Genomic DNA, 123,151 nt, shown 5'->3' on the forward strand with positions numbered 1-123,151 from the left:
GACCAAGAAAAATCTCAGATAAACAGAAGTGACGAATGGTAAGAACAGTCAGAGTCAACCCACAGACCAGCACTAAAGACCTACAATATCATCTTGCTGCAGATGGAGTCACTGTGCATCGTTCAACAATTCGGCGCACTTTACACAATGAGATGCTGTATGTGAGATTGATGCAGAGGAAGCCTTTTCCCCGCCCACAGCACAAACAGAGCCGCTTGAGGTATGCTAAAGCACATTTGGACAAGCCAGTTTAATTTTGAATAAGGTGCTGTGGACTGATGAAACTAAAATTGAGTTATTTGGGCATAACAAGAGGCGTTATGCATGGAGGAAAAACAACACAGCATTCCAGGAAAAACACCTGCTACCTACAGTAAAATATGGTGGTGGTTCCATCATGCTGTGGGGCTGTGTGGCCAGTGCAGAGACTGGGAATCTTGTCAAAGTTGAGGGACGCATGGATTCCACTCAGTATCAGCAGATTCTAGAGACCAATGTCAAGAATCAGTGACAAAGCTGAAACTGCGTCGGGGCTGGCTCTTTCAATAAGACAAAGGCCCTAAATACTGCTCAAAATCCACTAAGGTATTCATGCAGAGGAACCAGTACAATGTTCTGGAATGGCCATCTCAGTCCCCAGGCCTGAATATAATTGAAAATCTGTGGTGTGAGTTTAAAGAGAGCTGTCTATGCTCTGAAGCCATAAACTCTGGATGAACTAGAGATGTTTTGTACAAAAGAATGGTCCAAAATACCTTCAACCAGAATCCAGACTCTCATTGGAACCTACAGGAAGCGTTTAGAGGCTGTAATTTCTGCAAAAGGAGGACCTACTAAATATTGATTTAATTTTTTTTGTGGTGTCCAAATTTATGCACCTGCCTAATTTTGTTTAAACAATTATTGCGCACTTTTTGTAAATCCAATAAACTTCATTTCTCTTCTCAAATATCTCTGGGTGTGTCTTCTATATGATATATTTAACTGACATTTTTTATCGTAATAACCAACGATTTATACAAGAAAATCATGACGATTAACAACGTTGCCCAAACCTTTGCATCCCACTGTATATCAGCTGTTGTCAGTTACAACTGAATGTGCAAGGCAATGTCCATGCTTCCCTATGGCTCAAGTGGGCGATACCTTTCAGTGAATAGTACCATTTATATTCCCCTTCATGTTAGTTCTAATACACACCTTATCCCATACCAAGTAGATATGCATATTATTATGCCTATGCATTATGGTAATTGCCTATTACCTATATATATATATATAATGTATTCTTAACTTAAGGGCTGCGTATATATTTCCAACTCCAGCGCTGGCTACATCCAGCCTATATAGCCACAACATTGCCCTGCATTCACTCTTATCGTTATCCCATTATGCTACCTTCCACATGGCTAAAGTGACAGCTTGCATTGTCCAGCATTTTAAATTTCTCATGTACTAACTATATATCTTGTAGCTGCATGGTGTCAAACTGCAGGCACATGTGTTTAAGGATATTTTGTTGCATACACATATCCACTGACGCCCTGTACATGAGCAAGAAGATATCTTTCTGCAGTACCATGGAGTCCTATTTCAGATACTGTATGTCAGAACAACCAGTTCATGTACCAATGTACAAACTAGCTTCTTAGTTTAGCATTTAAAACCATTTTTTTGAAGATAATGTCTGCTTACAAGAGATTTCTCATTCATATTCCAGGCTGAAAGTTGCATTGCGATGATATATATAATGTAATATTTCTGAGGCAGATATGATGCTTACTGGTGATGTTAATGAAGATTCATATTTATATACAGTATATGTGTTGTGAATCTGAAAACAAATAGAGAATAGCCTTGTAGCATTAATACACGCAGGGACCATTTTCCTATCATCTCAAACTGTTTATTCCCACATGAAATAAAGCTCCAGAATATGAAAATAATAATAATAAAAAAATAGATTGATATATCTGCCCATTGTGTAAATTGTTCTTATTCAATTTGGTTTATCATTTGTATTTGAACCCATCTATGATTTTCTAAACTTGCCAAGAAATTCAAATTTCCCATCATAGAAAAATGGTAACTCTACCCACCCTCATCAACAGAAACTTTGCTTTGGTGCATAAAATAAAGTTACATTTTAATTCATTAATATTATTATTATTATTACTACCCTTCATTTGTAAAGCAAAACACATGCAGTGCTAAGCAGTAATTAAGAAGTTTGGATTACAATATTACAATGAGAAGTACAAACTATGATCATGGTATAGAAGATGACTTTGCCCAACCAAGTTTGCAATCAAAATGGTGGTAAAACATACTGTGTTTAGTTCACAATGAAGTGTTAGGGATGGCAGAAAGATGGGTACACAATATTTAAGAAATGGGTTTTGAGGGCATGTTTGAATGTGGCAGAATACAGTGGGAACAACACTACACAAGTTTTGGAGCTGTGCCTGGAAATTGCGTATGAATATGGAAGACATTATAAGGCCATTTAACCATGTATGACACGCACGCATGTGTTGTCTCCCGTTAGCCCAGAGATCAATGAATGGGAACATAGTTCCCATTCATTGATCTAAGTCCCCGGTAGAAATACTTCTTATCAGAAACCGCCGTCTTTCTGATTAAAAAAAAAAGTTTACTGTCCTCCTTATGCTTCCTGGAAGCAAGAGCTTTTGCTTCCAGGACTAAAACATTTTTTTGGGGACTGTGGCCATCTTGTGGCCAAATAGTAAAACTACATTTACATAAGTTTTTCAGTGAAATAAACACACAGTATTACATCTAAAACTAACTGTTTACCTCTCACACCAAAAATTACCCAAATACATTTTTTAACCTCCTGAGCGGTATGGACGAGCTCAGCTCGTCCATCACCGCCGGAGGCTGCCGCGTGTGCTGCCTGATCGCCGCCGCTCTGCGGCGATCCGCCGCGAGCAGCGGCGAAAGAGGGTCCCCCCAGCCGCCTGAGCCCAGCGTAGCCGGAACAAAAAGTTCCGGCCAGCGCTAAGGGCTGGATCGGAGGCGGCTGACGTCAGGACGTCGGCTGACGTCCATTACGTCACTCCGCTCGTCGATATGGCGACGATCTAAGCAAAACAAGGAAGGCCGCTCATTGCGGCCTTCCTTGTTTATTCTGGGCGCCGGAGGCGATCGGAAGAACGCCTCCGGAGCGCCCTCTAGTGGGCTTTCATGCAGCCAACTTTCAGTTGGCTGCATGAAATAGTTTTTTTTTAATTAAAAAAAAACCCTCCCGCAGCCTCCCTGGCGATCTCAATAGAACGCTGGGGAGGTTAATGAAAAAAAAATTACAATGAAAAAAAACATAAATAGTTACCTAAGGGTATGAACTTTTTTAATATGCATGTGTAGAAAGTATATTATGACCTTTTTTTTAATTATAAGCTTGTAAATAGTGATGGACGCAAAACTGAAAAAATGCACCTTTATTTCCAAATAAAATATTGGAGCCATACATTGTGATAGGGACATAATGTAAATGGTGTAATAACCAGGACAAATGGGCAACTAAAATACATAGGTTTTAAGTATGGTAGCATTTATTATTTTAAAGCTATAATGGCTGAAAACTGAGAAATAATGATTTTTTCCCCATTTTTTTCTTAATATTTCTGTGAAAATGCATTTAGAAAAAATAATTCTTAGCACAATGTACCACTTAAAGAAAACCTAATTGGTGGCGGAATAAAACAAGATATAGATCAATTCATTGTGATAGTTAGTGATAAAGTTATTGGCGAATGAATGGGAGGTGAAAATTGCTCTAATGCATAAGGTGAAAAATACCCGTGGGCTGAAATGGTTAATGACTACAGTTGGTGGTTAGGGTTGTTCTTTAGCATGAAATCAAACATACAGGTAGGAGAGGACATGTAGGAAGGGATCCCATTGATTAGTGTAGTAACCAAGGGGAAACCGCATTGGCAAATTCAAAGATGCTTTTGCCAGTGTTCCCCACTAAGGGAGTGTTGGCAGTGCACAGTGGGGTCCTGAAGGGGTGTCAGGGGAGCTGTGGGTGCTGGTGGGGGTGCTATGCATTGGTAGGAGAGGCGGGTTCTGACGGCAGTCATGTAGGGTCATTGCTTGTTATACTAAAGTGTACCAAGATCCGGCTAAGAATGTTTTGCTATACTTAGCTGGCAGTGTTTTCCATGGTAAACTATCGGTAAATCTTACTGATATTTTACTATAGCTAAACCTAATTTTATTCTCACACAGAACTCTCCCCCAATGCCTATTAACCGCCTCCCCCCACTGCACAAACCCCAGTCCTGACACCTTACACTTAACCGTTCCCCCTCACAAACCCTGGTCCTGATGCCTAAGCCTTAACCCTCTCCTCGTACATGTCGAAAATGCAATATATGGTAAATATTGCAGGTGCCCGAACCACGCCACAGAAGGCAAGAAAACCCGTGCAAAATCGGTAAACATTGGGCGCCGTGGTATGCCCAAATTTGCACTTGTTTGTTCTACATTAAAGTGGTGTAACTTTATTATTGTGTACTTGTTGCTTATAGCCTATTTGCTTGTACTAACCTCGCTTATTCACATGAAAGAAACCCATAATATATGGTAAATACTACGGGGGGCCTGAACCATGCAAAAAAAAAAAGGCAGCAAATATTGGGCGCCGCTGTGTGCCCGAATTTGCATTTTGAGGCGGGCCAAAAAAGGGAAAGAAAAACCTTGCAAAATCAGTAAATATCAGGCACCGCTGTGCGCCCAAATTTCTGCTTTGGTGCCGGCTTGCCTATATTTTATGTACAAGTCAATGGCAGAGCCAAATTTGTCCAGGAGCCACATGTGCCCAATTTGACTGACACAGTTTCGTTATTAACCACGGCAGTTGGCACTATTTATTTTAATGGCTGAACGGAACACGGTACTCGGAACAGAGTGATTTCCGATTCCCCCAATTCTGCTTGGAATGGGCGAAGTCCGATGCAAAAATCGGAGCTTGGAGCTGTTCCCATCCCAAGAGCTCATCCCTGATCATTAGTTAAAGATAAGTCTTTTTTTTTATTACAACTATTTTTCATTAATGAGTTTTTATTTAACTTTTAACTCTTTGTGGAAATGAGTAAGGGGTGCATCATACCCATTTCAACTGGGGGCCAGGCATCTAGGGGTCCTTTTCTTAAAGGGAACCCCAGATGCCACCATGAAATGGGGATAAGCCCCTTGCCATGGATTGGACAAAAGCTTTGGAGAGAGGGGGATGTTTTGCCAGTGCTTGCTATACTTTAGCATAGTGAATGGTGGTGGCAGAAAGTGACATGTGTGGCATTGTTAATCGGCACTTTATTTATTTTATTTATTTGTAAAGCGCCAACATATTACGAAGAGCTGTACATTAGTTAAGGTTACAGACAATATTTAGGGTGACATACAGCAATAAGACAAGCAAACCAGATTACGCAGCACAGTATGAGTGCAAGGTAATGCTTAGGCAGTCACTGGATGGAGCATGGAGATTAGGCAAGTCGAGTTCACTCAGATCCATAGGATGGATTTACAGTGATGGAATTGTGTGAACAGGTAGGAGACATAAGGAGGAGGACCCTGCCCGAAGGCTTACAATCTAGAGAGAGAGGTGGGGACACGAAAGGTAGGGGACCAGAGTTCAGCTGCAGCCTGCGGGTTTAAAGCACTAGGGAAGGGGGGGAGTAGGTCAGAGTGAACAGGTAAGTTTTGAGGGCCTTCTTGAAGATGTTGAAGGAGAGGAAACTCTAATGGGGCAAGGTAGGGAGTTCCATAATGTTGGAAAAGCTCTTGAGAAGTCCTGGAGGCGTTCATTAGATTGGGTGATTCAGGGGGCAGTCAGGCGAAGTTCTTTGGAGGAGCGGAGTGAGCGGCTAGGCATGTACCTCTGGGTAAGATTGGAAATGTAGGTTGGGCAGGTTTTGTGGACAGATTTGTAGGCCAGACACAGTATCTTGAATGTGATTTTAGACTGGATAGGAAGCCAGTGGAGGGATTTACAGAGGGGAGCCGCCGTGGTGGAGGAATGGGAGGAGTGGATAATTCTGGCTGCCGCATTCATGACGGATTGCAGCAGGGCAATTCAGGTCATAGGGAGACCAGACAGAAGGGCATTGCAGTAGTCAAGGTGGGAAATTATGAGGGCATGGATGAAGAGTTTGGTGGTGACAGAGGTCAGGAAAGGGCAGATCTTGCAAATGTTACGGAGGTGGATGTTGCAGGATTTTGTGAGGTTTTTTATGTGGGAGATGAAGGAGAGTGCGGAGTCCAGGGTGACACCCAGACAGCGGGCTTGAGAGGTAGAGCAAATAGTAGTGTGGTTAACAGTGACATTCACATCTGGGAGGGTCAGGGATGGCCAGGGTGGGAAGATCATGAATTCTGTTTTGTCCAGGTTTAGTTTTAGGAATCTAGCGGACATCCAGGAGGAGATGGCTGATAGGCAGGAGGAAAGCTTGTCCATGGTAGTGGTAGATAGATCAGGGGTGTGGAGGTAGATCTGGGTGTCATCTGCATACAGATGATAGTTAAAACCCATGGAGGAGATAACATTGCCAATGGAGGATGTGTATAGGGAGAACAGTAGGGGGCCAGGGATCGAGCCTTGGGGAACTTCTACTGAGAGGTGGTTGGGGGTAGATGAGGATTCATTAAAGGAGGTCGTGAAGGTGCGGCTGGAGAGGTAGGATAAGAGCCAGGCCATTGCAAGGTCATGAATGACCATGGACTGGAGGGATTGGAGGAGTAGGGGATGGTCCACTGTGTCAAAAGCTGCTGAAAGGTCAAGGAGAAGGAGAAGAGTATTTGCCTTCAGCTTTAGCTAAGGCGAGGTCATTGACCACTTTGGCGAGAGCTGTTCGGTTGAGTGGGCAGGCCGAAATCCAGATTGCAGCGGGTCTAGCTGCAATCTGGGTCAGGTGTTTGTGAACCTCAAGGAGTTTTGAAGCAAAGGGGAGGAGGGAGATAGGAAGGTAGTTGGAATGTAGTGAGGGGTCGAGGAAGGGTTTCTTGAGCAGGGGTAGTACAGTAGCCTGCTTGAAGTCTGAGGGGAAAGCTGTGGATAAGTTGAGGTTAAACAGGGCAGTGAGGACTGGGGCCAAATCCGGGAAGTGAGGACAGAGTAAGTCAGAAGGGACGGGGTAAAGGGGGGAGGTAGTGGTATGGGAAGTCTGCAGTAGGTGGTTGACTTCCTCAATGGTAGTAGGACTGAAGGAAGTGAGGGGAGGATAGGTTGGAGGAGGAGCTGGATGGGAGGGGGTGGGAGGTAAGGATTGAAATCTGGATATTTCCTGATGAATGGAGACGATTTTGTTGGTGAAGTGGGTGGCGAAATTCGTGGCAGAGAGGGTGGAAACGGAGGGTGGGGGGAGTTTAAGCAGGGAGTTGAAAGTGGCAAAGAGACGCCGGGGGTTGGAAACTTGAGCTCTGATGAGCTTAGTGAAATATTCCTGCTTTGCATCAGCAAGGGCAGTATGGAAATGTAGCAGGTTTGCCTTGTACTGTAGGAAATCCTGATTAAGTCGAGTTTTCCTCCATTTCCGTTCAGTGGCATGTGTTACCCTCTGGAGGTTGCGAGTGTGGGTGGTGCGCCAGGGCTGGGGGTTAGGGGGGCGGTTGGGGCGAAATATTGGGGGAGAATCTTCCTCTAGGACCGAAGAGAGGGTTTTATGATACTGAGCTTCAGGAAGATTAGGACAGGTTTGGGTGGGGAGAGAGGAGGAGAGGGCATGGAGGGGGGTCGGCTAGGACACTAGGGTCAAGCTGACGTAAATCTCGCTGCCATCGACTAGGTGGGTGGGCAGGTGGTTGGGAGGTGCCTTCTGTGAGGAGATTGAAGGTGAGAAGATGATAGTAGGAGGGCGGGAAGGGTGCAATGTCAAGGTCTGTAATGGTGGTGGATTTAGTAAGTATCAGGTTGAGAGTGTAACCTGCAGTGTAGGTGGGGGCATTGCTATATTGTACTGGGCCAAGGGAGTTGGCCATAGTGAGTAGCTGGGTCGCGACAGAGTTTTTGGGATCATCAATGGGAATGTTGAAATCCCCAAGACCTTTAGGGGATATTGATGTGGGATAATTAATTAAAGGTAAGTATTTTTAATAATAAAAGGACTTTTCTTTTTATCTCTTTGTGGAAATACCCCCATTTTAACTGGGGTGTGGACATCTGGGGGTACTGACCTGTTCTCCTCCTGGGCACCGGATGTGAGGATGAGCCTCCTGTCATTGGATAAGGGCTTTGGGAAGAGAAGATGGCTTTGCCACCTCTCTCTTCCAGAGTACTCCCCCATATAATGGACCAGGGGTTCGGGTAAAGCTCATGGTGCAGAGCCCCACATGGCCTGGACTCCAAATTCTATACCACACGAAATTTGAGGAAATTCTTGTGGGATAGGTAGAGATGTTTCCCTTCTCATAAACAGATGACAGACTTTCAACACTTTATACCACAAATACCCTTTATTCAAGTACAATAATTTACAACTGAACAAAAAACTGCCGTACTGACATCTGTCGGGCCCTACCCAACATCTCCCATTTGCCCTTTTTGTGTTTCCTATTGGTATTACCAATACCACCTATTTCTGGGAGGGGGATATGTACAGCAATCATCCTTACATTGAGCATACTTTTATGTGGAGGGAAGTGACAGAGCTAGTGCAGAATGGCAGGCCATTTAACAACTATTTTATCAACAACTATTTTATCAGCTTTAATTATTTTTTCTAATTTCACAATTTTTACCTATAAACTACTTGTTTATTTGATAAAAATAGCAAAAAAGTAGGATGAGTATCGATGCTCTTTAATTCCACATCCACTAAGACTCTTTATTACCTTATGATAAGGATGTCACTAAAGGCAACATTTTCTTGGTACTCTCAGCAGTTTGGAAATTTACACAATGCACTTTGTACTTTAGTCTTGTGTGTCATCAGAAGAATTAACCACTTTACCCCCGCGCGTACGGATTTCTCCGCCCCTTTTTCCATCCTTTCACCCCCAGGGACGGAGAAATCCGTACTTTGCGCACTCCCGCCGCTGTCCGCGTTCCCGCTCGTAAACACGCCGCCCGCCGCTAGTAAACACGCCGCCCGCTCGCCCAGAGATCAACGAACGGGAAAATCCATTCCCGTTCGTTGATCTAAGCCCCGCAATGACCTGCTGCCGCTCGGCTGAGCAGCGCGATCATTGTGAAAAAATAACAAAGTCCCAGCCTCTTTCTACTTCCTGCAAGCGTCCGGAAGGACGCTTGCAGGTCGCATGAAACAAATTGGTAATGTTGCCATCTTGTGGCCAAATAGTAAAACTACACCCTAACCATTTTCTACACACAAATAAACTTGTTTTACACAAAAAATTAACTCCTTACCTCCCACACTCCCCAATTTTTTTTTTTTTGTAATTAAAAAAAAAATAAAAAATTTACAATAAAAAAAAAACGTAAATAGTTACCTTAGGGACTGAACTTTTTAAATATTTATGTCAAGAGGGTATAACACTGTTACTTTATAAACTATGGGCTTGTAATTAGGGATGGACGCAAAACTGAAAAAAATGCACCTTTATTTCCAACTAAAATATTGGCGGCAAACATTGTGATAGGGACATAATTTAAACGGTTTTATAACCGGGATAAATAGGCATATACATTTAATGGGTTTTAATTACAGTAGCATGCATTATTGAAAAACTATAAAGGCCGAAAACTGAAAAATAATAAATTTTTTCCCACATTTTTTCCTATTTTCCCATTAAAACACATTTAGAATAAAATTATTCTTGGCATAATGTCCCACCTAAAGAAAGCCTAATTGGTGGCGAAAAAAACAAGATATAGTTCATTTCATTGGGATAAGTAATGATAAAATTATAGACGAATGAATGGAAGGAGCGCTGAAAGGTGAAAATTGCTCTGGTGGTCAGGGGATAAAACCCCTCAGTTGGGAAGTGGTTAAAATAGCCTATGCCATGCAGCACTGTGCTTTAGCAGCTGCTACTCTCTGGTTGATGTTCAACAAATTTACTCCTAAACAGTGGTGCTTGCAAATTTTCACATCAAAAATGCTCTTTCATTTTTGAGAAAATATTTGCGAAAATAGCTTGTATTTTTGTGTGTTTACGCCCCCCCCAAAAAAACAACCTTATATTTTACATGAAAAGTGCAAACACAAAGAAAACATTTTTTTTACAGTGAACATTTTTACAGCGAAATGTGAAAAATCACAATTTTCACAGTGTAAATTAGCAAAAAGTGCAAAAAAAGTGAAAAATAAAACTTAATTTCGATTGCATTTTCATTTGAAAATCAAATTTAACATTATTTTCATGGAAATGAATGCAAAACAGAATATTGGCATTTCGACTCATCACTGCTCCCAAACTGCATATGTCACGTTTTCTATGAAAGAGTTTCTATCTTACCTCAAATATAATGCTTAGGATTATTTTTTTCAGTTTTCTGATGGGTTTACATAGAAGAATAAATACTTAATAATTAATTTTGTTCTATTTTTCATAACAGAAAAAAAGTTTTATGTAAGTTCCACGTTAACTAGCTGCAGACCGCTGCCTGCAGATTGGGGGCAGGTCCGCAGCGCTCGAGTTCCTCCATGATATACAGTGGCTTGCAAAAGTATTTGGCCCCCTTGAAGTTTTCCACATTTTGTAACATTACTGCCACAAACATGAATCAATTTCATTGGAATTCCACATGAAAGACCAACACAAAGTGGTGTACAGGTGAGAAGTGGAACGAAAATCATACATGATTCCAAACATTTTTTTTACAAATAAATAACTGCAAAGTGGGGTGTGCATAATTATTCAGCCCCCTGAGTCAATACTTTGTAGAACTCCCTGTTGCTGCAATTACAGCTGCCAGTCTTTTAGGGAATGTCTCTACCAGCTTTGCACATCTAAATACTGAAATCCTTGCCCATTCTTCTTTGCAAAACAGCTCCAGCTCAGTCAGATTAGATGGATAGCGTTTGTGAACAGCAGTTTTCAGATCTTGCCACAGATTCTCGATTGGATTTAGATCTGGACTTTGGCTGGGTCATTCTAACACATGGATATGTTTTATTTTAAACCATTCCATTGTTGCCCTGGCTTTATGTTTAGGGTCGTTGTCCTGCTGGAAGGTGAACCTCCACCCCAGTCTCAAGTCTTTTGCAGACTCCAAGAGGTTTTCTTCCAAGATTGCCCTGTATTTGGCTCCATCCATCTTCCCATCAACTCTGACCAGCTTCCCTCTCCCTGCTGAAGAGAAGCACCCCCAGAGCATGATGCTGCCACCACCATATTTGACAGTGGGGATGGTGTGTTCAGAGTGATGTGCAGTGTTGGTTTTCCGACACACATAGCGTTTTGCATTTTGGCCAAAAAGTTCCATTTTGGTCTCATCTGACCTTCTTCCACATGTTTGCTGTGTCCCCCGCAAACGGTACTTCTTATGCTTTTCTGTTAACAATGGCTTTCTTCTTGCCACTCCTCCATAAAGGCCAACTTTGTGCAGTGCATGACTAATAGTTGTCCAATGGACAGATTCCCCCACCTGAGCTGTAGATCTCTGCAGCTCGTCCAAAGTCACCTTGGGCCTCTTGATTGCATTTCTGATCAGCGCTCTCCTTGTTTGGCCTGTGAGTTTAGGTGGACGGCCTTGTCTTGGTAGGTTTAGGGGGGGTGGGGGGGGGGAATAAAAATAAATATTTTTGTTTGCAAAATGTCAGTCTTTTTTGATTAATATAATAAAAACAAAAAATAGCACCAGCAATCAAATACCACCAAAACAATTCTCTATTTGTGAGGAGAAATAGAGGCAAAAATCCTTTGGGTGCTATGTTACCGAGCAATAAAACGTTGTGAAGGGCTGAATTGGAAAAAATGTCACTAGGGGTATAAACTTTTGGTTAAAGTGTTGTATATTATTGTGAACTTATTGTTCACAGCCTATTTGATTGTACTGACATCTCTTATGGTGCCCATACACTTTTTTTTAGATTAGATAATTTTGTTTGATTATTCCATTAGATCGAATATATTTTTCCAACATGTCCGATCAGATTGTTATAAAAAAAAACGGGATAATCGTTTGTTTTTCTTGATCGAAAAAAAAGATAATTTGTTACTTTCATTTCGATTCGATCATTTAGGTTGAATAAATGGGACAATTTACTGTTTTTATTGTACCATATATGGGCACCATTCGTCATACATGACAGGTGATGTCTTGTTTTTTGTTTTTTTTTCTTGTGTGTTTGTTGAACATGATAATTGCTAGAGGAAAAGTGCAAGTAACAACACACATTTGTTCAAATATTTTGGTGTACTTATCAGTAATGAATGAAAATGCCAATATTCTTTTTGCAATAATTTTCACAAAAATAATGTTAAATTGGACTTTTGAGTGAAAATGCCATCAAAAATCATTTTAGTTATAAATTTGTAATTTTTTATGTTTTTCATGCATTTTTTGCACTAAAGTAAATGATTTTTGCAAAAATGTACCCAAAATTGGCATTTTCAATGCGAAAATTTGCTCGCAACACTGGTACTCATACCTCCCAACTTTTTGAGATAAGAAAGAGGGACACCTTAAAGAGAACCTGTACTGAGTAAAAATATTTAAAATAAACACATGAGGTAACTTTAAATGAACATTACATAGTTACCTTGCCATCAGTTCCTCTCAGAAGCTCACCATTTTCTTCTGACAATTATCCCTTCCAGTTCTGACAATATTTTGTCAGATCTGAAATATATCAGTTGCTGTCAGTAAAATATCAGTTGCTGTCAGTTATAGCTGAGAGGAAAACTGATGTACCAGGTAATGTCCATGTTTCTCTATGGCTCAAGGGGGCGATGTTACAGTTCAACAGTGTACTGACCAGAAAGCTGTTATGGGTAATGGTAATTTTCAAAATGGAGGATGGAAAATTCCCTTGATCACAGTGAACAAACAGGACGCGGGACAGGAGAAAGACACTGAGGAGTAGACTACATGGAAGGTAAGTATGACTTGTGTATGCTTATTTTGACTTTTAATTTTCAGTTCAGGTTTTCTTTAAGCCACGCCCCTGCCACCCCTCTAATCACGCCCTGCCACGTCCCTCATCATGCATATCACAAAAAAAAATTCAGAATCAGAATATGTAGTTTTAACACACAAACCACACTGATCCTTTCTATCATCATTAGTTTTTCTTCATTTTAACATTTGAAAATAAGAAATATATCAATTTAATTGAGGGAAACTAAGTTTATAGTCAATTAAACTCTTTAATCAGTAAAGAAATACATATACTTACATAGATCTGTACATCAGTCCTGAAAGAGGGACAAATGAGGGAGAAAGAGGGTCAGGGGGCCTGGGTTCCCAAAAAGGGAATGTCCCTCCAAAAGAGGGACAGTTGGGAGTTATGCTGGTAGTTTTATTTAACAATAGTTTTTGTAAGGGGATAATCGCCAAGATTGTATTGCATGTACCATAGCACCAATGATTTGCACTCTATTTTGAGTTGTCCTCTTAGCAACCAGCCTTGACCCATCCATGACAAAAGGCATATGTGTCTAAATCTTGGAGGGCTGTTACGCAAGCAGCTAAGAGTCCATCTGGTCAGCGTAACCCACAAGGGTGGGATTGGCTTGCTCTCTGTGGTGTGAGTTGCACTTTCCCTGTGAATCCAGTGGTGTTTGATTTACTACAGAGTCAGCCACTATGTGCACCTGTCTGGATTGCTTTTAAGGATGACTATACAGTCTCGCTGAGGATTGACCTATAGAAAACGAAGTGGAGCTTGCAATACAATTTTGGAAACTGTTTGAGTCAAGAGCGCTGCTTGCTCCTATGACCTTAAAGAGACTCTGTAACATCAAAACATCCCCTGGGGGTACTCACCTCGGGTGAGTAAAGCCTCAGGATCCTAATGAGGCTTCCCACGCCGTCCTCCGTCCCTCGGGGTTCTCGCTGCAGCCCTCCGTACAGCGGTGACGTCAATATTTACCTTTCCGACTCCTGCGCAGGCGCTCTTGCAGCTGTCGGCTCCGAAGTAGGCGGAAATACCCGATCGCCGTCGGGTCTGCTCTACTGCGCAGGCGCAAGTCTCCTGGGCGCCGGCGCAGTAGAGCGGAACCGACTGAGATCGGGTATTTCCGTCTACTTCGGAGCCGAGAGCAGCCACAGCGCCCCCGCTGGAGCCTGCAAAGGTAAATATTGATCAACAGTCGGGTCTGTCGGGGGCTGTTCGGAGGGCTGCAGCGAGTCCCCCGTGGGACAGAGGACGGCGTGGGAAGCCTCATTAGGATCCAGAGGTTTCCCCCAGGTGAGTACCCGCCAGGGGATCTTTTTGATGTTACAGTGTCTCTTTAAAATTTCCAATTTTAGTCCAATCACAGCACTCACAATTCCGAAATACTAGGTAGTACTGGACCAATCAGATAATGTGGTAGTTCACTGTGGAAATTGGAATACAAAGGAAATTTAGACCAATCACAAGACTTGAATACTACCGACTTTTACTGAGTCTTGTGATTGGTCTAAAATCTCCGCACTATTTTGATTTTTACACTAAAATTCTGAAACCTGTGATTGGTGCAATGCTTCTGAGCTCCGTGATTGGGCTAAAATTTCCACGTTTCTGTAATGCAGTATTTCCGCGGGATACCAATTTCTGAGAACGATTTTAAATGACGGTACTACTGCGGTAGCCCATTTCCTATGAGGAACTCGGAAATTGGTATTCTGTGGAAATATTCCAACTATCCCCACCCATGTGACTTCTCTATCACCATAGGGACTCACCTTCTATATTTATCCTTACATTACAATTTATGTACCATTATTTATCATTACATCACTATTTTGTGTACCACTGTTTATCACAGTAATGCCCCTGTATAACATTGCCTTCTTAAATCAGAAGGAATTTGCAATAATTCAGGTTGGAGTGAGCATATTATATCTCCCAAGATGCATCACTGCTGAATATACAAATTATCCCTTGTTGTCCCTGTAAGGTAGCCACACCTCCAGAACTGCTGAAATGCAATGATGTGTCAGCTTGTTAATTGTACAGAGCCACAATAATCCAACATGCATACAGACTGTTTCAGATTGTTGATTCTCATCAGTGCATAGAATGGATTAATGTGGCTCTATGGAGTAGGACTTGAAACACCCAGAGTTACAGATTACCCAGCAAGCTCATGGTGAACCAGAACTCATTGGAGTGTGTAAGGGGCTACAAAGGACCAAAAAGCCCTCTTACTAAAATGTTAAGCAAAACAAAAGTTTTCCTTCTTAAATTCAGGTTGGAGTGATCACATGATGTCTCCCAGGATGCATAAATATGAATGCTGAATATACAAATTATCCCTTGTTGTTGTAACGATTGTGGGATTCTCTCCGTGATCAGCGCACAAGACGTGCGCCGACACTGCGGAAATCCTCCACAAGCGTAGAATTTGCGGGAACCCAGCAAAAGGTGCAATGTACCTGTAGAGGGAAATTCCTGTCGACAGATGGAGCTGTGGAGTGCAGAGGAACAGCTCCTCTGCCCTGCCACACACGACAGACAGGAATTGCACGAAGGGACGGAATGCAGGGCAAGATAGCCCTGAAGGAGAGAGAGCAAAGCGACAGATTGTATGTGTGTGCACCAAACTAGTCGCCAACCCGCGACGGTGCATACACAACAGCAGATAGGAAGCAGGAACGCAATCGCGGGAGAGGCGATTGCCAGAGGTGACACAAGGCTACAGCAAGGCAGAGCACGAGAGTAGCAAAGGCACAGCAAATAATACAATGAGAAGATACGGAAAATAATAAACGCTAGCTAAACGCGAACACCGCACTCATTCGCAACAGTGCACGCGTTTATGCGTGGTCCCCGCGTGTTAAGCACAACAGAGACAAGCACGCCTAACTAACCACGGACAGACAAACATGAAACATAGGACGCGAGCGCTTGCTTAACGGTTACCTCACCGAGCCTCCAGCAAGCGTTCGTAGCAGACAAGACAGATACACGAAAGCAGGAATAAACGAGAGATAGGATCCACAGCACTAGCGCAAGGCGAGTGCGATCCAGGCAGACAAAACAGAAGGATCCACAGCGCTAGCGCAAGATGCTAGTGCGTTCCAAGTACAGAGTAGCAGAACAGAAGGATCCACAGCACAAGTGCAAGAGGCTGGTGCGATCCAGGGAAACAGATCAGAAGGGGCTACCAGTAACAACCGCTGTTTCCGGTTAGCACCCAGACACACAGAACGATTTCCTGTCGACCACCGCTGGGACAGGACAATCGCAACAGACAAACAAAACAGATAAGCAATCCTAACTGCACTAGGGAAACCTGCCTAGTGCAGTCCCAGGAATTACTCTAGGCTAATCTTCAAACAAAGAGCAAGGCTGACACACTCCAGGCGAGTGTTCCACAGGACTAACTCTTATGACCAGCAACTTACTGTGGGAAACATAGCTCTTTATAGAGCAAGCCCACAAGGGATGTGGCTAGGCAATCTGCATGACAAACATATGCAAATTCCTCAGCAGCAAGCTGCACAACTGACAAAAGGTCTCTCTTCCAGAGACCTGCAGAATGCAGACCTGAACAGTGGTCAAAAGGCTGCCTGCCTGCGCAGGCAGCCACGCTGATCCTCACAGTTGTCCCTGTAAGCTAACCACACCTCCAGGACCGCTAGAGTGCAATGATGTGTCAGCTTGTTAATTGTTATAATGCCTCCCTTATCTTTTGTACAGCACTGCATAATATATTAGCACTTTATAAATAAAGTTAAATAATATAATATGTGAGTTAGGTTAATAAGGTTTAGTGAATATACCCCCATGTAACATGTTGCTTCAGGTTCACTTTTATGATTTATAGTTTTTAAGTTCCTTCCATATTGTTGATTTTTTTATTGCTGAATGTACGTCTTGATTCCTCAGTGTATATACAAAAGGATTTAAGAGTGGAATGAGAATGGTGTATATAAGAGCAAGAAATGTATCATTCTGGCCACCAGAGGGTCTCATGTACACAATAAGAGCTGCACCATAGAACAGACTAGACACTATAAGATGAGAAGAACAGGTGGAAAAGGCTTTTTGCTTGCTATCCGCACCTTTAACTTTTGAGATGATGACCAAAATGTGAATATAGAACGTTATGATAATAAAAACTGGGAAAATTCCAGAAAGTGTAGTTGCTAGTATTGTGGCTAATTTGCTCATGAAAGGATCAGAACAAGCCAAGTTCTGAAGCGGAGCCAAGTCGCAGAAGAAATGGTTGATCTGATTCGGACCACAGAACTTCATCTGAGCCGTATAACCAGTTGTCATTGAAGAAAGTGCAAACCCACCAATCCACGGAGCCACAGCTAGCACTGTACACAGCTCCTTCCTCATAATTGCTGAATAGTGCAAAGGTTTGCTAATAGCCAAATGCCTATCAAAGGTCATAACCAATAATAAATAGCATTCTGTCATCCCTGAACCATTGAAAACAAACAGTTGTGTGAAACATCCCAGTACAGATATCTTCTTATTTTCTGAAATTAAATTATGTAAAAGATTAGGTGCTGTGACAGTCACAAACAGGATTTCAAGAACAGCAAATGTGCTGATGAAAAAATACATCGGAGTTTGAAGCAAGGGTTCAGTTTTCACTAAGATGATAATGGTAACATTTCCTGTAGTGCAAATCATGTAGGCTAGTAAAATAAACACAAACAATAATATCTGCCATTGTTTTAAATTTGAAAAGGCAACTAAAATAAATTCCTGCACTGTGGTCTGGTTGACGTCTCATTTTACACACGACTGAAATACCTGTGAAAGGACAACTATCAAAGTTAACTAAAATTCTAAATGCCACATACTGTATATTTCCCGTAGTTACTAGAAAATAGCAATACAAAGGCGTTTTCATCTTTTCATTTTTTATGTTTAAAAAACGATATTTACAGAGAACAGTTTTTTTTCTTTAGAACTCAGCCATTCCATACTGTTGTGAATGCGTCATTGCAACACCATATCAAGCTTTGTTAGAGGCAGTCACTCTTTTACCCTGTCGCTGCCTGTTTATTCTGAGATTGCAGGAAAATTGCAAGTGACTATAACATCAAATTATACAACATACATTTCTTTTAGAGATGATACAGAGACGGCAGATGCACAGTCAAACACATTATATCAAGCTTAAATGTTTGTTGTGGTCCTTCTTATGCCCTGCTGTGGCCTGCTTGTTCGAAGCCCACATGGGATGGTAAAAATACCTCAGCATTAAATCATCCAGAAAACAGTTTTCACTGTGGGCATTTCTATGGAGGATTGTATCCAGCACTTCCAGGATTCAGAAACAATCCTCACTGGCTGTAATCCTGTGAGTAAATGTCTTGAGAATGATAGAAGTGAAGAAGTAAACAGAGATTGCAGCCAGGTAGAGCTCATTCTGAATGGCGGGGAGAGAATGCAAGTACAGGTACTTCTCTTCAGATCCTTTCTCTGTAGCTAAAAAAAATCTCTCACCTGTGCTCATATGATCTGTGAAAAAGCAGTGTGTGTGTGTGTGTGGGCAGTGCAGCAACAAACAGTAAATCATTCTTCTGTGATCAGTGACAGAGAAGTGGAACCTATCTACATGGTATAGCCCTGCCTTCCTGATGCGGACTTTGTTACAAAACCTGATGAACAAAGCATTTTTTTCACGCAGGCTGTGATCAGATACTTCTGAAACGCTTTCTATTATTGCTAGCTAAAAGCTCTATAGGTATGTGGGGTTTACAGAAGGACAGTTTCTTTGATAGTTCCTCTTTGAATAATAAAATAAAGAAATCGGGTTTATATTGACTTACTCCAATGTTGTTATACTGACATTTCCAAGGTTTCTTAACAGTTTCTTAATAGCCGGTGTACAATCTTAAGCATGTGTGCACACATCCAAAAATCTAATGGCCTATTTTACCACCTCAATGTAGTATGAGCGCTTACCTAAACAATCTGTTCAGAATATCTGTTGACCCTTATACCACAAGTAGTAAAATACAAACTCATTAGCCAATCTATATTGAATATTTGTACACACCTACCACAGGGTCTCTCAGTCAGACCTCTAGGGCTATGGGTAGCATCACTTCTTTTGATGCTCACCCCACACTTCTAGCATTCTTGTGAGAAAACGCGGAAGTACTGCCGCATTCACCTCTAGCAGGGCGGCGGGTTCCGCGTCCAGCGCGGCAGCTGATGCAGCTGCTCTTTCGTCTTTGTGTCTGCCTGAACGCGGAGGAACCGCCGCATGCGCTGGTGGCATGGCGGCGGATTCCGCGTGCAGCGCAGCGGGCATTTCACAACAAAGTTCTGGTATGGCTGGGAGCTGTAGTCCACATAGGTTTAGGTGGACGCGCGCGCGCTGGGAGGAAGAGCTTTATGTCAGTCAGTGGGGGATCACGGTTGCCATTGGTCCAGCACTTGGGGGAGGCGCAGGAGAGCGCTGAACTATATATACTGGTGGCTGGGCATTTGCTGGTTGTCTGCCGTTGCGATCACTACGTGGTAGCACTCAGACCTTTTGTCAGTATCTGTGTTATTTGCTAGACCAGTTTCCAAGGTGTTGATGACCAAGGAGCTCACACCTTAGTCTAGGAATCCTGTTATTAACTGTGTTACTATCTAAGTTATTTGTTAGACCAGTTTCCAAGGTGTTGATGACCAAGGAGCTCACACCTTAGTCTAGGAATCCTGTTAACATCTGTGTTATATTCTAGACCAGTTCCGGGGTGTTGATGATCTAGGAGCTCACACCCAAGTCTAGGCATTGTCGATTATTTGTTATGACCTTCTGCTTTCCTGACCACTCTTCTGTTTACTGATTTGGTACTTCGCTGTATCTGATACTCTGTTGCCAAACCCTGCTCATTTTAGGACTACCGAATCAGTCTCCTGTCTATGTACCTTATCTGTCTGTGTGTTGTCGACCTGGCTTGCCCGACCTCGAGAACTATCTTCCCTGCTGGAAGATAGTTCACAGACCTGTCAGTGACACTTCACCTTTGGTGTCACTCACTCTCTGGTCCTTCCCACTCTCAGCCTGGCTCCGCCCCTTGGGGAGCATCAGACTATTGGAAGGAACCAGCTCTCTAAGCAGTATCTCGTACTGCCTAGCACCTTCTATACGGGTGCTCTCCTCAAAGTATTACTGTTGCACCAAACACTCATACTACTCAGGTGTCCAGAGGTTAGAGATATATCTGATAATCGGTGATACTGCAGATCGTCAATAATCGGGTGTATATCTGTATTCTCGGTGATACTGCAGATCACCGGTAATCAGATCCTCTCTGTGTTACACCGATCGTTACAATTCTTATGCGGAGCTCTGTCTTGTTTGTACACCCTGCTCTGAATGCTTGCTTTGATGTCTGTGAGGACATTTCCCATATTGACAATGGCCTCAATTCACTATGCTTATCTCCTGTCTTTAATAACATTTCTAGAGTTATCACCATGGTGATAAGGCATGTAGTATTCAGGAAACATTTTACCTCAGGCAAACCTAAAGTTCTTCTCTTCTGTATTTAAGTTAACTCTTCAATCCTTAAAATAACTCCAGAATTCTAAAGTTAAACTATTTTGGTTCCTGGATGTAGAAACTACGTCCAGGAACCATGCTCGCTACCGCGCGCTCCCGGCCCGCGGTTCGTTAGCCAGGCAATCAGTGACCTCCCCCATGCGTCGCTCTAAGCGTGTATTACGCTTAGAGTGACGTCATGTAAATAAACTCATGGCCGCCATCTTGTGGCCAAAAATACTACAACTAAAAGTAAAAAAAAATGAAAATCAACACACATTTACATTATAAACCTATTGTTTACCTCCCACCCTCCCCAAACTACCCAAATAAAATGTTTAATATAAAAAAAAAACCATTACAATAAAAAAACATGTAAATATTTACCTAAGGGTCTAAACTTTTTAAATATCAATGTAAAGATGAAATATTTCTATATTTTTTTTATTTTAAACTTGTAAATAGTGATGGATGCAAAACGGAAAAAATGCACCTATTACTGGGACATATGGGCAAATGCAATACGTGAGTTTTAATTATGGAGGCATGTGTTATTTTAAAACTATAATGGCTGAAAACTGAGAAATGATGATTTTTTCTGTTTTTTTCTTATTCTTCCTGTTAAAATGTATTTACAGTAAAGTGGATCTTAGCAAAATGTACCCCCCAAAGAAAGCCTAATTGGTGACGGAAAAAACAAGATATAGATCAGTTCATTGTGATAAGTAGTGAAAAGGTTATAGGCTATAGGCTAATGAATGGGAGGTGAACATTTCTCAAGTGAAAACGACGGAACGCGAAAAGTGACTATCTACGCAAGCATTATAAATTATTCAAATTGCATCCCTGTTTAGGAATGGATGGGCACAGTATGACACAGATGGCCATGGCCTCTTTCTGATTTTCTTCTCAGTTCAAAACATGCACCTTACCATCCTCAAAAAGAAAGTCCTTTCTCCTTGCATAACCCGGACCTTTAGAGTTAGCTATATGCTGGACAGTGCAGTAATTGTCTAGACCGCAGCAGGTTATTTGAGAGCACGGCCACACATGTAATTTTCAGCTATAGCAACATTGACTAATTTGGGTACCATACTTAAGGTGGCCACACTTATCTCAACTTGGCGGCCAATCGACCATCCAATTCAATAATTATGAAATTGGATGAAAATCTGTGCCACCAAGAGTATGCCGACGTAGCCGGGCAAAAAACAGGTAGCAGGAAGTTCAATGGGACCCGGCACTGATGTCTCTCCTACGCTGCCTGCTAAATCTACACCATGCAAAGGAGCCAGGAGGTGTTTGGACCTGGAAGGGAGGGTTTGACGTGCTCCACTTATGCGCCCCCCTGGGAGGTGAGTGACAAAGGGCGCCTATAGCAGGAGCCCCATGTGCACCCCTCTAGATCCGCCTCTGTGCCTGATCGACGATGCGCCCAATATCGGGCTGAATTTGGTCACATGAATGGATCAGACATGCTGCAAGATGTGCGGCCAGCGTGGTCGATCAGGTGCGCGGTGGTGATGGCCAATGAATGCCCCCCGTGTGTGCATTTATACATTACCTGTCCTATGTCACCCAACCGTCTTCCGGTTCTTCCTATTCCATTTGCGACCTCACACGTGGCACGCTATAAAGGCCGGTGGTGTGTTATGCGCAAGTGCAAGAACCAGAAGATGGATAGGAACCATGCAGTGGGCAACATAGGACAGGTAATGTGTAATTGCACACATGGATGGCACATTTGTATACTGGGGGGGGGGGGGGGGGGGTTAGCGCAAAACAGCAGATATGGTGGATGATTCCCAAGAGATTTCATGCTGCAATTGATCGGGAATCGGCCTGCGGTGTATGGGCATCCAACAGATCTCTATCTAATCAGATTCGATCAGAGAGAAATGTGTCTCTTGGTCCAATCGTCCTATCACCACTAGATATATGGCTACCTTTAGATAGAGGTTGACCAGTTAGTAAAGAACGTTGTGTTTGCTATAATTGTGGATTACTAATAGATCGTTCTCAGGACATGGTATGATTCTAGCTATAGATTTTATTTAGATTATCATGAAGTCATGAGTTATTTGGTACAGTAACAACACACATGAGCACACAACATTTATCTGTATGCTGCCTCGTGTAAAGTATGTGAAACCGCAGGGCTTTCATTTCCAATTCCACTTTTATTAAGTAAAAATTTGAACATTACAAACATCTCTTTATATTGAACATAATCCCCTTACAATATTCCACGACAATATCACACATGTAAGCTTTAAACATTTCCATGGTTCATTCAATGGGCTTTGCAGGGGTTTGCTTTATAAAAAAAAAAAAAAAAAAAAGGCTTACAGTGACACTGAAGCAAAACTAAACTTATGAGATAATGAATTGTACATGTAGTATAAATATTTCATGGACCATTAGTAGCAAAGAAAATAGTCTCATATGTTTATTTTAGTTCTATAGCTTTATTTATAACACTGCATCATTCTGTCATATTTTCAGTTTAGAAACCACACTCTGTATTTTAAGCTGTAAAACAGAGCAGCGCTAATGACTTTCCTGCAGTAAAATATTATCGCTCGCTATTTATCGGCAATTTAAGCTATTTAGAAAACAGGTCTGAACTCAACCAAGTTGGTCCAATAGCTCAGAGAAGCTCTTTTGCATAGATAACAACTCGTATTTTAACTCTTCCTATAGTGGAAAACAACATGAGACCTTTTTTTGTTCCTACTAATATTTTATTTGTTATCTGTACTACACAAATAATACTGGAGGCAACTATGCTAACTATACAGGGGCACAATGCTAGCTATACTGGGGGCACCTATACAGGGACAACTATACTAGCTATACTGGGGGCAACTATGCTAACTATACAGGGGCAACTATACTTGCTATACTGGGGGCAACTATGCTAACTATACAGGGGCAACTATACTTGCTATACTGGGGGCAACTATGCTAACTATACAGGGAAAAACTATACTAGCTATACTGGGGGCAACCATGCTAACTATACAGGGGCAACTATACTTGCTATACAGGGAAAAACTATACTAGCTATACTGGGGGCAACTATGCTAACTATACAGGGGCAACTATACTTGCTATACTGGGGGCAACTATGCTAACTATACAGGGAAAAACTATACTAGCTATACTGGGGGCAACCATGCTAACTATACAGGGGCAACTATACTTGCTATACTGGGGGCAACTATGCTAACTATACAGGGAAAAACTATACTAGCTATACTGGGGGCAACCATGCTAACTATACAGGGAAAAACTATACTAGCTATACTGGGGGCAACTATGCTAACTATACAGGGAAAACTATACTAGCTATACTGGGGGCAACTATGCTAACTATACAGGGGCAACAATGCTAGCTATACTGGGGGCAACCATGCTAACTATACAGGGGCAACAATGCTAGCTATACTGGGGGCACCTATGGTAACTATACAGGGACAACTATACTAGCTATACTGGGGGCAACTATGCTAACTATACAGGGGCAACTATGCTAGTTATACTGGGGGCAACCATGCTAACTATACAGGGGCAACAATGCTAGCTATACTGGAGGCACCTATGGTAACTATACAGGGACAACTATACTAGCTATACTGGGGGCAACTATGCTAACTATACAGGGACAACTATACTTGCTATACTGGGGGCACCTATGCTAACTATACTATCCATACTGGGGCAACTATACTAGCTACCTACCTATTCTGGGGCAAATATACTAGCTATACTGGGGAAACCATACTACCTATACTGGGGCAACTATACTAGCTATACTGGGGTAACTATACTCCCTATACTGGGAAAATCTGTGGGTTTGCTGCCCCCCTACTCCCGCCACCGTGGCCACCCCCCCCCCATCTCTGCAAAAGCACACCCCCAGAAAAAAGTCCTGATCGGATAGCGGTCCCCGGGCTGATAAAATGTTGGGGACCCCTGCTTTAAAGGATGACTGAAGTGATACGAATATGGAGGCTTCCATATTTATTTTCTGGCCTGGCAGCCCTGTTGATCTAATTGGCTGCAGTAGTGTCTGAATAACACCATAAACAGGTATGCAGCTAAGCTAATCTTGTCAGATCTGACAATAATGTCAGAAGCAGCTGATCTGCTGCTTGCTTGTTCAGGGTCTATGGCTGAAAGTATTAGAGGCAGATGAAAGTAAGATAGCCAGGCCACTGGTATTGCTTAAAAGGAAATAAATATGGCAGCCTTCATATCCCTCTTACTTCAGTTGACTTTTAAGGTGCCCATTAACGGTACAATCCTGTGACCGATAATGTATGTGGTAATTGATCTGTCATGCCCACTAACGGCCAAATTCACACTAGTTTGATTTTTGGGATCAATATGAAAAACGGATCAATTTCATTGATCTAATTGAATTCCGATTGATTGGCCACAGGATTGTACCATTAATGGGAACCTTAAAGTAAACCTGAGTTGAGTTAAAAAAAAAAAAGTTGTATACGTACCTGGGGCTTCCTCCAGCTCCCTTCAGGCTGATTAGTCCCCTGCTGTCCAACTCCACCACCTGGATCCTCCGCTAGGCTGCTCGGTAACGCGGCAAGTTAAGGTGCATCGTGCATCCTGTTGCCGAGAGAGTTCTGCACCTCTGCGACAAGGAACCGCGTATGGTTGGACTGCCCCGACTTGCAAAATTACAGGGCGGCAAAAGAGGAAGGGATCCAGGCTGCGAAGGAGGACGACGAGGGAGCGATCAGCCTGAAGGGGGCGGGAGGAAGACCCAGTTATTTATATATATATATTTTTTTACTCATTTCAGGTATACTTTAAGCCTTTTTTTAAATGCAAACCTCTGCAAAGCCCGTGTACACCTGAAGACTAATCTGCTTCTTGTTCCATGTCGATATTTGAATTCTCATAAATATTCAAACTGGCTTTATATTTGTGGAATATTCCGTTAGATTATATATTAGGTTCCCATCATACATATATATACTGTATTTGTAAAATTCAACAATCTTCAACAAGAATTTTAAATAAACTAACTCTAAAACAACTAGGCCATAGAAAGCTTTTTTTCCTTCCATTGTTGTGGGTTTTCCTTTTATGTTGCTCTTAGTCTAGCATAAGGTTTATTATATATTAATCAGTAAAAAGCCTCTTCACATATCCAATAGTGCCAGATTGCTTATTGCTTCTTTCTGTAGTTAAAAGCCCCAACAATACTAAGCAACCTCATCAATTCCGATATCCTCTACCTATGCTGGCATTCTATCCAAAGACTGAGTTGTGAATTGCCAGGATATATAGTAGCTATTATCCATGTATGAATTTGTTTCTTTTTCAGCGAATGTATTTAACACACTGGGGCCCCTATTCAGTAAACATTTCTCCTGAATGTTCTCACAGATGGCAGGGACAACAGGTCCCAAACAGAGCATAGATTTCAATTAGCCCGGTCCGGAAGCGGTTAAGCAAGAGAATATTCAAAATAGGCTTAATAGGACGTTTTATCTATTTTTTATAACTTCCTCTATTGTCGGGGCTGAAAATAAAATTTTATGTACAACAAAGAGAAAAAACAAACCAAAATGAGCATCTATATGCTGTGCACATATATGCTGTGTAAAACACTGGCGTTACAATGTGAAATATAGTCCTGCTTGGGGTTTTTTTGCACCACGTCTGGCATGAAAGGAGTGTAGTACATTTTGTAGTTTGACAGCTATGCAGATCGTGCTTACCTCACCCAAGCAAAGTACATACAAAAATATATACTTAAAAAGTAAAAAAAAGGAAAAAAATTATCTCCTGGGATACATCTCAGGAGAAAAGTGAATTGAAAAGGGGCATAGGCGAGTTTTATTCCAATAAATGAAAATTTTGTGACGCTAAACCTGAACTTATATATATTATGGTGTCTTTAATATTTCACCTTTATTTTATTACATGTACAAGTTGCCTGCACCATATGGGGTATGTTTGCTCAGTTTGGCTGTATGGTACAATGTGACCCAAGTACAGCACAGCACGTCTGATGTGAACAGGCCTACAATGCTATGGAGAATCTGGCAGGTGGTGCATGAAGATACGGTATGTGTATTTTATGACATGGGAGTGACCGTGTTGGAGACAATATAGACTCACTGTATAAATAGAGACTAACAATTGGTGTACAATAAAAACAGGCTTGATGCCAAAAGAAACGATAACGTGTAAGATTTCATTTTCACAGCAGCAATGTAATAAATGAAACAGATCTGAGTAGATGCTATTTACAAGATTTACACCACATCAGTGTTTAATAAATGTGTCCCCCATTGTGCTATAAAAGGAACGCTGTATGGAGTATTAGGTTCCATGGCTTATGCCTAGTACACACCATGCAATTTTCCGTCACACTGACGGTTGAATCGATTATTACGACCGGTCCGATCTGATTTCCAATCTTTTTTCTGATCGATTTAAAAAAAAAAATTGATCAGAAGAACGATCGGAAATCAGATCAGACCTGTCAGAAGTAATCAATGTGGCCATCAATCTGCCGGAAAATTGCATTGTGTAGGCATTACATGTAACTTGGCAGACAAAAACAGGTGCGATCAGTAAGAAAAAATGTGTTTGCATGTGCATGCCCATTTGGCTTTTGTTTTAATTTCTTCATTTTAGTGTAAGAACATTTTATTACATAACCTGTGAGTATGAAGAGTTAGAAAACAGAGGCATATCCAATGTAGGCTCTTATTTTTTTGTCGCTCCCCAGATAATCAGTCCAATAACTACTCCAACTATAACGAGCACAAGAACAATGATGCAAATCTTCTTCCTTGACTTGCGCTGTAACAAAGAAAAGGTGATGTAAGAACCTGTATACTAACAGTAGTCATGTTGTACTTATATCAATTTCTAAATATATGCACATTGAATTCATTTTTTAGTACATGGAAGCCACATTGGATGAGGTGTCTGAACACCCAAGAACTCAGCTCAGGTGTGAGCAATACTTGGAGATCCAATATCAGTACAGGTAGACTGTAGGCTTGTTCTTAAATGGAGTCTAAAGGCAAATAAAAAAAAATAGATGCTTACCTAAGGAGAGGGAAGGAGAGGGTCCTATAGAGACTTCCTGTTCCTCTCACAGTCCTCTTGTTCCATCGCTGGCTCCCCCGTTCAAATTCCCCCCTGCAGGAGGCTTCAGAAGCCCTAGTGCTCTCGAAGCAGAGAGAGCGAGAGAGCGTGCTCGCGCATGTGCAGTACGGTGCGGCCCGTCTTTGGGACCAATATGGCTTTTGAAAGCTTTTACAGCATCCCGCAGTGGAAGAGAGCAGTCTCCGATGGGTCATAGACTGCTATTGGGGAAGCCACTGCTGGAACGAGGGGGCAAGGAGAGGAACTTCCCTCTCCTTAGGTAAGTATGATTTTTTTTTTTTTGCCTTCAAACTCACTTAAACCTGAATCTGTTCTCAAGTCTGAGCACTGTGCTATCTCCATCTCCTGTACCCCCTGCATCCCTTGATGTGTCCCCTTGTGCCTTCAGTGTCCCCCTCTCTTCAGCACCCACCACCTCCTGCATCTTCGGGGACCCCACGCTGTAGCTGAAGCCTCCACTCTGGTCCTCTTCTTCATTGTCAGTATGAAGCTTCTTATCACCAATGTACATCGGGATGAGAATGAAGCTGGGGGCTTCAGCTATAGAGTATGGACCCAAAAGACACTGAGGACGGTGCCCAGAAGAGATAGAAGACACACAGAAGTCAGCGGCTGAGGAAAGGAGCCCAGTAACAGGGAATGCAAGATAGATTGCTATAGCAACCTCACTCCTGAACACTTTTCTGTGTATACTCTGCATATTAACTACCTGCGGACCGCCGCAGTATAAATCTACGGCCGTCCCCGCCATTGTCGCTGCTCGATCTCCGCCGCAATTTGCTCGCCCTGCCGTCCCTATGACGGCAGAGCACTGTGAGCCGGGCAGGAGCCGTTTTCATTGGCTCCTGGCCCTGTCATTCATGTAAGCCGTTCCCATTGGCGTACATGGAGTGACAGGGTCAGGAGCCAATGAAAGCGGTGCACAGCGCTCTGCCGTCATAGAGACGGCAGAGAGAGCAGCCTGCGGCGGGGACAGAGCGGCGTGACCGTCGGGAGCGCAGATTTTAGCAGCGATTCGTCGGGAAGCGGCGGTTTACTGGACCAGCACCCTCTAGTCCTTAAGGGGGCAGAGGGTGCTGGTCCCGAAGTGGTTGAAACAAAGAGGCTGAGGTAGGACACTCCACTGTGGACATTTTGAGTTTACCCATATATGAACTGAGATTTAATATTCAATGTCATATTTGGCCCAAAATCAGTTTATATTTAGGTATACACTCTTTAACTTAAAGGGACACTTAAGTCAAACAAAAAAAATGAGTTTTACTCACCTATGGCTTCCAATAGCCCCTTGCAGCTGTCCGGTGCCCTCGCCGTCTCCCTCCGATCCTCCTGGCCCCGCCAGCAGCCACTTCCTGTTTCGGCGACAGGAGCTGACAGGCTGCGGACGCGAGTGATTCTTCACTTTCCCAGACACATTAGCACCCTCTATGCTGCTATATGGTATATGATATATGCTATAGCAGCATAGATGGCGCTATTGTGGCCAGGAACTCGAAGAATCACTCGCGTCCCCAGCCTGTCAGCTCCTGTCACCGAAACAGGAAGTGGCTGCCGGCGGGGCCAGGAGGATCGGAGGGAGGCGGCGAGGGCATCGGACAGCTGCAGCGGGCTATTGGAAGCCCCAGGTGAGTAAAACTCATTTTTTTTGTTTGACTTAAGTGTCCCTTTAAAGGACTTCCAAGGTGAATACATGAATTTAGCTTTACTTACCTGGGTTTTTTTTTCAGCCCCTAGAAATCATCTGTATCCCGCTGGCAGCCTCTGAAGGACTGCTGACACCGGACGGGCCGGTGTCTTTTGCGCATTCGCCATCGGGAGTGTACTGCGTAGGCGCATACACTCCTAGTAACGTGGGTGAACTCTGCACTCGCGCACAAGTAAGTAAAGCTATATTAATTTATTCACCTTTGAAGTCCTTTAAGCTACAAAAATACAATGGGACTGATTTACTAAGGCACTGAAAGGCAGACATGTATTGAAGTTGTTAGCAGCAAAATGTCCAATTTCCTTTTTTAAAAATTGAGCATAATGAAAATGCCTTGTGATACAGTCAACCTTTACTAAAAACACACACTACAGGATAGCTACCCACAGGGATGAGCTCCGGATGAATTCCGAATGGGTTTCATTCGGAATTCATATATGCATATGCAGGTTTCATTCACATATGTATTCTATGCAGGTTTCAGCTCGTTACCTGGTACTCTGCTGCTCTGGCTAGTTGCTGGTTCGCTTGCTGCACATGTACATCAGCACTTTCCACATTGGCTTCTATGCTGTCTAAAATGAAAAAAAAAAAGTGATTGCAATATGATTTGTATGTTTCCAACCAGCTACACTGGCTCAGCACAGAAACATTAGCAGATTTAAAGGCAACCTGAGACGACATTGCAAGCAAAATGTATACTTACTTAGGACTTCCTCCAGCCCAATTTGCCTTCGGACTCCATTGCTGTCCTCCCAGGCCGCTCTGTTCTGTGCGAGAGCCACCCAGGCACGTGCGTGCGTGTGTGTGTGTGTGTGGGGGGGGGGGGGGGCAGTTATGCACAGAAGAGCACGACTGGACGTGACTGGGTAATTAACAGAATTCAGAATGGGAGAACGAAGGGGCTGGGGAAGTATAAATCATGCAATTAATGTGGTCTCAGGTACACTTTAAAATGGCTGCAAAGGAGAAAGTCACCTAGAAAATGTTTATTACTCATGAAAAATGAAGATTCTTTAAAATCGATACATTTGCATTGGAAATCTGCACGGTGTTACCTTGTTTTACCACAGGGTAGCACAACAGCAATGCAAGGCAACTGGACCTAGCACACTTACTGCTTCATGTTGCGCCAGAAGTTCCCAAATCGCCGCCGAGACGCTGCAAAGGCAACAGTGCGTTACCAGACAACTTCTTCGCTGATGCAGTGGCGGCAGAGGTAATAGTCAATGGGCGACACATGAATTTAAAAAATGTTAGCAGCAGTCCACATGCTCAGAACAATGGGAGTACAATGGGGAAACCCAGGGAATCCCAGTAACGTACTTCCTGTCCAACCAACAGGGAGTGCGTCACGCGTCGAGTGCCGGAGAAGGGGTGGTGCTATGCATATGATCCTGTCAGCGAGCTCTGCCGCAGGGTCATATGTTAGTCATTGCGGTGGCATAAAGCAGGGGCGGTGCAACGCACCACAAACGCACCTTTCTGGTGTAAAACTGGCCTGAAAGAAAAATCTATTAATAATTACTCACAAACTCCTACATGATCAGTAATGCAATTATAATGTAATACTGATTTTGCCTGCCTAATTATTAGGACTATTCCCTGGTGGCGGGTGGTTTGCAAACACATCTTCACAGCATCCTGTGTTCAGCACACGCAGGGCTTGACACAGTGACATAAAACACTAACTTCATCATGTTGAAGCATCCCGCTCCTGATGTCTTTGTGAGGTTAGCCCACACGCACGCACACACTTTAGAGAAGTATAAAAAAAGTATACTGTGCTTCCCCTAAAGTAAGAGAATAAGCCCTAGCAGGAATTCCTAGCATGCTTGAAATAAAAGACACCCCCCGAATGTAAGCCCTAGCTAGCAGCAGCCCACATGACACTAGCAAGTCACGCTCAATACAAAGCCTGGATACAGGAGAGCAGCAGTATAATGTGAGTTCTACAGTCCTGTATATGTGTCAGGCAATTTGTGTTTTTGTTAGAGCCAACCCTCCTGATCTGTCCTGATAAGCATCAGCAGCACTTGACCTCTTCACCTTTTCCCAGGACACACAGCTTATCTGGGGAGCCTGACAGGTTTCTCTGCCTGCAAGAAATAGAGTCTAATGCTGGGTACACACTATGAGATTTTCTAGCAGATTTACTGTCAGATCGATTATTTCCAACATGTCCGATCTGATTTCCCTGGCAGCTTCTGAACTGGTTACTAAAGTTCGGGAACCGATTGGAAAATGATCGGAAATCAGATCGGACATGTTGGAAATAATCGATCTGACAGTAAATCTGCTAGAAAATCTCATATTGTGTACCCAGCATGACCCACATGATCAGCAGAATCAGTTTCTTGGAAGCACCAATATCTGCAAACCACGAGCTCTGTGTATATGCTGCATGCGTTTCAGCATGGACAACATATCCAACAAGGGTGCAAACTTTAGGCAACAGTGGTGATCATGTGGGAAGCCTCTGCAGGATCCAGAGTCTTCTTAGGTAAGTAAGTTTTTTTTTTTTAATTTTATGCTGCCTCGGGTTTCCTTTAACCCCTTGTCTCATATGCAGACTAGTATGCCTGGAATGACTGAGGCAGAGTGTATGGGGCTCCTCCACCTGTTCAGTACCCCAATGCCCCTGGGACTCAGGAAATGCATGGACATAAATATTATAGGCGTGCTGTGTAGTCATTAGATTTACCAATCATTTCTCCTTGTTCGTGAACCATCATGCCCAGGTCTTTAAAGATTTCATTAATGCCTCTGATGTCTTCCTGTACAAAAATAAAGAAAGATGTGTTGTCAACATAATAAAACATTTGAATTACATGTTATCTATACCAGCGTTTCACAACATTTTATTGGTATGTACCCCTTTTAAAACCCTGTGATCACCAAGTACCCCAAGCATAGTAAACATTATAAGCTATGATTAAGGAGCCATCTCTTGCTCCGATACGCGTGAGCTTTTACCTGTAACATTTGATATGGATTAACGAAATAAAGATTTTTTTTCACTTTGCCCTACCATCTGGTGCAGCGGGATTTTTTATCATTACCTTTGGATTTTGGCTTTGGAACTCCCTGCTCCCATTTGGGCAATTGTGTGAGTGTAGCGGTCTCCCCCATCTTTGTACCATAGTAAACATTATCACAAGTACCCCTTGACAAATATATATTTCATTGTAGTACATGATAATTGGTTCTAAACAATTTCCAAGCGTTTGCTATTGCTTTTACTTAGCTAAAACACTAGTTTGGTGTTATTTAAATAAGATTTATCATTTTCTAAAACTCTACATTTGTTATTCTTGGTTAAGTACATCAAGCCCGAGTACCCCCTGGGTTGAACACTGGCAATCCAGCGCAGGAGACTTGGGCGCACCCGGTGCCACCATAGACCTTAATAGGAATTACGGCTATAGCGGCGCACAGTGAGTAACTTCGGTGTTGTCAGAAGATGGAGCTGAAGTTACTTTTAAAACACTGTAATTCGTCCACCAGCAATAGCTGTAAGCCGAATTACATCGTTCCCCACCATCCACCTCGACCTAGAGGGGGAATAGTAATTAACATCGCCATGACTGGTGTAGCAGCAGGATAAGCCATACCGGCTGTATCCTGCGCCCAACTCTCCCAGCGGCGAATCCTCTTACTCCCCCTGGGGTACGCATACCACTGGTTGATACAATGTCCAGATGGGGAAAGGTTGCAAATATATATAGATAGATAGATAGATAGATAGATAGATAGATAGATAGATAGATTCATTAAGCAGTAGGGAATTTGACTTTTACCACCGCTAACATGATTTAGAGAATGTCAGTGTGCTGCAGGGTTGCGGTCTTAACCTGCCTTTGCCGCTTGTAAAAATGCTTTTCATCCTACTTTTCCAACTACTGAGGCTTATAATATATTTATCTATTTCCTGTAATTGCATAAAGTTGCTTGATGATTTTGGGTGATCTTCCCCAGGGGCAGAACCAGAATTACTGCAATCCCCCCTCCAGTTGACCTTTGTGCCTCCACCTGAGATATTAGGTAGCCTTTGTGCCCCTTATCAGATATCAGAACCAGGTAGGCTTTGTACCTCCTAACAGGTATTAGTACTAGGTAGCCATTGTAGCTTAAAGGGACTCAGAGCTGAAAAATTCAAAAGATTTTATACATACCTGGGGCTTCCTCCAGCCCCATCTGCTCCGATCACTCCCACTCCACCGTCCTCTGCTGCCCGCAGCTTTGGGAACCAGGCTCCATCACTAACGCCAGTCGCGGCCAGCTACGCAGGAGAAGCATGCCCTCTACGTATCTCTCCAGTGGCTGCTGGAGAGATACGCAAACAGCGCACTTCTCTTAAGCTAGACTGGCTCCGACTGATGGAAGTGCGGGGACCCGGTACCCGAAGCTGCGGGCAGCAGAGGACGGCGTTGTGGGAGCTATCGGAGTGGATGGGGCTGGAGGAAGCCCCAGGTATGTAAAAAACCCTTTTCATCTTCAGCTCTGGTACACTTTAAGTAATAGGTCTGTGTGTCCTTGTATCACTGCAGATAAGACAGCCCCCTGCCACACACTTTTGGCCTAAAAAATAGGTCAAATGCCGTAACCCACAGATAAGCCAACTCCCCCAATGTAGCACCTATGAGGAGCGTGTTGGAGCATGCTGGTGGAAGCAGAGGGCACATTGGAGTGTGCTGGTGGAAGCATAGCTACCTCTCCTCACTCCAGTTTGCATCTCTCTGGCAGCTTCTGAACTGGTCACTAGAGTTTGGGGGTCAGTGTCATGTGACCGCAGTGAGCCTGGACTTCTAGCAGCCAGTTTGGGAGCTGCTGGGTGTACGCAAGGATGCAAGCTTGTGTGAGGAGATTAAAAGGCGGCGCACATGGTATATCACCTGCAGATAAACCAACACTCCCCCAACACACACTTAAACCCAAAGTTTGAGTGTAAAAAAGTTGCCTCATTCATGGAAATATGTAGTTATTAATTATATAGTACAGTTTCATATTAAGAAACAACCTCAAGTTGGTTAATTGCAGACTCCCGCTCCTCTATAAGCCTTAGGTCATCTTCTGTAATTGCCTCTTCTTGCATTGTTGCCTGTGATTGGCTTTCACTGTAACAGAAAGAATATATGTAATTATATATATATCACAATTCTTAGATAATCTTAAGGCATTTATAGACATGATAATTTGGTTGGCTAAGTTAGTTGTCTGTAGGGATGGTCAATAAGATGCAAATAACTGAGTTGATGCAGGATTATGCAAATTTTGTATGCAAATGGATGCACCTTAAAAATGGAGCAATCAAATTTTACCTCAGGAGGATTTGATTGGTTCATGTTTAACCACTGAACGACCGCCTAACGCCGATAGGCGACGGCAGGTCGTAAGTAGTTTTACATGGAAACGGCAGCTCCATGTCAGTTCACAGAGGGTGTCTCCATGAACAGCCTGCGACCCTCCGATCGCGGCTCGCAGGCAAAATGTAAACACGCGGGGAAGAAATCCCCTGTGTTTACATCCTACGGTAAAGGAGATCAGAGATCCCTGGCCTCTGATTGGCCGGGGATTGCCGCCGTCTGATAGGCTGAAGCCTATCAGGGGCGGTACAGGACGGATCGCCGTCCTGTACTGCCCATACAGAGGAGGAAAACAGGGGAAGGAGAGGAAGTGGGGAATAGCGCTGCGAAGGGGGGCTTTGAGGAGCCCCCCCCCCCCCCGCTACCCACAAACAGGCGGCGGCGATCAGACCCCCCCAACAGGACATCCCCCTAGTGGGGAAAAAAGGGGGGGGGGGGAGTGGAGTCTGATTGCCCTGCCTTTTACACGATCTGTGCTGTGGGTTGCAGAGTCCACGCAGCACAGATAGCAGAAAAACCATGTGGTCCTTAAGTGGTTAAGATGCATACATTTGCATACAAAATTTGCACAATGCTGCATCAACTCGAACTTATTTGCGTCTCACTGACAATCCCTAGTTGTCAGCACCGTGAAAAAACATTGCATCAATAAATGACAGATATCTGCCCCTAAACTTGATTGATATTTTTTTTCATATAGTTGTTAGGTTACTAATGCTAGTAATGTAAAGTTTGAAACGCTTTTCAGAGGTGCTTAAAGCACACATGAAGAGAGAGGGATGTGGAAGCTGACATACAGATCAGATGTTTCTGACTGAAGTCTGACTAGACTGGCTGCATGCTTGTATCAGGTGTGTGATTCAGACACTACTGATGCCACAACAATCGGCAGAATGCCAGGCAACTAGTATTGTGTAAAAGTAACTAACTAAATGGCAGCCTCTATATCCTAACTTCAGGTTCCATTTACGACAACTGAAGTGATAGGGATATGGAGGCTGCCATATTTATTTCCTTTTCGGCAATTCCAGTTGCACGGCAGTCCTGCTGATCCTCTGCCTCTAATAATTTTAGGCATAGTTCCTGAACAAGCATATGCAGATCAAGTGTTTGACATTATTGCCAGATCTGACAAGATTAGCTGCATGCTTGTTTCTGGTGTGATTCAGACGCTACTGCAGCCAAATAGATCAGCAGGACTGCCAGGCAACTGGTATTGTTTAACAGCAAATAAATATGGTTATCCTCCATATTCTTCTCGCTTCAGATTCCTTTAAAGCTTATCTTAAATCTTAAAAGATTGCCCATGACTAATCAAGAGCTACACAGTGAAGGGTCTGACTACTTTCCTTAATACTAAATTTTAGTTTTAGATTTATAATTCCTTTTTTTCATAAACTCTACAAACATGTTTTTACTTTGTCATAGTGGACAACTGTATATAAATTGATGGGTAAGAATGGCAGTTATATCCATCTGAAATGAAATCCAGTGTGCAGAAATTAAAGAGCTAAAGCAAAACAATTATAAGAACTCATTTGATCAATGCTATTATTTTTGTTTATCTAAGAACATGTGGCTTTTGGTGAGTTTTTTGCTTTAGCTAATCCAGGCATGCCTTGCACTAGGAAATAGATGAAATCTCCCTGAAATACATTGACCAGGGCAAAAGGTGCTTTTGCGGGGCTAAACCCTAGTTTACAGACCTTAATTTGCGAAGCATGTGAAAATCGCATCCACGTGGCCAGTGGAAAAGGGCTCTTTACTGACATCCTGCTGCTGACTGCTTACTAGAATACTGTATTTTTCAGACTATAAGATGCACTTTTTCTGCCTCAAAACTGGGGGGGGGGGGAGTTGTTGCATCTTGTATCCCGAATTGCAGAGTGCAGCAGAGTGCACAGCAGAAGCACTTACCAATTCAGCTGGCGTGCTCCTCTCCTCCATCTGCAAACCTGAGTATGAATCCTGCCAATCTACACATTACGGCCCCCTGTGGTTGCCATCCTTCTCACTGCGTGACCCCAGTGCTACTCTCCCCCTCTGTCTTGCAGCTGCTGCACATCCTGCCGCTGTACATGTGCAATCTTTCCTGGTTATAAAGTCCTTCCTAGTTACTTCCTGCTTATTGTTTCCCTCGTACTGGGTGACCTGAAGGCTCACGTGCCCCGTGGTCATGCGTGACCTGTGGCGCACATGTGCTGCTGAGCACACACAGTAAAAGGGAAACAGTAACCAGCAAGTAACAAGGAAGGGCGACGTAGCCAGAAAGGACAGCACATGTACAGTGGCAGGATGTGTAGTGGCTGCAGACGGAGACAGGGGGGGAGAGGAGCACAGTGGCCAGGGTACAGTGTAAAGGATGGCTCCCTCGGAGGACCGGATACAGCATTCAGTGTACAGCGGCAAGATGTGTAATGGAGACAGAGAGGAGTGGGCAACTGGATCAGGTGAGAGCTTCTTCTTCAGTTGTAGTGTAGTGTAGTGCAGTGTAGCGTAGCTGGTGGGTTAGCAGGGTTTATTGTAGTGTAGCGCAGTGTAACTGGTGGGGTATCAGGGGTTAGCGTAGTATAGGGCAGTGTAGTTGGTGGGGTGGGGCAGCAAGGATTAGTGTAGCTGGGGTGTGTAGTCTAGATACAGTAGCTTAGATAGACTGGGGAAGAAAGCTCCACAAGACTACCCTGTACCATGGATGCACCAGGTTTAGTGTTTTTTCCCCCGATTCTTGTCCTGTAAAACTAGGTGCATCTTATGGTAAGGTGTTCTTATGTCCGAAAAATATGATCATTTACCTGTGAGTAGTCAACAGGTAGATGTTAGTAAAACTGCGACTCACCAGCCTTTCTTTCAAATAATTTTATTGAGGTTTTCAAAGAAAAAAAAAACAGCTTATGGCAATACAAGGGAGTAACATGTCCCAATTAGCAGCGCATAGAGATTCTTGTACAACAATATATTATGCACACATCACACATAGCACAGGACACTGGAATCAAGATGGCTACCTGCTAAAAAATACTGGGGAGGGATCATTCTCCCATTACAACCAGTCGGACTCGCCGACCCAGAGTGGCCGGCGTACCCTCTAGGGGGCCATGATCCTTTGTCTACTATAAATCCAACCTCAGATCCTCTTAAGGAGGACTTAAGCATGAATAAGACAAACATGGAGAGAAAGAAAAGAAGAAACGGGGAGAGAGAGGGCTAGCAAAGGGAGGGAGAGGGGGGAGGGGGGATAGGGGTAGCCCGCCGCAGTACTAAAGGCAGTTGCCTTATTATGGTAGGTTCCCTATAAAAGGGTTAGCTATGACCGGTAATAGTAAGGTAAGCTTTCCAAGGGTCCCAAATTTTGTCAACCTTGTCCCTTCTGTCCAGCAGGATTCCCGCCAGCTTTTCTTGGATCATGAAATTAGAGACTCTGGTTTTCACTTCTTCAAAGGGGACAAGTTGTTTCTTCCATGCCCTAGCAATGGTTTGTTTGGCTGCTATAAATATAAAAAGGGCTAGAGTCCCTTGAGATTTTGTGAGGAGGTCGATAGGAAAATGGAGTAATGCTGACCATGGGTCCCTGTGGATTTGCTTATGGAAGACCGCTTGAAGCAGCCTGTAAACTTTGGACCAAAAGCGGGAGAGCATGGAACAAGACCAAAAGGTGTGGAAGAGATCTCCTAAAGATTGACAGCCTCTAAAGCATAGGTTATTGCCTCCCAGATGGGCCAGTCTTGAAGGGACCCAGTACCACCTCATCATGACTTTCAGGGAGGACTCAACTAGGCCCAGATTAATCGAAATATGGAATGTGTTCCTCCAAGCCTTGTCCCATTCCTCGTTTGGTCTCGTCCCCCGCAGGTCCAGTTCCCATTTTGTAATGTAAGAGTGTTTGAAGGATGGGCCCGGGTCCATGAGAAAAAGGTATAATCTACTAATCAGGCCCCCGCCCCCTGGGTTGCGCAGGCAAGCCGACTCAAATACTGAGAGTGGCAGGTCTGCATCTGGAGCATTCGCAAGTAGTGACTGAACCCAGTGCCTCAATTGGAGGTACCTGAAATATTCTGACCCGGGGATTTGGTATTTTTCTTGTAGATAGTTCCAGCTAACAACCTTAGCATCCTTAATTAAATGATGGACCAAAAGAAGCTGCTTTGATACCCACCATTTGAAAGAAACTGGGCTTTCCAAAGCTGGGGGGAATAGAGGATTATCGACAATGGGAAGTAAAGGGAGGGTAGGGGATAAAAGTTTTCTGGAGTACTTAAAAGAGTCCCAAACACGTAGACAATGTCTAAGGACTTTGCTCATAAGTGGCGGCCTCATCTTGGGGGGTAGCCAGATAGGGCATTGGACAGATTGTGGAGCTACTGCTACTATGTCAAAGAGGGACCATAGAGGCATTTCAGGACCTCTATACAAACTCACCAGAGGGGCTATCTGTGCCGCTTGATAATAGGCCTGCAAATTGGGGAACCCCAATCCTCCAGAGTGTTTGGGTACGTATAAGGTAGCCCTTGGTACTCTTGGCCTGGAAGTCCCCCATATAAATGTATTAATCCTGCATTGTAAAAGTCTCAGGAAATGGGGTGGTATCCAAACCGGGAGTAACCTGAATAAATACAGTATCTTGGGCAGCAATGTCATTTTTACAGAGTTGACCCGGCCGAGCCACGATAATTGCATGGAGGACCATTGAGTGATATATTGCGAAACCTGTCTGGCCAGAGTGTAGTAGTTTGCCTGGAATAGTGAGTCATGGTTCGGGGTTAGGATTATTCCCAGGTATGGTAATCTACTAGTAGATGACTGAAATGGGACTTCTTTACCCAGCGAGTCCCACTCCCCCAATTCCAAGGTGATGTTCATTAAAAGGGATTTGTGTGGGTTGATGGTCAAACCCGATACCTGTGCAAACTCATCCATGATAGCCAATAGGGCGGGGATAGAAGTCCTGGGACTGGTAAGAAAAAGCAATAAATCGTCGGCAAAGAGATTTAGTTTGTGCTGGGAACCTGCAAGCTCAAAGCCCTGTACCTCCTCTGAACTGCGTATAATCTGTGCCAGGGGCTCCATGGCCAAAATGAATAATATGGGCGAGAGGGGGCACCCCTGCCGAGTACCTCTATTTATCGTGAAGCCGGGCGATGAAAACCCTGCATAATAAACCTGGGCTGTGGGATTTGAATATAAGGCCTGGAGCCAGGACTGAAAGGGGGCACCAAAGCCCCAGCGCTGGAGCAAGAAGAACAGGTAATCCCAGGAGATGGTGTCAAAAGCTTTATATATGTCTATGCTTAAACAAACCCCAGGGATTTTCCTTTCTCTCAAGCTTTCAAACACCTGGGTTGCTCGGTACACCGCGTCAGACGCCTGTCGACCTGGGACAAAGCCAACCTGGTCCTTGTGTATTATTTGGGGGAGGAAGCAGTTAATACGGGCAGCTAGTATCTTACTCAAAAGCTTAATATCCACATTAAGCAATGAGATTGGACGGAAGTCTTTAATCTCAATGGGTTCAGACTCGGTTTTAGGGATCATGGCTATATTGGCTTGAAGGGAGCTAGCCACTGGGAGATTACCCTTTTTGTAATCATTGAACATTCTAGTCAGGAGGGGGGCAAGTAGGGGAGAAAATTTTTTGTAGAATAGAGGGGAATACCCATCCGGGCCCGGTGATCTGGCGCTTCTAAGGGTTTTTATAGCCATCAGGACTTCTTCTAAAGAGACGTCTGCATTAAGATTTTCAATAACGGTGGTAGGAGGTTTAGGAAGATGGACTGAGGAAAAAAAGGACTCTAGCCGGGAGTTATCTATTTTGTCTGTTGATTTATAAAGGTTTTGGAGGAAATTCTGGAATAGATCGACTATTTTACAAGGATTGACCGTGGGGTGATCGTTGGGGCCTTTGACCCGTAAAGTAGGGGGCTTATATCTGCGTCTTTTTAATTTGTTAGCCAATAGAGTATGGGGCTTATTAGCCCATCTATAATATATGTTCTTTTGCCATCTGAGTTGCTTCTCAACCTCTTCGCTTAACAATGAATCTAATTTCAGTCTCAGTCCATCTCTGACTATCTTGTGGTTGGGGGTGGGGTTATCCTTCCAATCTTTTTCCGCCGCTTCTAGCTTGTTAGTTAAGTCTGAAATGTCTTGAGATTTACGCTTTTTAAGATAGGTGGCCAGGCTGATAATATTACCCCTGATAGAAACCTTCAAAGCTTCCCAGAGAGTTATTACGGAATCGACTGAGTCCGTGTTGAGGTCCAAATAGTCAGTGAGGAAGGAATGTATTTTCAAAGAAGTGTCAGGGTTAGTCAGGAGTGAGTCATTCAGCCTCCATCTGTAATCCCTTCCCCTAGGCACCATGGAGGAGAGCTGTATCTGCACAGGATCATGGTCTGACCATGTAACCGACTTTATTTTGGCCGAGGCAACATTCGAGAGATATGAGGCATGGACAATCACCAGCCTTTCTAATGTCTGAATTCAGTTCCATTTTGGAAGCTGTACAGTAAACGACACCACAGTAAAAATATACTTTAAAGCTTTTCTGAGCCTTACTTTTCCCAGTTGACCAGGGTTCCACTTCTTTGACTATCATCTGGTCCACCACCCTAAAATACAAAACACAGGAAAGGTTGAAAGTGTGCATTTAGACTGCTTCTATAGCACATTACAGTTAATTAAAGAGACTCCGTAACAAAAATTGCATCCTGTTTTTTATCATCCTACAAGTTCCAAAAGCTATTCTAATGTGTTCTGGCTTACTGCAGCACGTTCTACTATCACCATCTCTGTAATAAATCAACTTATCTCTCTCTTGTCAGACTTGTCAGCCTGTGTCTGGAAGGCTGCCAAGTTCTTCAGTGTTGTGGTTCTGTGCTGCATCTCCCCCCTCCAGGCCCCTCTCTGCACACTGCCTGTGTATTATTTAGATTAGGGCAGCTTCTCTCTTCTCTCTTATCTTTTACAAGCTGGATAAATCCTCCTCTGAGCTGGCTGGGCTTTCACATACTGAGGAATTACAGACAAGGACAAAGCTGTTTGCAGGAAGAAAAGAGCAGCCTGACACTTCAGTGCATGAGAGATGCAGGGGGAAAGAAACACACAAATGATCTCTTGAGATTCAAAAGGAAGGCTGTATACAGCCTGCTTGTGTATGGATGCATTTTCTATGTGTGGACATACTGTACATCAACCTACTTCCTGTTTTGGTGGCCATTTTGTTTGTTTATAAACAAACTTTCAAAAACTGTTTTTAACCACTTTTAATGCGGCGGGGAGCGGCGAAATTGTGACAGAGGGTAATAGGAGATGTCCCCTAACACACTGGTATGTTTACTTTTGTGCGATTTTAACAATACAGATTCTCTTTAAAGGAAGAAAGATTTCAAATGAGTAAATAAAAAAAAGAAAACATGTATGCAAGTACATTTACTGGTAACCTTATAGGATATCGGAGGCGACGTGACACGATGAGATACACATGTGTATATGTACAGTGCCAAGCACACAAATAACTATGCAATGTTCTTTTTTTTCTGTCTCTGCCTGAAAGATTTAAACATCAGGTATGTAAATGGCAGTTCCTGTCTGAGTCAGCACTGGGTCAGACTACAGTGTGACCCTCATTGATAAGAAATTCCAATTATAAAACACTTTCCTAGCAGAAAATGGCTTCTGAGATAAAAGGAAAGAGATAAAAAGGGTCAATAGTTCATAGATTTTAGCTCTGGCATACTTCAATGAATGTGTGATTGAGCAAAAACAATAAAACACTAAAAACTTAAAAAAGTAGATATAAATATGAAATAAAACTGTGTAATATCTAAAAAAGTCCTTTTTTTGGATAAGGAGGATAGATACAATTGTTTATTTCATTCGTTTATTTTCACCTCGGGTGTCCTTTATCACACTGAGGCAAGTCAATGCATTTACACATCTAGATGTGGTGAAGACAAGATGTACTAAGTATTACAATGGGGAAGAAATTGAATGTCAATTCAAAGAAAATAACCTGATACAGCTTTATTTTCACTTCCCATAGAGCCTCAGGCATAATTATGCTGATAAGAGAGACTCAAAGTTGCATTAAATAAAAAAATAAAAATCATAATACAATTGAAAAAGTGCCCTTAACCTCCTGAGCGTTACGCCGCTCAGGAGGTTTTACAGTTTTAGAGTCCCCATGATAATTTATTTGATCTAATGGCTGCAACAGCTTTAGCTAGCACTAAGCTAGCTAGCATAGGCAGCCGGCACCCCCCCCCCCCCCCCGATCCAGCCACTTAATACATTACCCAGCCTGCCTCCATCGTTCGGCGCAGCCTCCCCGCACAGCTCCGGTCTCTCTATGGGGAGAATCGTACATGACGTCATCGACGTCATGCGCAGACCTGATCCTCCCCATAGAGAGACCGGAGCTGTGCAGGGAGGCTGCACCAAACACTGGAGCCAGGCTGGGTAATGTATTAAGAGGCTGAATCGGGGGATCGGGGCAATCAGGGGGTGCCGGCAGCCTATACTAACTAGCCTAGTGCTAGCTAAAGCTGTTGCAGCCATTAGATAATATAACTTATTCATGGAGGACTCCTGAGGCTAGGGAGCTTAAAGGGACTCCGAGCAGTGCAGAAACTATGTAAAGATGCGTATCATTTTAAAGCTCTCTTTCTCCTCTTTCCAATGATATATAAACCACCACCCTACGTCTTTTAGTTTTCGCTATTTTCGCGATTGAAATTGCCGCGGCCGCGATTTCGATCGCGAAAATAGAGAAAACTAAAAGGTGTAGGGCAACGATTTAGGTGTCGTCAGAAAGAGGAGAAAGAGAGCTTTAAAATGATATCCATCAAGCCATAGTTATATTGTATTACACAGGACGACACTTTCCCCAGTGTCAGCAGCTCCATTTTGCTGAATGCAGCTGCTGACTTTGACAAAAAGTCGCCCTGTGTAATACAATATAACTATGGCTTGATGGATATCATTTTAAAGCTCTCTTTCTCCTCTTTCTGACGACACCTAAATCGTTGCCCTACGCCTTTTAGTTTTCTCTATTTTCGCGATCGAAATCGCGGCCGCGGCAATTTCAATCGCGAAAATAGCTAAAACTAAAAGACGTAGGGTGGTGGTTTATATATCATTGGAAAGAGGAGAAAGAGAGCTTCAAAATGATGTGCATCTTTCCATAATTTCTGCACTGCTCGGAGTCCCTTTAACCTCCTTGGCGGTAACCCCGCTAGCTGCGTCAGCACACCGATCGCCGCCGCCCCACGCTCGATCGCCGCTATCCGTCGCGCCGTGCGCCCCCCCCCAGACCCCGTGCGCTGCCTGGCCAATCAGCGCCAGGCAGCGCTGAGGGGTGGTTCGGGACTCCCAATGACGTCCCGACGTCGGTGACGTCATCCCGCCGGGGGAAGCCGTCAGGGAAATCCCGTTCTTTGAACGGGATTTCCTGATCGAAGCGGGCGGGGGGATGCCGCTCAGCAGCGGCTATCATGTAGCGAGCCCTGGGCTCGCTACATGATATAGTAAAAAAAAACAAAAAACTGCGCACTGCCTCCTGGCGGATTTTTTTATACCGCCAGGAGGGTTAAAGGAAACTTGAAAAGCCCAATATACTCAGTGGGCTCTCTACCTGTCTTCCTGGGTGGCTCCATTCCTCTTTAATGTTCTCCAGTAGAAAGGCCTCAGTCACACCAGCTGGGCTGCACTGCACATGTGTGGCCCGGATGCATGCGCCCCTGTCGCACCCCAGATAAGTATACATTCTTCTATGTAACTCATCTTAGCTACACTTTACTGTACATTACATTACATTTTGTACATTACATTTTACACAGTAAATAAAGCATGATTTTAGCCTTACTTCTAACTCTGATTCCCAAACTCCTTTGTGAGCCATATAATCCATCCAATAATCCAAACCTTTGTATAGCGCTTTTCTCCTGTCGGACTCAAAGCGCTCAAGAGTTGCAGCCACTGGGACACGCTCAAGAGGCCACCCTGCAGTGTTAGGGAGTCTTGCCTTGAACTCCTTGCGGAATAGGTACTGACCCTAGTCAGGATTCGAACCCTGGTCTCCCATTTCAAAGGCAGTGCCCTTAACTAGTACACTATCCAGCCTATGGAGAGGGTGAGTTGGGACAATTTTCTTTTTCTATCCCTGCAGCTCGAGAAATGCGAAAGACTCCAAGACTTCCTCCCCGAGTTTTAATTTATGATCTGCAGCTTCATCTATATCAGACAAACAAGAGTGCCGCGAAGACAGAAGCAGCTGCAGATCAAAACTTAAAGGGAACCTAAACTGAGAAGGATATGGATTTTTATTTTTAAAATAATACCAGTTGCCTGACTCTCCTGCTGATCCTGTGTTGCTAATACTTTTAGCCAGAGCCCCCCAACAAGCATACAGATCATGTGCTCTGACTGAAGTCAGACTGGATTAGCTGCATGCTTGTTTTTAGGTGTGTGATTCACTACTGCAGCTAGAGATCAGCAGGGCTGCCAGGCAACTGGTATTGTTTAAGGAAACACACATATCTTTCTCAGTTTAGGTTCCCTTTAAAGCTGCTGCAGGAAGCCTCAGGTGTCTTCTGCATCTCTTGGACTGCAGAGATAGAATAAAAAGAAAGAAAAACTGCCCCAGAATACACAGTTGTTTTTCCTCAGCATAGGTTCATAAAGTGTTTGAGAATCAAACAGGAGTAATGCTGGAATCATGCTTCATTTACACTGTAAAATGTATATACATTTTTAAAGGCACTTTTTTTTTCATTTTAATACTGTATATCCTCACGTATAAGCCTAATTTTTCAGCATAAAAAATGTGCTGAAAAGTTACCCTCTCGGCTTATATGCGGGTCAGTTGAGCAAAACAGCTGGTGGAGCAGGTTTTGTTAATGGCAGAGGAGTGTAAGGATTGTGCACTAGTGATCCTGCTCTTGCCAGCTGGCTCCCTACTGTGCCCTCCATCCTCTGCAACATGGTGTGCAGAGTGTGCTGCTCAAGACTACCTGTGTCCCCTGGCTTGTGGAGCGGAGTGTGCAAGCAGTGTGTCAGCGGTGCAATAATCAGCAATTCTTCCTGTGTGGCAATCGCTGTGTCTCATATCTATGACGCCATCTAGTGGCTTCTTGAGACACAGCTGTATGATCCTGGGGCACATCTGGCTATGAGGAGGGGGGCTGACTTGTACGGGGGGGGGGACATCTGGCTACCGTGGAGGGGGCTATATTGGGGAGGGAGCGAGTCAATCACTTTTTCCTGGTTTCTGAGGGAAAAGCAGGTACCTTTGCTTATGCACGGGTCGGCTTATATGCAAGTATATACAGAAACATTTTTATTTTGAGTTTCATCTCACTTTAAAGTGACCCGAACACTACTGTACATTTTTTTTTGTTAATGAACCTTCCCATAAGGGATATTCTAAACCGAAGGTGCAATTGGGGGAGCTGGGGATGGGGGGAAGTACCATTACTTACCTACAGGGTGCTGTTCCTTTGGTCCCCCATTAGTTCGGGATGCCACACCTTCTCTTCAGACTGTCAGCACCAACTGCAGTTTGTATCTCCCAGCAGTGTTGTGAGCATGCGCGTGCCGCAATGCATTCCAGGAGGAGTAGTCCCATCAAAGCGAGAACATTCTCTGTACTCGCATCCACGCGACTACATCTCCCGGCATGCATGCGCACAACACTGCCAGGAGATACAAACTGCGGTCAGTGCAGCCAGTCTGAAGAGAAAACGGTGGAAGACCGACAGGGGACCAGGGTAGCAGCACCCCATAGGTAAGTAATTGTGCTCCCCCTAACTCAAGTTCATTTAGAAAAATTGATTTCTACCATACACAGCACACCAATTTTCAATACACCATCTGCTGGAATCTATTGAAAATTGATGTGCTGTGTGTGTGGTAAGAATTGATTGCATCCTTAACCTGGTCAAATCTATTATCTTTTGTTTATCCAAGAACAGGTGGCTTTTGCTGATAACAGATTCTAGCAGGGGATCTATGTAAAATTGTTCGAACTGCAGTGTTGCACTGTTCAAAGCAGTGAAACGATATGGCCTTATGAACGACTATACTCCTGCTCTGCCCACGATCAACCTTGATTTTTGATCAATCTGACATTTTGGGAGAATTGACTCCTAGCAGCTGAAATAATCTGATCAAATTAGAACATTGGTGAGTGTATGATGAGCACCTCAGGAGATAAGCTTCTGTTTGCTAAACAATCCAAGGTGGAAGCTTATCAGGATGAACAGACATAAGAAAAAGAAGATAGTTTTCTCACATTTACAGATGATGTAAAATGTGAAGGTAAATACCAGCACTAACCACTATAACTCGGACACAGTTGTTTTTTTACTTGAACGTAATTTCGAAAGGTGATTTGTAGTAAATCTGTTGTGGGAAAAAAACAAAACAAAAAAGCTTACCTATGGAGAGGGAAGGCTCTGGACCTAAAGAGCCTTGCCGTTCCTCCTTCAGTGTCCTGGTTCCAGCGCCGTCACCCCGGATCCAATTTGGCACCTCTGTGAGCCTTCGTAAGGCATCGGTAGCACTCATATCCCCGCACGCTCCCAAAGATGGGTGGCTTCATACTGCATAAGCACAAGAGCACTTTTTGGTACAAAGCCCCCCTCTTGGGGAGTGTTCAAGGACACCAGTGCTCAAAAAGCCTTCCAAGGGCTGTGACAGAACTAAAAATGGCCGAGGGGTGACAGGGGAAGCTCCATAGGATCCATAGCCTTCCCTCTTGAAAGGTAACTATCTGACTTTTTTCCTTTTAAGTTTTACTTTAAACTGTAACCTCTATCAAATAATTTGATGCATCACTTACAGATACTCTGGAACCTGCACGAACTCTGGCCACAAAGTCTTTCTCTTTCTCAGCTGCTAATCTCTGAATCTTCTGAAAATTTGTCAGCGCAGATGAAAATTCATTCAGAAGTCTGTCTTTCAGCAGTTTTCTTTGTCTCTGCAAAATAAAGAACAAAGATTTTAGACAATTAAAGACATTTAGCTCTAAACCAGGACTGCTACCTGAGATTAAAGTTGCTGGTAATCTCTCTTAAGCTATGTACACATGTCCAACAAAGTACATGACCAACACCTCGACAAACCGTTTACATGACTTGTATTTTCCGTGCACCAACTAACTGAACGACCAACTCATTTACATACACTGTGCGCAAGAGAAACTGCAGGACATGGACATGGAGTGCAGGACATGGCTGTATTCTAAACAAGTGTGTTCTCCAAACAACGTTGAACACACATGGCCAACTGCGCAATATCAGCCCAACAGTCATGTGAGTTGTTCCGCCGGATAGATTGGGCAAGTCACCTGTTATTAGTTGCTCAACTAGTCGTTTGCCACACATACCCGCGCCTGATTGCCATCCAACAGACCAAAATCAGATGACAATCAGGTGATTTGGTTGAGCATGAGTACAAGACACTAATCACTTACTTTTTTTAAATTTTGTTTTAGATGCTGAGATCCACGAGTAGCAATATATTCTTCTAGAAATTAAACTTTACTGGGGACATCACTTTCAAGTCCAGAGGGCCAAGAAATTCCAAGATAATTAAAGGATATGTCCAGGCATAAAAATAAATCCACTTACCTGCGGCTTCCTCCAGCAGTTTTGCGCCTGCACAGGACCATCCTGATGACATCAGTGCTACCACGTGACCCGCACAGTGGAGTGCACAAGAAGCTGACTCGGAAAGCCGACCTGGCGAGGTCGGCATCTTCAGCGGAGGAGACCGGTAGCCACCGGAGCTGCGGCGAGGGCACAGGACGGCTGCCAGGGGCTGGAGCAAGCCCCAGGTACATATCCTTTAATTGTAATGGCACCTTGATTTTTCTTGTCCTCATTTCTTCGCCACCAATTTAAAGGAGTCATCAGGCCAAATATAATAAAATAGGTGCTACTTACCGGGGGCTTCATCCAGCCCCAAGCAACCAGCACGTCCCTCGCCGCACCTCTGCCGTCAGCCGCAGCTCCATCCTGGTCCCCGACGATGACGTCAGAGCGACCTCTAGGTCGCTCTGTACTGCGCCTGCGGGAGCAGCGCTGCCAATCACCACCACGTGGGCCGGAGCGGACTGCGCAGTCCACTCCGGCCCACGTGGCGGTGATTGACAGCGCCGCTCGCGCAAGCGCAGTACAGAGCGAGACGTCATAGCCGGGGACCGGGACGGAGCTGCGGTGAATGGCTGGCGGCAGAGGTGCGGCGAGGGTCGTGCTGGGAGCAAGCCCCTGATAAGTAGCACCTATTTTATTATACTTGGCCTGATGACTCCTTTAAACAGGTTCATTACACTTTAATTATAATGCATACAATTTGGCAAATTTGGAATAAGCAACTAACAGTTTTTAGCAGTTGATTCAGTAAACTAGCCCCTGTGTTAATTTTTCAGTAATCCACTAATCCTCATTTCTTCCTCCTGGGTGGAGCTAGGTAGCAGGTTAGGAGAATTCACTGTCACTAGCTGATACCATTGTTGTAGCTCATGGTCCGATTCAAGTATTCACCTGTTTGTAACACCCACTAAAGAAAAACTGGTTTAAAGCAAACCTGAATCCAGAAAAAGCCCCCCACAAAACAAAACCCCTAAAAAATATGCCCTTATAAGGTACCACCTAAAATGTGTGGTTACTCTCATGCTATCATTGCTTTATAATCCCCTTAGAAAGTTTCTGAAAACAGTGGTGACCCCAACATTTTTTAATGCGTATTTAGGATTTCATGAACCACACATTCTCAATGAAAGGAACTGCTCGGGCATGAAGGAGATAAGATGTGTACAAGCAGTTCCTATTACTGAGCATGCATGATTTTTAAAGAGTACCTACTGTCATATCAGGCTCCATTTAATGGATGGTCTTAGGGTTAATTACTTACCTGATCCGCCGTAATTAGAGCGCAGGTAACGCTCGGCCTTCCTCCACAGCAATGCAGTCGCAGGCATGTTTACAAAGTTTGCAGCAGCACTTCAGAAACTCCTGCCTGCGTTGCTGTGGCCAGCCGGCCTCCAGCTCATAAGCCACCAATTAGGCCCTGGCTGCCGAGTTGCAGCAATGCAGATGGGGTGGCCAGAGCCTTAGTAGAGGTTTGAAAAATCCCCCGCTATGGCCGCATTTCCAAAGGGGGCAAATCTCACCTAACTCTTTAAACACACACATGCACAGTACAAATGAGCTCATTCCTGAGCACTTCTGGACAAGGGAACACGGCCAGGGAAAGGAAAAAACTTGCGTGCACCAACAGTCATATACAAAAATGAAGATGGCGGGAAATGGTAGGGAGAGAAGAGAATACAGAATACAGAAAGCCTACAAATGTTAGTGGAAAGGTTATGGACCACACCACCTCATTAGCTTTTATAATAAAATGTTGATTTGGGTAAGCTTAGAGGTATTTTAGTACCTGATCGCTGTCTGCAGGAAGAGATGTGAACTCCTTGAGGCACTTGTCTGTGTCTTTGGCAAGTTTATTGACAGATTGTACTTTCTGCTGTCTACAACAACAAATCAACACCATGTTATTTATGCATTATACACAGCATAGCATTTCATATAAATAGATGACTAATTGCCAATGTATGTTATCCTTCCAAACTGAAATTAGTTACTAGCCTTTTCTGTGGGAGTTCTATGCACAGTTTGTTTGTTTGTTTTTTATATGAATTTAATAGAAGAATGTTTTAGTTTAATGGAAGATTTATTTAGTTTTATGGAAGAAGTGTTTTCTAGAAATTTTGCACCTGCAAATTCAAAAACAAAAAAAACTGCTCTACCGACTCTAAAAGGGAACCCAACACGAGAAGAGCCTCAGGCACCATACTTACCTCTGGCTTCCTTAAGCCCTGTTAGGGCTGCTCGTCCCTCAGGGGCTCCCCGGTGACTCCGGTCCCCGGCATTACAGCCCAAAAGCCTGGCCGAGTGTGCTCCCCATCACGCTTCGGTCCCTGGGAGCAATATAGGGTGCGGTGGCAAGTGGGGCATAGGAACTAAGAAGGCAGGAGATATGCCAGGCCTTATGCTGGGAGTACAGGATGAGATTTTTGAGCAGATTTACTGTCCAATCGATTTTCCGATTATTTTTAGTCAATTTCCATTCACTGCTATGAGAAATCCATCAGAAAATCAGATCAGACCTGTCGGAAATTATCTATCGACCCATCTGTCTGCCAACCAAACTCATGGTGTATTCCCAGAATTACTCTCCATACATTTATCTGTGACCGGTTTGGGATTGTCAATGGTCTTCATGTTGGTTGTTTCATGGTGTTATGCTCGTTTCTTAGCTGATAAGATGGTTAGATAGATAATTTCTGACATGTCCGATCACCGTTCAATCGTTTTGCTGTTCAATTTGTCATTGAGGTGAATTGAAAAAAGCTAAGAAAAACAAGCGGAAGATAAGAGAATCAAGGGGTAATCAAGCGCCAAAATAATCGGGCGCAGAATCAAGCGCCAGAAACGACCCGTGTATTCCCAGCATTACAGAGCCAGGGCCTTTCAATACAGTGTTTCTTCTTATCATTCATGTGATAGGTCAAGTGATAATTGAAAATCCATTAAATATGTCAAAACAGGACTAATGCCTAGAGCCTAGGCAGCCCTAGGGGGAGGGGGGAATCTGTTTGCAAGGCAATGTACAGTGTATGTACTGCAGACTATGATTAGAGGTTATGTTGAATGTTCTAGTGAATATTACATATCCTATTTACTGTGGTTTTAGAAAGGCATCTAAAATGTTCAGAGAGCTGGAAAGCCCAGTTTGCTTTTTAAAGTTAGAATAGTCACTATGCCTTTTCTTGCCCTCTGCAGCTTTATACAGAGTAATACCAGGCATTGTAACAATATAAATAAAGCAAAACAAAGTGTATTAGCTTAATGACATTGCAAGTCTCCTTGTGTTTTGTTTCGAAGGTCAAGAGATATGGCTTGGTTGTGTACTCACAGCTGATGCCGGAGTTCTGTGGAATCAAGAGCTGTTCCAAGTTGATTTACTATCCTCTGTATGTCAGAAGCTGCATGAAACAAAACCAGTTGGTAATATTATAATATCGTACATCGAAACAGTTATTTAAGCAATATAAAAGTAGATTGCAAATATGAAATCACACTGTCAGCCTGGCAAGCTTAAAGCACTGACCTGTGATATTTACATGGGTCAGAAACCAAAGGCCCATTCACATGGGTGGTTTAAACAACTCTGAAGAGAGTAAAAAAAAGCTAAACAAACAAAAAACCTTACATATGGAGAGATAAGGGTTTAGAGCTCAAAGAGACTTCCGGGTCCTCGTTATGCTCGCTATGTCCCCTTGTTCCACCTCTATCCTACAGTGGTGGAACGAGGGCATAGAGAGGATCTGGAAGGCTTTATGGGATCCAAAGCCTTCCCTCTCCATAGGGGAGTATATACCTCTTTATTTTTTCTACCGCCGGGGTTACTTTAAAGGGGCACTACAGTGAAATTTAGGCTACTGGGATAACCCTAGTAGCATGTTTCTAACAGGAAGAGCAACACATATTAGATAGTGTTTCGGTCAGCTGGATAGGATAATTTATAGCACATGTACAGATCCTGGCGTCAGTAAGAGGAAAGTGACGTCTCCCCTGTTCTCTCCTCTCCGTCCTGAGAGTACAAAGCCCATTCTGATAATGCAGGTTACATCAGCAGCAGCAAGTACTGATATCTGCTGTGAATGGTCTTAGGTATATAACAAGTACATGCTGCTGACTGCGCCTGCGTTACAGAACTGCTTTTACTGTATGTCACGGCACGCATAGGAGAGAAATCAGCTGTTAGTACAGCTGAACAGAGGAGGATATCACTTTCCTCTTACTATTACCAGGATCTGTACATGTGCTATAAATGATCCTATCCAGCCGACCTTTGCAAACAGAAACACTACCTAATATGTGTTGCTATTCCTATTAGAAACATACTACTAGGGTTATCCAAGTAGCCTAAATTTTACTATAGTGCCCCTTTAAGAGGCATTTTGTGAATGTGCTTGCTGCTCAGAGTACTTCCAACATGAACAGGAGAAAATAATTCATTGTGCAAAAGAGAAGCCCAAACCTTCTATGCATAGGCTAATCCATGACCACCATTTTCTCCTATTGTCTATGCAAGCCAAGGTTATGGTTTTCCTTACTCCTCCCTCAGCATTGTGTGCCATGTTCATGTGTACCCTTTAATGCCGGGAACACACGATGCAATTTCTCATCCGATCGTCGAGAATCGGGCGATTATTTCCAACAAGTCTGATCGGTTTCCGATAGAAAGGAATCGATTTTGCAAAGTTATTGTCGGAAAATCGATTCCTTTATCGATCGGGAGCAGTTTGGACACTACAACTTCCTGTCCACTGACCCGTCGATTGGACGGGAAATTGCATCGTCTGTTACCAGCATAACAGTTATAGCATATCATTATTACATATCATTTCACTTTGCAATGAGTCAATAAAGGGGCATTTAAAGAAACACTGAAGAAAAAAAAAATGATATCATGATTTCTATGTGTAGTACAGCTAAGAAATAAAACATTAGGAGCAGAGACATAAGTCTAATATTGTTTCTAGCACAGGAAGAGTTTAGAAACTCCAGTTAATATTTATGCAAAAGAGCCATTGAGGTCCACGACTTTAAAGGTTGCAGAGACTCTGTCTTTTGAAGCTTGTTATCTCAACTGTCAGTCACTGTACTTTCTTTTTCTCTCCAGAGGACAGGTCAATAGTTCACTGGCCTGCTCTGTAAAATAATTTAGAATGCTGAGTAGTGTGTAAACTGCAAATATTACAGAATGATGCAATGTTATAAAAAATACTATATAACTGAAAATAAAACTGAGAATTATTTTCTTTGCTGTTATTGTTCTCGTAATTATTAGTACAGCACAATCAATTCATTATATCATCTTTTTTTTTTTTGCTTCAGTGTCTCTAACTAAAATTACAGCCAATTAAACTCCAAACAGGATTTACTCTCGGAACATGAGCTTGCTGCTTTTGGCATATAATGCCTCTTGTCCTCTTGCCACACAACAAAGTGTCTAATTGCAATGTCAAGGCATTATGACGTGGGTGCCCACACTGTTTATAAATGGCAACCGCCCCAAAAAAGATGCTAAGTTAAGAGGCTGCAAGTTCACAAAGCAGGCACAGAAAGTCAGTACGAATGTGCACCATAAGACCTTATGGTGTGTGCTGCAATGCAGAAATGTTTTTCATACAACTGTGACTACATGCAAGTTCCCCATATGCTACATCTGTTTACCAGTGACAGAGAATTTATAGCTGCCACAAGACCAGAGGCATTCATTATACTGGAGTTCATGTCACAGCAGAGATATACAGTTCCACTGCTCCAGGCTGGTCAATGTCTGCAGGCTCTTAAATAACATAACACAGAAGGTTGCAATTTTCTTAATAGTCTATGCTACTGCAAACATTATTTTTACATATTTTTTTATAACAAATTCACACTTCAAAATCATCTTGTCACCTCTAATTCGTTTAGATGGAGAAACTGACAAGGACTAGGTCAATTACGAGAGAGATCCCAACAAATGCTGATTTACACTGTGGTAATAAGCATGCAGGTAGAAACTTCTGCTATGGGAAGGGTTAGAGGCTCGCAGAACTGTATAATTGAAGTGTATATACAATATAATTTATATCATTACGTCAGTATTGAAACAGATACTATACCAGTCGTGACAACTCGTACAGGTGTCAAGTCCCCAATTAATTGCTATGACTACATACCGTATATACTTGGCTGTAAGTCGAGAAATTTAGGACTAACTCATAGTATAAAAGTGCAGGGGTCGCCTTATACCCGTTTCAGTCCTTTATTTTTCCCCAATGATAGCCGGTATGGTGGGGGCGCCTCTCTCGCTCCCCTTTTTCATAGTGTTGAAGCAGCCAGTGTACTGTACCTCCCCCCTTACACCCACCACCACCCAAAGGGGGTCACCTCTCTCTCGTCTCCCCTCCCTGTGTATTCATATGCAGAGAAAGCGCCGAAAGTGGAAGCTGTCACTCACCGATCCAACGCCGTCACAGCATCCTCTCATCTCTTTCACTCACGCCGGTCTGCCTGTATTAGCATAGCTCCGGCTTTTAATGTCATGTGACTTCAGGAGCCATAGCAACACTAATGCATGCAGACCGGCGTAAGTAAGGCAGTGGAGAGAATGCTGCACCCATCGCTGGATCGGTGAGTGACAGCTTTCACTGTGGCGCTCACACTGCGGTTACACAGGGAGGGAAGGGTAGAGGGAGGCGGCTTCCTTTGGGGTGTTGGGAGAGGTGTGGGTGTGAGGGAGGGGGGAGTTACAGCACACTAGCTGCTTCAACACAGCGAGAAGGGGGCCACTGCCACAACGAGGGTCGAGTTCAAGGCTAGGCAACAGATCCCTTTCTGATCAGATTTGATCAGAGGGATCTATCTCATGGTCGATCTGCCCATACATCCCATAATGTATGGGTACCTTTATGAACCTACCACTGAGTTGCTGACTAACATCTAATCAGCAGAACATTGGTAAGGGTGTTTCCTGTGCAATGGAATGACCTGTTCAGAAATGTTGTCTATTACAGGGAATGACAACAGGAAAACTGAATGCAGACCACCTTCATGTTTTTAGTATGAATACCTTGGAGCAGACTGAATACTGTACATTTTATATAAAGGAAAATTATAGGCAGAAGAAAATGGTGACATACTGCTGGATGTTATCCTCTGGATGTTTGCCGTTATGGTCTGAGCAAGCTGTGTAGGATCTTTGGTGTTGTAAGCCATGATTGCAGTGATCCCACAGTCCAGTCCTTATCAAATTCTTCCTGGGTTAGGTTATACCACCTGGGGAAAGAAGGGAACATTTAGAAAAAAGCAAGAATATGATATGAAAATAAGATACATATATTACACGATACATACAAAGTCATATGACTATGGTAGGGACTAGATTCTGAGCCCTCTGAGGGACAGTTAAGTGACAAGACAATAAATACTCTGTACAGAGCTGCGGAAGATGTCGGCGCTATATAAATACTAAATCATTATTATTATTACTACCATTGATTAACGAAAGCACGTAGTTTTTAGCTAACATAGTGGCAGAATGTGTTGCATCTATCTAGCTATTGTTAAGGTGGCTATACATCAGATGATGTATGGGCAGATCGTGTAAGAGTCTGATCTTTCTCTGATCGAATGTGGTCGGATAGAGATTCGTTTCCTGTCCATAGACCACAGGCCAATTCCCAATCGATTTCAGCATGAACTCTCTCAGGAATCGGCCTTATGACTCTGCATCCGATGCCTCCGGCACTGTACCCTCTAATGCAATATGTGCCCCCCAGTTTCCCGTGCAGTATACTTTACCTGTCGCTGGCTCGTTCTCCGTCCACGCTCCAAGTGGTTGCCGGCGTAACGCCATTACCGCAGCGCACCCGATCGAGCGTGTCGGCCCTACATCTTACAGCATGTCCGATCAATACATGCGATTTCGCCCTGAAATTGGTTGCATCGTCAATCGGGCATGCTGTTCGCGGCAGTGATTTTCATCCAATCCAATTACAGTAATGAAATGCATAATATCTGCATGATATGTATGTTTGCCTGCAATTAAACGTAGGGTTTTTTGTTGTTGCTACAATAGCTAGTAATGAGGAAGTAGCGTAGGTTGTATCTTTTTGTAAACACTTTACACAAACGCAGTGGTTTCCTGAAAACGCAGCAGGACCTCAGGAAAGCATTTTTGTATGTGATTTGTAACAAGTGTGATCCCTGCCTAAGGGTATGTGCAATAGCAATGTTTACACAAAAGGAAAGGGAGCAGTGAAGGGAACAGTTTCTACTGCTGACTGAAGAGGGGATAGACAAGGTAGGAAGTGAGGTCACCTGAGGAATTACTATGGCAAAGTAAAAGTATGTATACAATCTTGACAGAACAAAACACACACAAAAAACTTTATCTAAAGGAACACTAGAGAGAGAAAAGTGAAGGCTTTTTTTTTACTTTTAAACTATGTTAATATCCTGGCTGTCCTGCTGATCCTGTGTGTTTAAAGGGAACCTGAGGTTAGCAGGATATGGAGGCTGCCATAATTATTTCCTTGAAAATGATGCCAATTGCCTGGCAGCCCTGTTGATTTTCTGGCATAAGTAGTGTATGAGTTAAAACCCTGGAACAAGCACATGGCTAATCCAGTAAACCTGAGTCAGCGTACCTGATCTGCATATGCTTGTTCAGGGACTATGGATAAAAGTATTAGACACACAGGATCAGGAGGCCTGCCGGGCAACTGGAAATAAATATGGCAGCCTCCGTATGCCTCTCACCTCGGGATCCCTTTAATACTTTCAGCTAAAGAGACAGAATAATAATGAACATCGGGGCTTTGATTAAAGTATGGCCACATAAGTTGCATGCTGGTTACAGGTTTGTGAATCAGGCAGGGGCTCACATTTGTCAAAATTGCGTGCATTTCCGCTATACGCATTCAATGGGTCTCTATGGAGTTGCAGTAATTGCAGTTTTTCCACATGTGGCAAAAAAGGAGGTAATGTTGCTTATCTTTTTTACACTGCAGGTGAAAATCAAATGCCAATCGCACTATAAAGTATATGAATGCGCTAAATAAAAACACGTGATTTCACACACAAAAATCTTACAAAAAAAACACACTTTTTTTTGGCAGGGATGGAGGATCAGCAGGAGAGCCAGGCAACTACTATTGAAAATAAATATGGCAACCTCCATATCCCTCTTGCCATTGTCATTCAAAGGGAACCCAAGGAGAGAGTGATATGGAGACAGCCATATTTATTTCCTTTTAAACAATACCAGTTACCTGGCAGTCGTGTTGATCTTCTGTCATCAGTAGTGCCGGAGTCACAACCCTGACATTAGAATGTTGCTAATCCAGTCAGATTGGAGTCAGAGCACCTAATCTGCATTTTTGTTTAGGGATCAGGGAGACAGCCAGGCAATTTACAATGTTTAAAAGGAAATAAATATGGCAGCCTCAATATCACTCTCTCCTTGTGTTCCCTTTGAATGACAACTGAAGCAAGAGGGATATGGAGGTTGCCATATTTATTTTCAATAGCAGTTGTATCAGGCTTGTATTTAATATTACATAAAAAGACAAAGTATTATAAGATACCAATCCACTCATGCTAATGTGCTTCTAGATCAGGCATGGGCAAACTCGGCCCTCCAGCTGTGACGGAACTACAAGTCCCACAATGCATTTGCCTTTATGAGTCATGACTGTGGCTGTCAGACTCCTGCAATGCATTGTGGGACTTGTAGTTCCTTAACAGCTGGAGGGCCAAGTTTGCCCATGCCTGTTCTAGATGAATATGTAATTCTAGAGCATCACTGAAAATAGTAGGAAATCAGAGGATACCCTGTGCATATGTGCGTGTAAATTCAGACTGTGTCCAGAGATGCAGGGGAACTTTGCACAAAGTGGAAACGTTTTGCTGGCACCCGCTCTTGAGAGAGCCAGGACACACCTGGCGGAAGATGTTGAGCAGTGAGCTGGAACACCTATACGATTTACACAGGTCTGTGAACCACATTGAGTATTCACTCTCAGCACAGCTGTTCTACTTGTTTCTGTGTTCGCAGCATGTGGACGTGCCAAGACCTATTATCAAAGGCATCTGGAAGATACAGTCTTATGACTATGAAGGAATGCAAGCCTTAAGCCCATACCAAGTGCGACAACAAACTATTATACACGGCCTCCATGAGTAACCATTTACTACCTGGCTGGTTGTTATGAAGCAATACTGGGCAGCATGGTGGCATAGTGGTTAGCTCCAGGGCTGTGGAGTCGGTACAAAAATCATCCGACTCCAACTCCTCACTTTATGAAACCGCCGACTCCAATTCCTGTTACCCAAAATTGCTCTGACTCCGACTCCTCGACTACACAGCCCTGGTAACCTCAATCGCCTTGCACCGCTAGGTCCCCGGTTTGCATCCCAGCCAGGGCACTATCTGCACAGACTTTGTATGTTCTCCCTGTGTCTGTGTGGGTTTCCTCTGAGCACTCTAGTTTCCTCCCATGCCCCAAAAACATACACATAAGTTGATAGGCTTCCCCCCAAATTGGCCCTAAACTATGATACATACACTACACAATACATACATAGACATATGACTATGGTAAGGATTAGATTGAGAGCCTCTCTGACGGACAGTTAAGTGACAAAACAATATACTGTATTTTTTGGACCATAAGACACTCCGGACCATAAGATGCACCTAGGTTTAGAGGGAAAAAAACAGGGAAAAAATATACTAAACCTGGTGCATCCATGGTGCAGGGGCGTCTTGAGTATCACCCCCCCCCCCCCCCCATTATTATGTCCCTGTGTCCTGCGTATACCTTTTGTGTCTGCCTTGTGTCCCCATATGTGCTGCCGGTGTCCTCATATATTCCCCCCTCTGTCTCCTGTGTGTCCCCTGTCTTGAATCCTGTGTGTCCCCTGTCCTGAGTCTTGTGTGCAGTGGCGTGTCTAGGTCATATGACGCTATGGCAAACACTAAAAAGGTGCCGACCCCCCCCCCCCTCCTACGCACAGGTCAGACCTGCCTTCCCCTGTAAAAACTGCACCTGCCCCCAGCACATGACACCCCTGTTCCCACAACATACGACACCCCTGTCTCCCCAGCACATGCCACCCATGTCCCTCTGGGCCCACAGCACATAACACCCTGTCCTCCCAGCACATGGTACTCCTGTGCCTCTATCCCTTTAGCACATGACACCCTGCATTCCCCCCAGCAAATGACACCCATTTCCTGTCTGTCCCTCATCCCCTCTCCCCATGGTATGGCCCCCCAGGACATGACACCCGTACCCTGACTGTCCCTGGTCCCTTCACATGATGCGACCCCCTCCCAGCGCATGACACCCCTCCCCTGTCCCCTTAGCATGTCATTAGGCCTTATCCTCTGAAGAAACATGTGGCACCCATGGCCGCTAGGGTTAATGTGTGGCTCAGGATTGAGGGACAGGTTGTACCTGGGAGCTGGAAGAAGGGAGAAGCCATCCGGATCCCACAGCTACAGCGATCGCAGCCCACACCGATCACAGCCCACACCGATGGGAGAGGGCAGAGAGCAGCAGAGCAACCCAGCTGACCTGCAGGCTGCGGCTTACAGCATAATGGGCCACAGTATGAAAATGAGTAGCGGTAAACCTTCATAGGAAAGCCCCTCGGGGGTCCATGCACGCTACCGAAGTACCTCCTCTCCCTTCACTTCTGCATTAGTGATGTATGCGGAAGTGAAGGGAGAGAGACTTCAGCTGTGAGCACAGACCCCGAGCGGCTTTCCTATGAAGGTTCACCGCTACTCATATCCGCACTGTGGCCCTCTTATGTGGTAAGCCACAGCCTGCAGACCGGATGCTAGAGACCCACACAGGGAAAGAGGAGGGTACAGTGGACAAAGGACAGAAGAGGGCAAACACAAGGGCAGGGGATAGCTGACGGCGGACACAGGACAGAAGACGGGGGTCACGTGGACACACACGGGACTCATGACAGGGGGCTGAAAATTGTTGCATTCGGACCATGAGACGCAATGGCAGACATGCAATTCACCTTTTCACCTGAGTTTTCTCCTAGGAGATAATTTTTCATCTTTGACTTATAGTAACTTTTTAGCACCTTGAAATAGAAAAAGTACCAAAAAGTACTATCAAAATTATTTTGAGCATTTGTTCGCTTTCTGATGGTTTAAAAGGTATTTTATTGGCAAGATTGAAAATTTCACCTAGGAGAAAACTCAGGTGAAAAAGTTAATTGCATATGGGCCAATTACTTTTTCCCCCCATTCTGGAGGGACAAAAAGTGCGTCTTATGGTCCGAAAAATATGGTACTCTGTACAGTGCTGTGGAAGAGGTCAGTGCTATATAAATACTAAATAATAATATTGGCTGTTGCCTTAGTACTAATATGAGCAGATGATCCCTGCTTCTGTTACATTCTGATTGGATTCCATTTGCCTTGTTTGTGATTAACTTTCATATGGAGGCCAGAATGCTGGTTTGAAAATGTTCATCTCTAGATGAATATTAGTAATGTACAACAGGAAGACAGGCCCAAATATGCAAATCTCTTTATGCCCCTGAAATCCAAGCACACATCCATACATCCAGAAGTTATAGTAAGACTATAGCTTATACATTTTACAGAGCCACATCAACTCAACATGCATACAGCCTGTTTCAGACTTTCTGTTCCTCATCAGTGCATGGCAGGGATTGATATTGCTAGGATAGGGTTTGGACCAGCACTAAGGAATTCCCAAATGCTCATAGTGACCCCGAACCACTAGGAAAGTATGAGGGGCTTAAAGAGACAGAAAAGCTGAGCACAAGATGAGGTGGGTCCCTGCACTGGAATGGTGGGCTTTGCAGAGAACCGAGAAGGGACTATCTAGAGCAAGGGGTGTCAAACTCAAGTACAAAGTGGGCCGAAATTGTACACTAGGACCAAATCACGGGCCAACCTAATTGTCTTCTGGCCACCTTCCTCCCTTATAAAGTTCTAAGGTGGGCCCTCACCCTCCCCTATACAGTTCCCTGGTGTTTAGTGCTTTCCCCCTCCCTCCCCATATGGCTTTCCTGGTGTACTAGGGCTTCACCTCCAATATAGCTTTCCCGGTGGTCTAGAGTGGGCCAAACATAATGCAAAGGGGGAAACCACTTTAGGGCCAAATTTAATGGCTCTGAGGGCCGATTTAGCCCGCAGGCAGGAGTTTGACATGTATGATCTAGAGGCTTCCAACTACTGTGTTAAGCATATAACTTTTCCCCTCTCAAGTTTGCTTTAAAGTGAACCTTAAGTGTCCAAAAAAAATTGAGCTTTACTCACCTGGGGCTTACCTCAGCCCCCTGCAGCTGATCGGTGCCCACGACGAGTCGCTCTGATGCTCCGGGTCCCGCTGGCGGCCACTTCCGGTTTCGCCGTCAGGACCCGTCAGGCTGGGGAACGCGGCTGATACTACGCGTTCCCAGCCAAAATAGCACCCCTATGCGGCCATATGTCCGCATACGGGTGCCTATGCGGACATATGGCAGCATAGGGGTGCTATTTTGGCTGGGAACGCGTAGTATCAGCCGCGTTCCCTAGCCTGACGGCGAAACCGGAAGTGGCCGCCAGCGGAACCCGGAGCATCAGAGCGACTCGTCGTGGGCACCGATCAGCTGCAGGGGGCTGAGGTAAGCCCCAGGTGAGTAAAACTCAATTTTTTTTGGACACTTAAGGTTCACTTTAAAGGGAATGTCCGAGGTACTCACCAGGTCGGCATCTACTGCGCCATTGTCAATCACACTGACGTCATCTGGAGTGTACTGTGCAGGCTCCAACTGCCACCGGCTGGATACGTAGCTGTGGCGAGGGCACAGGATGGCTGCAAGGGGCTGAAGGAAGCGCGAGGTAAGTGGATTTTTTATTTTTAGCACCTTGGACATTCCCTTTAAAGTGAACCACTTCACGTTGGATAATTACCTAAAAAGAGGGAAGGCTCTGGATAGTATAGAGCAGGGGCCCCCAAACATTTTCGGTCAAGGGCCGGGTCAACATACTTCAGACTGCTGGGGGTCCGGAGTATACATGAAATGATGTAGAAAAACATAACATTGAGTCTAGGTATTGTAGACAGCGCCTATTAACATGGGCAGCTCTCATGTCTCCCATTTAACCAGAGCAGATGTTATGCCGCCAACTCAGCAAGTACTGATAGGAATATAGAGGCTGCCATATTTATTTTATTTTAAGCAATGCCAGTTGCCTGGCTATCAGGCTGATCATCTGCCTCTAATTAGTCATAGACTTTGAACATGCGCATGCAGATCAGGTGTTTCTGACATTATTGTCAGATCAGACAAGATTAACTGCATGCTTGTTTCTGGTGGTATGCAGACACTACTGCAGCCAAATAGATCAGCAGGGGTGCCAGGCAACTGGTATTGTTGAAATGGAAAAAAAATATGGCCGCCTCCATATTCTTCTTGTTTCAATTATACTTTAACTTCCTCAGGACCGCTCCACGCCAGTAGGCGTGGCCGCGGCGGCAGCCCCAGGACCGCCTAATGCCAACTGGCGTCAGGTCCTGGAGCCGGCTACTGATGGAGATGTGCGCATCTCCTTCTCGGAAAGCGGAGCTCTGCCCCGTCATCAGTCTCCGAACGGCTATTGCCCCTCGGGAGACTGTTAGACTGCGTGGTCGCCGTCTATTTATACAGTACAGCGCTGCGATCAGCAGCAGCGCTGTACTGGGGACAGCCGTGTGAAACGGCTGTGCCCTCCTGACTGTCGGCGGTGATCGGCTGTCATAGGCGGAAGCCTATGACAGCTGATCACATGGATTGGCTGGTGGGGGGAGGGAGGGGACTGTATATAAAAATAAAAAAATAAAAAATAGCAAAATTTATAAAAAAATAAATAAAAATATTTATTTAAAAACAAATAAATAAACATGCGGGGGCAATCTGACCCCACCAACAGAGAGCTCTGTTGGTGGGGAGAAAAGGAGGAGGGAATCACTTGTGTGATGTGTTGTGCGGTCCTGCAGCTTGGCCTTAAAGCTGCAGTGGCCATTTTCACAAAAAATGAGCCTGATCTTTAGGGGGGTTTTCCACTGTGGTCCTCAAGTGGTTAAGCAACCAATGTTTAAGATTCTTAGTTGCCAGCCACCCTTTCAGTTGTCCCACATGAGACTGTATCAATTCTGCACCAGTTCTTTGTAGTCAGTTTGCATCATACTCTGTTCATGAGGATAATGAACCTGATAGCAGTACTATGTTTGTGCTGGTGCCACTAGCCTGGTCAGCTACAACATAAAGATTTAAGGGACACCTGAAGAAAGATGTTTAGAATCAGGATGATACTATTAATGCTGGGCATACACAGCTGCTGGGGAGGATTATCAATCGAGCCTTATGGCTCGATTGATAATATCCGACGTGTCCGATACCCCGCCGGATCAATACTTTGCTCGATACCTGCGGGGAAAACAATAGAATAAACGAGCGGCTGATTAGCAGCCGCACGCGCGGACGAGCGGGGATGCGCCGGCATCGAGCCAGCGGCTCGATCCGGCGCATAATCGCAGCCGTGTATGCCCGGCATTATGGGCTAACTTAGAAGAAAAGCAGTAAGCTTTCGGCTATGAAGCCTTCATCATCAGAGAGTGATATGGAGGCTGCTATATTTATTTCCTGTCAAGCCATACTAGTTGCCGGGCAATTCTGCTGATCCTGTGCCTCTAATACTTTTAGCCATAGACCCTGAACAAGCATGCAGCAGATCAGGTGTTTCTGACATTATTGTCAGATTCAACAAGATTAGCTGCATTCTTGTTTCTGGTTCAGGTTTCAGGTTCGCTTTAACCACAGAAGATCCCCCTCAGTGGCAATAGTAATCAACTACCTGACTGTAGCAACTGTGACAAGGAGGAAGAGAGAGACACAGCAACGACAGAAATGGAGAAGTTGGAGAGACAATGCAACCTCAGCCGTCCTGCAGTCAGTGAAGATATTTATGAATTAAAGTAAAAAAAAAAAAAAAAAAAAAAGAGAGAGAAGTTTAACGGTTGCTGGATTTTACAAATGACTGCTGCTGCAAAAAAAAATAAGAAAAAAAATGGTGAAGGTTTCTGTGAGGTAAGTAATGAATATGTCATTCAAATTTTAGGTCAGCTCATCACAGCTATTCTAATTTAAGTGAAGAAATATAAATGTATGGATCCAGTGTGGCTCAATGCATCATATTACGGCATGTTGCATAGCGGTATTTGTATATATGTTACGGCCAGAACCCGAAGTTTGGCCACTTTGCGTTCTGGCCGGCCACTTCGGGTTCTGGCCGGTCAATGTGCGAACTGGCCGCTGCGCTGCGGCCAATGTGAGGAATTAAATGATTGCAGTAAAGATTAATGTGTGTTCTGGCCGTCTCGCTGCGGCCAAATGTGTCAAAAATGCGTTCATTCATTTAATGAAATTAAGCCGGCGGCAATGTAGAAAATGAAGCCGCCGGCTTTCTCTCCTCCCCCCTGCCTCTCTCTCTCTCCTGGCATCCGGCGGGGACATGCGTGTCCCCCCGGAGTCGTTCGTCGCAGCAGGGAATCCTGCTGTTCGTTTCTGCAGAGCGGGTGCTGGCAGAAGAAATGTCTGCAGCCTCCCCGCTCTGCTGCCCTGGCGCGACGAACGAATCTTGGGGACACGCGTGTCCCCGCCGGCTGACCGAGAGAGAGAGAGAGAGAGAGGCGGGGGGGGAGGAGAGAAAGCCTCCGGCTTAATTTCATTAAATGAATGAATGCACTTTTGACACATTTGGCCGCAGCGAGACGGCCAGAACACACATTCATCTTTACTGCAATCATTTCATTCCTCACATTGGCCGCAGCGCAGCAGCCAGTTCGCACATTGGCCGGCCAGAACCCGAAGTGGCCGGCCAGAACGCAAAGTGGCCAAACTTCGGGTTCTGGCCGTAACATATACATGAAATGGAAAAGGACATTCACACAGCCGTGCTAAATATCACCACTGGGGATAATTCCAATACCAAAGTTCCAAAATATTAAGAGGGCACAGGAAACAACCATAATAATATGTCATGTGAAGAGAGCAGATTCCCACATCCTGCATGTCTACAGTGGGATGCGAAAGTTTGGGCAACGTTGTTAATTGTTATGATTTTCCTGTATAAATCGTTGGTTGTTACGATAAAAAAAAGTCAGTTAAATATATCATATAGGAGACATACACAGTGATATTTGAGAAGTGAAATGAAGTTTATTGGATCTACAGAAAGTGTGCAAGTGTGGTCTTTGCCGCTCGGAGACTGTTAGACGGCAAAACTATTACCACAATCTAAGGCAGCGCTGTACTGGGGACAGCCGTGTGACACGGCTGTCCCCCTGCGTCGCACAAAAGTGATCCGCTGTCATAGGCTGAAGTCTATGCCAGCCGATCACGCTGATTGGCTGGGGGGGGGGGAGGGAGGGGGATTTGCAAAGAAAAAAAGAAAGATAAGAATATGGCAAAATAAAACAAATATTTATATTAAAAAAAAAAATCTGAGGATCAGCAAGAAAAGGGAAAAAAGGGGGGGAATCCCTTTTGTGTTGAGTTGTGTGGGCCTGCAGCGAGGCCTTAAAGCTGCAGTGGCCCAATTTGTGAAAAATGGCCTGGTCTTTAGGGAGTTTAAAGCGGTATCGTCACCATAAAACTCAAATTTCAACAGCAACTGGTCTGAGTGTATTAAAGTGATAAAAATGCTAAGCCTGCATTCAAAACTTGCAAAACTTTTTCTGCTGTTATGATTTGGAGTTATCACATACTTAAGGCGCACTGGCCCTTTAGTAGTCCGTGCCAAAGAATTGCATGCTGGGGGTTCTTTTTATCTATAATGTATTCCTCCTCTTTCCTTTATTTCCCTGCCAGCTGCTTACCTGAAACCTAATCCCCTACTCACTTGTGTTTACAAGCAAGGCTGAGGCGACTCAGCGATTGGAGGAGCCAAGAAAAAAAGTAAAGGGCAGAAATGACATCACGAGTTAGCCTTAACTGTGGGCAAAAGACATGGCCCCCACCACTAACAGAATTCTTGTCATTTACTATATAAAATTCACTGAAATCAAAACGTGGACAGTATAATACATGTGTTATGTAAGTAGATCAAGTATTTATCTACTTATAGATGTTTTTTTTCCCTGGCATAGTATGGCTGATCCTACATGGTCCTCAAGAGGTTAATGACGAGTCCTGGACGCCAAGCGTCCGTATGAACCCGACATTAGGCTTATTTCACACCAAAATCGCAATCGCTACCTTTTAGCAATTTTGCAAAGCGATTTTCAGAGCGGTTTTTGAATGAATGTGCATTTTTGCTCATTCATTGAGGCTGAATTGTTACAAATAAATGCTACATGCCTTTTGCAACTTCATCAAAATCACAAGACTGCTGTAGGTACACCCTCATAAGGTGTTCCTACAAGCGCTTCTCAAAACATTGACGCTTTGAAAAGCGCTCAAACGTGCTCTTGGCGTGAGCCTGCCCTAAAAAATGCATCTGGGATTTACACAGGAAGTAAGTTTTGCAAACCAAATAAGCCAAGTAGTAAAAAAAAATGGATAATGCAAAAACAGAGACCCTTGAAGCTCTACTTCAGGCTGATGTTTTGCCGCTAGTCTAGTTTAGGAAATCCAGCAGGAAACCTCATAGTGAAATTCTGCTGACATAATTGGGACCACCTCGAACTCCTAGGTTTAAGATAGGTTGGAGTAAACTACACCCACAGTATTTGGTCAATCACAACACTTAAAGGGCAACTGAAGCGAAAGGGATATGGCAGCTGCCATATTTCTTTTTAAACAACACCAGTTGCCTGGCTATCATGCTGATCCTCTGCCTCTATTACCTTTAGCCATGGACATTGAACAAACATGCAGATCAGGCGTTTCTGACAGTATTGTCAGATCTGACAAGATTAGCTGCATGCTTGCTTCTGGTGCGATTCAGACACTACTTCAGCCAAATAGACCAGCAGGGATTAGGGATGCCAGGTAACTGGTATTGTTTAAAAAGAAATAAATATGGCAGCCCCCTTATTCTTCTCATTTCAGTTGTCCTTTAATGCTGAAGAGGGTGCTGTGATTGGAAAACTGTTTCCTATGAGGTTTCCTGCTGGATCCCCTAAACTAGCAGCAAAAGATTAGCCTGAACTAGAGCTTTAAATTGTACCTGAGACAGAGATATAAAAAAAAAAAAATTATACATATTCTTCCAGCCCCCTCCAGGCTGATCGCTCCCTCGCCCTCCTCCTTCGCCACCTGGATCCTCCGCAATTTGGCCCGTAAAGTCCTTCAGTCGGGGCCAGCGAGAGCATGCGCAGTCCGACTGTGCGCAGGTGCAGAACGCTCCAGGTGATGGAAGCACGGTGGGGCATGCACAGTACGCCCGAGACCAAAGGACATTATTGGCCGAATTGTGGAGAATCTGGGCAGCAAAGGCGGAGGCAAAGCAGCGATCATCCTGGAGTGGGCTGGAGAAAGCACTAGGGATGTATCATTTTTTAAATTCCCCCCCCCCCCCCCTTCCGCGTACATTTGAAATCGGCGCCGGTAGACTTGGGCGCAGGATACAGCGGTATATAGCTGATCCTGCTTCTGCACAAGTCCGGGCCGATTTAATTACTATTCCTTCCCCAGGCCGCCATGGATAGTGGGGGAATGAAATAATTCGGCTTCCAGCGATTGCTGGAGGCCGAATTATGATGTTTTTAAGCAACTTCGGCTCCGTCCTCTGACGGAGCCGACGTTACTCACTGAGCGCTTCAATAGGAATGATTCCTATTGAAGTCTATGGAGGCGCCGGCTGCGCCCAAATCTAGCAGCGCTGAAAAGCACTGCTCCGCCCCTTCCCCCCCGTCTCAGGTCTGAAGCGAATATTAAAAAAAAAAAAAACAATGGACACTCACCTAATGAAAAGGAAGGCTCTGGGTCCTAATGATCCATCCCATTCCTCTCATGGTCCCTGTGTTCCAGTCACAGGAGGCTTCGGAAGTCGATCGCTCAGAGACTGCTAACAAGGGAGCCAGCCGAGAAATGGCGGGACCAGGAGAGGAACGGGAAGGCTCTTAGAGCCTTCCCTCTCCATAGGTGAGTATCTGTTCTTGTTTCTTTTATATTCACTTCAGACTCCCTTTAGGCTGGTTACACAGTGGGACGTTACAGGCGTACGTTAGAGCAGCCTGTAACGCACCCCACCGCACAGCAATGAAAAATCAATGGGCTGTTCACAGTGCCCACGTTGCGTTACTTAGTAACGCTGCGCCATAAGACAACGTACTGCATGCAGTACATTATAAGCGGCAGAGCCGCGTTAGACTGCATGCACATGCTCAGTAATGTTGGGGAGAAGCGGAAAGCGGCCAGGCACATGGCTAATTAATATTCACTGCACTCAGTGACGTGCACTGTTTACTTCCTGGAGCGGCCGCTCTGTGCGGCGATTGGCCGGGCGGGACCACGTGATGCCGCATGAGTCCAAGAGTACACATCACGGCATCACGGATGCCAGAGTGATCTGCACAACGCGGCTCACTCTGACGTCCACATCAGAGAGCACCAGGCGTTGCGTTAGGGGCACGTTATGCGACCTTAACGTCCCCTAAAACGCAACGTCCTGGTGTGAAACCAGCCTAAAGGGTCCATTTATACTAGAAAGCAGCGGTGACGGTTCTAAACAATTGCACTGCAGCCGAAAAGTTGCATCACACGGTAGTGTGACTGACGAAAAAAAGTTAACATGCAACTTCCGGAAGTCGCAGGGTAATGCACTGCAGCTTCTGTGTTAGTTTTGTCGCATCGCATTGCACTGCAGGCAACGTGTCATGGCTCGCTGATTTTAATGGCCACTGCAATGAGCTGCGGCGGATAGAGGCAGCGGAGAAAGGCGGCGTGGGAGCGATCCAGGCTGATGGGGCTGGAGGAAGCCCCAGGTATGTATAAATCTATTTATTCATTCGTCTCTGGTTCTCTTTACATGAAATATCACTATTCTACTGTTTTTGGTGTCGTGTGTTATTATTGGGGGTCCTGCTGCACTGCTAAGCTAATTTATGTAGATCCAACATCAGCAAGGGTCCCCACACCCTTCCCCCTCCCCTAAGCACCCAGCTGTGTCATTAATCTTGGTACCAAGCTTAGAACAAATGTACAAAAACCATTAGAAATCCCCACACAGGGAGACCACCTAGCAATCACTGGAAAAGGGGTAGCATTCTTGTGTTCCATATACGTCACTGCACTGTTTGTTCTCATATCATGAGCCTTGCTATGTATAATAATAAAACACTGTGGTTTACAATGCAGGGTGTAGTAGGTTTCTAGCAGGAAGATGAAGTCCAGGAATCACACTTCTCTCCTCCTGCCTGTCACATGACTCGAGTTCAGCTACAATTTCCTGATTCGCAGAGACTCCTTGTATAAACTCGGCACGCAGAACTCGAATGGGGAACTTTGTACACAAAAGATAGCCACCATCTCAAGTCATGTGATCTGATTCGGGTGCACGATTAATCGCTTATTCCTAAATCTCAGTCTGTGATACCTTCACGAATCAGGAATACAGTATTTTCAATGGTACAACTGGCATTTGGGGAGCAGCAGAATGGGTGTAAATGGATTGCTCCTGTGTGATCAGTGTTTCCAGGAACGCTGCTGGATTGATCATTAGAAACAGATGAATGTACACATCAGCAATGGTCACTGTTGGCTGCTGTGATCTACAAAGAGACGAATAATGTCCCAGCTCCCCTGTCTGCGCTGCAATCTCCTACCTGCCTCTCCAGCAGCAGCTCGGCTCAGCTCCACACGCCCTGTGACAGCAGGAAGGCAGCGCAGGCTCAGTGCAGCTGGAGGAGGAGCTGCTGGATTCTACTCTGACAAGTTAACATGCCTGTTTGTAGTGGTCACAGGAGTCAGCTGCGTTGCTGTGACAATGGCACCTCAGGGTGCATTGAAGAGATTTGTCATTTTGTCATGTGCTAATGGAACAAAAGGGAGAACAGATAAGGGTGAAGGGAAAAGTTATGGTAGCCATACATCTAGGGATTGTGGGCAGATTGATTCAACCAAGAGACAAATCTCAGATTCGACCAAGAGACAAACCTCTCTGTATCGAATCTGATTAGTCTAGTCTGATTAGAGATCTGTCGGCTGACCATACACCATGGGCCAATTCTCAATCGATTTCATGCTGAAATCGATCCGGATTCAGCCTTGTGACACCGCATCCGACCGTCTCTCTGCCCTGACGCTGTCACCCTAATGTTAAATCCCCCCGGCTGCCCATGCAAGGTGTACATTACCTGACCGCAGCTTCCGCATGTCCCTGCTGGCTCTGGGCGCACTCTGTTCTTCAAACATGTGGTTGCCTAGTAACGTGGCCACGTGTATGGCGTCTGACATCACGAGCGTGCCCTTACTAGGAAACCATATCGCATGCATGTATGGAGCAAGGAGTACGCCCGGAGCTAGTGGAGGGACAAGGGGAGGCTGCGGACAGGTAATGTATACCTTGCACTGGGCACCGGAGGGACATTTGACATTGAAGGGGACAGCACGCCTTCTTCGATTGTTCTGAAATTGCACGCCGTTCCCGCCGTGCACCCAATCGAGTAAGTCGGCTCAACATCTTGCGGCATGTGTGATCGCCAATGTGATCAATTTCATCCCAATATTGGTCTCATTGTCGGTCCAGCATGCGCTTGCCGGCACCGAGTTTCATCCCATTTAATTATAATCGGATTGTCAATTGGCCACCAAGTTGCCTGATGTATGGCTTCCTTTAAGGCAGCCATACATCTAGAGATTGTGGGCAGATTCGACCATGAGACAAATCTTTCTGTAATCGAATCTGATTAGATAGAGATCTGTCGCCTGCCCATACACCACAGGCCAATGCCCGATCAATTTCATGTTGAAATCGATCCAGAATCGGCCTTGTGACACTGCATCGCCTGCCCAACTTTGCCCCCTAATGTTTAATGTGTCCAGTGCATTATACATTACCTGTCCGTGTCTACTGCTGACTCCGGGCTCCTTTCTCCATCCATTCACACACCCCACGTGGTTGCCGGAGTAACTGGGTCACGTTTGTAACCGCACACACGTGGATGCCGGCAACCACGTGGGGTGCGTGTATGGATGGAGGACGGAGCCAGCTTGTCACGATATTGTTTGCCATTACTGCCGCGCACCTGACCGGCCACGACAGCCCGACATCTTGTAGTATGTCCAATCGGCATGCTTGGCCCGACATTTAGTATCGTCAATGGGGCATGCACTTGGCGGTACTGATTTTTATCCGATTCGATAATAATTATCGAATCGGTTGGTCGATCAGCTGCCAAGTCGCTAGATGTATGGCCACCTTTAGACTGAGAACAGTTTTGTAAGAGCCTAGCTGACGCAAGCTTATTTGTGTTCAGTTCTTAGTGCTCTCTGTGTCCCTCTGTATTCTGGGGGGTGATTAGGAAGCACTTGTTATATGGGAACAGGATGGTAGCATTGATAAGGGGTGAAATGTTGGGTGTATTTATTTTATGGAGGGAAGAAAGGCAGCATCCTACCTAATAAAACCCCTGTGTCTCTGCGTCCCATGTCTGTGTGTGTGTCATTGGTGTTGGTGGAGCATGCACGGTTCTCTTATGATGGTGGAGGAGAAACTGCTTGTGATTTGAAACACGATTATGCTGTGTACCATTCTTTCCATTTCTTTAGCTAATATTAGGATGAAGCACAAGTGACCGTGAGGATCTTATACATAACTGAGCCTGTTTTGCTGATCCCAAACAATCAGCCTTTGCATCTGGTGAGCGTATTCTGTACTATTATTGCATTCAAGCTTGAATTCTGACATCATGTTGGACTGTTTAAAGTGGACTTTTTTCTGGATGCATTTGAATAATTGTCATTATACTTAGTTTTGAACTTTAGTATATGCATATAATGCTGTGAGGGTCTCTCTCATACTGTCTGTCAGTGTAAGGTGTAGAGTTCTGCGCTATTATCATAACCACATACGAATAGGGTGGTGATACCCCCCCCCCCCCCCAAAGTAAAGCGACCCATCTTATAATGTGAACCAGGCAACCAGGAGACGCACATTAAGAGGAGCGCACATACCACCATTATCTTACTATATGATTGATAACTCCTTTAGGCATGTTATGTAAATTTGTGTGACAGTACCTTGTTGGATTGGACCTGACAGGTCCCATTCCCATCAAGTTGTTCCTCGTCTTATTTTTGGTAGATATTTACCAATGTATACTGGGATCACACACCGCACAAAGCCCACTGTTATCAAAATGTTCTTAGTCATCTAGCAGCTACCCTTTGCATCTTCCTTAACACCAGCTTCCAAAACTCATTTGCAGCCTAATATATCCTGTCCCTAGACAGGTGCCCTTGAAACAAGCGAATCAGTTTCATTCACTTCCTTCTCAGTGGTTTTAATGTAGCTGATTGCTGTAGCTTTCCATCAATGCATCGTGCAATATTATTTTTTAATGAAAGTGAAGTTCCATTTAAATCTTCCCCAAGGAGGAGAATTTCACTGAAACGTCACAGAGCTTAAAGCAAAGGGGGAAGGGAAAAAACAGATACTTACCCCTGCAAGGGGAAGCCTCTGGATTCTAAAGAGACTCCCCCTGTCGTCCTCCATAGAGCCCTTCCTCCGCTGGGACCCCCAAAGTGGGGCCTCCGTGTGCATGATGCACAATACCACCATCACGCTTGGACTCCAGCAGAAATAGTCGAGTCAGATCCGTGCTACTGCACAGGCGCAGTAGTGCGGACCCCATCGGGCCTGGCTAATGCCTAGGAGAGCTGAGGGGGACAAAGTTAGAGCAAGGCTCCGACATGAGTGGTCACAGAGTTTTTTTCGGGGTCCCATCGCTGGAACGGGGCTGCTGAGGAGGACGAGCGAAGCCTCTTTAGGATCCAGAGGCTTCCGCTTCCTGAGGTAAAAAAAAAAATCCTACAATGAATGCTATAAAATGTCTTTTTTATGTAGTTTTCCATGTACACAACAACCCTTTCTTGACCTGTATATCTACTGTATGTGCAAAGAAATGCAAATGAAATGTTAAAAAGGAAGTCTCTCATGAAGCAGAAATAAGTGACAGGAAGAACATTTCCTGTTGTATTTTCTTTCCCCAAAAATGTCGAACTTGATAGTAAAATTCAGTAAAGCCTGTAGCAGACCAAAATGCTCTGAAACCGGCCATAAACAATGATTTCCACCCAGTGTTCCAAAATCATTGATTCCTTTCTGAAAGGAATCGATTCCTACAACACACAGCACATACATTTTTCATAGATTCCAACAGGGAATCTACTGAAAATCCAATAAACCATAGTGTTGCACTGTTTGATACAGTGCAGCAATATGGTCAGGGATGTAACTACAAATCAAGGGCTCCCCTGCAAAAAAAAAAAATTCTGCCCCCCCCCCCCCCCCTACATTCATTATCCCTGGAAAACTTGATTGTCGGTTATAAAATGAATGGGGCCACCATGGCTGCTTATTCCCCCAAGTAAAAGTGCGGTCACTATCCTTCAGTCATGGACCCTGAAGCACTTGTAGCCACTGTGGCTGTGATAGGTACTGTACCAACTCCTCTGCAAAACCCCCAGTGCCACATCCCAGGAACCAACAAGTCACATCAAATTGCCTCTGCACCATGTCAATGACAGAACTTCACCATTTATTGTTAGATCTTCTAGGTGCTGGGTGGGGTGAGTGGATAGAGACAGATAAGGGTACTTGGTGGAGTGAGTGAGTAGAGGTAGTTGAGGGTGCTGGGTGGGGAGATGCAGATAAGGGTGCTGAGTGGGGAGAGACAGATGAGAGTCCTGGCTGGATGTATAGAGGCAGATGTTGGTGAGGGGTGAGGAGAGGCAGATGAGGGTGCTGGGTGGGAAGAGACAGATTCGGGCGCAGGGTGGTTGGGAGGAGGCAGATGAGGATGCTAGGTGGTTGGGAAGAGGCAGATAAGGGTGCTCGGTGGGTTGGATGAGGCAGATGAGGGTGCTAGGTGGATGGGGTGAAGCAGATTAGGGTGTTGGGACGGCGGATCAGTTCATTTCAGCGTGCGGCTCTGAAAGCCATCATAGCAGCAATGCTATGATGCGCATCCCGGGTAGCGGTAATTCGGGGCTCTGCCGGCTGCCAGACGCCGAATTACATCTCCCTCTGAGTTGCGACAACTCGGAGGGGGTATAGTATTTAACGCCGCCTGTGAGTTTAGCAGCAGTGGGAAAAGCTGTCATTCGGCTCTCCCCGCGCCGAACTGAGCGGCGCTGTCATAATATGTACCCGTTGGGAAGGTATATAGAAGCAGATGAAGGTGCTGGGTGTTTGGGGAGAGGCAGATGAAGGTGCTAGGTGGGAGGCAAGAGGCAGATAAGGGTACTAGGTGGGCGGGGAGAGGCAAATGAGGATGCTGGGTGGGTGTATAGAAGCAGATGAGGGTGCTGAGTGGGGAAAGGCATATAAGGGTGCATGATAGGTAGGGAGAGGCAGATGAGAGGGGTGGTTGGGAAGAGGCAGATTAGAGTGTTGGGTGGGTGTATAGCAGCAGATGAGGGTGCTGGGTGGGAAAAGGCAGATAAGGTTGCAGAGTTGGTGGTGAGAGACAGATGAGTGTGCTGTGTTGCCAGAGCCAATCAGGATGCAGGGAAGGTGGGGAGAGATAGATGAGGGTCCTGGGTGGGCAGAGAGAGGCAGATGAGGGAGCTGGGTGGGTGTATAGAAGCAGACGAGGGTGCTGAGTGGGGAGAGGCAGATAAGGGTGCATGGTAGGTGGGGAGAGGCAGATGAGGGTGCTGGGTGGGCGGGGAGAAGTGGGTGAGTGTGCATGGAAAGTGGGGAGAGGCATATAATAGTGCATGGTAGGTGGGGAGAGGCAGATGAGGGTGCTGGGTGGACGGGGAGAGGCGGATGAGGGTGCATGGAAAGTGGGGAGAGGCAGATGAGGGTGCATGAAATGTGGGGAGAGGCAGATGAGGGTGCTGGGTGGGTGGGGAGAGGCAAGATGAGGGTGCTGGGTGGGTGGGGTGAAGCAGATGAGGGTGCTGGGTGGGTGGAGAGAGGCAGATGAGGATGCTGGATGGATGGGGAGAGGCAGATAAGGGTGCATGATAGGTGGGGAGAGGCAGATGAGAGTGCTGGGTGGGGAGAGGCAGATATGAGTGCATGGTAGGTGGGGAGAGGCAGATGAGGGTGCTGGGTGGGTGTATAGAAGCAGATGAGGGTGCTGAGTGGGAAAAGGCAGATAAGGGTGCATGGAAGGTGGGGAGAGGCAGGTGAGGGTGCTGGGTGGGTAGAGGCAGATACGAGTGCATGGTAGGTGGGGAGAGGCAGGTGAGGGTGCTGGGTGGGGAGAGGCAGATACAAGTGCATGGTAGGTGGGGAGAGGCAAATAAGAGTGTGTGGTAGGTGGGGAGAGGTAGATGAGGGTGCTGGGTGGTTGTATAGAAGCAAATGAGGGTGCTGAGTGGGGAGAGGCAGATGAGGGTGCTGGGTGGGTGGGAAGAGGCAGATGAGGGTGCTGGGTGGGTAGAGGCAGATACGAGTGCATGGTACGTGGGGAGAGGCAGGTGAGGGTGCTGGGTGGGTAGAGGCAGATACGAGTGCATGGTAGGTGGGGAGAGGCAGGTGAGGGTGCTGGGTGGGGAGAGGCAGATACGAGTGCATGGTAGGCGGGGAGAGGCAGATGAGGGTGCTGGGTGGGGAGAGGCAGATACGAGTGCATGGTAGGTGGGGAGAGGTAGATGAGGGTGCTGGGTGGGTGTATAGAAGCAAATGAGGGTGCTGAGTGGGGAGAGGCAGATGAGGGTGCATGGAAGGTGGGAAGAGGCAGATGAGGGTGCTGGGTTTGTGCACAGGAGGTGTTGTCAGGGGTGCCTCTAGTCATTTTGTCACTCCAGGTGAGAAAACCTGTAACGCCCCCCAAGCCCCTCCCCCCCAGGAAAATAATCATAATGCAGCATCGTTTCACCAGAAAATAATCATAATGCGGCAGTGTTTTATCAGAAAATAATAGTAATGATCGTAATTCAGATTCGTAATTCACCAGAAAATAATCGTAATGTGGCAGTGTTTCACCAGAAAATACACTTATTGCAGCAGCAGTTCACCGGAAAATATTCGTAAGGTGGCAGTGTTTCACCAGAAAATACACTTATTGCAGCAGCATTTCACCAGAAATTAATCATAGGGCAGCAGCGTTTCACCAGAAAATAATCGTAATGGGGCAGCGTTGTCAGAAAATAATCGTAATGTGGAAGCGTTTCACCAGAAAATACACGTAATCCGAGCAGAGGGAAAGAGTAGAGAGGGAGAGGCAGCATAAGATGTAAGAGGGGGGTAGAGGAACAGAGAGGGGGAGGGATAGACAGCATAAGATGGAAGAGGGTGCAGAGAAAAAGGGGAGAGGGAGAGACAGCATAAGATGGAAGAGAGTGCAGAGGAACAGAGAGGGGTAGAGACAGCATAAGATGGAAGAGGGGGCAGAGGAACAGAGAGGGGAGAGGGAGAGACAGCACAGCACTAAAGCACAGGTTTACAGCTTTACCAGCCTACAGCCTAACCAGCTTTCAAAGAAAACTCTAGTATCAAAAGAGCAGGGCACATTCTAGCAGTTATAACAGTACTGGGAGTCTGCACACAGGACAGGAAGTGTTCTTAGCAGCCTGCCTGCATACATTCTCTTCTGCCTGTGCATGCAGCTTATCATCTCTGGAGTAGTGATGGGTCGTCCGCGAACGGGCCGGCTCTTTGCTGCGAACGACAAGAGCCGGTTCTCAGTTTTGAAAGAGCCGATGCCTCAGCCGCCCCACAGAGCTCTGCTTTGCTCTGCAATAAAGGGCGCTGAGGCATGTTGGGAGATGTAGTCCTCCTCTTGCAGCTTGTAGGAGTGTATGGGGCGGAGCAGAGCAGTAGCAGGAGGGATTGCACCAGTCAGAGAAGCAGTCTGGAATTGTCATGGAGACGGGGGCGGGGCTTTTACTCCAATTCTGAGTGGTGTTTAGTAATATTTAATGAAGAGCCGATTCAGAGCCGTAAGAGCCGGCTCTTTAATGGGAGCCGATTCAGAAGAGTCGATTCTCTGAAAAGAGCCGGAATTCCCATCACTACTCTGGAGCAGAAACTTCCCTTCTCCCGGGCTGTGTTGCTGTCTTGTGCGGGGGCGGGGCTCCAACACGGACACATCACATTCTTTTCTCTGTGACTGCATCTGTCCCCTGGCTGTCTCGCTCCAGTGTCTGTGTGCAGCCAGTGACACAGGTGGGGGGGTCAGACTGTCGGGGGCATAAGCTGGCTGGCCGCTGGCTCCTGGTTTGACTGGCGTGGGGCGGAGTTAAAGGCTGGGCAACACGAGGTAAACACTTTACCTGTGTGGCTACTGAGAAGAAGGGGCACGGCTTTAAAGAAGGAGCCTGGCAGAGAAGAGCAGTATTGATTGCTCTATTGGCTGGGGAGAAGTGGAGGTGGAGGCACTGCTGAGCACATGGTAGCGTGCCGAGCACCGGGGATTGAGTCGGGAGGTAATATAATATTAAAAAAAAAAAAAAAAACATGGTCACGGTAGCAGCGGTGGGGGAATGCGACTCACCACCTCATGGCGCCTCACCACCTCATGGCGCCCCAGGCAACCGCCTATACTTGCCTGGTGGGTGAGACGCCCCTGGGTGTTGTCATGGGTGGAAGGCATCATGGTGGCCATGTTGTTATGGAGAAGTCACACTTGTTATATGACACTTGTCAGATGGGCCATGGGGGTTACGATGGGGAAAGGGAGGGGGAGTGAATGTGGTGGTGTCCCATCAAAGTTTTGGTGAGGTGCCTCATGATTGCTACTTATGCCACTGCCCAAATTGGTACTTGGCATGTTGGGGTGGAGGAGATCATGTAAGAATATTAGTTCCAGCAAAGAATAATTATATACAGAGGAAAAAAAGAGAAACTAGGTCAATTGGCTTAACCATGTCATGTTATATTGAAAGTTGTTAAATACAAACATCATCTAAAAAATAGTGTTGTACAAACATAAGGTAAAAAAGCACAGTAAGTGAATCCCTGGTCACAAATAAACAGATGCATATGTACCCAATATGTATATTCTAACATCTGTCCAATCTGGTAATATACTCATGCTATACAATGGAATGCTAAATATTCATCAAAGAATTGCAAAATTCCAGAGTATGTCATATTCAAACTACACGTCACCCTCTAGTGACAGCGGTGCAAAGTCTGAAATGGTTAGAGAAAACCACACTAGTTACCCAAGGGCCAAATTTGACCAAAAGAACAGAATTCCCAATGTTATTGATATCTACCTATATCTACCTTTAATTGTTAACATATGTGTGTCATTGATATCTGCCTCTTTGTGGTATTATTTGCATGCCATTACTTCATTCCTCTTGTTGGTACTGTTGTTGGTAATATCTGCATGTTACTTGTACAGTATATGCTTGTCCGTATTATTACATATCACTGAAATTAGCCTGTCAGTATTAATAAACTGAATATCTAATTATGTTTTACTAAACGATTCTGGAATAGAGCGCATTAGTGAGCATTGAAAAGTTGGGAAACACTCTGTTTATACTTACATTAAAATTTTACTTTGTGATAAAACAGCCTCTTTTGATTCACACATTCATGTTACACACCAGTGCTCATTATGATAATCTGATGAAGGGAGGGACTACTGTATGCTAATTCCACAACAATTTTGCTGGTGCAGATAAAGAGATAATCACATACAGTACTCACCCTTTTATGATACTATGAGAGTATTAGTATAGCTACAGTAATCCTTCCAACTTGTTAGGTACATTGTAACAATATTTGTGAGCATCAATTACAGTACCCCGAATCAGGGAAATCCTATTGCTTAAAGTGGACATGAACTCAGAACTTCCTCTTTGCTCTAAAAGATAAGCAACAGCATCATAACCTTTAAATAAAAAACATTCTTTGTTACAACTGATACAAATATTGCAATAAATGTCTACTTCCTGCGTTCATGGAAGCAGCCATAGGGTTAACATACCTGTGTTAAAAAATTAGCTGCTCTGCCGAGGCAGCCAGCTGACACAGCTGAGATATTACACTTGTGATTAGTCACAGATGAGGGGGAATTAGACAGGCTAAACTCTCTAAATACATGCAGGGTTCATTTCCCTCTGTTTTCCTTCTGTGCTGTGCAAGAGTTCAGGTTCACCGTAAAGTCCATGGTGGACTACATTACCTGTTCCTGAATGGTTGCCTCTTATCATTGTAATCATTGTCCCTGTTCCCTGTGCCCATTCCCATAAACTCCACAGCCGCCCAGAGGTTCCTCTGAGCAGTGCAGAGCCATTCCTAAGTGCACAGACACAAGTTCAGGACTGCGCCTACGCAGTGAAAGTAAGCACTTGTGAACGAGCACTCGCATTCACTGTGCTTGCGCAATTTGGAACTGCTTGCGGTGCCTCTTGGGAAAAACTGCATTAGCTTGGAAGATCCCATCGAAGAAGAAGACCAGGCACGGGGAATCGGTGGCACCCCGACTACAACGAGCAGCAGCAGCACATTCAGGAACAGGTAATCTAGCTCACCATGGGTTTTATTGCACAATTTTGATATCAGTTTAATTAGGGGCACTTTAAACAACAAACGTTTGACCTTATATCACAAAAATATAAAGATTTAAAAAAAAACTCCATCCTGATCCTCCATGGGCAATGGAGTGATATAGTTAAGTTAAACTTCTTATTGCTTTTCTAAATTCTTGATTCCTTACACTGTATAGAAGAGGATTAATGAATGGCGTGAGGACGGTATACAACAGAGATCTCCATTTATTTTCTGGTTGGAAAGCACTTCTTGCTGTAAAAATATACACAGTCACTAAAACACCACAATGAGTGCAGACATTAACCAGGTGGGAGCTACAAGTGGAGAAGGCCTTTTTCCTTCCAGCAGAAGTTGAGATCTTCAGGATTGTTATGAAGATACAAACATAGGATACAATTATAAATAGGAATGGTATAAATATAAGGAGTACAGAGATGGTAAAGTCAAGCCACTCTATTAAGTCTTGATTTCTTGAAGCAAGGCTGAGAACAGGAACTAAGTCACAGAAGAAGTGATCTATTACATTGGACTGGCAAAACTGTAGAGTAAAAATAAAATAAAATTCACTTGGGCTGAGAACGATACCAGCTGACCAGGACCAGAAAGCCAGGTGAAAGCACAGTTTAGGCGTCATGACGGTGGAGTAGTTCAAAGGTTGACAAATAGCCATATACCTGTCAAGAGACATAACTGCGAGAACTACAGACTGCGTACACACAAAGACAGAATGCGTACAGTACTGAAAAAAACACCCATTTTTGGATATTCTTCCTCCTGTCATCAGGATGACATATAACATATTGGGTACAATGTTTGTGGTGAACATAAGATCCACAAGTGCCAAGTGTTTAAGGAAATAAAACATGGGAACTTGGAGCCGGTAGTTGGTTGACACTAGTAGGATGATGAGTGAGTTTCCAATTACTATGACTATATAAATTAAGAGGATAGATATGAAAAGTGGAATTCTTAAGCTCTGAAGACTTTGAAATCCCAGAAGAAGAAACTCAGTAACCATTGTTTGATTCTCCTCACACATTTTGTTTTGTCCACCTGCAAAAAAATTAAATGTTACTTTTACTATAAACATGAAATAAGGATAAAGAAATCACCCCAAAAAGTTTTTGTCAGTGTGTTGTGTCAGTCTTGACCTGATAATGTGGATTTTAAAATGATAACCAATGTACATCGACATAAAAGAATGTATGAATAATGTACAATGTGATCAATGATTCCAAGGACTCTAGTATTGTATATGCATCAGACAACCCAGGCTTCAGGCCTCTTGCACACTACATGTTATTCCGATTTTTTATACGATCCGATTTTTGATTCCAATTTAAAAAAGTACTGCATGCTGCTACGTTTTTTAATCGTAATCAACAATCCGATCGTATAGGAAATTGGAATTTTATGTAGTGTGCAAGAGGCCTCATACTGCTTAGAAAACCTTTAGCTGAATACTCATCTGACAATGCTGGAAGATGGATCCCAGCGACGTCCCGACAACGAGTATTCCCTGAGTACAGGCCATGCCTACACAGTAGCATGAAGCTGCTCGTGCATGGAGGAAAAGGCGGCTTCATGTACTGCTCAGGCATGAAGCGTACTCTTGCTTGTGCAGTATGGCCATGCTCATGTACGTAGAGGGGAGAAGGATCCCGAAAACACGTCTGACAAGCTCTTGTCAGATTTATACAGAAGGAACATGCACAAGAACAGTGGTCTTGTGGATGGATTGTGAATTATGGATGGATTGAGACTATGAGACCATTCCTAATCTGGTAATGGGACTACAGAGCAGAAAAGGCCTTTCTCATGGATACATTAACTAATTGTATTTGAATAAAAATTCTCACCTGACATATTCATTTCAAGTTAAAGAAGACTACCACTCACCAACAATTCCCTATAAACATACAGTATTTCACAAGTGAGTACACCTCTAAAGTTTTTGAAATATTTTATCTTTTCTAGGCACAACAATGAAGATATGACTCTTCTAAACACTTACAGCAGGGCTGCCCAATAGGTTGATCACGATCTACCAGTAGATCGCGAAGGACTGCTGGGTAGATCGCGTCTGCATTTTAAAATAGTACGCCAGATGCTGACTATGCAGCGCTGGTGTACCATCTAATTGTGCTGTTCTGCTGCCTTACGTAGAGCAGCACACAGCCAATAGATGCAAAGGGCGAGGCACGGCAAGCAAGAGCCGCCCTTCCTTCCCTGCCCACCTCCTTCATCCCCGGTCCGCCCCTCTCCTCCACCACGTTGTCGGGATCTCCTCTAGCTGCCTGGCGCTGCATGGCCGGAGAGGCATGCAGTACTGAGACCTGTGATTAGCAGCGATCCGCAGTGGAGAGGAGAGCGGTGGGTAAGGACGTGTTTACAGGAAGTGCTTTGCCTGTATACACGCCGTTCCCCTCTGCTCTCCTCTCCGCCGCTGGTCGCCACTAATCAGAGGAATCAAGGCTGTATGCCCCGGTCATGCAGGGTCAGTGAAGGGGGGTGGGAGAGCACAATGTGGAGAACTGTGGCTGGTGGAGGAAGGGGGGCACCCATACCTAGCTATCTATATGTGGGAGACCTATGCCTAGCTATCTTCTATATGGGGGACGATGCCTAGCTATCTATATGGGGGCACCTATGCCTAGCTATCTATATGTGGGGGACCTATGCCTAGCTATCTTCTATATGGGGGACGATGCCTAGCTATCTATATGGGGGCACCTATGCCTAGCTATCTATATGTGGGGGACCTATGCCTAGCTATCTATATGGGGGGGCACCTATGCCTAGCTATCTATATGGGGGGTGCACCTATGCCTAGCTATCTATATGGGGGTGCACCTATGCCTAGCTATATGGGGGGCCATCTATATGGGGGACCTATGCTCTAGCTATCTACATGTGGGGGACTTATGCCTAGCTATCTATATGTGGGGGACCTATGCCTAGCTATCTATATGGGGAGTGCACCTATGCATAGCTATATGGGGGGCCATCTATATGGGGGACCTATTCCTAGCTATCTATATATGGGGGACCTATGCCTAGCTATCTATATATGGGGGACCTATGCCTAGATATCTATATGTGGGGGACCTATGCCTAGCTATCTATATGGGGGACCTATGCCTAGCTATCTATATATGGGGGACCTATACCTAGCTATCTATATATGGGGGACCTATGCCTAGCTATCTAAATTGGGGACCTATGCCTAGTTATCTATATGGGGGACGTATGCCTAGCTATCTATGTGTGGGGTGCACCTATGCCTAGCTATCTATGTGTGGGGTGCAACTATGCCTAGCTATCTATATGTGGGGTGCACCTATGCCTAGCTATATATGTGGGGTGCACCTATGCCTATCTATCTATATGGGGGACCTATGCCTAGCTATCTATATATGGGGAGCTTATACCTAGCTATCTATATGGGGGGAACTATGCCTAGCTATCTATAACAGGGGTGCCCAATAGGTCGATCGCGATCTACCGATAGATCGCGACCGCCTATTAGGTAGATCGCGGCCCTTTGGCCGCGTCATGTTAAATTTTGCGGCCAGCAGCTGTCAGATTTTGCTGCCGGCCAATTGGAAGGCAGAGAAGGAGAGAGGCGGTACAGCGGGAGAGGAGGAAGCAGCGACGTCATAGCTGGGGGCGGCGCTGGGCACAATGCATCAACGCACGCTGCCTGCCGCCCCCTCCGCTCGCCGGAGTCTTCTTCATTTAGCCGCCCATCTGCACTCTAGGCAGCGCGGCTGAAGGAGGGGAGACCAGGAGGAGCCCCAGACACCGCCGCTGGAACCGGGAGGTAAGTGGCATCTACTCCTAACTACACTATACCTGTCTAACTATACTGAAGGCACCTACACCTAACTACACTATACCTGACTAACTATAATGAAGGCACCTAACTACACTATACCTGGCTAACTATACTGAAGGCACCTAACTACACTATACCTGGCTAACTATACTGAAGGCACCCACACCTAACTACACTATACCTGGCTAACTATACTGAAGCACCCACACCTAACTACACTATACCTGGCTAACTGTACTGAAGCACCCACACCTAACTACACTATACCTGGCTAACTGTACTAAAGGGACCTACACCTAACTACACTTTACCTGGCCAACTATACTGAAGGCACCCACACCTAACTACACTATACCTAGCTAACTATACTGAAGGCACCTAACTACACTATACCTGGCTACCTATACTGAAGGCACCTACACCTAACTACACTATACCTGGCTAACTATACTGAAGGCACCTAACTACACTATACCTGGCTAACTATACTGAAGGCACCTAACTACACTATACCTGGCTAACTATACTGAAGGCACCCACACCTAACTACACTATACCTGGCTAACTATACTGAAGGCACCCACACCTAACTACACTATACCTGGCTAACTATACTGAAGGCACCCACACCTAACTACACTATACCTGGCTAACTATACTAAAGGGACCTACACCTAACTACACTTTACCTGGCTAACTATACTTAAGGCACCCACACCTAACTACACTATACCTGGCTAACTATACTGAAGGCCCCTACACCTAACTACACTATACCTGGCTAACTATACTGAATACCCCTACACCTAGCTACACCTGGCTAACTATACTGAAGGCACCCACACCTAACTACACTATACCTGGCTAACTATACTGAAGGCCCCTATACCCAGCTATCTATACTTCAGGCACCTATACCTATCTACCTATACTGAAGGCACGTATACCTAGCTAACTAATTGTTGGTAGATCTCTTGGACTCGGCCAATTTTAAAGTAGCTCGCGAGCCGAAAAAGTGTGGGCACCCCTGACCTAGGCCATCTTTATGTAGAGCAACAATTCTTTTGTTCAAGATCCTCAGAGAGTTTTCTGCTATGAAGTGCCATGTTGAACTTCCAGTGACCAGTATAAGAGAGTGTGAGATTGATAACACCAAATTAGACACACTTGCTCACCTGAGACCTTGTAACACTAACGAGTAACATGACTCCACGGAGGGAAAATATGTAATTGAAATTTTTTTTGACAAACCAGTACTGGACTGATGGGCGTACTCACTTTTGTTACAAGTGGTTTAGACATTAACCACCCTGGCGTTCTATTAAGAGCGCCAGGGTGCATGGGCAGCAGTATTTAAAAAAATAAATAATTTTTCCCTATCATGTAGCTAGCCTAGCGTTAGCTACATGATGCCCCCCCTCCCTGCGCTATCCCTCCCACCCCTTCGATCGCCGCCGGCGCACTCGTCCATAAGGAAATCCCGTTCTAAACGGGATTACCATTAGGGCTTCCCCCGTCGCCATGGCGATGATCGTGTCGACGTCGTGACGTCATCCGGCATTCCGATCCACCCCGCAGCGCTGCCTGGCACTAATTGGCCAGGCTGCGCAGGGGTCTCGGCGGGGGGGGGGCAGTGGTCACGCGGCGGATAGCGGCGCATTGGCGGGGAGCGGCGGCGATCGGAATCAACATGCAGCAAGCAAAGTGCTTGCTGCGTGTTTGAAAAAAAATTTGTGAAAATCGGCCCAGCGGGGCCTGAGCGGCGCCCTCCGCCGGTAATGGACGAGCTGAGCTCGTCCATACCGCTAAGAAGGTTAATGGATGTGTATTGAGTTATTTAGATTGGACAGCAAATGTACACTGTTATACAAGTTGTACACTGACTACTTTACATTGTATCAAAGTGTCATACCTTCAGTGTTTTCCCATGAAAAAAATGGGGCAGCACAAACATTTTTGCTATGTAATAATATACAAAATGACCTTACAGGGGTTTGATCAAAGATGGCAACCTGAACAGATGGGTATCTAGGAGCTACATCACCCACTAAATTTTCATCTTAAAGGATAGGGTACAAGTTAAGCCATCTAAGCCCACAAGATACAGCATCATAGAACTGGGAGTAATTATGGTTGAAAGAACCCACAAGCCAGCTGCAGAGAAAAAGTCCAGTTTGGACCAGGTGAGATTGTCAAAAAAATGGCCAATTTGGGAGCCTATGACTATCCAAATAATGTATGTCGGAGCAACCATACTGCTGTCTGCTATCTCCAGCACGGAAACTGACCTTTTGGCAAAGATAACTTAGGTGCAGGTTGGTGCGGACCTGATATAAAAGCAACCACACAAGAAATGGGACTATACTTATCCTGTGTAGGGACTAAGATTTAAAAGGTAAAAGCAGGTGGTGAGGCGAGTGGTCAATTCACATACAGACAATCATTAACCCTCTGCATTCAAGACACTTAAAGCAAGCTGGAGTACTAGTAGCAATAAGATCAACTAGGTTGCAAATTGTATTTATTATTATTATTTAGTATTTATATAGCAACGACATCTTACACAGCGCTGTACAGAGTATATTGTCTTGTCACTTAACTGTCCCTCAGAGGGGGGCACAATCTAATCCCTACAATAATTTTATGTCTATGTATGTACCGTGTAGTGTACGTATCATAGTCTAGGGCCAATTTAGAGGGAAGCCAATTAACTTATCTGTATGTGTTTGGAATGCAGGAGGAAACCGGAGTGCCTGGGGAAACCCACGAAAGTACAGGTAGAACATACAAACTCCTTGCAGATGTTGACCTGGCTGGGATTTGAACCAGGGACCCAGCGTTGCAAGGCAAGAGCGTTAGCCACTACGCCATCGTGCTAGATAAATAGAAGATATTAGTTTCCAGAAATGGATTGCATGCCACAACATTCGGGGCTAGACCCTTTCACCCGCATTGAGGTTTCATTTTCAAAAAGAGTCCCTACTCTACCTGTACCAGTCAGCAAGCAAGCAAGCAAACATTTCATGCTCTTGAACCTGAGATTCACATTGTGACCTGTCAGGTTCCTACCATTATAGGGAACACATGCATGTACATAAATCAGTCTAAAAACTCCAGGGAGCGACAAACTGTACTACTTACATCAGCAAATAAATGGGCTGTGCTGTTATTGGGGACAAGACAGCTTCAGGCTTCAGTCAGATCACAATGGCTGCTAGTATGTGCACAAAAGAAAAAGGAGCTATGCTCATCCTGCTTAGAGACCAAGGGCCATATTCTATTGCTGAACTCGCCAGCGATAAGCACTGGCGAGTTCTTAACTTAGGCGATGGGGGCATCGCCTAATCCTACTAAACTTTAGACCCGCCCAGGCAGAAAAAAACTCGCTTGGGCGATATAATCGCCCAGCGAGTTCTTAACACGGAATCCAATTACCCTTATCATGTCTCCATGAGCGTTAGCTTATACCTGCAAATAGCAGGTCTAAACCAGCTAACGCACGTCGCCGGCGCAGCATCTGGGGGTCTCCTTTAATAAGGAGACCCCCAGAGCTCCCCGTCGGGTCGCCGCACAGTTTAGAAGCCCCCACACAGCTCTGCTAAGGCTCCCGTCATTATAAATACCTCCGCCGATCACCCAACGCCTCTCGCCGCAAAATCCGTCACGTAATTACAGTGTATCTAACACTGTAATTACTGTCCGCATAGGAGCCCGGGCAAAGCATCTTTGAATCTGCAGCCGGGCTCCCCATTGGTCCGCTGTCTGAGACATTTTATTGGTTCAGGCAGCGGACCAATGGGGAGCCCCGGGGGCTGGGGGTCTCCTTTTTCTCCAAGGTTTTGCCAATGTAAAATCGGCCACAAGGGCACCACAGCGCATAGACTACAAATTTAGTGTTGCAGGTTATTAAATCACGCACTGTCCACTGCAAAGCGCCTACACGATAATACCTGTCGGTGCGCATAAATTGGCAGTGGGAGCAAAATTGACATCTGTGGTTGCCCTTCGGCCGACATTTTTGTAACCAATTCTCCATGGGACCAGGCGTGCTTTCACTTCTGGTGACATGGTCACCAATTGTAGGTGCATGCCTGAACGCCACTAAAGGGGATGGAGGCAGCAAGGACTTCAAAGTAGGATCTTTGACCAAAATAGACCAGTTCTTTTTGATGACGTTTCTGACAGTATTGGCCATTTGAGTATAATTGAACATGAAGGCAATTTTGTCATCACGTTTAGAATTGTGATCTTTTTTTTGTAAAGCTTTATGAAAGGCGTTGTCAAGTTCATTCTCAGGATACCCTCTGCTGCGAAGTCGCTCCTTCAAAGCAGTTCCTTGAGCTACAAAGTCCTCCAATTCTGAATTGTTTCTCCTTAAAGAGAACCCGAGGTGGGAATTACTTTTACTATTGGGGCACAGAGGCTGGTTGTGCGCACTAAGACCAGCCTCTGTTGCCCCATCGTGTGCCTCCATGTCCCCCCTGCTCGCCGCTATACCCCCCGCATTGCTGGCGACACGCAGCGTGTCGCCAGCTCAATGTTTACCTTGCGCTGTCAGTCAGCGCTGCTCCCCTGCCTCCTCCGCATCGGCGCACCCGCCCGTGTCCCTTCCCTCCCGCTGATAGGAGGGAAGTGACGCGGCGGGTGGCGCCGATGCGGAGGAGGCGGGGGAGCGGCGCTGACTGACAGCGCAAGGTAAACATTGAGCTGGCGACACAGCCAGCAATGCGGGGGGTATAGCGGCGAGCAGGGGGGACATGGAGGCACACGATGGGGCAACAGAGGCTGGTCTTAGTGCGCACAACCAGCCTCTGTGCCCCAATAGTAAAAGTAATTCCCACCTCGGGTTCTCTTTAAGCGGAGGAATTGATCGTAAGGCAATGATCTAGTTACATGATCGGGGTTCAAGCTATCCTTTCGTAATAGTGAATTGGTAGCTGTGGGCTTGCGGTGCCCCTTTGCCACTAGGCGGGAACCACAAACCAGCAGCTCCAGATCAAGGAAGGCAATCTTGTCGCTCCTGATTTTTAAAAGCGAAGCCCTAGGTCCATTGGATTTTAATGACCATAATGATTTGGCATGTTTCCTAGATCTATAACTGTAGCTATTTTTGCATTTGAGATTTTTCATAGGTTTAAATATGCATAAACAATTTTTGATAAGTTGAATTAGTAAATTCATATGTTGCAATTTTATGTAAACAGGTTTGCAATGAGGATTGATGACTCCTGCAACAATTGTTTCCATTGTCCTTCAGCTTTTCCTTCCCCTCGCTTTTTTAGCGTTTTTATGCAATCTTATATTCCACATGCACGTTTGAGTCACTGTATTTCACAGCCAACCTCAAACGGCCTCTCTTGCAATCGCTCTTGCAATTTTGAGCAATGTACTCCTTTAAGATGGTGAATACGCCTTTTTTTAAATTGCAAAAGTACAAAGTTACGCGTCTGCGTGCGTTCCATATTGGAACGCATGGTCTACGCTGACGCGTAATTTAATACGCATACGGAAACAAGACTCCTTTTTGGACCCGTGAACGTCTGGTTGACGTTTACGTTTTTACGCATGCGGCCGCATGCTTGTGTATTTGCGTGGATCAGCCTCGGAAGAAGCACCACAGTGCGAAACGGCCGTTAGGCTATCGTTTCTGCGCTGCACCCACCACCGCTACCCTCTGATATGGTAGGACATCCTCCTCTTGCAACTGTTTGAACGCACAAGATGTTTGCACATGATGATTTTTCTACAGATGATGATGTTTTGTACCTACCCTTCTGAATGTCACAATTTTTGATACAAATGGTGATTTTACTCACAGCTGAAAACACAATTAAAACAGTATACACTGCAGTGCCTGATTCAACTGTGTTTCTTTTTTGATGCTGACACTTTAAAGGACACCTGAAGTGATTGGGATATGGAAGTTGCCTTACTGCATTTATTTTAAACAATGCACATTGCCTGGCTGTTCTGCTGATCCTCTGCCTCTAATGCCTAGTACACACGATGAAATTTTCAGGCAGATTTCCTGCCAGATCGATTATTTTCAACATGTCTGATCTGATATTGATCGATTTTCCAATCGATTTTCTGTTCACGTCTACGGAAAATTGATTGAAATCAGATCGGACATGTTGAAAATAATCGATCTGGCCGGAAATCTGCCTGAAAATCTTATCATGTATACTAGGCATAAACGTGGCAATACGCCATACAATTTTTTAAAGGATACCCGAAGTGGCATGTGACATGATGAGATAGACATGTGTATGTACAGTGCCTAGCACACATATAACTATGCTGTGTTCCTTTTTTTCTTTCTCTGCCTGAAAGAGTTAAATATCAGGTATGTAAGTGGCTGACTCAGTCCTGACTCAGACAGGAAGTGACTACAGTGTGACCCTCACTGATAAGAAATACCAACTATAAAACACTTTCCTAGCAGAAAATGGCTTCTGAGAGCAAGAAAGAGATAAAAATGGGAATTTCTTATCAGTGAGAGGTACACTGTCTGAGTCCTGTCCTGTCTGATATTGCAGTACCGAATAAATTGTACTAGGTAAACAGACACTGGAGCACTTTGCCTTTAGAGGCCTAACCACATATGTACATTATGTATACACGGAGATATATATCAGTCTCCTTGTTCCCCTTTATGATTAAAAACACTGTATGTATTCACAATTCATAAGAGGGTTTGCTTTAAAATAAAGTGTGTCCAATACAACAGTCATGGGTTTGTTAAAGTTAAGAGCAAAGTGTATCATCAGTTGACTGCAAAACTTTAGCAAGGGTCTTTGCTGATCCCCCCCCCCCCATTAATTTCCATGGGGTGTAGCTATCTTGCAAGCGTTTGCGTCAAAACAGACCAGATGAACTATTGCTTAACACAAATTGATTGGTAACTGTTGATTGTAGAGCACACACCTGCCTGTTGGAAGGGCTTAAACCATGGAAAAACCCTGCCCCTGATATTGGTAAATCAGAACAAACAAGACCCCATAGGGGTTAACAATAACTCTTCATAGAAGGTAGCTGGGTGGTATACCATATCTGCATTGTGTACAGTGAGACAAAAGTGGTGAACAAATAGAGTGCCAACTCATCAAGAAATACCAACTATAAAACACTTTCCTAGCAGAAAATGGCTTCTGAGAGCAAGAAAGAGATAAAAAGGGGAATTTCTTATCAGTGAGGGGTACACTGTCTGAGTCCTGTCCTGTCTGAGTCAAGACTGAGTCAGCCACTTACATACCTGATATTTAACTCATTCAGGCAGAGAAAGAAAAAAAGAAACAATGCATAGTTATTTGTGTGCTAGGCACTGTACATACCCATGTCTATCTCATCATGTCACCTCTGGTATCCTTTGAATATCTTTTCAATTCAAGAATAGCAATCATTTTTTCTGACTCATTGTAACAGTTTAAAAATCTGAGCAATGTACCACAATCGTTTTTCTGAGCAATGTACCACAAATTTTTCCTCAGTTTGGATAAAAATTATTGGAAACGCTGAGAAAATTGCTTGGGTGTATACTGTATATTAATAAATTGACAGTTTCCCACACACCATTTAATTTTCATAAAAATTTATCAGAAAAATCCACCATTCCAATCAACTTTTATCAAATAAATCGGGAAGTCCAGTCGCATTTCTTGCTCTAATAAAAAAAAAGCTTGCGATTTTTCGAGAAAACCAAACTTTTGTAACGAATTGCCTTAAAATTGGATCATTTTATTGTATCCTGTGTGGCTTCCTTTCCTTAATACTTTTAGCAATAGATCTTGAATAAGCATGCAGGTCAGATGTTTGATTGAAGTTTGAGTGGATGTGCAGAATAATTGTTTTAGGTGGGTGATTCAGATCTAACTGATGAAGGAAAGAACAGAATGATGCCAGGCAACTGGTATTGTTTAAAAGGCAGCCTCCATATCGCTCTCACTTAAGGTGACCTTTAAACAGCTTTGACATGGAAGGTCTATTTAACCTTAACAGATCAAAGCATATTTTTGTTATATTTAGACAGTCTCTCATGTAATGGTCAGGTGTTGAGATGGCAAAGGAGAACTCATGGTGAAGCATGTGATCAGTTTGATCAGCTGATAGATTTGTGAGGGCCCGTTTCCACTGTTGCGACGCGATTTCGCCGGCATCCCGACGCTTGTAAAAACGCATGCGGATGCGTTTCCGCATGCGTTTTAACCCGCGATTTCGCGTGCGATTTCGCATGGCAGGGTGCCATGCGAAATTAACCATGACTCTGCCAGGGCAAAATAACATTGAAAAAGGTGCGAAATCGCACGCGAATCGCGGGTAAAAACGCATATAAAAAACGCATGCGTTTTTCCTATTAAATACATTAGCTGCGATTCGCATGGATTCCCGACGCAGGCGAATTCTGTGGGTCCCGTCGTGCAGATTTGGCCCGCCGCCAAATCGCTCCCGCACGCCGCACATATGGAAACAGCCCCGGCCACTTCAATGTACCATGCGAATCCGCATGTCGGCGCCGCATGCGGATTCGCTATGGTGAAAACGAGCCCTAAGACTCTGATTTGCTGGTCATGATCGCGCGTTAATACAGAAAGCCATCACAGAAAATCAGAACCTTACAAATCTATCAGCTGATCATACTGATCAAACTGATCACATGCTTCTCCATGAGTTTCCTAACCATTACAATCCCTGGTCAGGTTATCTAACAAGCCAACACACTACAAATCTGCTCTTAGTTTAGTCTGAATTTTTACTTGAATAAACTGCTATAGTCTTCATCATAACAGTAAACTTTAGGCCTCTTTCACAGTGGGACGTTAAAGTTGCACGTTATAAAAAATTATAACGCAGACTAAAGCACAGCAATACGAAGTCTGTGCGCCATTCACAGTTCTCACGTTGCATTGTGTGTAACGTGTAGCAATATTTAGAAAGTGCTGCATGCTGTGCGTTTAGCAATACATTTGCTGCGTTATGTGTGTTGCACATGCTCAGTAATGTTTTTTTTTAAATGTAACGCATGCGCTGTTTTCGTTCCATCAGTATGCAATGAAAACGACGCGCCTTGAGACACATAATGCAGTGCAAAATAACGTCCAATTTCATAACCTACATGCGCTGCGTTAGGGGCACGTTGTGCGACTGTCGCATCAAACACAACGTCCCACTGTGAAAGAGGCCTTAAAAGGGTATCTTTCATGGAGGTTACCACTTAAGAACTGCAAATGATGGGAGAGATTTAAACATTGTTTGGGACACCAGAAGAGCGGAACAGCTTGCAGAGTAAATTCAAGAACGTTCATACAGATTGTATTTTGCTTTTATTGCACACAGAACCCTAACATGAAGAATGTGCTGAAGGAACAATCTTAAAGGAAAACCGAGGTGACATGTGACATGATGAGAGACGTGTATGTACACAGCTAGGCACACAAATAACTGTGTTCCTTTTTTTTTCTGTCTGTGCTTGAAAGAGTTAAACATCAGGAATCCAAGTTTCTGTCCAGTCGGGACCTGGTCAGAGCTGTAACCCTCACTGATTAGGAATTACAGCTATAAAATATTTTCCTGGCAGAAAATAGCTTATGAGAGCAGGAAAGAGATGTAAAGGATCAATAGTTCATTGAGTTTAGCTCTAGCATACTTAAATGAATGTGTTAAAAAGCAGATTTAAATATAAAATTAGACTGTAGGATATCTAGAAAAAAAAAGTCATTTTTAGGAGAAAGAGGATAGATACAATTGTTTTTCTCATCAGTTTATTTTCACCTCGGTATTCTTTTAACACTGAAGGTGTCTTGAGCATGTTCATATTCTGGTGATCCCATTTGGACCATAGAAAAAAAATGAAATCTCATATCACAACTGAGTAAAATTAAATGAGTCCTTACTAAACGAAATATTCAAATGTATGTCTCCTTCAGGCAGGGAACACACTTGACAGTTTTCGTACGCGGTTTCTGCCCAGAAGAACTGAGAACTCATATTAATCAATGGGCTAGTTCACACTTAGGCCTGGTTCACATTAGCGTTTTTCTGCGAAGCCGGTCGTACTGATCCGGCCATCAGGATCAGGAAAAACTGTCAGTTTTTACAGCCAGTGTGCTGTAAACTGTCAGTTTTCTATTTGTTACTATGTAGCTGCAAAACCTTTCCGTGTCCGTCCGCTGAGCAAAACGGTCCGGAAAATTGGGTCCTGCAGCATTCTTTCGTCCACTCAGCAGAACGGACCACGGAACCATACGGCCGGTTCCGTTGGCAAATGCTAATGTGAACCGGGCCTTAATGTGTTTTTCTGGCGCGGAAAAAAAACTGACATTCTGCATCATGACTCTGCACATTTTGTCAGTTTTCTGTATCAATTACATTAGCTGCTGTGAAAAAACGCACGCATTTTCCTGCATAGAAACACACTTGGTGTGCAGACAACGTACGCAGAAAAACACACGCAGAAAACTGAAAGACAAGTGTGTTCCCTGCCTTAAAAATTGAGCAAATTCAATCACTGGTTAACATTATTGTGTATTGATGTGGCAATATAAATTGAATCAGACAAATAAACAATATAGTAATTATTGTGTAAAACAAACCGGTAGGTCTTCATATATCCTTTTAAAGACATGTGGTTGTACTTACTTTACTTTAGTGCCCCCGAATGGAGTAAAAATAGTGCTTTTGAAATTAGGAGCTGGTCTTGTGATGGCTTGTATTAGAAAATCATGATTTATTCTACAACAATAATGTTGATGCTGAATCCTCAGGTGCTGTTGCTGAAACTCATGCAGTGTGGATGACTTTCCCTTTTATTTACCCCCTCGGACTAAATATATACCCATTCAAACGCTCCATTATATTTAATTATATATTCATGTCCCTAGAGTATAATTAGCCATTAGAAAACAAAGCAACATCCTTTCTGAATAAAAGGCTTATTGTTAATTTATTAGTTTCTATGGATCTAAAATAAGATGCAAACTTGACTTGAAATACAGGCAAACACTAATAATACAGACATCCATATAGCATTAGAATAAATACCTCAATCCAAGTAGGATGCAATCAGTTCTATTTGGGACTTGCCCCCAGAAATTAAAAACACTGAGGCTAGGCACACACCATACAGTTTTGTGTTAGATAGATGGTTCAATAGATAATGTCCAACATGTCCAATCTTATTTTCGATCGTTTTTCTGATCTCATAGAAGTGAATGGAAATAGATATCGGAAATCGATCGGAAAATCAAATCGGAAATCCATCGACCATCGGGCAGAAAATCAACCGAAAATACGCATCGTGTGTAGCCAGCATTAAAACCCCAAAACAGTGAGAATTCTAACCTGGTAAATCTAATCAACCATACCACTGGATAAACAAGCAGGCCCAAGGATGTGACAACAATTACTTAAAGGGGCACTATGGCGAAAAATTTTAAAATATGTGCAAACATAAACAAATAAGAAGTGTGGTTTTTTTTCCAGAGTAAAATGAGCCATAAATAACTTTTCTCCTATGTTGCTGTCACTTACAGTAAGTAGTAGAAATCTGACAGAAGTGACAGGTTTTGGACTAGTCCATCTCTTCATAGGGGATTCTCAGCAAGGCTTTTATTCTTTATAAAGATATTCCCTAAAAAGGATTTAAACAATGATCTTGGCCAGCTTCTCTGCTCGCTACACAGTTTTTTGGCAGTTGGACAGAACAACTGCCATTCACTAAGTGCTTTTTAAATAAATAAATCCCTGAGAGTCCCCTATGAAGAGATGAACTAGTCCAAAACCTGTCGCTTCTGTCAGATTTGTACTACCTACTGTAAGTGACAGCAACATAGGAGAAACGTAATTTATCGCTCATTTTACTCTGGAAAAAAGGTACTTATTATTTGTATATGTTTGCACATATTTTAAATGTTACAATTTTTCGCCATAGTGCCCTTTTAACAGCTGCTACTCATGAACTATACATTACATTAGGTACTGTAATTTTAACAAATCAACAAAATATGGTGATGGCAGCCACAAAAACCTATTAAACTAAAAGAGACCTCTTACTCCAGGGTCCAGAGGTTTAGGGATGTCTGATCGCTACCATGCCCTATCGCAGACTCAATCTGCTTCCTTGAAGGTGCTGGGTAAGTGTGAGGGTAGCCCTATTAATACCCATCCCCAGCGCCATAATGAGCGAGCGTGGCCATGCATGTGATGTGCGTATGTGATAACGTCATATGCTGTACTAGGAAATGAATGTAAGAAGATCCATGAAAAAGGGCAGAGTAAATAATATCCCATTACTTTTAATACCCGATTACTTTTAAAATACCGGTGAACCCGAGGCAGTCAGCTTTATAAACATTGTCATCAATTTAAAACAGGACGCAGCATTCAACTTGGTGACAAAACCCTAATGATTAAAGAACTAATTTGCTGTCGATCTAAATTTGTTATCTACTGTGCTGCATTGTAAGTGTATGTGGCAGTTTCTATACAGGCCAGACAACGAGAATGCTGTATACCCATTTTATAGAACATTACAAATCTGTTGAGCCAGGTGTAGGGGCAGGAAGACTGATCAGACATGTTAGAGAACGTCACGGATGGAACACTGACTGCCTCGGGTATTTTAATAGTATCGGTGCCACATAGGGGAGGCAACGGAGAGCAAATTTTATTGCAGCAGGAAGTGAAAATCATTTCTGAGACCAAGGCATGAGGCACTGGCGTAACAATAGGGCCTGCAGCCCCTGCCCCCACGGGGGGGAGGGGGAACTTGGGGCAATTTTGGGGGGCTGGAGGGGACACAGCATGAGGGGAAAGCCATGCTGCACTTTGGCGGGGAGAGGGATGGTCCCATTCTCCCTCACCTCGGGCCCTCCCCTCTGCGCTCTGTCGCTCCCCTCCAGCGTTGAATACTTTGTGTATGCAGGCGGCGGGCAGCGGCAGATACATACCTTCCGTGCATTCCAGCGTGGACGTTTCTCCCTCTAGTGTCTGACGCGACTTCCAGTATAAACAGGGGGGGGGGCAAACTGCGTATCAGGGGTCTGCCGGAATCTATCACAGACATCACAGGCACGGTTACAGCACCTCTACAAGAGTTAGTCCCAGATGTGCCTGTAGAGAGATTGGAGCTGGACCGGGTTCATCGAGCTCTCTCCACTAAGAAGGCTGATGGTCCCCCGAGAGACATAGTAATGAAATTCCTATACTACAAGACAAAGGAACAAGTCCTGGAGGCTTCTAGGGCGGCCCAATCACTTTCATTGCAAGGGCATAGCTATCAAATCTATGGAGACCTGTCTCTAGCAACACTACTCAGATGCAAAGAAATGAAACCTTATTTACAGATCTTGCGTGACCGACAAGTGAAATATCGGTGGGGGTTTCCATTCTCGATGTCTTTCACTATGAATAACCGCTCCTACACTGCAATTACCGTGCAAGAGCTACAAGAGCATTTTCAAACCCTGGATCTCCCTCTTCCTCCAACACCACCCTCTCCGACCAAAACACCTTCCTTACCTTCCTCACAAAGAAGCCTTTCCAGTTTGCCTCTCATACCCTCCGGAACCCCGAAAGAGCAAAAGCAAAAGAAACGGAGGTCTGTTGCCCTTAAAGAGCTATCTTCGCAAGTTTTCCAGGATGTCGCCTGAATGAGATAAGTGTCACCTACATTGTTACATCTGTTTTACCTTCATCCTTTGTCACCATTGCTCTCGTGACACTCCCCACGGGTTTATTACCACCCAGTAGAGGGACCTTTGTTATGTTTACAAACGTTTAATTTTTGGTTTTCTGACACCATTAGTGGTCAGTTAGACTTTGACAGTTTGATTGCAATCTAGTACTGTACTATATTTTCCTCTGGAGCCATTTTGTCCCATGCGGCCAAGACTAACGGCTGAGATTTTCCCCCTCCCCCTTCCTTATCAGCAAGTACTTTGCTTCCTGCCACAAAAGAACTGTTCCTTTTGCAGAAGACACTTGATTTTCAGCATGGGCTCTCAACCCAGTCTGCAGCACCTCCATAGACCGGCCTCCTTTATATAACAAGCTGAAACTGACATGATTACTCTATTTTACTAAAGCTTTTGCCACTGGACTTTTAAGTTATGCAACTATTTTGGGAGGTACTTTCCTTAAACTGCCTATTAGATGTACGCAGACATGGCTTAGGTTAGTGAATAGCTAAAAATGTATGTCTTCAGGCTAAATATCTAAGTGATTCTTCCAGTAACTACTCTGCTAAGCTTCTATATCGTATAACCTCCTGCTATGCACTCAATCTAGAAAATAGTTGATACTACTACTGTGCCTCTGTACATGTAACTCCGAAATAAATCCCTGTAATGTTAAACTGTATATTAGCATATTTAAGGGTTAAATGCATTGCAGAGATATCCCTACCTCTCCCCTGCTACCTTCCCCTCCTCCCTAACTACCTCTTTCCCTCTCCCCTTCCCAATCCTATCAGGGTAAACTTTATTTTGCATCAAAATGTAAGCTTACAACAACACCGTGTGTTAATTATTGGCTATGTAATGCAGTGCACGGGCTAGACACGGGAGGGCACTGCAGAACCACTAAAACAAATAAGGCTCTTGCTTTCGCATTGTCCTCTGTGGGCAAGGTTTCATCACTCCAGTAGTCTACCCCCATCTATCACCTGCACTTAAAACCTACCATTAACCTCTTAAAAGCTACATATCTAACTAAACTCATGTATACTATCATGACCCTCATTCACCTATGCTGTAGCTCTCTGGTGCCTGGCCGTAGTGTATTTTTGCTATATTCTAGTAAGAACTACACTCCTTGCTAGGGGCTGAGACCTCCACATTTAATATTTACTCATACAGTGGGTAAATAATATAGCTTTGCTGAAAGCTTATGTCTTCTGGTGATACTGGCACAATTCGTGCTCTCTCTCTTCCTCTTCCCTGCTTACCGATCTCCCTTATACCTCCTCCTGAACTTCCCTCTCCCTACCTTTCCCCACCACCTTCCCCCTTTCCTGTTCCTTTTGCAGAAGACACTTGATTTTCAGCATGGGCTCTCGACCCAATCTACAGCACCTCCATAGACCGGCCTCCTTTATATAACATGCTGAAACTGACATGATTACTCTTTTTTACTAAAGCTTTTGCCGCTGACTTTTAAGTTATGCAATTATTTTGGGAGGTACTTTCCCTAAACTGCCCATTAGATGTACGCAGACATGGTTTAAGTTAGTGAACAGCTAAAAATGTATGTCTTCAGGCATGTATGCTAGAGCTTATAGCAAATAAAATTTCCTCACTAATGCCGGGATCTGCCCCGTGTGTGCTCCATGCTCCTCCACTAGTCCCTTGACGGAACACATCCATCAAGGACATACATACCCTGATACCCTTGGTATTTATACCATTGGTATCTACACTACCTTGATAGGGTAGCTCTTGGTGAGTTTATAACCTATTACAATGTGTAAGTTTACTTACTCCAAACCTGCCCTTTCTTCTTCTCCTATTTTCTTTTTAACCCCCTCTTCTTTTTCTTTCTACGACCACACGATGGGAGCGGGGTGCCCCCTCTTTTTCTTCTCAACTTATCCCCCATGAATTCTCCCTTAAAAATTGTCTCAATAAATGCCCAGGGACTTAACTCACCCTTAAAAAGAACTAAAGCCTTCCAATACTTTAAACGGTGGCAGGCCGATATCATCTGTATCCAGGAAACGCACTTCATACAGAACCACTCTATAAGTATTATAGGCAGGTCTACTATGCTAGCGCGCAGGTTAAGAAACATGGCGTATTGATTGCTATTAAAAATGGCTTGAGTTTCTCTCTCTCTAAGTCAGTTTCGGACCCGGAAGGTAGGTATATCCTACTTGTTGGCACCTTACAGGACGATCCGTTCACCATTATCTCCTACTATGCCCCCAATGACAAGCAGGCTCCCTTTATCTCACATCTTCTCAACGTAGTCAATAAGCATAGTAAAGGGTTCCTTCTTATGTGCGGAGACACTAACCACTGTTTGCACCCGTTCTGGGACAAACAAACACAGAAAGGGGTTCCAGACTTAGGGAACACGAAACAGACTGAAACAATTAGGTCAGCATTCAAGTCGCTTAAATTAACTGATATCTGGCGAGGATTGAATCCTTGTAAGAAGGAATTCACATTTTACTCGAGCGCCCACTCCTCTTTTTCCAGAATCGATCACTGCTGGACGCTATCATCCCTGCTACCCTCAATCAAATCAGGTAAAATTTGCCCTACGCCTTGGTCCGACCATAACATGTATGTTATTGTGCTCTCCTCCTTGATTCAACGCCCTACTGAATTTCGGTGGACCTTGAATCAATATCTCCTCACAGACGAAAATATCACACAACAGATAAGTGAAAAATTAACTGAATATTTTACCCTTAACGGTTCAGGCCCGGACATCCCTGCCTTAATGGTATGGGAAGCCCATAAGGCAGTTATTAGAGGCACCCTTATTCAAATCGCTTCCAGAAGGAAAAAAGAAAAGCAGCAAGTGCTATCAAAATTGGAAAAAAAGTATACAGAAGTACATAAGTTATTTCGGGAAGTCCCTTCTCCAGATAATAAAAAGGAACTTTTAAAGGCAGAAACAGCACTCAACCTTGCTCTGACAGAGTCGGCAGAGAAGCAGCTTACTTCCGCTAAACTCAAATTTTATCTTAAATGCAACAAGCCAGATACCTTGCTAGCCAATAGACTGAGACAATCGGACTTGTCCTTCAAGCCCATCTCCCTACAGACTGACCACAACCAACTATCAGCTAAATCGTCAAAATCGTTGAAACTTTCTGCTTCAACCTAGAAAAACTATACAACTCCCCCGACAAAGCCTCTTCCACACAGATTAGGGATTTTTTGTCCAAAATACCTCTTCCAGCACTCCCCGAGGGACTGAAGGAATCCCTAGACAAGAAAATCTCCATACTGGAGGTCCAACAAGTAATAAAACATCTAAAATTAAATAAACAACCAGGACCGGATGGTTTTAGGGCCGTTTACTATAAGAAGTTCAGCAAGATTTTGACCCCACATCTAGTCAATGCTTTCAATAATATCCTTAGGGGGGCGCAATTCCATCAAGAAACTATTTCAGCACTTATTAGTATGATCCCCAAACCAAACACTAACCCGCAAATCTGGTCTAACAACCGCCCTATTTCCTTACTAAACTTAGACATTAAAATTCCAAATAGAGGACTGTAAACTCCCATACTTAGGCATATACCTCACTGGCTCCTATGACACATTATTCCATTATAACTACCCTTCCTTGTCCCGGGAGCTCTGTGAGATGCTGGAGTGCTGGAAGAGGTATTCAATCTCATGGATGGGCAGAATTACAGCCGTCAAAATGACTTTTCTCCCCAAGCTTCTCTATGTGCGAGAGGTAGCGGGAGGGCAGCACGGTGGCGTAGTGGTTAGCTCTCTCGCCTTGCAGCGCTGAGTCCCTGATTCGAATCCCAGCCAGGGCACTATCTGCAAAGAGTTTGTATGTTCTCTCCGTGTCTGTGTGGGTTTCCTCCGGGCACTCCAGTTTCCTCCCACATTCCAAAAGCATACGGATAAGTTAATTGGCTCCCCCTAAAATTGGCCCTAGACTACAGTACTTACACTACATAATATAGACATATGGCAACGGTAGGGATTAGATTGTGAGCTCCTTTGAGGGACAGTTAGTGACAAGATATATATATACACTGTACAGCGCTGCGTAATATGTCGGCGCTATATAAATACTAAATAATAATAATAATAATGTGTTTCGGCTACTCCCGGTTTCTGTTCCCTCTACATTCATCGAAACTCTGCAAAAAAAAGTCAACAACTTTATTTGGGGCTCCAAGAAGCCCCACTTCAAAAGGAAATACTTACTTTTGCAACGCTCTAATGGAGGCTTAGGCGTTCCTGACCTAAAACTATATTATAAGGCTGCCCAGCTGGCCTCACTGACCAGCTGGCACGCCAATGTAGGGAAGCCCTCTTGGGTAAGTATAGAAGAGCATATCATTCATCCTATCAAAATACAAAATCTTCTTTGGATCCCTCCCTCTGCATGCAATAAAATCTCTAACCCCATAATTCAAAACTCACTTGTAATATGGGACAGGTGCAAATACTCAGGGAAGCTTATCAGTGGCGTAGCTAGGGTGTTTGACACCCGGTGCGGATAACTTACCGACACCCCCCCCCACACACACACACACACACACACACACAAAGAAGCAAAGCGCACAGCGGCAAAAAAATGGGTGTGGACATGACATCACATGGGTGGGGGTAACTGTAGTGTAACTGTAACAGTAAGGCAGTAGGCTAATATAGGTAGCCAGAATAGATGCCCTCAGCATAGGTTAGATAGGTAGGTGCCCCCAGTGTAGGTTAGTTAGGTAGGGGCCTCCAATATATGTAGCCAGTATAGTTGCCACCAGTATAGGCTAGCAAGGTAGGTGCCCCCAATACAGAATACATAGGTAGGTGCCCCAGTATAGATTACATAGGTAGCTGCCCCCAGTATTGGTTAGATTGGTAGGTGTCTCCAGTATAGGTTAGATAGGTAGCTGCCCCCTGTATAGGTTAGATAGCTAGCAGGGTGAGAGGGTGGGCAGATAGCTAGCCGGGCGGGCCAATAGATAGGCAAAAAGGGGGAGGGGGAAGAAGTGGTGTGGTCATGGAACAATTGGGTGTGGTCATGGACCAGAATGTGGATGTGGTAACGGGTGGAGACAAATTTACATGAATTTAGCAATGGTGGGACATTAGATTAGGACAGTGGTGGCGAACCTTTTGAAGGCTGAGTGCCCAAACGGCAACCCAAAAGTCACTTATCTATCGCAAAGTGGCAACAGCAATTTAAACTAAATACAAACGTTCTAACTCATACATGAACATTATGGAAAATCCAAGTTGAAAATAAACTGTGAAGATAAACAATTTCATCCATCCTACGCCTGAAAAATATAGTCTTTTTTTTTTTTAGAACCTCCCAGTTTTATTTTCTGTTTTAAAAAGCTAAAAAGTAGCTATTGTCTCATATGATGATGATTCAGTCTCGCAGTTAGCAATCATGTGACCCTCAACAAGACAAATTCAGCAATCATGAGGTCCCCCATCAAGACAAAATCAGCAATCATGAGGCCCCCAACAAGACAAATTCAGCAATGATGAGGCCCCCAACATGACAAATTCAGCAATCATGAGGCCCCCAACATGACAAATTCAGCAATCATGGGGCCCCCAACAAGACAAATTCAGCAATCATGATGCCCCCAACAAGACAAATTCAGCAATCATGAGACCCCCAACAAGACATTCAGTAACCATGAGGCCCCCAACAAGACAAATTCAGTAACCATGAGGCCCCCAACAAGACAAATTCAGCAGTCATGAGGCACATAAATAAACAGCATTTCACATAAATAGGCAGAATGCCCACTTAATATGGTAGACACCTCTCACCTGGCTTCTGAATTCTCCTCTACTGGCTGCTGTGCCAGGCAATACTGTTTTTGGCTGGATCGGGGATGATGTGTGGGCTGAAAGGCCTGGCGGTGATGCTGTGGCCGGGCTGGCGGTGATGCTGGGCTGTGCTTGGCTGGTTGAAGTAAATGTTGGCCTGACTGTTGGTGGTGATGCTGTGGCCTTTTTGACAGTGATTCTGGGCTGGTTGGCTGGTGGTGATGCTGGGCTGGCTGGCCTGGATAGTTTAGGTAGTGACAGGTGCACCCTAGTTTAGGTAGGGCCAGGAGCCTCCCACCTTAGGTAGTGAAAGGACCCCCAAGTTTAGGACAGGAGCCCCCCAGTTTAGTTAGTGACCGATACCCCCCAGTTTAGGTAGTGACAGGAGCCCCCAGTGTATGTAGTGAAAGGTGCCCCCAGTTCAGGTAGTGACAGGTGCCCCCCAGGGTATGTAGTGACAGGAGCCCCCAGTTTAGGTAGTGACAGGAGCCCCCAGTGTATGTAGTGAAAGGTGCCCCCAGTTTAGGTAGTGACAGGGCCCCCCAGTTCAGGTAGTGACAGGTGCCCCCAGTTCGGGTATTGACAGGCGCCCCCCAGTTCAGTGACAGGTACCCCCAGTGTAGGTATGACAGGAGCCCCCCAGTGTATACAGTGACAGGTGCCCTCCAGTTCAGGAAGTGACAGGGACCCCCCAGAGTATGTAGTGACAGGAGCCCCTAGTTTAGGTAGTGACAGGGCCCCCCAGTTTAGGTAGTGACAGGTGCCCCCCAGTATAGATAGCCAGGTCTATAGGTGTCCCCAGTTTAAATAGCCAGATCTATAGGTGCCCTCAGTGGCAGCAGAGAGAGAAGAGAAGTGGTGGGGAAGGGAGGACGTTTCCCCTCCCCCTTCCCTCACCTTGGGGCTCCCCCTCTCTCGCTCCCCCCTTTAGAATTAAGTGATGCGGCAGGCAGCGCTGCTGTGCCCACCGCTTCTTTTCTCTCTCCGCTGCCACCCCAGGGCAGGCGGGGCGGGCCGGCCACGTCCGGGTTCGGGTGGCTAGGGGGGCAGCAGCTAGCCAGGGGAGTGCACATGCCCCATTTTGCCCTATGTAGGGACGCCCATGGCATGGTAGGCAGGGTGGGCAGATAGGTAGCCGGGTGGGCAGTTAGGTAGCCGGGTGGAAGGATAGGCAGTTACGTAGCCAGGTGGGCAGTTAGGTAGCCGGGTAGGCAGTTATTTAGCCAGGTGGGAGGGTAGGCAGATAGGTAGCTGGGTGGGCAGATAGGTAGCCGGGTGGGCAGATAGGTAGCCGGGTGGGCAGTTAGGTAGCCGGGTGGGAGGGTAGGCAGATAGGTAGCTGGGTGGGTAGATAGGTAGCCAGGTGGGCAGATAGGTAGCCGGGTGGGCAGATAGGTAGCCGGGTGGGCAGCCAGTTAGGTAGCCGGGTGGGCAGTTAGGCAGCCGGGTGGGAGGGTAGTCAGTTAGGTAGCCGGGTGGGCTGATAGGTAGCCGGGTGGGCAGTTAGGTAGCCGGGTGGGAGGGTAGGCAGTTAGGTAGCCGGGTGGGCTGATAGGTAGCCGGGTGGGCAGTTAGGTAGCCGGGTGGGAGGGTAGGCAGATAGGTAGCTGGGTGGGTAGATAGGTAGCCGGGTGGGCAGATAGGTAGCCGGGTGGGAGGGTAGGCAGTTAGGTAGCCAGGTGGCCAGTTAGGTTGCCGGGTAGGCAGTTAGGTAGCCGTTTGGGAGGTTAGGCAGTTAGGTAGCCGGGTGGGTAGATAGGCAGCCGGGTGGGAGGGTAGGCAGTTAGGTAGCCGGGTGGGCAGCTAGTTAGGTAGCCGGGTGGGAGCCGGGAGGTTAGGCAGAAAGGTAGCTGGGTGGGTAGTTGGGTAGCTCAGTGGGGGCCCCGACTCCTATGCTCCCCCTCACCTGGGTGTCCCCCCTCCTATTAGCGGCGGGAGAGCGGCGTGTACATCAAAGTTCCGGGGAGGTAAAGCAGAAGATAGAGGTCCAGCTGCCTGCCGGTCTACACTGTCTCCTTTGTAATTGCCGCGCACTAAACCAGGAAGTAGTGAGAGCGGCATAGAGACAGCGCGTAGCCCAGGAGGCAGCTGGACCTCTATCTTCTGCTTTACCTCCCCGGAACTTTGATGTACCCGCCGCTCTACCGCCGCTCGTAATAGGAGGGGGGCCCTCCGAGGTGAGGGTGGGGGAGGATAGGAGGGGGGCCCCCCGGGTAAAAAGAGTTTTAAAAAAAAAATAATAATAATAATAAAAAAAATAACCCGGCGACACTTATGAGCCCCTGGAGAAATGGAACTCGAGGGGCCCTCGTATGTCCGCCCCTGACTCTGCAGTCGGAGGGGGGACGGGGAGCACGGAGGGCGGCGTGGGGAGAGGAAGGGAAGGAGAGGTCGGGCTGCCCTCCCCGCGGCTGCCCTCCCCGCGGCTGCGGCTCTCCCCTCTAGGGAGGCTGGGATCACCCCAACTGGTGCGGATCGCACCCTCCGCACCTCCATCACAACGCTAGTGAAGCTAATATCTCCCCACCGACCTCTAGTTTCCTTCCTAGGCAACCAATCCTTTCCAGCCGGATTATCATCCCCTGCTAGCTACCACTGGTGATCTAGAGCTATACTAACGAGAGTTTGCGATCTTATAACAGACCAAGGAATAAAATCGCTGGACTATTTGAAAGAGAAACACAACTTACCCCAAGGGGAAATCTTTAGATACCGACAGATAACTCACTTTGTGAAATCCAACCTGCCTGATATCTCCTCTCTTTCATGTAGAACAGCATATGAAGCAATATGCGCAACAAACCCCTTTTCCCCTGGAGTAATTTCTATGATATATAAGGATCTGACACAAATGTTCTCAGAATGGAAACCAGAATATATAATAAAATGGGAAACAGAACTGGGCGTGACTATAGCAACCGAGGACCTACAGAACATTTGGAATAATATCCCTAGGGGCTCTGTGAACGCTGACCTAATTGAAGTCAACTACAAATTGTTATTTAGGTGGTACCTAGTCCCACAAAGGCTAGCAAAAATCAAACCGAATTCAATGCCTAACTGCTTCAGGGGTTGCGCAGTGGCTGGTACCCATACCCACACATGGTGGAAATGAAAAAAAGTAAACAGACTGTGGATAAGGGTCTGTACATGGGCCTCGTCACTGCTCAACACCCCTATTCCTAAAAACCCTATCCATACACTTCTGGGCCTCCCGTATCCGAACTTGACCTCTACTCAGAATGCTCTAATTAACTTTATCTTCACAGCCACAAAATTAGTAATCGCAGCCTCCTGGAACAACACAACTTTATCCTTTAATCAAATTAAGCAGAGACTATGCCGCATTTTATTTTTCGAGAAGCTTAAAGCTAAAATAATGGACAGTATGAAGAAATTTAACAAAATATGGGCCCCCCTTACCAACTATATCCTAGGGTCTGAGAAAAGCACATAATTAGGATGATACTGACTACACTTACCTGGGCTAACACGTTAAATCAAAAAGTTCTTACTTTTATTTTAAGAATTGGTGGGCCCCCGCTCTCGTGGTCTTGATCTTCTTTTCTATCCCTTTCTACCCTTTTCCCTTTCCCTCTCTCTCTCTTTTCCCTTTACCAATTACTCTCATCTAGGAATTGGTAACCTGACATGATATAACGTTATGGATTAATCCTATTACTACAACCCCAGCTAACCTTATGCCTCAAGAGTCTATCACGATGTAAGTGCAATCTTTTCAAGGTTTATAATGCTGATCCTGTCTCACTGGAGACAGGACCTCAAAAGCCTATAGTTGTAAATAGAGGAGGGTAGCCCTGCCCAGCCATTTTGGTTGAGTGAATGGGCGGTCGCTACCATCTCCAACTGAGTCATTAAGCCTCTTAGCACTCAGCTCTTAAGCATCAAACCAGTTCGCTAGGGTGGCTGATGGTGTAATGGTTAAGGGCTCTGCCTCTGACACAGGAGACCAGGGTTCGAATCTCAGCTCTGCCTGTTCAGTAAGCCAGCACTAATTCAGTAGGAGACCTTTGGCAAGTCTCCCTTACACTGCTACTGCCATTAGAGCGCGCCCTAGTGGTTGCTGCTCTGCTCTGGCGCTTTGAGTCCGCAAGGAGAAAAGCGCAATATAAATGTTATTTGTCTTGTCTTGTCTTGTCTCTACTCGCTAACTTCCGGATCTTCGTTGTGCATCTCCCATAGGCCTGTACAGTGCTATGATCCATGTTGTCATGTCATGATTTTTCAAGTATGTATTCTACTTGCATTACTGTTATGTTTGCATACAGCTATGTACTTTAAAAGTTATTACCTTAACTGTAAACTTGTTCTCGTTCCATCTCAAAACCAATAAAAATTATTGAAAGTAAAAAAAAACACATTATACTACTTTTCCTGAGTACGTCGATACCACATGTGTGACACTTTTTTGCAGCCTTGGTGCGCTAAGGGGCCCAACGTCCTATTCACAGGTCATTTTATGAGATATGTAAATTGCCAGCTTCTCCTCGACCTGACTTATGGTGGTGATGGTCACTTTGATCGAGCCGCTGCTCCCTCCGCCACTGTCATTTTATGGCATACTAGTGACCTTAGCCCGTTTAAAAATGTGCTAGGTCTGTCAGTAAACCGCCGTGCACGCGCACAACGCCACAACCGCCCCTTCTGGCCATCTTCCTCCGGCTCTCGGCAGTGTCTCTGTGTCTTGTCCCTGCACATGCGCAGTGCTAAAAAGCACTAACACACGGACAGATGCAGGGACACTTGCCTATTATTAGGTAGGATGTACACTGCCTGCTTCTCCTGCCTTATGGGGGTGATGGTCACTCTGACCAAGCCGCTGCTCCCCTGGCACTGTAATAATACTGACACGTGCACTTCATATAATATTTTTTTTATTCAAATCACTATGTATATTGAGACGTTTAACAAGAAAAAAAAATTAACATAAATGTATACGTTTTTTCTATTGAAACTTTAAAATTGATTTTCTCCAAAACTATAAGGTCTTTGTAACGATCGGTGTCAGCACACAGAGAGAATCTGATTATTGGTGATCTGCAGTATCACCAAGAATACAGATATATACCCGATTATTGATGATCTGCAGAATCACCAATAATACAAGTATAACTAACCTCTGGACACCTATATAGTGTGAGTGTTTGGTGCAACAGTAATGACTTTGAGTGGGACCACCCGAGGAGCAGGTGGTCCTTGGCAGTATGAGAAATACCTCCCTCTGGGAAGTGCAAGACCTTTCAACAGCCTGAGACTTCCAAAGGGGTGGAGCCCCAGGCTGAATAGCAGTAAGGCCCTGTGGCTAAGTGACACCTAGAAGGTGGGCGTCACAAGCAGGACTGGAGACTAATCTCTCAATGGAGAGGGATAGCTCGCAAGGTCGGGCAAGCCAGGTCGGCAACACACGGGCAGACAAGGTACAGAGACAGAAGGCTGATTCGGTAACCAGGGGCAGGCAGGGTTGGCAACAGGTAATCAGATATGCGTAGTTACCGAATCAGAAAGCAGAAGGATAGTCAGGAATGCAAAAGGTCATAACAGATATCAAACAATGCCTAGTCTTGGGTGTGAGGTCCGTGGTCTCAACACCCTGGAACTAGTCTGACGTATAATACAATGGTAACACAGTATCCCTAGTCTTGGGTGTGAGGTCCATGGTCTTGACACCCTGGAACTAGTCTGAAGTATAACACAATGGTAACACAGTATCCCTAGTCTTGAATGTGAGGTCCGTGGTCTCAACACCCTGGAACTAGTCTGACGTATAATACAATGGTAACACAGTATCCCTAGTCTTGGGTGTGAGGTCCATGGTCTTGACACCCTGGAACTAGTCTGAAGTATAACACAATGGTAACACAGCATCCTTAGTCTTAGGTGTGAGGTCCATGGTCTCAACACCCTGGAACTAGTCTGAAGTATAACACAATGGTAACACAGTATCCCTAGTCTTGGGTGTGAGGTCCGTGGTCTCAACATGCTGGAACTAGTCTGAAGTATAACACAATAGTAACACAGAAGTAATCTGGCTCAGTGTGAATTCCCAGGTCCTCCTGGTTCTAACACACTGTGGGATCTGACTATGGTCTGAGTGCTTTCACGTAAGTGTTCGCAACGGCAGACAACTTGAGACTGACCAGCAATAACTATAAATAGAGCGGCGCTCCCCGGCGCCACCCATCGCTGATCAACCAATAGCCACTTGCTCTGAGCTGATCCCTCCTCGTTTGTCATAAAGGTTCTGCCTCTCAGCGCGCGCGCGCGTATTCCTCAATCTGTGTGCACTAACAGGCCCAGTCACATCAGACGCACGCTGCTGCGTGCAAACCGCCGAGCTGGACGCGGACCAGCAATAACTATAAATAGAGCGGTGCTCCCCGGCGCCACCCATCGCTGATCAACCAATAGCCACTTGCTCTGAGATCAGCTGACCAACCTGGTCAGCTGATCCCTCCTCGTTTGTCATAAAGGTTCTGCCTCTCAGCGCGCGCGTATTCCTCAATCTGTGTGCACTAACAGGCCCAGCCACATCAGACGCACGCTGCTGCGTGCAAACCGCCGAGCTGGACGCGGAACCAGCCGCCTCGCTTCCAGTCCACGCGGCGGCTTTTCCGCAATCTATTACAGTACCCCCCCCCCCCCTGAGGAGTGGACTCCGGACACTTCCCACCAGGCTTTCCAGGATGCGAGTCATGGAATTCCTTCTTTAATTCTTCTGCGTGCATGCAACAATCTGGCACCCAAGTTGTCTCCTCTATGCCATATCCCTTCCAGTGAATCAGATACTGCACGGAGTTCTGCACAAGCCGGGAGTCCAGAATCTTTTCTATCTCATACTCAGGTTGGTCATCAATCAACACAGGGGGGGGGGGCGGAATCCACGTGCACTGCCGACTTGAGCAAAGACACATGGAATGTTCTTACACCTCGCATGCTGGTAGGGAGATCAATAGCATACGTGACAATATTAATTTTTCTGGTCACTGGAAAAGGACCTATGAATCTAGGGCCCAGTTTGGGTGACAGTTGTTTCAGAGCCAAATGTCGTGTGGACACCCAGACCAAATCCCCTGGAGAGAATTCCCATTCTATGGAACGTCTCTTGTCAGCCTGTTTCTTCTGGTTCTGAAAAGCCTTCCCCAAATTTCTTTTAACCATTCCCCAAATTTGTTTCAAGGCCCTCTGCCAATCCTCCAGGGCTGGAAACGGAGTAGAAGCCACTGGCAATGGGACAAACTTGGGTGACCTTCCCGACACCACCTGAAATGGGGAAAATCCTGAAGAGGAACTTTTCAGATTGTTGTGTGCAAATTCTGCAAACGGCAAAAACTTTACCCAGTCGGTTTGTGCATCTGCAACATAACATCTAAGAAACTGTTCCAGCCACATCCAGGTTGACTCTTTCGGTCTGGCCATTGGTCTGTGGGTGGTAGCCTGATGAAAAGGAAAGATCCATGTCTAACTGATGGCAGAATGCCCTCCAAAACTTAGATACGAATTGGACTCCCCGATCTGACACTACATTTTCCGGAATGCCATGCAGCCGGAAAATGTGCTGGATGAAGAGATCAGCCAATTCCTGGGCCGAGGGGAGTCCTTTCAGGGGGACAAAATGAGCCATCTTACTGAATCTATCAACTACCACCCAAATGACCGTCATGCCCTCAGACCTGGGGAGTTCTCCCACAAAATCCATTGACAAATGGGTCCAAGGTTCACTCGGAACTGGTAACGGCTGCAATGTTCCAACAGGTGCCTGACGGGAGGGTTTGCTCCTAGCACACACTGCACACTCTCTTACAAACTCCTTACAGTCTGTTGCCAATGACGGCCACCAAGCACATCTAGCAAGCAGGTCCTGAGTTCTGGTGGCCCCAGGATGCCCAGCATTCTTGTGGGAATGAAACAGCTGCAACAGTTGTAGGCAAAAAGACAATGGCACAAACAGGACCCCCTCAGGCTTCCCCTCTGGAACATCCTGTTGGAATGGACTCAGAGTGACAGTCCAGTCTTTCCAGGTCTCAGTGGCTGCCAAGACCACTTTCTGAGGTAGAATGGTCTCAGGGGCTGAGGGCTGTGCTGTCTCGGGCTCAAAACACCTGGATAAGGTGTTTCGAGAAAATTTCGAGAAAATTTTTGCATTGGTGACCTGAGTAAACAAATCGTCAATTAATGGCAAAGGATAGCGATTTTTTACTGTAATCTTGTTTAAGCCCCGATAATCAATGCAGGGACAGAGGCCTGCATCCTTCTTTTTCACGAAAAAGAATCCTGCCCCTGCTGGTGACCGAGAGGGACAAATAAAACTTTTAGCCAAATTTTCTCTGATGTAGTCTTGCATAGCCAATTTCTCTGGCCCAGACAAATTGTAGAGATGACCTCTAGGGGGCATACAACCAGACCTGAGATCTATGGGACAATCAAAGGGTCAGTGGGGAGGAAGTTTATCCGCTGATTTGGGACAAAACACATCAGCAAATTCTGAATACTGGCTTGGCAAACCTTCCACCTGAATCTTGGTGTTACCCAAGGTTACCTTCGCTAAAAAATGATGATGGTAATGGGTAGACCAGCTCGTTAGCTGACCTGAAGCCCAATTGATCTGAGGGGAGTGAAGTTGTAACCATGGCATGCCAAGAATGATCGTGGAAGTTGTCATCCGCAAAACCCGAAATTGTAGACTCTCTCTATGTAACACCCCCACCGTGACCCTTAACTCTGGGGTCTGAGACAGAGGGTATTTACTCTGCAGAGGAGAGTCGTCTACTGCAGTGACCAGAATCTGTTGGTTCAAAGGGAAAATAGGAATCCCCAATTTCTTTGCAAATTCGTAATCCATAAAGTTGGCTGCTGAGCCAGAGTCTAGGAAGGCTTCAGTAGCAACTGTTTGATCCTCCCATGATATAGAGCAAGGGAGGAGCAAACGTTCATCGTTTAGAGGTAAAGACTGCGCGCCTAGGGTATTACCTCCGACTACATCTAGGCGGCAGCGTTTCCCGACTTTTTGGGATAATTCTGCACTCTGTGACCCTCCTCTGCACAGTATAAACAGAGCTGTTCTGTTTTTCTGCGATTCTGCTCCACTCGGGACAATTTTGACCGACCAATCTGCATTGGCTCCGGCGGAGGTGAAGCGGGTGGAGGAGAGGCGTAGGAAACATATCTCACATTGTTCCTACCTTTGGTAGCGTAGACGACGATCAACCCTGACTGCTAATGAAATGTACTCATCAATAGACTTCGGCTCAGGATGTCCCAACATTAGATCAGAGACCGCGTCTGACAACCCTGACAAAAAACAGTCCAGAAGTGCAAATTACTCCCATCTAGCTGATACTGCCCATTTCCTGAATTCAGCTGCGTAAATTTCAACCGAGTTCTTGCCTTGCCGCAAAGTCTTGAGCTTCCGCTCAGCAGTGGAAGCAATGCCCGGATCATCATAAATTATAGCCATTGCTTTAAAACATTCCTCAACTGAGGTTAGGGCCTCATGCCCTGTCTGGAGACTACAGTATATGCCCAGGTCTGGGAATCCCCTGACAACAGAGTCTTAATAAAAGTAATTCACTGTGCCACGGTTCCTGATGAATTAGGCCTCAACTCAAAGTATGACAACACTCGATTTCTAAAATTCTGAAAGTCAGATCTGTGACCAGAAAACCTTTCGGGCACAGGCATACGTAAGTCTGTACCTGGAGGAGATCGCACTGTATTCACAGCCACCTGAAGCACTTGTACAGACCCAGACAAAGCGTTGATCTGGGTCTGATGACTGTCGAGCACTCGGATGTAATTTTCCACCGAGGTGGTGAGTGCTTCAAGACGGCTGTTAAGTGCGTCCATTTTGTTTTTATGGTCTGCCGTTCTGTAACGATCGGTGTCAGCACACAGAGAGAATCTGATTATTGGTGATCTGCAGTATCACCAAGAATACAGATATATACCCGATTATTGATGATCTGCAGAATCACCAATAATACAAGTATAACTAACCTCTGGACACCTATATAGTGTGAGTGTTTGGTGCAACAGTAATGACTTTGAGTGGGACCACCCGAGGAGCAGGTGGTCCTTGGCAGTATGAGAAATACCTCCCTCTGGGTAGTGCAAGACCTTCCAACAGCCTGAGACTTCCAAAGGGGTGGAGCCCCAGGCTGAATAGAAGGAAGGCCCTGTGGCTAAGTGACACCTAGAAGGTGGGCGTCACAAGCAGGACTGGAGACTAATCTCTCAATGGAGAGGGATAGCTCGCAAGGTCGGGCAGGCCAGGTCGGCAACACACGGGCAGACAAGGTACAGAGACAGAAGGCTGATTCGGTAACCAGGGGCAGGCAGGGTTGGCAACAGGTAATCAGATATGCGTAGTTACCGAATCAGAAAGCAGAAGGATAGTCAGGAATGCAAAAGGTCATAACAGATATCAAACAATGCCTAGTCTTGGGTGTGAGGTCCGTGGTCTCAACACCCTGGAACTAGTCTGAAGTATAACACAATGGTAACACAGTATCCCTAGTCTTGGGTGTGAGGTCCGTGGTCTCAACACCCTGGAACTAGTCTGAAGTATAACACAATAGTAACACAGAAGTAATCTGGCTCAGTGTGAATTCCCAGGTCCTCCTGGTTCTAACACACTGTGGGATCTGACTATGGTCTGAGTGCTTTCACGTAAGTGTTCGCAACGGCAGACAACTTGAGACTGACCAGCAATAACTATATATAGAGCGGCGCTCCCCGGCGCCACCCATCGCTGATCAACCAATAGCCACTTGCTCTGAGATCAGCTGACCAACCTGGTCAGCTGATCCCTCCTCATTTGTCATAAAGGTTCTGCCTCTCAGCGCGCGCGCGCGTATTCCTCAATCTGTGTGCACTAACAGGCCCAGCCACATCAGACGCATGCTGCTGCGTGCAAACCACCGAGCTGGACGCGGAACCAGCCGCCTCGCTGCCAGTCCGCGCGGCGGCTTTTCCGCAATCTATTACAGTCTTTTTGAAAAATTATTTTTTCCCCTTATACCCACTGTTCTCCTTAACATATTCTGCTAATTTGGTGATTCTAGCTTGTAAGGGGGCTTTGCAATTTACCACAAAAATCGCGGACATTAGGCAAAAATAAACACTAAAATATTCGGGCGAATTTTCACTTGTCGAAGCGAAAATTTTACTTATTTCCGCAAAAAGAATATTTGCATTTTTGCTCATCACTGCTTTGGAAGGGCTTGTACCTGACTTTCTACTACAGCATGATACATGTCTGACTTGAGTGATATACCAAAGTGGGACATAGAAGGCACCGGACAATCAGTGAGGGGTAGAGTTATGGTACCACAACCCTTAGGACAATCGAAAAATAATACTTAGAAGAGGAGGAGTGGAAATAGCCCCAGAGATCATGAGATATTACAAATCCTAAACATTTCTTCTGTTCAGCTCTCTCCTGATGAGATTAGTGTGTTAGCAAAATGTATTTTGTTTTCCCCTATGAACAACATGAATCAATTTCAGGTTCTCAAGAATGCTAATTTATTCTGTAGACGTATGGTGCTAAACCACTACAACATCAAGAACTGATCGCTCTGGGATATAAGCTACAGGATCAACAGGCCTATGAAGCGCTGTTGAGCTTATTGAATGAAAATGAGAATTTGGAACAGGTAAATGGGACATCCTTGAGCCCCCTCAAAATTTTTACCAAATTTTAGTCCAGAAATAAAGATAATTTTTTACATGATTTGTAAGGACCTGTAGATCATTAATGAGAGACCTAATGCAAATTATTTGAGTGTCACTGACTTTGATTCCCTAAAAGAACTGACTTTATTAAAGAAGCTGACAAGGGGGATAATGTTGGGATTTGGTCTATAGACATGTATAGTATGTGGAGAAGGCCAGAAAACAATTGAACACTATTCATTTTTATTGAACACTGCCAAAACCCTCCAAGGACGTATTCCAGTAAGAAGGTAAACACGTCCCGAATAGAAGGTATGATAACTGATAAAGAGAAAAAATACCTATGAGTAGAAAAAATAGTGCTGCAAACTTTTACATGTTGTAAAATATACACACCAACACACAGTACAGGATCTTCTCAAAAAATTAGCATATTGTGATAAACTTCATTATTTTCTATAATGTACTGATAAACATTAGACTTTCATATATTTTAGATTCAAATACACACAACTGAAGTAGTTCAAGCCTTTTATTGTTTTAATATTGATGATTTGGGCATACAGCTCATGAAAACCGAAATTTCCTATCTCAAAAAATTAGCATATTTCTTCCGACCAATAAAAGAAAAGTGTTTTTAAAACAAAAAAAGTAAAAAAAAAAACTCAACCTTCAAATAATTATGTTCAGTTATGCACTCAATACTTGGTCGGGAATTGTTTTTCAGAAATGACTGCTTCAATGCGGCGTGGCATGGAGGCAATCAGCCTGTGGCACTGCTCAAGTGTTATGGAGGCCCAGGATGCTTCGATAGCGGCCTTAAGCTCATCCAGAGTGTTGGGTCTTGCGTCTCTCAACTTTCTCTTCACAATATCCCACAGATTCTCTATGGGGTTCAGGTCAGGAAAGTTGACAGGCCAATTGAGCAGAGTAATACTATGGTCAGTAAACCATTTAACAGTTGTTTTGGCACTGTGAGCAGGTGCCAGGTCATGCTGAAAAATAAAATCTTCATCTCCATAAAGCTTTTCAGCAGATGGAAGCATGAAGTGCTCCAAAATCTCCTGATAGCTAGCTGCATTGACCCTGCCCTTGATAAAACACAGTGGTCCAACACCAGCAGCTGACATGGCACCCCAGATCATCATTGACTGTGGGTACTTGACACTGGACTTCAGGCATTTTGACATTTCCCTCTCCCCAGTCTTCCTTCAGACTCTGGCACCTTGATTTCCGAATGACATGCAAAAGTTGCTTTCATCCGAAAAAAGTACTTTGGACCACCGAGCAACAGTCCAGTGCTGCTTCTCTGTAGCCCAGATCAGGCGCTTCTGCTGCTGTTTCTGGTTCAAAAGTGGGTTCATGCTTCCATTTGCTAAAAAGCTTTATGGAGATGAAGATTTGATTTTTCAGCATGACCTGGCACCTGCTCACAGTGCCAAAACCACTGGTAAATGGTTTACTGACCATGGTATTACTGTGCTCATTTGGCCAGCCAACTCTCCTGACCTGAACCCCATAGAGAATCTGTGGGATATTGTGAAGAGAACGTTGAGAGACGCAAGACCCAACACTCTGGATGAGCTTAAGGCCGCTATTGAAGCAACCTGGGCCTCCATAACACCTGAGCAGTGCCACAGGCTGATTGCCTCCATGCCACGCCGCATTGAAGCAGTCATTTCTGCAAAAGATTCCCGACCAAGTATTGAGTGCATAACTGAACATAATTATTTGAAGGTTGCCTTTTTTTGTTTTAAAAACACTTTTCTTTTATTGGTCGGATGAAATATGCTAATTTTTTGAGATAGGAAATTTCGGTTTTCATAAGCTGTATGCCAAAATCATCAATATTAAAACAATAAAAGGCTTGAACTACTTCAGTTGTGTTTATTTGAATCTAAAATATATGAAAGTCTAATGTTTATCAGTACATTATAGAAAATAATGAACTTTATCACAATATGCTAATTTTTTGAGAAGATCCTGTAGCTGTAAAGCGACTTTATTTAAAGGGGCACTATGGCGAAAAATTTTAACATTTAAAATATGTGCAAACATTAATAAATAAGAAGTACGTTTTTTTCCAGAGTAAAATTAGCCATACATTACTTTTCTCCTATATTGCTGTCACTTACAGTAAGTAGTAGAAATCTGACAGAAGCGACAGGTTTTGGACTAGACCACCTCTTCATAGGGGCAAGGCTTTTATTCTTTATAAAGATATTCCCTAAAAAGAATTTAAACAATGATGCTGGCCAGCTTCCCTGCTCGCTACACAGTTTTTTGTCAGTTGGACAAAGCAACTGCCATTCACTAAGTGCTTTTGAAAATAAATAAATCCCTGAGAACCCCATGTGAAGAGATGGACAAGTCCAAAACCTGTCGCTTCTGTCAGATTTCTACTACTTACTGTAAGTGACAGCAACACAGGAGAAAAGTAATTTATGGCTCATTTTACTCTGGAAAAAATGTACTTCTTATTTGTATGTGTTTGCACATATTTTAAAGTTTACAATTTTTCACTGTAGTGCCCCTTTAAGGTTACCTCTTATGTCCTTTGAGCCATTCAGTATTTTTGGATATAGGCAGCTTACCCAGACATAGGAAGAACTTTGTGTTCAAGTTGCTGTTTTCGATCTTACACACAAATTTTTCACATTTGACTTGCGTTTCTACCTCCAGGTCAGGGGAGGATGCTTAGGGTCTTTTTCCACTATATCAGTTGCTGTCAGTTGTAACTGAAAGGACAGCTGATGTGCAGTCCAGTGACCATGTTTCCCTATTGCCTCATTCACACTTTATGCTGAAAAACCGAAGCTTTTTCATAATGCACTGCTACAGAAAAAAATACATTAAAATACATAGCAACGCATTACCGGTAAGTGTAAAAAGGCCCTAAGTGTGTACCATCCATTGCTAGTCTGTACCCAAGAAGGTGGGAGCATGAGGTGGTATGGTCTTAAAAGATGGGCTGGTTCCACCCACACATCATAGGATGGTAACAGTTCATTGATGACCTGTTTATATTATGGCTAGGGGTGCTGCTAAGATTTTTGTGGCCCCAAGCAGCAAATAATTTGTGCCCCCTCCCCACTGAAGGGAGTGGCAAAACAATGGGCATGACAGGAGGACCCTCCCTCCTGCATTATTATTATTATTTATATTATTATTATTTATTATTATATTATTATTATTTATATAGCGGCAACATCTTCCACAATGCTGTACAGAGTATATTGTCATGTCACTTAACTGTCCCTCAGAGGGGCTCACAATCTAATCCCTGCCATAGTCATACAGTATGTCTATGTATGTATCATGTAGTGTATGTATCATAGTCTAGGGATCATTTTTTAGGGGGATGCCAAATAACTTATCTGTATGTTTTTAGGATGTGGGAGGAAACCCACGCAGACACAGGAAAACTCCAAGCAAATAGTGACCTGGCTGCAAGACTAAAGTGCTAATCACTACACCTCCATGCTGCCCAGAAGGGGAGCCAAACGGGGATGCAGGAGACCCCACACCAGAGCAAGAGACCTGAAGCAGGGTGCTGAGTATGACATGAAGAGAGTGACTCCTAAAAGCTAGTACTATAGCGATTTTGTTGGTGCAAATTAAAAGATTATCACTTACGCTATTTTTCTTTTTTTGGTGCAAAGAGAACATGTGCATGGCTACAATCATATAATTGAAAGTATAATTTAAATGTATTCACACTCTTTGTGAAGTGATCCCTATGATACGTTATCAGGTGAGTGTGTATTTATACCACAGAACAATTATCTCTACTGTTGAATATACAGGGGGATGCAAAAGTTTGGGCAACCTTGTTAATTGTAATGATTTTCCTGTATAAATCGTTGATTGTTACGATAAAAAATGTCAGTTTATATCTTCTATATATCATACTAGCTGATTGCCCGGCGTTGCCCGGGTATGTATTTATCTGGTGTTGTCTCCGCCCACTTTTCTAACCCTAACACACAATGACTCAATGACCTATTTTGTGAGCTGTTCATTGTTTGGCATCAATAATTTGAATTGAAATGAAACAAATCTGATTGGCTGTGGCTTCACCCTCTTTTCTGAATTTGAACCCCAGTCACCCAATGACCAACTGTACCAGGATTTAAGCTTGTGTCCTTAACAGTGCAAGAGTGGCAGCAAATGAATATTCCCCTTGAAAAGCAATAAATGAATTTGTATTGGATTTTGTAGACTCTACCCTCTTATGAATATTAATCCCAGTCACCCAGTGACCAACTGTGCAAAGTTTGAGAACCCTACCATTAACAGTGTAAGAATGGCTGCAGTTTACATTTTACCAGTGCAATTTGTATTTGTCTCCGCCCACTGATGACCCAGAATTGCCTGGGTATGTATTTGGCTGGTGTTGGCTATGCCCACTTTTTCTAACAGTAACAGACAATTACTTAATTACTCAATGACCAAATGTGTGAGCTTTGCAGTCTTGGCATCAATAATATGCATTGAAATGAAACTAATCTGGTGGGCTGTTTGTGTCTCCACTCCTTTTCTGAATTTGAACCCCAGTCACCCAATAAATAACTGTACCCAGTTTGGGGCTTGTGCCATGAACAATGCAAGAATGGCAATAATGAAATATTTCCCTTGAAAATCAATAGATGAATTTTGATTGGCTTTTGTAGGCTCCATCCACTTTTATGAATAATAGCTGATTAATGGGCATTGCCCGGGTAAGTTATTTGGCTGGTGTTAGCTCCGGCCACTTTTTCTAACCCTAACACACAAATATTCAATGACCAAATTTGTGAGCTTTGGGGTCCTTGGCATCAATAATTTGTAATTTACCAGTGAGATGAAACAAATCTGATTGGCTGTTTGCAGCTCCACCCCTTTTCTGAATTTGAACCCCAGTGAACCAATGACCAACTGTACCAGGTTTGAGGCTTGTGCCATTAACAGTGCAAGAATGGCAGCAATTTAAATATTCCCCTTGAAAATCAACAGGTGAATTTTGATTTTCTTTTTAGGCTTCACCCACTTTTCTGAATATTAATCCCAGTCACCCAGTGACCAAGTTTTAAGCTTTTGGGTTTCTGCCATCAAAATTGTGTGAATAGAAGCAATTTATCCAGTAAAGTAATCTGATTGGCTGTTTGTGGCTCCACCTCTTTAGTGGATTTGAACCCCAACCACTTCATGACCGACTGTAGCTGGTTTGAGGCTTCTGCCATTATTAGTGTAAGAGTGGCAGCAGTTTCAATATTTCCCTTAAAAATCAATAGATGAATTTTGATTGGCTGTTGTAGATTCCACCCACTTTCCTGAATATTAATCCCAGTCATCCATTGACCAACTGTGTCACGTTTGAGAACCCTGCCAATAACAAAATGGCTGAAATAAGTCTAACAAATCTGATTAGCTGTTTGTGGCTCCGCCCCTTTAGTGTATTTGGACCCCTGTCACCTATCAGGTAAGAGACCTCTGCCATTAACAGTGTAAGAATGGTAGCAATGTAAATATTCCCCTTGAAAATCAATAGGTGAAATTTGATTGGCTGTTGGCTCCACCCACATTTCTGAATATTAATCCCAGTCACCCAGTGGCCAACTGTGTCAAGTTTGGGAACCCTGCCATTAACAGTGTAAGAATGGCTGCAGTTTATAGTTTCCCCTGGAATAAAATGTAGTTGTTGGCTCCGCCCACTTTTTCTAACCTTAATATACAGTCACTCAATGACCAAGTTTATGAGCTTTGGGCTTTTGGTATCAATAATTTGTATATTCCCATTGAAATTAAACAAATCTGACTGGCTGTTTGTGGCCTCGTCCCTTTAGTGAATTTGGACCCCAGTCACCCATTGACCGACTGTAGCAAGTTTGAAGCCTCTGTCATTAACAGTGTAAGAATGGCAGCAGTTTTAATATTCCCCTTGAAAATCAATAGGTGACTTTTGATTGGCTGTTGTAGGCTCCACCCACTTTCCTGAATATTAATCTCATTCTCCCAGTGACCAAGTTTGCCAAGTTTGAAAACCCTGCGATTAACAGAGTAAGAATGGCTGCAGTTTACATTTTTCCATTTAAAATGAATGTCTGAAATTTCATTGGCTGTTTTATGCCCCGCCCACTTTTCCTGGATTTGTAACCTCGGTCATCAAGTGACCAACTGTGGCAAGTGTGGGGACTCTGGCTTGATTACTGTGAGAATGGCAGCCTTTTCCATTTTTTCCATTCACTTTAATGGGTGGAATCTGATTGGCTGTAGCCCAGGTGTGCAGGGGGGACGCGAGACCCCCAGAACATATCATCCCAGGTAGTAAGGGATCTGTATACCAAGTTTCGTTCAAATCGGTAAAGGCGTTTTCACGTGATCGCGGCACACGAACACACACACACACACACACACACACGATTTTATATATATAGGTGGAAGACACACACAGTTAAATTTGAGAAGTGAAATGAAGTTTATTGGCTCTGCAGAAAGTGTGCAATAACTGTTTAAACAAAATTAGGCAGGTGCATAATTTTGGGCACCACAAAAAAAAAATGAAATCAATATTTAGTAGATCTTCTTGCAAAAATTATAGCCTTTAAACACTTCCTGTAGGTTCCAATGAGAGACTGGATTTTGGTTGAAGGTATTTTGGACCATTCCTCTTTACAAAACATCTCTACTTCATACAGGTTTGATGGCTTCCGAGCATGTACAGCTCTCTTTAACTCACACCACAGATTTTCAATTATATTCACATTTGGGGACTGAGATGGCCATTCCAGAATGTTGTACTTGTTTCTCTGCATGGATGCCTTAGTGGATTTTGAGCAGTGTTTTGGGGTCATTGTCTTGTTGAAAGATCCAGCCTGGCGTTGTCACTGATTCTTGGACATTGGTCTCCAGAATCTGCTCGTACTGAGTGGAATCCATGCATCCCTCAACTTTGACAGGATTCCCAGTCCCTGCACTGGTCACACAGCCCCACAGTATGATGGAACCACCACCATATTTTACTGAAGGTAGCAGGTGTTTTTCTTGGAATGCTGTGTTCTTTTTCCTCCATGCATAACACCCCTTGTTATGCCCAAAAAACTCAATTTTAGTTTCATCAGTCCACAGCACCATATTCCAAAATGAAGCTGTCTTGTCTAAATGTGCTTTAGCATACCTCAAGCAGCTCTGTTTGTGCTGTGGGTGGAGAAAAGGCTTCCTCTGCATCACTCACGCATACAGAATCTCCTTGTGTAAAGTGCGCCTAATGGTTGAACGATGCACAGTGACTCCATTTGCAGCAAGATGATGTTGTAGGTCTTTGGTGCTGGTCTGTGGGTTGACTCTGACTGTTCTCACCATTCATCGCTTCTGTCTATTCGAGATTTTTCTTGGCCTGCCACTTCGAGCCTTAACTTGAACTGAGCCTGTAGTCTTCCATTTCCTCAATATGTTCCTAACTGTGGAAACAGACAGCTGAAATCTCTGAGACAGCTTTATGTATCCTTCCCCAAAACCATGATGGTGAACAATCTTTGTCTTCAGGTCATTTGAGAGTTTGTTTTGAGACCCCCATGTTGCTACTCTTCAGAGAATATTAAAAGAGGAGGGAAACTTACAATTGACCCTTAAAAACTCTTTCTAATAATTGGATTCACCTGTGTATGTAGGTCAGGGGTCACTGAGCTTACCAAGCCAATTTGAGTTCCAATAATTAGTTCTACAGGTTTTGGAATCAATAAAATGACAACAGTGCCCAAATTTATGCACCTGCCTAATTTTATTCAAACAATTATTGTACACTTTCTGTAAATCCAATAAACTTAATTTCACTTCTCCGATATCACTGTGTGTGTCTCCTATATGATATGTTTAACTGATATTTTTATCGTAACAACCAACGATTTATACAGGAAAATCATGATGATTAACAAGGGTGCCCAAACTTTCACATCCCACTGTATTATTCATTCATATAGAGTGGGACATATCTTGTAGGTACACTCCCGCTTCCTCAGGTCAATGGAAGTATCTGGAAGTATAACATGCACAACTAAGAGTGCCT

General features: G+C 44.6%; 2 protein-coding genes and 1 long non-coding RNA gene across 3 annotated transcripts; 1 reads left to right on the top strand and 2 right to left on the bottom strand.

Annotated features, from left to right (window-relative positions):
* Positions 1-16,895: 16,895 nt before the first annotated feature.
* On the bottom strand, positions 16,896-20,133 carry LOC137533544 (olfactory receptor 10A7-like). The gene is made up of 2 exons (XM_068254915.1): positions 20,086-20,133; positions 16,896-17,762 (listed from the first exon to the last, which is right to left on the bottom strand). Exons 1-2 carry the CDS (start codon positions 20,131-20,133, stop codon positions 16,896-16,898), a joined length of 915 nt encoding a protein of 304 aa, XP_068111016.1.
* Positions 20,134-24,486: 4,353 nt separating this feature from the next.
* STX7 (syntaxin 7) lies at positions 24,487-70,297 on the bottom strand. Its single transcript, XM_068253285.1, has 10 exons — positions 70,229-70,297; positions 55,574-55,709; positions 51,793-51,862; positions 50,254-50,344; positions 47,654-47,791; positions 41,371-41,423; positions 34,473-34,569; positions 32,157-32,229; positions 29,945-30,027; positions 24,487-27,435 (listed from the first exon to the last, which is right to left on the bottom strand). The coding sequence occupies exons 2-10, from the start codon at positions 55,647-55,649 to the stop codon at positions 27,340-27,342; spliced, it is 777 nt and encodes a 258-aa protein (XP_068109386.1). The 5' UTR covers positions 55,650-55,709; positions 70,229-70,297; the 3' UTR covers positions 24,487-27,339.
* A 47,563-nt stretch (positions 70,298-117,860) lies between these two features.
* LOC137531699 (uncharacterized) lies at positions 117,861-118,742 on the top strand. Its single transcript, XR_011023713.1, has 2 exons — positions 117,861-117,985; positions 118,499-118,742. It is a non-coding gene; the product is annotated as an uncharacterized lncRNA (long non-coding RNA).
* The last annotated feature ends 4,409 nt before the right edge of the window (positions 118,743-123,151 follow it).

This window comes from Hyperolius riggenbachi, chromosome 9, assembly GCF_040937935.1.
Source record: "Hyperolius riggenbachi isolate aHypRig1 chromosome 9, aHypRig1.pri, whole genome shotgun sequence".
NCBI lineage: Eukaryota > Metazoa > Chordata > Amphibia > Anura > Hyperoliidae > Hyperolius > Hyperolius riggenbachi.

Excerpts from the sequence above, each read along its gene's own strand:
- LOC137533544 (XM_068254915.1), bottom strand. The coding sequence starts at position 20,133 with ATGCTCCCCAAGGGGCGGAGCCAGGCTGAGAGTGGGAAGGACCAGAGA. Across the intron at positions 17,763-20,085 it reads AGAGTGGGAAGGACCAGAGA|ATATTATTGTTTGTGTTTAT; the intron begins GTGAGTGACACC and ends AAACAATGGCAG.
- STX7 (XM_068253285.1), bottom strand. The coding sequence starts at position 55,649 with ATGGCTTACAACACCAAAGATCCTACACAGCTTGCTCAGACCATAACG. Across the intron at positions 32,230-34,472 it reads CTGCAATTAACCAACTTGAG|GAAGACATCAGAGGCATTAA; the intron begins GTTGTTTCTTAA and ends ATTTTTGTACAG. Across the intron at positions 27,436-29,944 it reads CCAGAGCAGCAGAGTACCAG|CGCAAGTCAAGGAAGAAGAT; the intron begins GTAACGAGCTGA and ends TCTTTGTTACAG.